Source organism: Rhipicephalus microplus, chromosome X, assembly GCF_043290135.1.
Source record: "Rhipicephalus microplus isolate Deutch F79 chromosome X, USDA_Rmic, whole genome shotgun sequence".
In the NCBI taxonomy this organism is placed as follows: domain Eukaryota; kingdom Metazoa; phylum Arthropoda; class Arachnida; order Ixodida; family Ixodidae; genus Rhipicephalus; species Rhipicephalus microplus.
The window spans coordinates 241481085-241612591 of record NC_134710.1 but is presented as its reverse complement, the minus strand read 5'-3'; the positions used below and the strand labels follow the sequence as shown (position 1 = coordinate 241612591).

General features: G+C 47.4%; 1 protein-coding gene across 1 annotated transcript; it reads left to right on the top strand.

The window, feature by feature from the left end:
- The first annotated feature begins 12067 nt into the window (after window positions 1-12067).
- Window positions 12068-79403, top strand: LOC142776032 (protein transport protein Sec24A-like). The gene is made up of 7 exons (XM_075878865.1): window positions 12068-15422; window positions 27374-27484; window positions 40984-41165; window positions 62129-62266; window positions 67264-67464; window positions 73948-74051; window positions 77501-79403. Exons 1-7 carry the CDS (start codon window positions 15419-15421, stop codon window positions 77613-77615), a joined length of 855 nt encoding a protein of 284 aa, XP_075734980.1. The 5' UTR covers window positions 12068-15418; the 3' UTR covers window positions 77616-79403.
- Window positions 79404-131507: the final 52104 nt, after the last annotated feature.

The window sequence follows — 131507 nt, the reverse complement described above, 5'->3', positions numbered from 1 at the left end:
CGCTGTTATGAGCAGCACCGACCTAATCAATCTTCGCTTCACTTTGTTGGTAGCTGACAGTGTCCGCGTTAACCTGCACTTGCAAGGCCAGAGTGAGTGGAAAATGGAAACAAATTGCAGCTGTCATAATTTTAGGTAAACGATGCCGACTCGCCGTCCTCAAGATACCGATTAGAAGTTTGAGGTCGGCCTTCTTCTAAACCTGACACGTCAATAAAAGAACCCGTTTTGAGGAACGTTTTGGTGGTAGGCATAAAAGGCATCCATGCTGTGTGTTATTAAGATACTGTGTGCGCGAAAAGTGGCAAAGCGCTTTGCCTACGCCAATTTTTAGTTCAGTATTTCCTTCTAGCTAGCATGTCTAGAACTGTGCAGGTGGCAATTCATTGAAAATAAATGCGCAATTCTTTGCGTGATTTTACATACGTAAGCTGTAACGCGCTTGCTTAGTTAAAGCTTTGTTGTGTTTTACAGATCCAGCGTTGCCGCCGCTTTTACTCGCATGGCCTCGACGGAAATGAGTAAAAGATGATCTTTGGATGGCACCCCTCTCCTGTGTGGCACTTTACACGCAAGAGTACCATCGTTCTCTGTGTTTTCTTTGGACGCCCTTCCACGCATTCGACCGTGGTAGCCATTCCCGTCCTACCACCCGTATGGCAGCAAGCCCACCAGGGCGGCTCCACGTGTCAACACAAACTCTAGCGCTGGAAGCCTACAACGTAAACTTCAGATACATGCTTCAGTAAGACTATGTAAATAGCTGCTAGGCGAGTTGGTAATTCATCTTAACGGTGGTGAGCAAAATAAAGATAGCACAGAAGAAGCACGAAAACAAAACTCAGTGCGCTGTGTTACGCTTCCTTCCTTTCATGCTATCGTTATTTTGCGCACCACCGTTAAGAAGGTAAACAGCTTGTGTATCAACGCATTTTCTGCATGTGTATGTATTCGTATGCGCGTACACTTTCTGTTCTTTATTTGAATTCTTATTTCTTCTTTCCTCATCAAATCACTTGAAATTTGCTGAAATAATTGAACGTTTCACATATCAATAAACGCTATATTTCGCTTGCAATATATCATTCATTACAGCTTGGGAAGCAACAGATTCTGCAGCATTCGATATCATATGGAACACCTTGAATTTTACTGTGACTACATGTGGTAGCAATCAAATTGAAAGTTTCTTATGCGAAACGAATATTAACCAAACATGTATCCCTAACCTGTTCTTTAAAGGCATGCGATCGTATTTTGGTGCCACCAGGTCACGTCAGCTTTGTCGGCAATGACCCCTCTAAGAAAGTTGCTCTATTTATCTGTAAAATATATTCCGACAGTCCATGTCAACGTAAGATAAACAGACTCTGAATATAATACTCGGTTGTATGCACCAAAACACTTTCCTACTTGTGTTTCAGTCTCTCGAACCACATATACTGCGCACTCTGAAGCCTTTCTTGAAACGCATTGCCAAAGGCCTGTTCACCTTTTATAAGGCAACATTGTGTGTTTTTCGGTACGGGTGGCTCTAATAGCTGCTCACGCATCCTCATAAGAATGGCTCACAAAACCGCTGCTACAGTTGGTACGCGCTGTTTTCCCTTGCACTCTTTTGGCATGCACCCTTTTGAATCTAAAGAAACCTTTGAAAACCTATCTTCTTTCTTGCTTTGCCCTGCGGCTTCTGGTGGATGCGTTCCCATATCAGTTTTCCCAGGGATAAAGAAAGCGAACGTTATTGCATAAGGGCTGTCAAGGCTACAAACACTAGAGGTTGCAATCAGCCGCAGCTTCTTTTTATTTTTTTCCTTCAAACCGGTTCCAGCGCGCTTTATTTTTTTTAACTAGCCGAAATATGGTTGGAAGCCCTTTTGATGTCAGTTGCGGCTATGATCCTTGCAACTGGAGTAGAGTGAGTGCATGTTCTTGAAAGGTATAATGTTTCCTACTCTAAAATACAAATTCCCTTCCCCCTCTATAGGTAATATAAGTTTCTCAGTGTGAGCAAACAGTAAATTGCGCAAAAGATTCTGAAACGCGAGACCAATGGCAGTGACGTATACCTAAATTTATAACCTATAACAGCACCCCGGATCTCGCTTCGTCGTCTTTCACACCTTAGTCATGATTTGGAAAAATATACTTCCTCGTAAGCAATCGCGTCGCGATAATTTTTTTCACATCCTTCCTCATGTCCTGACGTTACATGTTCATTTCATGTGCGCGAGCGAATGGAGGTTCTCTTCAGCGAGAGTAATAAAGAGAGTTTTTAAGTCGTTGTATAAGGCTTTTCCTCTTGGCTTTTCTAAAACAAATTCTAGTTCTTTTTTTAAACATAGGTCTCAATTCGCTAAAGCTTTAGTTTGTATAGGACTAGTTTTGCTATTGGCCAGCTGCCTTCACTTAAGATTTGTTAGACATTATGGTCGGCTCCCACCTTGTCTCACAAATCTTTTGAATGAATCATGCTTTTTTTGGGGAGGTGCATCCACGATTAAAAACTCGGATATTTTTCTGCCTGTGATTACAACAAACGTTCATCATTGAATAAAAAAATCTTCTTTGAAGGATGAGGCCAGGATTTATCTTGTATGCGAACAAAAACAGCACCCTGCTGCTTCACAATGCTTGAAAATCACAATGCTTAACGTACGTAATAACAATACCTGGAATTCTACGCCCCAAAATCGCTTTATGATTATGAGGGATGCCGTAGCGGGAATTACGAAAATTTCTACCACCCGGTATTTTTTGCCGTGAACTGATATCGCACAGTACAGGTCTCTGGCATTTCGTCTTCATCAAAATGTGACCACCATGGTCAACGTAACTGGTTGCTGCAAAGTTACCTTACTACCCAAAACGCTACCAATGAGCTTAGACCTCTGTAATATTGATATACTAAAGTTCATACACCTTAACTGTGTTTCTTTTAACGCATGGTTCTGAAAAAAATTGTAAGCTTCTAACACCGCCACCAAGCAGGGTGGCGAAACCAAGAACTTGACGAAAACTAACCACCTCGAGGATTTCCTTTACGAACATAAACGTTTTCCTCTTCCAGTGTCTGAACACGGTTGAATTGATGCTCTTTATGATGACTGGTCTCACAGCTTCTAGACTAAGCATGCCGGTAAAACTTTTTTTAGTGTAATCTACAATGTTACACATATTTGCTCAACGCCTTCGATTTGGACTGTACACTAAAAAAAATTAAACAGCCACTCGCCAAGTACTCCTAGATTGCGTTATTGTTTAAAGTGTATCCCGGGCTTGTTCTCAGTCAAGAGTGAGCAAACATTTATGCAGCGTCTTTGCATTTGTAGTCATGCATGGAGAAAATAAAGAGAAACGAGGCCATCAGTCCTAGCCGCAAAATCAATGGGCTGTCTTAATTATGTGGAACAATTGGTAGACGTAAGACTAGAGAAATAACGTTCACTGAACAAATTGAGGCACGAGGAAAATGCATGGTTAGAGACAATGAGACTGTCAAGTTGGTTTTTTTAAAAGAAGCTACTTTCGCAACATTGCGTGCTTACGAAGGTCACCTCGGCACTTCACATAATGATTTTTGCACAAGTGATGACTGATCATTAAATTGCGCTTATATAATGTGGAACATTTCACCTTTCACGTCAAATTGTACGCCCTGATATAAAATAACAAGGAAATGTGATAGCAGCTAATACGCATGGACTGCCCATCAGTAAAAGTATTCATATTTGACAGGTACGCAGCCTATGCCACTTTCCTTCAAGAGAATTTCTTCAACGTCTGACAGGCAATGATGAACGTTACAGAAGCATTGTGTTTGCAACACATGACATTAAACAAAATTTATATAACCCAGCGGAGACCAAATGGCGGCGCAATACCCAGAGTCGACTCCATTCGGGTCCTCGGTATGACCAACGAGTCCAATGGTTCCAACGGCAAGACTATACTCAAGCTCGCCGCCAAGACAGATAACGTGGTTCTGATGGTCCGGCGGGTGTCCAACCGCTACCAAGGCCTCAAGGAAGACAACCTAATCCGCCTAGTCAATGCCTTTGCGCTCTGCCACTTTTCATATGTCGTGGCCATGCACAATTGGCAGCGTGCTGAGCGTGACAAGATCAACGTCTTGCTCAGAAAGATAACCAAGCGGGCCCTCGGTATCCCGATAAGGACGCGCACCGAGCGCCTGCTCCAGCTCGGAGTACACAATACGTTGGAGGATATTGCCGAAGCGCAGGAGCGGGCCCAGATCGCGCACCTTTCGCGCTCCCAGACCGGCAGACATGCTCTCCGAGAGCTCGGTCACTCTCCGGCTGAACTGGACGAGAAGATGAGGCAGGTGCCCCGTGAGATTCATGACCTCATCTCCGTGGCACCGATACCGAGGAATGTCCATCCCGAGCAGAATCGTGGTAGGCGACGGGCTAGAGCTGCCACTCTTCTCAAGCAGATTCACAGTGAGGAGCGCGGCGTCAGCTTTGTCGACGCGGCAGTGTACCGTGGGAGCCGCGCCTTCTCCGCAGTCGTCGTCGACTCCAAACAGCAAATCACCAACTGCGCATCGGTTCACACTGACGATCTGACGACTGCCGAGCAAGTGGCCATCGCCCTGGTTATTCTGTAAGGTGAATGTGAGGCCATCTATGGTGACTCTAGGTCAGCTATTCACGCTTTCGAGCGTGGTGTTGTCCCCAAGAAAGCCCTCCGCGTGCTCCAGAGTGGTGGCCGCGACGGTATCAAGCACCACGTACTGATCTGGTTTCCTGCACATGTTGGACAGGTCCAAGGCGCTCCCCCCAACCTCAACGAGTCTGCCCACGAGGCCGCGCACGCGCTAACCGACCGCGCCGGTTCTGGGCAACGATTCGGGGCCAACGGGGCTGCGGAAAAGAGGGAGGCACCTGCCACGTACAACGAAATAACAAAACATTTTCACCTCGCGCGAAGACTATATCCACTCCCTCATCCAAAAATTAATAGGCCACAGGCTCTTACTTTCAGACTACTGCAGACCGACACGTACCCTAACCTGAGATCCCTTCACGCTATTTATCCCGACGTGTTCCCCAATGACGCTTGCTCCGCACGTGGGGATGTATTCACGCTGGCGCACATGCTCTGGGAGTGCAAGGAAATGTACACTAACCCCGACACTACATCGGTCAGATGGGAGGTGGCCCTACGCAGCTCCATCGTGGACGACCAACTTTGGGCCGTCCAGCAGGCCCGCGGAGCAGCTGATTGGCTTGGCCTAACGGTCCCGACGTGGGAGTCGCCCTCTGCGCGCTGACGCGCGCCTTGCAGGACCACAATAAAGTTTCGCAACCAACCAACCAACTGATAAATTGGTACAAAAATGTATAACTTGAGCATCACGGAGGGTCAGGTTTAACGATATTTTTCTATTATCGCTAGAACCGAAACATAACTGTCAGTAGCAATGATTGTAAAATTTGTGTACTACTATCGACGGTATCAGCCCATTCAATAGAAACTGACGTTATTCAACTCATCGATATAGTTCCACGTCCATCTGTAAGTCTTAGCATGTATTCTATGTTACACTGTGCGCTTCTTTCGAGCGAGCGCACTCCGGTCACATCTACGTAGCGTTATCATGCAAGCTACAGAGGCAGGTCAGTCGATGGCCGATTCGACTGCATTCTTTATCGGGCGAGCAAAGATAGAGGATCAGTGCGCGTAAGAGGTGCAACGTGGGTGCCCATTTGGGCTCGTAGCCGCACGAGGGGAGAGGGGGTAAACGTGCATAGCTCAGTGAAATCATATAATAATTACGGTAATTGCCGCGATCGACACCTTCTGAATAAAGTAAAATTCATAAACTCGGTCAACTTTTTTCTCGCATCGTCGTTTTTCACACGGCCCGTTCTTATTCAAATCAACGTGAAAAAGTGCCTCGATCACCCAGCGGCTCCTCAAAAATTCTCGACGCATGCCGAAGCATGCCACAAACGTCAGTACAGGCCACGCGCCCACAGACGCGCTCGCGACTTTTCTCTCTCTCTCTCTATCTCTTGGTGGCGCAGCACACATCTGTGCTTACTACCACTTCCTCTTTTTTTTTTTTTTCAAATCACCCATCATATAGGTTGACTTTGCTATCAGCTTCTCCTGCCCGCTGCCTCGCGATACGCAGCTGCATGCCCCGCCCTTTACATCGCATACAGCGCTAAGTGTACACGCCGTGTTTTGGCAAATTAAGTGCGAAATCACAAAGACCAAGCTCCACCTATAATTTTCAACAGGTCGTTGGCAGAGCTACGCGCCAGGCATGCCATGCAGTAACTCCAGCGAGGCTCGACAACATCGCAATTGTATACTATGAGATGCCCGCCCGAACGCACCGGCGAGCGTGCAGGCACATACGCGCACGGGTATAGGACATTTCCTTCGTCTTGGAGCGCGGGTCTGAACGCTTTGGGAGCACGCGTGTGGTCCGCGCTCATTCGCAAGCTAATTAACATTGCAGCATAGGCTTAGGAGAGAGCAAGACGACGAAGAAAAGAAACGCTGACGCACATCGTGCGTCGTCACGATGGGTATGCGCTATAAAGGCGTGAGCTGTTGTTTCCTTCTCCGCCTGCTCACTGCACGATCAGCTCTCTGCTTCTGCGGTAGCTTTCTGCTACTTTACTTGTTTGTAGGGAGTTACGTCTAGAGCTTTTTGGTACACTCGTAACAAAAAAAACGAAAAGAAAATCTAGGGTAAACAAAATCGTTCTCAGCTACCCGGCTGTTACGAAGGGCTTGCTATCAAAACTTTCAAAACAAAGAGCCTTCAATCACGTCTTGTCAAGATCCAGAAGCTAAAAGCTTTCTGAAGCAAACAACAACAACAACAACAACAACAACAACAACAAGAAAAGATGAAGAAGAAGAATCATATTATTGATCTCTGATAAGCAGTCGGCCTTCCATAAATTATAATACTGGCATTGGCGAGCTGATGAATGTTTCTGTAGACTGAGTGGACACAATAATATATACATTCAGATTAACTCACCACCGCCGAAGAGTAGCTTTTTTGTTCGTCTAGATTATTTTCTCTTTTTTTTTGGGGAACTACTACCGATGACACACCCTTTACAATCCGTGCAATGATTAACTGTTGGCATCACATGATTTCGCATATTGAAAAACGAAACCACTAATCCCACCCCTTGATTTTGTTGTATTTATTGATACGTGAAGTGTAACGTCCTAAAATCACCATTAGATTATGAAGGACGCCGCAGTGGAGGGCTCCGGAAATTTCGGTCACTTTGGGTTCTTTAACCTGCACACAACCCTGAGCACACGGGCCTACAACATTTCCGCCTCCATCGGAAATGCAGCCGCCGCAGCCAGAATTCGATCCCGCAACCTGCAGGTTAGCAGCCGAGTACCTTAGCGATAGGCCACCGATGCGGGGCTATTGTTCAGAGAGCCAGAACGTTCTCCCTATGTGTGTGTGTGTGTGTGTTTTGTTCTCGCTCGCGTGCACATGCGCTTCATTTTTCTCTTTCTTTTCCTCTCTCCCTACACCTTCTTTTTTGCCCCTATTTGCCACCCTCCACCCCACCCTCGTGCTGTGTAGCAAACCGCATGCTCATATCTGGTTACACTCTCGGCCTTCCTCTTCGTCTTTTTTCTCTCTAGCGATTATGTCAAGTGCATGCAAACATGTCATAATGCTCTAAAAGCGTTGTCAACACATCATTTTGTTATCTTAGAAATAATTGCCTTCTCGCCAAGTGAACACGTAAAGTGGTACATGTGTCAATCACGCTCAGGGGCACGCTTGTGAGCCCAAACTATCAAAGTTGCTTTGGTTCATGCGGCATGTCGTTTAAATAAAGGCAAAAGAAGCACGTTTGGTAAATTTAAGCAAATTTGGATCGAGCCCGGCCTCCACACTGAAAGCGTGTTTCACAAATGATCCACAGCGCAACGCGAAAAGCACTTACTCATGTCACTGATACTGCTAAACAAGCTAGAAAAATTAGAGTTGCCGCTCGAGAAAAGTAGTAAGGTCTACGACGGAACAGGATACAAATATTCAGAATCATATTGCTCCTCCTCATCTGCTGTATGCACTGTACCTGTTTAAACTAAGTTCTTGTCGACTTTTTCGGGACTTGTATTTCTGGTATTTTTCCGTACGCGAACAGTCAGAACTATTTCTGCTAGTAAACGTTTTGCGTTGAGACTCAGCACACTTTTTTATCGCATCAATAGGCATGCAATGAACCTGAATCAGCAACATCGTGCCACAAATGTTAGTACGGCTGCTTGTTATACGAAGGTGCTTCCATGGCCAGTGCATACTTTTTTTGTTATTTAAATCTGTTTAATATTGTCCAGATCTCACTTGTTTTGGCTCATTGCACAGGACAAAGCTTTTTTATGTCCCTACAGCAAACTTTGAAAAAATTTGAATGAAGGGAACTCTAGTCGGGAGTGTTCGCGCAAGGCACCCTCTAAATGATTTTTTTTAATTATGAAAAGTTTAAAAGAAATTAAGGACTAGCTTTTTAATGTTGGCATGTACCTAAAAATAGGTGGTTTATATATCAGATAATAGAGATTGATAATCTCCAGATATATCGTTTTTTTAACAATATTTTACCGACACTTCGCCTCCTCATACATCTCATACCTTGCATATTTTGCAGGAAAAGAAGAAACTGCAATGTCTTGATCCTGGGCATAATTTGAACAGTGTCTGAAATGCGATTCTCGGAGTGCGTTGTTACTGGCGGCGAGGACAGGACGTTCGTACTCGCCCGCAAGATGCTCCGAAAGGAATTACCGCATGTCACCGTTGCTCCAAGGTGGCGCGCGTGTCAAGCACGTGCGCATCGAGGCGGCACCTTCGGCGTTGCTGAAAATAACGGACTCCGGTGTTTGCACGCCCAGACGGTACGTCTTCGTTAAAAGGAGACACGCGCCTGGACATGCGCGTGTCTGCTGGCAAAGAGGCCGAGCCTCGCGGTCCGATTGGACAGCGCCCCCTTTTAGTGCTAGGCCTCTTGTCGTCATCGGCTACTCGCCACGCTCTCAGACCAGCGAGGCAAGAAATGAAGGAAAAGATTTATGAAGGTACCGGAACACGGTACAAAACCTCTTGCCTGTTGGTGAGTGGCCCTGCAACGTTTCCTTCGCTTTTAACACGCATTCCTCTCAGCTCACGCCCCCCTCCCCTTTCTTTTTCATTTTTTTTCCTTCGCTGTCGCCTCCACGACCCGAACCGCGACGCCCCTAATGCGGTGGTAAAAAGTGCGGTTTTATAACCCTCCCATCGACTCAAGCGCGGTGACCCGCGAAGCTAAAGGACCGAGGGGAAGGAGGGCGGTGGGCCTCCACGGCCATGCGATGGTCAGGTATATGGCAGCTGAAGAGACAACCGATGCACTGCGGAGGCCGACAGGCAGGCTCCTCCGGAAGGAAGTATAAAACTGTTTCCGCGCAACTTCCGCGGCCTCCGACCAGCGCTGGTACAGTGGAAGTGAAATGGCAGCTCGGCCAGCCTGGCTAGGGGCCATTTCTCAAACTTTTCCCCGTGTGCACTATTCGCTCTTCCGCCCGTTCTACTCCACGAGGGCAGCTTTTATTATTACTGCCAGATCGGAAACGCGAAGCACAGGAAAGAAAACCACGGATGGAAAAGATATATACACGGTGGCCCCGCTTACCTCTCTTAGGAACGTGTTAGCTTGTTTTTTTTTTCACTTCTTTTCGTGCGTCAAGGTACACCTTCTTGTTTGGCTCTACCACCTTCTTTTCTTCGCTGAACGTCCCGCGAGAGCAACAAGCAGATGAAAACGAAGTCCTCCCCTTTTCTTTCCCGTCTTCGCCTACAATGCCCTCGTTTCTCGTGCACTAGCACCTCATCCCTACCACTTAAATAAAAGATACTACCCCCAAACGAAGGCGAAATGCTTTCGACTCCGATGGGTATCGGTATATCTATGCAGCGGCGGGCCAACGATGCTCTCGAAGCTTTTAGTACGGGTGCCGGCTGACGCGTCTTTATTTCTTGCACTGGGAGTTTCTTTCGGCAGAGATACTATAAAGCTCGCAGGAGTGGGGCGCTTCACGGCACATCAAGCTGAGAACCCTGAACGGTTGAGATCTGGCGAGGTTGGCCGCCGGCTTCGCAGGAAAAGCCGACTTTCGGGTGAGCGCGGCGAGAAAAGATGCCCGTGAATTGCCCCTGCCCCGAGATGTCAACTGGCGATACGTTTCCCGCAAATTTACTTTTCTTTCTGCTTCTTTGCAGACCGGTGTATGTTCGTGCGTGTTTGCGGGCGTGAATTTCGCTTGATTGCTGGAGTGCGTACGAGCGTTGGTATTCCTCGGAGCCCTTATTAGGATTCTAATCATTTGAGCTGGTTAGTATACATGGTGTGTTCATAATCGCCATAGCCACGCCCAATCTACACCTTTAAGACTGATCCCTGGTTCTTGTACGCAGAGTCGACACCCTTTAGTTCGTTAACCTGCTGCTTGTTCTGACTGTTCTGCGTGAAAAATGAAACTGTCCGCCTTGGTAGAACAGTGCCTACAGTGCTCGACTGCTGACGCAAAGGTCACGGGTTCGATTCCGGCCGCGGCGGTCGCATTTCGGTGGAGGCGAAATGCTAGAGGCTCGTGTACTGTGCAATGTCAATGCACATTAAAAGACACCAGATAGTCGAAGTTTCCGGAGCACTCCACTCGAATCACACAGTGGTTTTCGGGCGTAAAACCCCGGATATTATTATTGTCAAAAATGAAAATAGTGGCGAAGTGTCACAATTTCAAACTTACCGCCCAAGTTTACCGTCATTTGTATTTTGAAAACTCCTGCAGTTTATATTATTATTATTATTATTATTATTATTATTATTATTATTATTATTATATTATTATTATTATTATTATTATTATTATTATTATTATTATTATTATTATTATTATTATTATTATTATTATTATTATTATTATTATTATTATTATTATTATTATTATTATTATTATTATTATTATTATTATTATTATTATTATTATTCGATACCACTACTTCCCTACTCCGCCTATATGCGTCCGCAATGCTATTGCGATTTCCAACTGTCCCACTCCCTGCACATGATTCAGAGGGGAAAATATGACTGTTGTCAGAAATGACGATGTGCGTGCCCATATGCTGTCTTCTTTTTTTTTCCCCCTGTATGACGGAACACAGACATGACTTAATGTCGCAGAAGTAGGACGTTCAGACTGTGCTGAGCTTTCTTTTTTAAATTAATACAGGTCTCTCCGAACGACCATGACGGGAACGACCTGCGTGTGTGTGTACACGTGCTATATTATTTTTTTATCTCTCTTGTTGTATATGTTCTTTTAGATCCTTATACCCCTCCCGTGTGCACGATAGAAAACTGGTTCTTTTACCTGGCTAACCTCAGGCATTTCGTTTTTATCAATTTTTCAGCCTCTCTTTCTTTTGTGATAGAACGGAAGTTGTCGGCTATATTACCAAGCAGCTGGTCTATGCCTATGCTGGATATCATCCAACACACGTGCTTCGTTTACGCCCTGTCTCGGTAGAGTCCATTTACTCATAAATCACGCTGATACGACTTGACTATACCACTCGTTTACTGCAAGCCCACTCTTGTGCTACAAAGTGTGGTGCACGTGTCATTCCTGTGCAACGGCGTTGTTTTCTGCACGGTTATTTCATCTCTACAGCCACCGCATGTGAGCTGTCGTACCGCGTAATATGCGACACTACCTTGTTAGAAGGGCTATCGAGTCTTTGGCGCGAGTCGAGGCGCAAGAGCGCGAGGCGTTAAAGGCACGAGCAGGGGAGGGGGCTCAGCGAAACTTCATTTACTCGAGTCCCTCTCTGTCGGGCTGTGGCAAGGCAGCATTCTAGATTGTCACCGCACGGGGCTGAAGAGAATTGAAACACAAACGAATTGTACTGCCGAGGATAAGACGCGCATACAGAAAAAAAAGGCCAAGTATATCCGAAGTACCGCGCTAGCTCTGCACACGTTACATATTACACCCGCGGGGAGAAAAATAATAACTTCTTGTCACTGTATGTCATTTGCTTTTGTTCTAGGCTGCCCTTTTGCTTGCCTTTTTTCCCACCGGTGCTCCAGTTGAGGCTCGAAGAATCGATATGAGTTTTTACTGCTTTTTCCCCAACCTTTCTTTCAATTCCCCCTTCTGCCCCTTAATCTTAGTTTTCGGTTGATATGACGAAGTTTAGATACATATGACTCATTTTCAATGCTTTCTATGCTCGAGCAGGAAATAACATTTTGAAAAGCTTTTCAATTTGAACTACAACGACTCTACAACGTACAGGGAGTACTTCTGATTCGGCAAATTAGTGTGCTTCTTGAACGTTGTTTCTCTCGCTCTCTCTTTCGCTCTTTGTCTTTTTCATTGCTTAGCGCGATCGTGGAAGTGCCTTACGCGTTATGCGCGTGGACACGGAAAAAGAATTGTTCGGTGACAAGTGAAAAATGATCCCAAGGGATTGAGGCAACCAAAGAGAACAACGAGCGCATAAACATGAAGTGGCATGTGCACTCAATAATAAAAAAACGGTAATACTATTTCCTGAGATACAAAAGCAACTGCATGACTAGTATCTTCGAATAGGATTAAAGGCTTCAGCGGTGCGGCGAAAAAGAATGAAAGTTTGAACACATGTGAGGTATAGTGAATGTATACTTGAGCTGACAGAGTTAGGATTAAAAGAAAAACTTCACTCGAATAGCAGTGCGGGTCGCCTAAAAAATCTATATAGCTGGTATCATTAGTCATTGCACTGCGGATGCTTCGTTTTCCTGGAAGAAAACGTAAGTACGTGAACCGGGTAGGGAACCTAAAGCACTAAAGCTTTCTGATCTGCCACGTAATGTGTTCGGAGGCACCGTGACATTCGAGAAATTTTGACAGCGATGCATGCTTGCGATATAAAAATGGTGTGTTACGTTACTTGCACGGGAATCTTCGTTCTCAAACACCCATGATATACTCCATTTCTTATAAGACCAGCGCAGCCAGGAAGAGTTGTGACATCGTAATCAAAGATAAAACGTTTTATTTTGTTGTTTCTTTCTTCATACAGAAACTAGAGAAGTACTTGTTACTTCTTTGCTAAACTATATGTAACGTGCCCCATAAAATGAATAAAGACCGGCGAGCAATCGGAGCGTCCAAGGTAACATTTTAATAACTAACCTCGTTGAATAGTATCTGAAATACCAGGCAAGAAGTTTTCAGAAGGTGTATCACCCGTTAAAAATGGCAGGCCGGATTATTCGAAAACCGTTATCATTTGTTGGTGTGATCTATCATTGTCTAGACACCTACGCTAACCAAACATCCATCCTCATAATTGATCGCAATTATATTTCAAATCCTATTCGCAGGAATGAAACAGGTCTTTGAAAATACAGGCTCCGCATTCCTTCGCACTATCAGCGCACTGTATGTAGACTCTAAAAAAATATTGAGCGAAATTTATTTCGCAGGCGTAATTTGGGTTGAGCGTTTTTCTGTGTAACCGGACACAATCGCAGCGAGTTCGACTATGGCGCAGCCAGGGTAAGAATCTAAACACTTAAAAAAAGAAAAATAGTAAAAAAACTGAGCATATTTGTTGATTATAACAATTAGTCTCAAAAAGATTTACCTTCTTAGTATCTGCTGGTAGTATAGGTGGTGGCAGAAAAATTTCGTGTCCATAGTTACCGAGTAGTGCCCCAGCAAACTATAGCGAATAGCACCATATGCGGACCTGAGAAAAGCGGCTCCCACCAAGACGCATCATGGCGACAGTGGCACTTTACATAGAGTACCATACGCGCACATCGCAACGAAATACAAATGAAACTGACTACAGTGAAACATCAGTGATACCATCGCTGATAGTATCAACTGCAGCGATGCCATCAGTGATACTCATGTTAACTTCGGAGTGATAGGAACTTTTTTTTTTGGTCCCGGCTAAGGCCCGTTGACCTGCACTGTAATGTAGTATAGTTGTTGCAAGCCGATTTTTCTCCCGCGACGTTTGATACGAATGTACGCCACTGCCCAGGTCCGAAGACATGCTGACTGCGCTGGCACAGAGGACGCATCAAGCACGTGCGAATGCCGAAACGCAAGCGCGGGTTGGCGCACCGCACCGCCAAATTGTCAGAATCACTGTTGACGGTCATACAAAACCGTCAGAGACGTGTCAAGGCCTCCGAAGTTGTTTTTTGAGGTTGTAATGTACTTTGTTGCATTCGGGTTTTGATTACAAGTGACACTGATGCCAGATTTTTTTTTCTTTAACGCGTCGACGCGGGCTGTTGTCGTATTGTTTTACACGTGCCTGCCTCGTGCATAATACAATCTGTCAAAGGTGAACGAGGACCGAAAGATGGCGAGAATGGTCTTGGCGAAAGATTCAGGACAACATGCGCGACTGTTGAGGTCGCAATTATGTGGGCATAGCCGTAAATCTTCAAAAACAAAAACAAAATAACATCTTCAACACCTTCGTGGGAAGAAAATCTAAACAAGGGACTTTGACTCTGAAATTCGGCGGCTTTGATATATGGCGTCAAAGCACTTTATTCGTTACTTTCGCCACAGTACAACAAAAAACATAATAAAATTTGGAAGCAGCTACTGCATTCGCAAGACACAAGGCACCTGGTTCATTAAATAAGCACGCGCGTGCGCGCCGTATATTTACAAGTGACTGTATGATTATCAAAATCTCAAAACTTTACTAACACTCATTCAGAGGTATTTCTGACATTGCTGCGACCCTGAAAAACAATAAAAGAAAATGTACTCCAGCTTTCGTTTGTCGTATGCTAACATTTTATGCTTTCTGGTGATACTGATTTCGAATAAAACACATATTTTTGGTAGTCCCGTGAGATTCACTGAGGTTTCACTGTATTACTGAAGCGCTTTATGAATACTTTTGCTGCGGCTTGTGACGAGCTATCCCCACGCCCCCTTTCCTTCACTCGCCTAAAGTGACAATAGTATCAATTGTTCTCGCTTGAATAATTCATTGCATTTTCAAGTGTACGGTTTCTTCAGCAAAATGGTAAAGCAGCATTAGTTGAGGCAGAAAATTTTGATTTAGATTCTTTTTCATTTATTATTTGCAGTTTCAACTGTGTCAACGCCCTGTTATGACCGTCGTCAGTAGGCGCCATGCTGTCGCTGAGAAGCGTAGCCGGGCAGCGTTCCCACGCCTGGAACCCAGTGTTCTCGTATCTTCCAGCGACCTTCCTTCCGACCCGCAACAACTGGTTGGCAGTGGTCGGATACGAAGCTACAAGTGACAACAACAGTAGGCCCAAGGGAAGCAGCTGGCTCGAGACATGGATCAAGTATGGGTGAGTGCTTGGCTTTACCCTTGAGTGAACCAGGTTCTAAAAGAGGGTTAAATTTTAGAACTGGTAGTTAACTTTGCCGAAAGACTCAGTTTCGCCGTTTCGGAAAGTTATTTTGGAAGTAGCGAGCACTCGGTACGATCGTGGACTTACGGGAGCTGCAGAAGTCAGACTTGTTGCTGTTGTGTGAGGAATTGGGGATCGATACAAAGGGTTTGGCACGAAAACCCATAATCATACAAGTGATTATTGATTTGGGGGCGGATGATGAGGTACTAAGCGAAGAATGGGACCTCATGTTTGAAAGAAAGTGAAGAGCAGCTCAGATGGAAAGAAAGAGTGAAGACGAAAGAGAAGACCTCAAGATAAAGTTTTTCGAACAAGACTATGAGTTGAGTATGAGGTTGGGACCCCAGCGAGGAGTAATTTTCGAAAATGAGGCAGAGTTCGAGATGTCTAGGTACATGAAGCCATATGAGGTATCATGGGATATGGGCCTGTATCTTAGACTCTTTGAACGAAAGTGTAGTCAACTGAAGTGTGAGCGAGACACCTGGTCTCAGAAGCTACGCACGGTTCTGTCCTGCGAGGCAGTGGATGTTGTTGCGCGACTCAGTGCACGTGAACATCTACGAAGTTGTTAAAGCAGAGCTAATTAGCAGATTCGGAACTTCTGTTAGCAAAAAGAGAGAAAGATTCAGACCGGAGTTTGAAAGCGAGGTGCGTCACAAAGCGCCGGAAGTTAAGGTGCGTCATGAAGCGCTTGAAACAGAGATCGCGTCAGTAAAGTGCCTGCGTATTTTAGAATCCATCAAGGTAGAGTATGCTGAGAACGAGGCCTTGGCGGGTCTGGAGGTAGGGACGATGTCGAAAGACGCTTCTTGCATGAATGACGAAGGTGCCAGCAGCCCTAATAGGCCCAGTAAGAGGCTGGAAACCTTCTTCGTGCCTCAAGAGGACGTTTCGACATCGTCAAATGTAGGCATGGTTAGCGCAGTGGCTGATGAGAGCAAGACCACCACGCTTCAGCAGTGCAGCGATAATACCGAGCTGGTTTGCAAACATCGCAGAAAAAGGAAGAAGCGGAGGCATTCGTCACTGCGCAAGCCTAGGACAGGTCCCACTCAGTCGCAAGAAAGACGAGAGGGTAGGCCATTAATCCATTTCAAGGAACGTCAATGGTGGCGTTCAGGGAAGCACAAGCGGCGAGCCAGGTGTAGAGGGAGGAAACGAGGTACGCCACCCCAACGCAGCGTGCGGTTCAGTTCGACAACTTCGGGAAAGCGGCCTTTGCCGAAGGGTCAGAGTCGAAAGGGCAGAGTGGCTAAATACCGCGTAGGGGAGAACACAAAAGAAAAATGGCACAGGCTTCCCCCCTGCTTCTGGCACCCCTTTCACATTACCGAAGAAAGCCGGCCGAAGTGCAGAATGAGGCGTGACGGCAGGACACAGCCTAACGCTCGTGTGTTTAGTAGCCTCAGGCGTGCAGGAAAACCGCCGGGACCGCGACCCCATCGTGTGCGATTCAAGCGAATCTAGTTGAGAAAAGGGGGTGGTCAGATTGAGTAACACAGGCGTGTTCTGTATGGTTAGTTAGTTTTACTTTGTAGATGTAATTTCAGTCCTTTGAATTTTGTAAGTTACGTGATGCGGAGTAAATTTTTCAAAAGGAAAACCGCCGAACTAAAGGCTGAAAATTGAAGTTAGTTTAAACATGAGTGCGAAAATTTGCATAAGGTAAAAACCGAGAAAATATGTTGTTTTTCTCGTTTTTTTTCAAATGTTTAGTGTAATATCGTATGCCTTCACTGCCATGGGGATGTGGCGTGAACGAGCATTCGAGGAAGATGTTAGCATAAACCGAATCATTTCGTAAATTGATTAAGTTTGGCGCGACACAGTGGAATTGTTGTTGCGCGCATTGAGAATTGAAGGTCATTGAGGCACGATTTTAGCCATAAAACCTGTGCATTATTGTGAGGTGATATTAATGCGTATCGCACCTAGGATGCTTTTTGTGTTGTACACAGAGAATTACAACATAACGTAAGGATGAGCAATTGGACAAATTGTGAAGGATTAAGCTTTTGGTTAGTAGTGCCGTGTATTTTGCAATGCTGTAGAAATGAGATTAATTGAAAACGCTCTGGAGAACTCAGTGGGTTTTTTCTCTCAAAAGCGTTTGCATAAGCGGGTAACTTTAACCAAATGAGCCTTTTAAAAGGCAGTGTTTGTCTCCTATATTTTGTTGGCTATACTTTGAAGAGTGATCGATCAAGGGATCATACGAGTGGAACAGTAAGCTTTTACTAATGCTGAGCAAACGAAGAGTATTTTGGCCACAGTGTAGGCCAAAGATTCAGGAAATCTAGATAGCTTAATGACTCCGTTGTCGACAAGTAGTGGCAGCCGTAAACAAAGACTGATGTTAGAACAATCTTGGCGCTCGCTGAATCCGATTTCCGGACTGATGCTATCAGCGGGACAGAACCGATGAAAGTAGTCAGCGATGAAAAAGAGCCTGCTGTTTTATATCACGACTACAGTGGTATCAAGCAAAGCTGCGCTTTACTTGCGCCATAATTTGGGCTCTCGTGAGATAACGTGCTACGCTTCAAGAAAGGAGTGCGCTTGCATTGTGTAGGCCATTCATCAGTTGCAGTGTTATCTCAGAGGTGCTAAATTAAAAGTAGGGACAGACCATTTTCCCCTTACTTGGCTGCAAACCGTGACATCAAAGAACAGTCGCCTTTTGAGGCAGAGCTTGATTCTTCGAAAATATAATTTTGGCATCAGGTGAAGGGCAAATTGAATGAAAACGTCGACGCGCTCAGCCGCTCTTTCTAAGCCATTCTGGGGTGCTCTTGATGTATCGAAATTGATATTTTAGTTTTTTTTTCGTGCATCTTATTATGAGAATGTTTAAGGTAGCACGTTTGGTTTCTCAGCACGAGTCCTGATAGTTTTGAGTGTGAGCTTTTTGTTAAAAGCTAGTGAGAGAAAATTGGTTTGCCATCCCTCTTTTGGCTTGGTTTGTTCGAAGGGGGCCGAGTGCATGCTTGTGCATGTGGTCGAGTTTCAGAAACGCTGTCGAAGATTTCGGCAGTTACCTAGACCATGCGACAAGCAAAGGCGAGGTCCTGGCATTGAACTACGGACCCTTTCATCGTCTCTGCGAGCAGCAGCGGTGACTGCTGCCCTCCGTGACTCATCTGGCGAGGGGAAAGCTGTTATGACCGTCGTCAGTAGGCGCCATGCTGTCGCTGAGAAGCGTAGCCGCGCCGCGTTCCCACGCCTGGAACCCAGTGTTCTCGTATCCTCCAGCGACCTTCCTTCCGATCCGCAACAGCCCTAACAACATTAACAAGTAAAAAAATATCTGACACGAAAGAGATGGCATAGTCGGATAACAGACGCTACGCTCTAAAATCATTGACCCCGTATCTACATGTTTCACTGCAAATGTGATCGAAAGACGAAAGTGCTGAGTTCGGAAAGAGTAGTCAAAACGTTTTTTTTATGTTTTGCGTGTAAAAATTGGTGAATTTGTTCTGTAGGTGCTTCGTTAGAGTGTCTTGATCCGTGCAGTGAAGGCGAACGAGCGCATTGAGGCACGTTAGACACAAGCGGTATCTGGTAGTTATCTTCGAAAACGAAGGAAGGTGTACACTCTTGTCTCGGAGGCGATAAGGTGTAGAACGCAAAGCGCCGGACAGGTGCCACCACCGTGTCGTCTTAGCAAAGCGTTGGAAACACTTGCCTTTTTGAGCATCGCGTTGTATTGTCAGCGCAGCACGATTAACTTTACGGTCCTTAGAACCAATTATGTATGCCTTCTCTACTATAAAGACACACATACAAAATATTGACATGTCGTTATGGTGACTCAGATATGCGCATCAATTGCTTTTAATTGACAATCGCACAAGTATGGACACTGAAACTTGAGCAGTATTGTTGGGCGCTGCGGATCGGGTTGGCCGTTTTGGGTATTGTTTAAGATCGTTACGGCGGACAAACAGACAAGTGTACAGACACACAGAACAAAATTTTTGCGTTGAAGTACCCCAAGAAAGACTATCGTCTTTATGAGCATGTTTTAAAGCGAAAGCTTTCATGAGATTAAAACTCGGGTCACGCGTGGCGCTGTAGTTGTCCGCCACTGGTGTCCGTAATCACCATCGCAGAAATAAGAACGAAAACTAGTACGAAATACACAGTAGGGCTCGAACCCAGGACTACTGCGTGCCAGCCTAGTATTCTGCCACTGAGCCATGCCGAAGCTTCGGACTTCTTCATAAACTTGTCTTAGGAAGCCTTGATGTCGGGAAAGCAATCGCGTTATCATGACGCGTGCGTGCGTGTGTGTGCGTGTGCATGTGCGTGTGCGTGTGCATGTGCGTGTGCGTGTGTGTGTGTGTGTGTGTGTGTGTGTGTGTGTGTGTGTGTGTGTGTGTGTGTGTGTGTGTGTGTGTGTGTGTGTGTGTGTGTGTGTGTGAAATTATCTTACTGCCCATCTGCCACGCTCTCGAAAGATAGCAGTATTGTAAAAAGAGAAAGATAAAAAATAAATAAACCTTATAACAGTGGTGCACACCCACTTCAGGCTTAATTCCTCATCGTCATATGCAAGCCCACTTGCTTGATACCCATTAGAGCACTAATAATAAATTTTGAGTAGTAGGCCGGCATTCGCTATGCTATTTTTCGTCATTCTTCTCAGAAGCGGGCACGGTATCCGCTGAACACTTGCAAAGAATTTTGTGCCAATTGTTGATGCAGTGGCTGACGACGACGAGGAATTATGGCTGAAGTGGGAATGTGCCACAGTAAAAAGGGGAACAAGAACAAGCTTTTGTGATGGTTTGGAGCAATGTACGGCCCACTCATTACGTTATTCGCACTATGCGACAACTGGTTGTTCTTTCTCTAGAATACTGGGCTGGCACCCAGCGAACCCGGGTTCGTGCCCCCTGCGTCAGTGGTGCTAGGTCAATTGAAAACAAGTTACATGCACTGGCGTAACATTTAAAGTACTGACCTACGTTTTTATTGTTTCAACATGAACACACCAGAAGGTTTTGAATATGCTGCTCACATTTCACAGCAAAAAAAAACATTTTTTTAATCTGCATAATGAAGTAAAACACTGCACACCGATGTTTACTTAGTGAACTTATATTTCACATTTTGGCTGCAGCTTACTTCTATGGTTGCCAGATTCATTGTGAGTAGGCTTGTGCGAATATTTGAAAAAGTAGCAGAGTATTCAAATTTGCTTTGATTTGAATTTAAATTATTGAAAATTTCGAAGTATTCGCAACGAACGAATAAGTATATTTGTCCGCATGTAACTTCCTGTTAAGGTGGTGTCGCTGCGGTGTAGGGGTGCTAAGCCGTGAAAGCACCTACCCAGAGGAAATCCTCTCTGCTGCGAAGCTCTACTTCAAATTTAAAGGGGCCGTGCAGCATTTTTTGAGCATGGTCAGAAAACGCTGCCGATCGGTAGTCGAGGCTACCGAGAACACCCGAGCCTAATAATATAGGGAACTGAAGCTCAAGCTTGTAGAGCGACGACAACGCCGCGCCTGGCTCTGACGACGAGCTCTGGAAAAACTTGAGAATAGGCGCGGGAGAAGGCACAGGTAAACCGGTGTGTTTCGCTAAAATGGGAAAGCGTGCAAAACGTGTGGAAAACGTTTTTCAGTCAGTACGGGGAACTGCAGTGCCGTGTTGTCAGCTTGGTGCACTAAAACGAGACGCTTGCTGTGCAAAGTTGCCTTTCCACGATGGAAGAAGCTGCCCCATGGAAGCGTCGGCGTGGTCCATAGTATTGTTGTGTTGTGGGCTGCCATAACAATGCAGACAACACCAAGAGACACTCTCCACGTGTAAAGCTGTGTCGGTTTCCCAGGAAGTCACAGCCGGCGAACACAGCCACGTTCGCGAAAGATAGAGCAAGCATGACACGACAGCAGAAAAAAAAACGAGGCAAGCACTTCAACTTTACTCGCTGTGGTCAAAGCTCAGCTTGCTGTTTCGCAACGAAGTCAGCGGGTCTTGCTCCCACGGCACGGAGGACACGACTCTAAATCTTCTGAGACATTTTAATGTCATGGCCGTAGAACTTCAGTTTCTATTTATTTTTTTAGCATGCCGCAAATGTTTGCACATGACAGTACATGGCTGCTACTGTTAGATACCGTATAAAAACAAAATTATATGGTTTTCATAAACTTCAGTGCAAACAAAATTATATGGTTTTCATAAACTTCAATGCAGTACATTGATAGAGTATGTGGCTTCATGTCGGGAGAATGAGACTTACCTCGAGGCATATGTCATAAATGGTATTGTCACAAACCTGAGAAATGCATTTTGTAGTGACTCGGGTGTCCTCATCTTCCGTCGTCTGCTCCACATCATAAACTTGACTAACGAGCTTTACTCCTTTTGTTAGATTTACTTCTTGGAAGTGGTTGTCCAGTTCAGAGATCTTTATGAAGCCGCACTGTTGGCATTACATTGTGAAGTGACTCAAATGCACAGCGCGGTTTCTGCTTGAGCACATAAGCAAGTGGGAGCGCGTTGGCGGGAAGAGAACACCCGCAATATACGTACCCGATTTCTACTTTCTTTCCAGAGATGGCGCTGCCTTTCCAAAGTTGCACTGACACCATGCGTTGCTGCAATTCGCAATAAATTCTCAAAGTCTGCTAAAAGTTGCTCTCTTCTCTCTGGAAATGATGCCACAAGCTCAAAAATTACTCGTGCTAGCCATTCTATGAGCCATTGGCTCATTTGAGCATGGTGCACTCGGTCATTACTGGGGCGGCCGTGGGAGGCTGCGACTTGTCCATGCGTACGTGTGCAATCGCACTGAAAAGCTCCGTATTCGGAAAGAAAAGGGAGAGAGAAAGGGCTCGAGGTTATGAGGCGCGTGTGACGTATTTTCTTTCTCCGTGCCATCCTTCCGTGCTTAGCTTCCAGCGCTTTTGTCCGGACTAGAAAAGAGAATGCAGTTGCAGCATGCGACTAATCTTTACCACCCCGCTCGTACTGGACGGATCTGCAAAGATGTCGCGGCGGTGATTTCTTGAGGCAATAAACTTCTTCAGTGAATTTATTCCATGGCTTTTTCAAAAAGTGTTGCAGGGCCCGTTTAAATGAACATATTACCTTCAAATCAATTCTTCATTTATTAAAGATTGTTATGCCAGCTTATATGCTACAAGTAAAATAAATTTTAATATTTTACATATTTGAAAGGTTATCACTTAAAGGGAGACGCTCATTGAAAAATCTTTTTTTATTTCTAGTCATAGACACCTAAAAGTTTTGTTATTAATATAGTTTTTTGGAGATTTCAAATATGCAATCATTTTTTGTGTAGCTGCTATAGTTATTGAGTTATGCCATGCACAATTGCAAAAACTTACATGTTTTGCAGGTACTCTTTCATGTACCTAATTTTTAGTAAAACCATAGTCTCTGATGTTATTTGACTCTTGGTAGATTGTAAAATGCAAATATCTATCGAGATATGTCACTGAAATATTGGAACAAAGGAAAAAAATTGCATAAAAGGACTAATTATTTTAAATATACCTTGAAACAATAACCCAATATCTTCACACAAGTAATTCTGGTAGGCATCGCAATTTCAAGTAGATATTTGCATTCTGCATGTGTTGAAGAATATGCCTGCCAAGTTTCGTTATTATACAATAAGTATAAGTGTCTAAAAGACTGCCCGGAAAATGTGAAATACCGTATTTACTCGCATAAACGGCGCACTCGCATAATAGGCGCACCCCTAGTTTGGTCGCGGAAAATTCGATTTTTTTAAAATCCGCACATAATAGGCGCACCCCGAACTTGGCCGTGATCAGAAACGATTCTACCCCCCAGCGGTACAGTTGGAACGCGGTCCCCGTACCCTGAAGAAAAAAAGAAGGCGAATCGACGAGCAAATAAAAAAATTCGAAGTGCAACGACCTAACCAACGTGTTCGTCGAAATAAAACTTGAAAAAAAAGCGTCCATGAGCGAAAAAAAACGGCTGTTCCATCAATTACTGATACCTCCCAAATCGCCGCGCTTTTTGGAGGTCACGTGTACAACGCCGGGGGCTCGATCGCCATCACCACCATCAGAGAAAAAGAAAGAAATGCCATTTTGCAAGCGGTGTGCGTATGTTGTGGTCGTGTATTCAACTTTGGTTCCACCATGGGGAAGTACGCGAGCTACACGGCTGCTTTTAAACTGAAGGCAGTGCAGTACGCGCTGGAGCACGGCAACCGGGCTGCAAGCAGGCATTTCGGCGTTGGAGAAACGAGTATTCGGTACTGGAGGGACCAAGAAGAAAAACTTAAGGCGACGAAGACACGACGGGCTTCCCGCGGTGCCAAGACCGGCAGGTATCCGAACGTCGAAGAGCAACTGGTCCGGCATATACGGGAGCTACGACAAGACGGCTGTGCTGTGTCGTTGGATATTGTGCAGACTGAGGCGCGCAGAATAACCCGAGCGCAGGGCATCGAAGCAAAAGAGTTCAAAGCCAGCTCCGGATGGACAACTCGTTTCATGCGGCGCCATGGCCTCGCACTGCGAAGGCGGACCACCTTGTGCCAGCGCTTGCCCAAAGTATATGAGGACAAAGTGGTGGACTTCCACAGTTTTGTTATAAAGCTCCGACAGCAGAAAGACTTCATTTTGTCCCAGATCGGCAACGCTGATCAGACCCCTCTTTGCTTTGATATGCCGTGGAACACGACAGTGGAGGAGAAAGGTGCACGGAGCGTCATCGTCAGAACGTCTGGCGCTGATAAACAACGATGCACCGTAATGCTGGCGGTGAGAGCGGATGGGCGTAAGCTGCCGCCTTACGTTATTTTTAAATGTAAGACGCTCCCAAAGGCAAAATTCCCTCAAGGCATCTACGTCAGAGTCCAGGAAAAAGGCTGGATGAGCGCTGAAATCATGGTGGATTGGGTGAAAACAGTGTGGGGTCGGTGGCCGGGTGGTCTGTTGTTGCCGTCCATGCTTGTCCTGGACAGTTTTCGTGGGCACCTCGTAGACTGCGTACGAGATGAGCTAAAGGAACTGCGCACAGATCTGGCAGTGATTCCGGGCGGCCTCACATTGATACTGCAGCCTTTGGACGTGTCCTTGAATAAACCTTTCAAGGACAATGTTCGAAGGCTGTACACCACCTGGATGGCTGGAGGACAACATCAGCTGACTCCAGGTGGTAAGATTAAGAGGCCGCCTGTGGAAATGCTGTGCGCTTGGATCGTGGAAGCGTGGCAGGCGATCTCCGACGAAGTAGTCAGGAAAAGCTTCAAGAAGACGGGTATCTCGAACGCACTGGATGCGAGTGAGGATGACATGTTGTGGGGTGCGGATGATTCGGACACCAAAAACGAATCCCCGCTCGGCGAGGATGAATGTGTGATCTCCGACTCGGACTCCAAATAGGGAAAAGGAGGAACAGCTACGACTTTTGTGTAAATAAATTTTACGTGTGTGTGTGCAGTTGACGGCTCTCGCTTGTTCATTAAAAGGTACGGAGGTATGTTTGTTTTATGCTGAAGTAATTGGTAAACAATAAAGTCGCCTTTTACTTGACAAGTGTGCAGATTTAAAGCGCGAGAACCGAGTTGAAAAAATTTTCGAAAATTTTACCCCGCGTAATTGGCGCACCCCTAACTTCGAGCTGGATTTTCTGAAAAAAAAGTGCGCCTATTATGCGAGTAAATACGGTAGCCAAAAAATGAAAATGATAAAAACAAGTTTGAAAGTTTGCAAAGTTGACATTTATTAGGGAACCATTTTTTTGCATCAAATTGGGGCACAATGAAAAGCATCTTGCACTGAATGCTCGGAAGGCCGAGAATCGCACAGAATTGTCAAAGTTGGTCATGGCCTGCGCCTATAGCGCGTGCTGCCAGAACTGCCTTCAACGTTTACAGCAAAGCTATTACGTGAGCTGCCGCTGTCGAAACGAGCACTCGTTCCTTGGTCCCTGGCCGAAGTAGTATGTCTCGACGCGTGCGTGAATGAAAGTGTAGATTCAGGGCAATGGGTATTTTCACAGCACAGTTCGAGGAATGTCGAAAGCCCTTTGCGCTTTCCAGCTACCTCGGACGCCGAGTTCCCATTCGCGGCAGGTTGGGCATTGCGCACAGTCAGCGCATCGATTTCGCAAAGCAGCGTGTTGGCAGTAGCAGCACCGACTGGTCTGCGTTCACTCTCGAAGAATCTGCGTCTAATTTGGGATGCATTGACGAATTCTACGGCAGCGGCTATTTCACAACCACTGTCGCCGCGGGGTTCGGTGTACTTAGGCCTATCCGAGGTCGGGGCGTTGGTCAGCGGTGACATCAGCGTTCGCTGTCGCTTTGTGAAGCGCCTGATGCAGTTTCCCTCGATACTTGGGGCGAGTTCTGAACTTTCGATTATCTAGACTGCACTTCTCGGGGCTTGCCATGACGCAAAACTGGAGAGAAACACCAAAGAACTCGATTGCGACGTTCGAGGCTTTGCTCTTTTGCCAGAAGAATAGGAGAGGGAGGCGCACTGCCGACCAATGGCGGCCTCGCGCCGCTGGCCGCGATATTCAAAACGCGTAACATATGCATTGTTTTTCTTATTTTTGGTTCATTCTTCATGAAGATACGAGACAGACTACTAGTGGATTGTGAAGAAGAAGGCCTTCGCCGCATGCGTGCACGATTGCAAATGGCGGCCAACGCGTCGTTTTCTCGACAGGACATCGTGAACTATGCCATTTTTTTTGGCGACTTTCGTGCATTTGTCACATCACCGCTCCCTACTAGGAAGCATTTTTAGATCATTTCTCGTGTGAATTTCAGCTTGATATTTTCAAAAGTAAAAGATAATAGTCGAGGGATGCCGATACAACCAGAAAAAAAAGCAAAAATTTTCCGGAAAACCGCGACTTTTGGACTCGCGTCTCCCCTTAAATTCGCGAAAAGTCAAATCCTGCTACTACTCAAATTTGTAAAGTTGTTTTGACTTCCCTTGAATGAAAAAAAGGCATTTGCATAGAGGCCTTATTTCATTAAAATATATATATATATATATTGTGCTGGTTGGTTAGGTCATGATAAATATGCCCATTTTTTGTATATGTCATATGTAAAATTCAAATTCAATTTAAAATTATTCAACGAAGATCATCATTCACTTCTAAGCTGCTTCGAGCCTAAAATTCACCATTCGCACAAGCCTACCTGTGACGACCTCTCAAGTTCAGGTTATTATTAGTGTGAGCTCATCTAGTAGACCCTTGACAGACATCTTGAGCTCCTGAGTCCTGAGCTATAGTGTTGATTTTCAATCCATGCAACCTTTATACCACTCTGAGTGATCTACACCTCTCCATAAATGCCATACTTTATGTCACAAAGTAAGACTTGTTTACTGCACGAAAGGCATCATAAGTGTGCAAGTGAGCAGAGTGATGCGTTTCCGCAACCAGCAGCTATAGTGCATCATCAGATTTGAACCTCTTTATAAGAGACATGCACTGGGCAGCAATTCTTGCCTTATATAAGCAGGATACCATGTATGCATTTCCTTATCAGCCCCAATTTCAATGTAGGCACACTGGGGCTTTTTATACCCCAATTGCATGCTACATCAGGCTTCAGCTGTATAAAGCATGTGTCCTATACTTACAGATGGGCAAAAGTAACATTTGATTTGATGTTAACTCTCGCATGCATATTGTAGTTAGAATATATGAAATACATCCCCCACGAAAACTGTTGCATACTAATACAGCTGCTCTGTAAAGGGGCTGATTTAGGCCTCTGTTGTGTAGCTTTTGTAGTTGCCTGCTATATTTAAAAAACAAAGAGCTGTGATCGTCCAACAAATTCATTTGTACACTTTTGGATGTGTTCCGTTTTTTTACTGTCCACTCAGGGAAAAGGCGGATTCGGGTGCACACATTGTGCCTTCCGGTGACTGCAATGCTGCAAGACATCCTTGGATCTGTAGATCAGGAGGCAGTTAAGGGCATGCTCTGTAAAATGGGTGAGTGAACCTTTCTTTCTATGTCTTCACGACATCGTAAGCCATGTGCAGTCATGGTGGGCTCAGCTCTGGCTATTTAATTCTTTCAATGCTGTAATTTAAATATTTTATTAGTAGTTTTTTGTATACCATATTTACTCGCGTAATGAACCCACCCCTCATCTTGGTCCTCGTTTAAAAACAAGTTTATTTAATGTATCTGTGCATTTTATTTTGGTGTGATGGCCAGTGTCAGTGACGATCGAAACAATATTAAATCACCTCATCATATCACAAAATAAGAACACAATCAAAGTAAAAGATTGAAGAGGACGTTGATCAAAATTTAAAAGTTTCGCCTTTTGCAGTAGAGCACCATCTGTCAAACGCAGAAGAAACCTTCACCTTATACCACCACACAAGCACAGCAGCCCGAAAACGAAGCAAAAAATTGGCCCCATATCTGCATGTTTCACTGCAAATGTCGTCGAAAGACGATAGTCTTGTGTCTGGAGAGAGTGAACAAAATTTGATGTCCTGAGTGAGAAAATAGGTGAATTGCATTCTGGAGGTGCTGCGCGCAGCGATCCGTGCACCGAAGGCAAACGAGCGCATCGAGGCATGTAAAACATGAGCTCTATCTGGCAGTTATTTTTGAAAGCGAAGGAAGGCGTGCACGCCTGTTTCGGAGGCGATAAAGTGTAGAATGCAAAGCAACGGGCAGGTGCCACCACCGGGTCATCTTAGAAAAGCGTTGGAAACAGTTGCCTTTTTGTGCATAGGATTGCATTGTCAGCGCAGTGTGATAAATGCTACGATACTTAGAATTACTCATGTATGCCTTCTCTAGTATAAAGGCTCACATACAGAATATTGAAGTGTTGTTATTGTGCCTCTGATATGCGTAATAATTGATTTTTAATTGACAATTGCTCAAGTATGGTCTCGGAAACTTGTGCAACATTGGTGTGCGCTGCATATGCGTTGGATTGTAGCCGTTTGGGTTACCGTTTCGGTGGACAAACAGACAAATGTACAGACAGGCAGACCAAAATTTTTGCGTCGAAGTACTGCAATAAAGACTATCGTCTTTAAAAACAAAGCGCCACCGGTGCACTGGCTCACTGCGCGGTGCATTGCAGGTACACTGCGCGGACGACGCGATGTGCACCCGCAACGTGTGTGCGCCGCCATACGACGCTGCGTTTTCGTTGACAATTTTTGAGTATGTTACCAACATAGCTTCATTTACATTTAATCTTACAGTTGGTCGAGCCTACGCCGGAGCATGGGAACGAAATGGTTGGATATAACTTTTAGTGTCGATCTGTGCACGTTGGCCTCTACAAGTGCTATAAATGAATGCATGGTTCTTGAAGAAAGGAAAAAGGCACAGTGCCTTTTTCCCCCACAAGGCACGTGGTACAGTGCCTTGTAGAGGATGGGAGAAGGAGATAAAAAGAATAGTTGTAAAATAAAAAACGAAGGAGCACTTGCCACATAGGAGCGACAGAAAGAAGAGATATTAAAGATGGGGGACACGGTCGAAGGAGTCCGATGACGGGGCACTGCTCAGTGAGAGCAACTTGACGGCAGGAAACAGCAGACGGTGGGCTGATCAGTGAGAGCTATGCTGGCGTCTGGGATAGCGGGCGACACAATCATTCAGCACGGAATTCAGTAAGCGAGTCTCTGTGCTATCCGCCGACAGCCGCACTGCATGTGCCGTGACCCTGCTGCACGCAATTAGAGAGTGAATGAGCGTCACCGATCTTCTCATTCACTCTCCACTTGCGTGTCGCAGGTGTCCCGGCACGTGCGGCGTGGCTGTGCAGATAGCGCATGTACTGCTTTGGGCTACAAAAAAAGGTACGCCGCGCATTTCGCGGGCCAAAACAAGGAAAGTTTTCCTTTGTGGAGAACGAAGTTTTTGAATAGAGGCTCCATAGTGCTGCCACTGAATTGAAAGCCAGCAGCGGTGGGACAGTGACTTTTTTAATATGGTCCTGTGAATTTTTTGTTGTTATAACCCCTTTAACTTTCTTTCTTCCGCATAATGAACCCTCCTGAATTAGTGTCAACTTTTTTTAAAAAAAGGTGGGTTCATTACGGTAGTGAGTACGTTATGTCGGAAAAAAAGCTTTTTCCAGTATTAGAGGGACTCAAGCACGGATTGTAGCGTACCGAATCATGCATCATGAAGTTCTTCTTCCACAAAAAAAAAGAAATTAGTTGTAGAGCAGCAAAAATATTCTGGAATGCATAAAAGTTAGAAAAGTAAGAAATTTTTTATTGACAACTGATGAACAGCAGGATAAACAGCACTATACTGGCAAAAACATTCAGAACGACAAAAATTCAAATTAAACGTACTGAAGACAAACACCCCAGGAACAGTGTATTAAAAAAATGTTCTACACTATGTTTTTATCGACATAGACAAGAAAAGACCTGAAGCAAGGTGCTGCTCATGGCATGTGGGGAAGCATTTTCTTGTTTTTCATGAAACACAGTCATGCACTTTTTACAAAATTTTTGTTTTTTCATGTGAAGAGCCTGCTGGTGTTCCAATTTGGATCGATACTCGTGATGTGAACATCACCTACATAATTAAAATGTTTAATGAACTTCACAAGTTTGTCTGGCATCGCCTGTTTCTACAAGCAACCCCTGTCCGCATAAGTTGTCGTTGAAAAGTTTGCATTCAGTCACATTAGTTTGTATTTTTGTAAATACTATTTAAATAAAAACTAAATTGCATGCAGTCTAAATCGTCTCGCGACACTTCGTAATGTGCGGCTGCTATGTGCTCTGGCGGCCTTCTTGTCTTCGGGAGAAGCTCTGCAGTGGGCGCCTGCCCATCATGCCCCAGTGGCATGCGAACCTTGCACCTAACCAGAATAGCTCCAAGATTGTGCAGAAAGATCAGCAGTCAGTAGCTACGCACATGTGGCGAAGTCCTTTGCTTGACGCTGTAAACGGAACGAACCCCTGAACGGCTGTGGATGTCCCAGGCGAATGTAAAACATTGTCACGATTTGAGCAGGAGGCTGAAGGGCTGTCATCTTCGAACTCAAACTTGACATCACTCAGATGACATGTGGTTCCAAGATGGTTTCAAGCAGCGCGTGTTTCTCGTTGCAAATTTGCACATTCACACGAGCATCATGTTGATGCCATAGGAGGGACTAGTCACAGTAGATTCAGCCCTGTGTCGGATGTAAAAACAGCAGCAAAGCTGAAGCTGCTGGAAACTGGCGGAAAAGGCCACTTCCCGACAATATACATGTGATGAACCTTTGGAAATACCGAATTTACTTGCGTAATCCTCGCACTCGCATAATTCTCGCACCCCCCACATCACCCAACAAAACTAGAACTTTTTTCCTCGAGTATAATTATCGCACCCCCGAAAACTGCCGCAATAATGTCTTCTGCTCGTTCCAATCACTCATGATGATAGCGTGCGCCATCTCTTAAGCATCAAGTGTACTATTATTGCATGGAGATTCAATCCAAGCCAAGCCAAAGTCGCAAGTGCGCATTGCGGCGTGTTTTGTATGTTGTGTCGGTAATCTTGTCACGTTATGGGGCGATACTGAAGCTACAAGGCTGCATTCAAGTTGAAAGTGATAGATCATGCACCAAACAACGGCAACAGGGCCGCTAGTAGGCCCTCCGGAGTCTACGAGTTTTGTGTTCACTACTGGTGACGGCAGCACAAAGCCACCAAGACGCGTGGGGCCTGCCGTGTGCCTAATACCCGAGATTGATGGTAAACTTTATTTCATCAGAAGGAAACTCCAGACAATTCTGTTAAATAGCCATCAGCAGCCCATTACTAACGTCCTACGCTTACTTTTTGAGGGCTCCTGTTGATCAAAGAACGCTACTGCTACGCCCGCAACGCCCACAAGCTTTGCGTATAATATAATAATTCTCGACTATTTGCTTCCACTTTTTGTGTCTCAAATAAATCTTGCCTTGTGTTGAACCTGTGCTTTTATTGTTGAGGTAAGTTTTAGTTAGTACTTCCCAAAGCTTGCTGTTAGTTGCTGGTGTGAGAATCCCGATTTGCGGCCACTTAGTTTGATTTTTTGCTGTGTACGTGTTCATGGGAAATTTTCCCCGCGTAATTCTCGCACCTCCCAACTTTGCATCGGTTTTCCGCGAAAAAAAAGTGCGAGGATTATGCGAGTAAATACGGTAATGTTTCTTCCTCCACACCAAAGTACAGCTCTCTAGTGCATAGGTGGCAGAAATTTCAGGCAATTAGTACAGCTCAACACTGTCAGATTGTGAAACCAAAATTGTAGTTTCATATTTTGACTTGCAAAGGTTCTTTAATTACAGAGCTATGTTACTGCGACATAACCACGAGCGGCACGTATTTCTCTCAAGCTCATCAGCCTAGCTCACTTTCCCAACAACACGCACACATTGGTTCTTTCAGTGTCCTTCAAAAATCACTATGTTGCCAAAACAGCCAAATTCAAACTTATTTTGAAAATTCAGTGGCTCGACTAACTACAGTGTAACCCCGATTATAAGACTTTCAGAGGACCACTCAAAACTGCCTTATAATGCCGGCATCGTATAATCATAACTCTATAATGCGTGGTCGCAGTCACACTCAGCCTTGCCCAAAAAACGGGTACAGACCACCTGAATAAGCCTATGGCACGACCTTGTGCCTCTGCACGGAAGGTAGATTTAATTATCCTTGCCACTGGCAGCTAATGACAGCATTACACAATTGGGGGAGGTGTGAGCGAATCTTCATTCTCAACTTCAAAGAAATTTAATCCAACGCGCGCATTTCTACCGATAAATATGGGTCTGAAAATTGCCTGTGCATGAAAACAAAACTGAAACCGCATTGGCAACAGCTACCTGTCTAATGAGTCAGACACAGTGTCATCGCTATCACATAATGGCAACGAACCACGAGCTGCGCCACTGCTGCGCTGCACTCATGGGCTTTTCGTGCTCGGGAGCATGCAGAAAGTAAGGGGCATCTGCTACGTGCTGTAGTTTTTTTGTGCTGTGTTTCGACACTGGGCACTTGAAGTCTATTTAACACTAATAGACTTCAAGTGCCCTCTGTAGAATGGGGCTTACCATCTAAAAGCGTTGTTTGGGAGTAACAACAGAATGCGAAAAATAATGTGTCAAGTGGCACCAGCATGGCCTAGTTAAGGTTATTGAGCTTGTGAGCTCTAAATAATGGCAATAAAGGGGCCCTGCAACACTTTTTGAGCATGGTCAGAAAATGCTGCCCATTGGTAGTACAGGCTCCCGAGAATATATAATATAGAGCTAAATATTATAGCGAGCTAAATATTATAGCGTAGCACGCGGCCTGGAATTCACAATAAGTTATCAAAGTCGGCTAAAAATTGCTTTCTCTTGTCTCGACAAATCACAGAAGATGCTCAGAAATTGCTTGTAAAAAGCCATCTATCAGCCATTAGCTGATTTGAACATGGCGTGCTCAGTCGTTGCATAGATCGCCGCGGGAGGCCGCGACCTGTCGACATGTGCGCGCGATCACTCTGAAAAAGTTGCCTATTAAAAGAAACAAAAAAAGTTCCCAATGTCATGAGGCACGCGTGACGTATTTTGTTCATCCCTGCCGTCCCTCCCTGCTTAGCTTTCAGCGCTTTCGGCAGGACGAGAAAAGAGAGAGTGCAATTGCAGCATGCGTCAAATCTGTGTAACTCCACTTGCACTGAATGTATTCTTGAAATTTTTGCGGCGTTCAATTCATGAGGCAGTAAGCTCTCCCAGTGAATTCATTTCGTGGTTACTTGAAAAAGTGTTTTAGGGTCCCTTTATCAAACACAGCCTGTCAGTCATCGCCTCAACAAATATAAAAAGATTGTCTGATAGGTAAAGCAAGATTCTTGTGTAATCAGCTCCTGTGAGCTGAGAGTCACATTTGTTTTTGGATGATCGCTCATAACGTGAAGTGTGGTGTATACGGTGGTGCCCCATTATCTATTCATCTACGTTGGTTTGTCTTTTTTTTTTAAGGCAAAATCCTTAGGTGCCTCATCAAACATGGAAATTAACTGTAGGCATCCCACGTCGTCAATACGAGTGATGCAAAAAATTATCACGCATCGACGTCTCTATGATGTCTCAGATCAATAAAATTTGGGACGGAATCATGACGTCAGTCAGCGTGATGTCACCATCACCTGGCATGGTCTCTTTGAATTCCCTCTGTGATCCGTTGGCTGATCACAGTGGTCATGTAAAACGGTGACTTGTAGAAACATTGCAATGCCTTCGATACTGGGGACAAGAAAGTATATGAAGTTTGCAAACGCGTTAGCATGAGAATGTCATTTACAATGGGCATATATCTGCTACATTCTCCTGGTTATCATTGTGATCTACTGTTTCTTCTCTCCCCTGCAGCTTGTTTACATTTGTTATTCCATACAAACTAAATCGAGCACCTTCGCCCACGATGAGTGAGCGAAGAATGTGTTCATCAAACGGGAGTGTAAGTGCAGATGATTGCTGTGACAAAAAAAAAAAAACAGGTGAAAAGAAATATACAAGATCTCCACTTGGCAACTACCAAATGTGTTATATGTGTGGTGAGTTTATACAGTATTGTGTTGCAGTGACGCAGCATTAAATCTTGTCCATATTACCACAATGTTGACTCGTAGCGGCCGAAATATCGCAAGCGTTGCAGACGCCCCGCCACTTTGCCGCCGCTTCCAGCGTGGAGAAAGTCCACATGTTCGGCGTAGCAGTGCCGTGACGCAGGAGTTCTCTGCGAAAGGCCCTCACTCCTCCCATGTATTCGCGCAGCGATTTGAACACTCGCCCTATTCTAGGTCACTCTAGCTTGCATAGAGTGCCTTTGTGCGCGACTGAGCTGTGCGCATTGTAATTGGTAGCTTGTGAAGTGCAACTAGTGATGCCCTGCTGTTATTATGAATGTTGACATCAAGTGAAAGTAATTTTGCACGGTGAAAACGGCTGCGTCTTGACCTTATGCGTGCTCAAGCCTGTGACTGTGAGTGTGACAAAGGCTAGCGAACAGCTGTATTTCGACCAGAAAGACGTTTCCACGGACTGAAATTGTGAAAATATCAGCTTTTCGGCTGGCTCAAGCTACTGCGTGAATAAAGTGACACTGTAACGACCGCGGATATGCACGCGTGCGATCGGGGCATATGTAAAAAAGCGTGAACTTTCAGGAGAATACATTTTTTGGTTTTAGAAAACATTGTCTCACACTCTACTTTTGTTATCCTAAACCTAAGGAAACGCAAGTTTATATTTTGCACTAATGAATGTTTGGTCGATGTTTGACTTGATTAAAAGTGTTTTCTTTTGGGCGGGATCTCAAAGTCGTCATAAGATGTGGGGTCAGCGTAAAACTGCATTGTATAACCAAGGTTTTTAATGCACTATTTCTATAGATATTTTGCCAGGACCATACTGATTCATTGTATAATGCGGGTCGTCGCAAAACCATGAGGCATATAATCGTACAAGTGTACTTGGAAGTGCTCGGTGCACTAGAAAATATATCGACACGCAAAATTCGTCAATTCAAAGCATCAATCACTGGTGATTGATTTGTATAGGTGCGGTAACGAAAGAGTTCAATAACTCTTAAAGAACACTTATTTTAAGGGTGTGCAAATATTCAAACTATCAATTATTTTTTTATAGCGTTTGTTAATAAATTTGCTCTGAGCCTTTTAAAATTCTTAAAAAAGTGTACTGATTTCATTCTCAGAAATGAAATCACGGTGTTTTATAATAATGCATGTGAACCAAATTTTTCTCGCAAACTTTATCTATTGAAAATGTTGAGGCCACCACTACAACTTGACCCTGTACTATTTGTTATGGTAATTTGATTAGTGCTGACCAATTACAAAAAAAATTTTTCAATGAATATGGTACCTCATAAGGAATCATAAGAGCATTTGTTAAATTCAAATACTTTTTTTCTTTGAGGAAATTTGTCTGAAAATATTTTGCTCAGGTGTAATCCAGTATGAAACCAAAACCTAAATTGTGATTACAGATAAGTAAGAGTCATTGTGGAAAGTATTCACACTATCATTTTCTTTACAAGGTCATGGTCATTAAAGGGGTCTTGGAACACTTTCTTAGGTAGCATGGAATGAATTCACTACAGGAGGTTATTGCATCACGGATTCACTGCCGCAAAAGTTTTTAGAATCTGTCCTGTATAAGTGGAGTTACGAAGACTTGTTGCACGCTGCAATTGCATTCTCTCTTCTGTCGTTCCAACAATATTGCTGGACGCTAAGCAGAGAAGAATGGCACGAAGAAAGAAAGTATATTACGTGTGCCTCATGACCTTGACCATTTTATTATTATTTTTTTGTCTTCGAATATGAGACTTTTCAGTGCCATCATGCATGCACGTGTTGACAAGTTGCGGCTTTGTGCGGTGGCCCCAGTAATGACCGAGCGCACCATGTCCAAATCAGTGAATGACTGATACAATGGCTGTCAGGAGTGATTTTTGAGCTTGTAGTGTCATTTGGCGAGAAAAGAGAAAGCAATCCTTAGCTGACTGAAAGTTTGTGAATTCCAGGTGCCGTGCGGCGCTATGTGTGGTTCGCGTGTTCTCTGGAGCCTTGACTACTGATCAGCAGCATTTTCTGACCTTGCTCAAAAAGTGTTGTAGGGCCTTTTTAATGGTGTGTTGTTGCGGTGTGGCTGAGATGGCAACCCACTTTCATTTCAGTTACAAGGGCACCTTCAGACACTGCAGGCATGATTTTTTTAATTATGTTGGTGCTGCAATTAGGCCCTGTATCAAGTTCTTGTTACGATTGCGCCCAAGCATTGTATTGTAAATACACTGAGCAGTTCCACTTAAAGGCTAGCTCCGGCGATTTTTCGAGGTCAGTGAATCTCAATGAAATTCACTGGGTACGTTCATTTGCACGTTTGCGCCATTCATGCTAAATTGCATGTTTGGGAGTTTCGCAGATTCTTTTCAACTGAATTTTATAGCTTGCCTGGAAAAACTCACCTCTCTTGCCAGAATTAATGGTAACATTGTGTGTGTGTGACGCGGAGTTTTGCCTGGCGGAAGTGACGAACTGATGTGCGACTGCAGCGTCTGCTTGTCTGCTATGTATTGTGTGGGTTTGGTTGGCACTTTCTTGGTTGAGCGTGCGATTTCCTTTTCTATATTGGTGTGCATGCAATAGGTGGGTGCCAAGAGGTGTTTCGTTGTGAGCCACACACGATTCGCCATATATTCACCATAACAGCGTAAGCGTTTTAGCCGATCTGATCGCCACAGATGGCGTGGACCGGTAGTGATATCTGGTGGGCATTATGTGCAGGCAGGCAGGTTCCGGCAATGTCAGGCAAATCTTTATGTCAGCGTGCGTACTTGGTTTGGTTTTAGCTTCGGTATTGTGGTTTTTCGATAATTAAAATTATTTTCTAGTTTTTTCAGCATTTCAGTTTTCGAATGTGTCAGAAGAGTGTCTAAGGAACATAAAAGCACCATTATCCTGACATGGTCAAAAAATGGTCACCCTGCTTAAATGCTGGAGTAGGCCTTTAAGCAGGGTGGAAATGCTCAGACTGTTTTTCTTCACCCAAAAGGCCAATTGAGGGTCCCGGAAGGTAGGGGACTGCACGGCTCTGGCAGCAACTGCTTACGTTGACTTGCCAGGTGCAGTTGCATGCTCACAGTCTTGACAAAGATCAGCAGAGGTCTTGCACCTTTGTATGTGCTGTGTTCGGCTATGTTTGTGCTGAAGTGATGGACAGTACAAAGGTTGTTTAGCTTGCTGCAGCGGCCATGTTTCTTTACGCATGCGTTTTGTTAAGGTGCCCGAGGTCAGATTCTAAAGGGGTTAGCTACTAGTCTTACTTGGTAATACTTTTAATTTGTTGCTATGGCTTTCGTTGTTTTGTTCTTGTGGCAAAATTGACTTTACTTTAGTTGTTCAGCTAGTGCCATGTCATGTCATGTTTTGGTGTTCACGAGAATCAGAGTGCAGGAAGTCTAGAAGTTGTTAGCCTGGCAAGGGCCGCTATCTTGTTTTAGAGTCGTTTGATAAATGCAGTGGTACAACTCTTGGCTCCGTACTATGAGTACCAAAAGAAAATATAGGCCAGAGTTTTCGTTGAAAAATCAAGGGGTGTATTACCGCGTGCTTTTGTAGGCTGTGTGGGCAATTCAGTTAGAATTCAGTGGTAGCTTGAGCACCAGTTATCATTTATTGATCAGTTAATAAAAAAACATGTAATTCTTAATTGAATGGTTCTTGAACATTCCAGATTATGCCAAACTTTCATAATATTGCGTTTATGGTGATGTGCAACATTTTTTTGTTGTTTTGTTGAAATTTTGTTTATAGAACAGTTTTTTTATGGAGAAGTGTGCGATGTGGGAATCGAGAGCGCCCTCCTGCCTGGCGCCTCGTTCCCCAGCTGCCGCGCGCGTGCCGACAGCGTAGCCCGGGCGCGCATAAGCACCGGAATCCGCCAAGATGGCTGCCAGGGCGCCTCTTGGTCTGGGACAGTCAACCGTCGGCTCTTTCTCGCGCTGGCATGTCCGGGCACGCTACGCTGGTACGCTGCGCGGGCCTACGTCAAAACGCAGCGCCATTTCCCTTTGGGCCGCGCACGACATCCTCCTCTCCTACGAGCTATGTTGCGCCCGACGATTCACTCGTCGCGGCAGATGCTCTCAGGCCTCCACGAGAGGTTGATGTGCTGCTTAGCAGGCGGCTTCTCGTTCGTGCGTTCGACTTCGGCCCTTGTGCGGGAGTCGTCGCGCCCTAGACAAGCGTACTTGCTCGGTCTTGCGGAGTTCCCTATACGGCCTGCAAGCCCGTGAGTGTCGCACTGTGCTGCATCTTGGGTTGATAAACCCGTTGTTGTTGTTATCCTGCCTCGTGCGTGGTTTCTGCGCCATGCCGGAGAAAACGACGAACCCGGCCGCAGCGTCTTCGCACGCAGCGACAGTGGAGGACGTCACATCTCTACACGGTTGTGCTTAGTTGGTGAGCCTAGTGCAAGCCTATCTCCACAGCGAATATCAAAATTTTCGAATACGTATTAAATACAAATACATAGCCTGGAATAGGAATCCAATATAGAATAATAAAGAGGTGCAATTTTTTGTCTACCAGTAATCTTTTACTCAATCTTATATTTATGTTGGAAACAGTACAACTCTTGTTATAGTCGGTATTGCACACCAAAATAAAATGTCACCATCTGTACATGCCAGAAAGCATAAGTCTGTAATAGTTGAACTTGTGACTGTGATGTCTTGGGGTTAATCCACATGTTGAACAAACCTTTTCTATCTTTTTTTATTGCAAAAAAATATCTTTCGTAGCTGCCATGATGACTAGTGAGCATGAGGCCACTGGTTTGATTATGCAATAGTGAACACCTGTGTAATTAAGTCTAAGCAATTATTAAAGCAGCCTAGGTGGTCACAATTCATCCAGGTTCCCACACTATCAGTTTTGGCTCGAAAGACTTCGATTTTATAGTGTTCTTTTTAATTTTCTCCTGTTTTCGCTGGTCAAGCTACTTAGGGAAATAGGAGTACTTTGGGCGTTTTTTCATTACACAGCAATACTGGTTATTTCGCTTGCTTCTATTGCCTTTCTCGAGGACTGTAAGCTAGCCATATTCCGATCAAGAATTCTGGTTTGCGCTGATAGCAGCACGACCGTGATGGTGTACCGGGCGCGCAGCGATAACGCCCGGTAAGCGCGCGAGATAGATGAATACTTATGTGTGATAGAAAGACACCCCAAATACGCTTTTTATTAATGGAGCCACAACTCTAGGCCGTGAGGGCCTTTTTTTTCTGCATCGTTCACCCCCTTCGGCGCACTGACTGCCGACGGCAGTAACCTAATATTAGCAAAAGAGCGAGATCGCAGCAACAATGTAACGGAGGGTGCATTGCAGGAGACGTTGCCGCGCTAGCGCGATGCACGTCTAATGGATTTTCGAAGGCGCTGTGAGGAACACATCGGAAGTATGCATTAATCCGTGCGTCTCCTTACGTGCGCTGTCGTTAGTAATGAAAAACTATCTGTGATGACACCATTGTAAAGTTACCGAAAGTGCATGGGCTTTTCTATGTTTGCCATTGTGCGGAAGAACGTTTCAGCTCATTTGCATGACCATATCCGCTACCATGAAATCATTCAGGAACTATGAAGAGCTGAAGTAGAGGCACAGCTGACGAACGACTTGTCTGGCTTCAAAATGTGTGCGTACATTTGTACAGTGATCTATTAGCGAAAACTGGCCTGGCTATACATGACGTGGCGTTACCATCGTACACCAAGCTGAGCGCGCCTCTAGCTAGTTGCATGCAATGCATTTGCCCTTGTATAGAGGTATTTTCTTTCTTTGTGCTCGTTCAGCACGGGACCGTGCAAAGGTGTGAAGACTATTTTGTTGAGCCAATGCGGCGGTGATGAGTTGCCTTCGTTTCCACGAGTGATACGCCTTTGTGGCCCCGCACGCAAGGGCACGACAGTGGACGGCGTGGTCAGTACGCTTATATGAACCGTAATAGCGCTAAACTGCTAAGCTACATGTGCTGTCGGGCAGGCAGTACATGATTTAGATTGATCAAGATGTTTATCGTTGGTAGGTTTGTCGCAATGACATGCTGCCTCATTCGCCGGTAGCCGACATCACGCTATTGGGATTTCTATGCAGGCATCACTGCACTCGTGCCGAAGTTATAGTTCACTGCATGATCTACCTAGGCTCTTATCGCAAATGCGTAAAAGCGCAAGTTCTTCACAGTGAACCATGCGAACGAATATTCGTGAACACCGAATATTCTAGGAATATTTGAGTCAGTGCGAATATTCTAAATATTCGAATATGTGGTTATCGAATCGAATACGAATATTACAAATGCAATATTCGATGAATACTGAAAACTTTCGAATATTCGCCCACCCCTATTTAAATGTTGTGCCCATGCATTCATTTTGGGGGACGGCCATTGGGTTTTGTGAAAGTGGGAAAGCTTCGCGCCCTTGCTTGCACATTTACCATCATCACTAAAGGTGCTCCTCCCCCCTCTCATTATACAGCTAGTTGTGTGAATCATGTGCTGCTTGCTGCAAAACTGACGAATCCAACTGAGCCCTCTGATTTTGGCCTAAACCTTGGATAAGAGCATAGGGAGAGTGGTTATTTGAGTATGCTTACGTTTTCTACCAAGTAGCGCACGTGGTAAGTCACTCTTCTCTACACAGCCTTTAACAAGAATGTGCAAGAGAGTGACAATTAGCTTTTCTCGTGAAATGCATAGATGCGTGTATGAGCAGAAGATGGTAAAACATTATATTTGACAAAGGGATTCAGGCATGTTTTTTTGGGGTCCTCATCGCAGCCTCTCTGCACATGAATTGCCGACTTTAAATGTAAAGCATGGCTATCTGTATCTGAAGATGGACCTATTGTGCTGTTTTGCTGGTGCATTGCAGCAGTGGACCGGAGCCTTTCATCGTCAGTGGTGGATGCACGAGAGGCAATGGTTAATGCCTGCCTGGACCTTATCCAAGCTTTCAAGACAACACTGAGTTCTGGTCAAGCAGCTGCATTGGGGCTGCCCATACCACATTGTGCCCGCCTCGTGCCGCTCTATGTACTTGCACTCATGAAACATGTAAGTGCGAGAGAAAAGGGAAGGCCTTTCCTCTTTTTGTAAAATTTATACACTTGTGGGTCCAACAGCAATGTGCTTGGCCAGACCAGTCAAGTTTTTTGGGTCATTGTTTGCGCAGCTAATATTGGTCCATAATTATTGCTGGAGTTTCAGAAAATTTGTGCTTGTTATTTGAGAAAGACAGAGTATTACAGTCACTTGTCTAGACATAAATTTTAAGAAGTTGTAGGTACAGTCAAAATGGAATTTTTTCTTGCTTCCTAGGCACTGTTAATAGTCTTAAGGGTCATGCAATGCACAAAAAGCAGATGAAAAGACAACAAAAACTTGCTCTTTATTGCCTATAATAGCTTATATTGCCTCAGCCACATCTAATATCTTTTAAAAGTCTGCCAGTGCTCATATTGGGCGAAGCAGTACTTGTAATTTGACTGGAAAGAGTGAGCAAAGCCACATGTAATACTTACATAAAACTGCTGAGAATGGCCCCTTTCTACTCTTGCAAGACTCACTTCAATATGTTGAATATGCTTGGCCCCATATCAGCACCAGAGATTACTTATTTGAGAGTGTGCACAAATAATCAAGGGTGGGTACAAATACGCTTGGGTTGATGCCATTTAGATGTTGCTCTTGGGGAATAATGTCGAAAGGGTTTCAGCTTGCAGAATGCCTGTGTCCTTATACATTTAGAGAATATGGCAGTTTAGGTGCATGAAAGACTTGCTTGTAACTTTAGGGTGCAAGATGCTTAAGTCCCAGCAAAAGCAAAGCGGGTCTTCCTTTTTTGTTATCCAAGATGCTTCTACTCCCTGATCTCAAACTCTTTGTTGGCTCAATGGGCGGGCATGTGTCAAAGCCGTGAAGGTGTTTGAATAGACATTTTTCATAATTGTAAAGCCAACTTTACTGCTATGCAGTTTGTCTTACTAATGGCAGCTGCTGTAAAACCGGAATATAAATCGAGACATTTTCAATAAAACAACGAGCTAAAGTCGCCCGTAGCCTTGTATAGCGGTGTCTAGCCGATAGTGCACCCCTGTCTGGCAACATGTGGCTTGGATGTGCAGGAGAAGCTGGACACGGCCATATTCGCAATCAAATCCAATAGCAGGTTGTTGTTTTTTCTCTCTCTTGTCTGTTTTCTTGTGTTCATAATTTGCCTCCGATCTGTTCCAAGTTCTCGCTCTGCATAACATTGTATTTTATTTTTAGTGGTCTTTTTTTCGTTCACTGAATCTATGTAGCGGTACGAGAAGACAATACTCAGCTGCGTTTAAACTAGAAGTTGTTGAGTTCGCAGAAGTGAATGGAAATATGGCTGCTCAGCGCCGCTTTGATGTATCAGAAAAAAGCGTGCACTACTGAAGGGTGTAGAAAGGGAAGCTGAAGATGTGCAATCCTCGGAAAATGTCATTTCGTGGGCGAAGTGCGGTTCATCCGCAGCTGGAGAGTACGCTAGGTGTGGAAAGTTCATGTGTGCTCGCTGCCAGTGACCGTGAATACCATTCGCAAGAAAGCTGTCGAACTCGCTCGCGAAGCAGCGCTCACGAGCGAAGAGTTTCGTGCACCAAACTCTTGGTTGCATCAATTCATGAGACGCAAAGGATTTTCTTTCCGCTGGCACACATCCATCTGTCAGAAGTTTCCAGACGAGTTCGAGGACAAGCTTATAAACTTTCAAGGCTTCAGGAACAGAACAATTACATGATGGGCCAGATTGACAATGCGGATGAGACCCCTGTATGGTTTGACATGCCTTCATCGACCATGATCATGCAGCGTGGCGCCAAGGATATGAAGCTCTTGTCCACTGGCAATGAGCACTCACGCTTCATCGTCATGCTGGCATGCATGGCAGATGGTAGAAAGCTTCCGCCCTTCATCATTTTCAAACGTAAGACAATGCCGAAGGAAGTGTTCCCGCCCGGGGTTGTCGTTCGCGTCAACAAAAAGGGATACATGGACGAGGCCATGTTGCTCAAATGGATACGAGTAGTCTGGAACCGTCAGCCAGGTGCACTGCTGCATTTTTGCAGCATGCTGGTGTTAAATGCTTTTTGTGGTCACTTAACCGACGCTGTGAAGCGTGCATTGAGCGATGGAAAAACGGACCTCGCTGTGATACAAGGTGGTGTAACGTCCACCCTCCAACATATCGACGTTGTGCTAAACAAGCCGTTCAAGGACCGAGTACGGCTGGAGTACCAAAAGTGGATGTCTGGCGACAACCCAAAGACACTGACGGGCCGCCTACAGAGGCCTCCACTTGCGACTATTTGTGGCTGGGTGCTTTCCGTCTGGCGTTCCTTGCCAGATTCCATGATAGAAAATGCTTTTAGGAAAAAATCCACCAGCAACTCGCTGTATGGCACGGAAGACAAAACACTGTGGGAGGCGGCTAGCGACAAACTCTTGTCTTCAGAAGACAGTGGTGCTTCGTATGACGAATAGGAACAGTTGCGATGGTGGTTGAGGGGAGCTCTGACGATCGGGATGTGGTGTGCCCAGTTCGCAAATAAATGTCGTTCGGCAATTTTGGGTTGTTTTCCTATTTTTCTTTTTCGATAACCTGAACTTGGGGGGGTCGACCTATATACCCACTCGACCTACAGTCCGCTTTACACGGTAACCTGTTACTAAAATCAATGTACTCAAGCACACTTTGCTTGCTTGTGCAATGACGCAGAAAGTCTTGTCTATTGTCTGTGTCTATATCTCGACAGCAGAGTCAAGTCCTAGAACATGCAACTAGGACCTCATTTTTACTTGAAGCACCACCGGTGCTTGCATTAATAGGGCAAATATGCATCGCAGAGAAGGGCACTTGTGGATTAGGAAAATTTTCTATTATCAGGCGTGTTCCAAAAAAATAGGGCTGTGGGAAAATGGGTTGTTGACTGCAGCAGATAGATGGAAATTACCACAACTGAAAAAGGAAAAGGCTGTTAGTAGCATATTCTAATCATCTTTTGCACAAGGCCGAGTAAAAAAAGAAGAATGCTGGAAGCTTGTGAAATGTTAGAATTTAATAAATGCAGCGAAATCTAAAAAATTATCATTTTACCCTTTCCAAAAGTATATTGTGTTCAGTCATGTGGTTTTCTCTAGACTATTAGGAAAAGTTTAGATGAGTTAAAGTTGCTAGGTGAAAAAATTTTTATAGGTTGTTAACAGGGGGATAAGCATACTTGCGTAAGACCGTGTGAATTGTGGTGCTCTAGGCTTGTACAAATATTAAAAATGATTTGAATATTCGAACTCACTTCGAATAAAAAAAATTGAAGTTATTGAAAATTTTGAAGTTAGGAATAAACGAATACGTGTACGGTATTAGTTCACATGAAACACTTTGTGAAGGTGGTTTCACTGCATCAAAGAGGTGCTAAACCGACAAAAATCTATTCAGGGGAAATCTGCACTGCCGCGAGGCCCCACTTGAAGGTTAGTGGGGGGCGCTGCGAGCGCGCGGAGCGAGCGGTCACGCTTCACATCGGTTCCGTAGGAAATGCTAATTTTCGGCGGACCATCGACTCCTACAGGACTAATTTTGGTACGTGAGTGATCAACTCGGTGAGTGGACCACGTCAATACCAAATTTGGGACATTTCACCCAATTTTGGGAGTCTTCGAGCGATTTCATGTGCGAAGCGGGCGAGGCCCCGCTATGCCTAACGACGGCTACCTTCGCTCCGACCATGTGCTCGGTCGGCGCGGCACTTGAGGCGGCCTTGGAGGCCTCCCCAGAGCTCGCCAGGCTTCGGAACGACGAGAACGACCAACACTACGAAGAATTCCAAGCTATGGACACCTCGGCCGCGGATATAAGTGCGGATTCTGCTCGCAAGAGGCGGCATGGCCAGCTAGGCCTAACCGCCGCGAAGAAGAAAGCCGCCGAACAACCGACCGGATCGCGACTCGACGCCAGCGGAGACTGCTCGACGACGATCGGCGACGGTTTTCCGACCACCACCGGCATCGGACAGTGTGTTACCGCGGTGAACAGTGACTGGGACCCGCCGAACTCGTGTGCGGGTTGGACTGTAGGGGCCTCTCGACGCGAGAAGAAACGGCAAAAAACGGGCAGCCCATCGCAGCGGGATACCCTAACCGCAGGTGAGCCGAGCAAGTTTCTATCGGCTTCGAACGCTAAGTTGAAGGAGGAGCGTAGGCGCGAACAGAAAGCGCAGTACGTTGCCAAAGTGAACGCTAATATGGCAAAGTCAGCCCGCATGCCTACTTTCGCCAAGAAAGACGAACACCGCGTGGTTGTTAGGCCTCGTGGGGGACTCGTAGTGAGTGCCACCAAAATGACCACGCTGCGCACAGCCATCATAACAGCGGCTAACATTAAGATCGAAGAAGTGGAGGACGATTCGTTTGCGCCGAACGCCGCCCAGAACATTATAGTGCTGAGCACTCCTAGTGAAGCGAGATCTTTTCGCTACGGATCGATCCGTAATATCACGGTGGAGGAACCCACGTATGAAACGTTTGCGTATAAGTGCACCCCAGACAACACCTCACGGGGTGTAATAAGTGGAGTGGGCAGAGAGGAACCCGAGGAACAGATCACTCGGTTCCTAGTGAACAAGCATAACCCCACCGTTATGGCCGCACACCGGCTCGGAAATTCTGAGTCGGTGGTAATTCTATTTGAAGGAAACAAAGTACCGCGCTACGTAAGGTATGGCGGCTTTGTCTCGAAGTGTACGCTGTACAGGCAGCACCGTGAGGTCTGCACTACATGCGGCAAGATAGGGCACAGGAAAGATGTGTGTCCAACTCCGAATGCTAGGGTGTGCTTCGCTTGCGGTAGAAACAACCCAGGAGAAGACCATGCAGAATACTGCAAACCAAGATGCAAGTTCTGCGGCGGCTCCCACGTCACGGGCGCGGGCAAATGCAAGAACAAATTCAAAACACCGCTACAAATCAAGCAGCAGCAGAGGATAAAACAGATCACCGAAACTATAACCGAGATGGCGCCCGCGAAAGCGCCCGGGGAGGCTGCGCTTTCTAGAAGATTCGACTTCCCGGAGCCGGGAGCCAGCGGGACACGTCACGAACGAAACGGCGTGGCAAGCCGTGATAGGAGCAGAGCGGAACCGGAGGACGTGAAGTGGGCTGACGTCACCTCCGGAAGACCGAAAGAAACGCGTCCGCCAAGACCGGCGCCGCAGGTGCAAGCGCATCTGAGCGTGACAAACAAGTCTGACGTCAATGGCGCGGCGATGACGCAAACGAGCGGGGCCCTGAGCAGAGCAGCAGCTGCAACGCTGAAGGAGCCTGGCAAGATGCCAAGCGGTGGCGGCTGCAGCGAACAATGCAAGAAAGAGACGCGGGAGTTGAAAGCTACCGTTAAGAAAATGGAGAAGGCGATGAAGGAACTCCAGATGGCGATGGCGGCGATGCAGCTCACCATCAAACAACAACGAGGCGTCATCGACGAACAACGAGACGCCATTAGAAGGCTTCAAGAGGTGGGATCAAGGAACGAAGCCAAGAACAAGATGGCGACAGACGCCGATGAGGATGACAACGGAACCCCAACGAACATCACGGGAAACCGCTTTGTCAACACTACAACCTCTAAGATCCACCAATTCACCGCCAAAGCGAAGACTCCGACAAGGGCATCCATGATTGCGGTGGCAAGAGGGTTGGAAGCACAACACGAAGAGGAACTAGAAAGCGAAAGCAACGAGGAAGAAGATGATAGTGCCTCGGTCATCTCGGTGGCAACTACAAACAACGGAGACAGGACCAAACCTCTCGGCTACGGGAGCTTCAGTAAGAAGATCGGTCGGACCGCGAGAGCTCTAAAGAAATGGGGCAAGAGCTTTGAGGGCATTGAGCAGAGAATCCTCACGAAATGCACCCAAGTCATCCAACAGCAACTTGCGCAAACGATTCAGCTCCAAATCGAGCAAGCGCTAGAGAGGGCCCTGAGCCCCGAGAAGCTGCAGCCGCTAATTGGTGAAGCGGCGCATCAATATTGCCAAACACAAAAGGCTCTCCCCCATATTGGACAGCAACAATAAGATCAAGATCTGGTACTGGAACGCCAACGGGTTCCGGTGCCGAAAAGCAATCCTACAACAGTACTTGAGATCGCTGGCACCGACGGCTCGCCCGGACGTGATAGTGGTCCAAGAAACCCACACCGAAGACACGCCGACGCTGCCAGGGTATCGGACACACGCCTGCCCCCCATCCGCTCGCACATGCGGGAAGGGTGCGGCGCAGGGCGTGTGCACGTTCATCCGGAAAGGCATCGCCCACGTGAAACACCAACAGTTCCTGGGCAGCATGGACACCGCCATCGAGCTGTGCGTCACCGAGCTAGCGATTAGCGGCAAAGGACGAGGAACCCGGGGTGCAAGAAAGAAGAAGACATCAACCACCGTCTTCATCGCTAACATCTATAGCAATCCAAGACATGGAAAGCAGAAATTCAAAACTCTTTTCCATAAAATCAAGAGTGCCACATCACAAGCACAGAAAGACCTGGCCAAAAGAGAAGACGCTGCCGCGGTAATATGCGGCGATTTCAACGCCCAACATCGAGAGCTCGGCTACACGTCCACCACGTCCAAGGGAAGGAACCTTCTTGAGGATGCTGGCGAAGCCGAGTTCACGTTACTGATCAATCCAGCCCATCCATCAAGGATCGGAACATCGGTTGCCCGGGATACAAATCCAGACCTCACCTTTGCGATGCTGCCCGAAGGTGGCACCGCGAAGTGGAGGAATACGGGAATCAACCTGGGCAGCGATCACTTCATCAACGAAATTGAATTACCGCTGGCTCATCTCAACGGAAACCCGAACCGCGACAAAATATCAAAGCACAAACTCGTTGACTGGAGCAAGTTCCGTAACACAGAACTCGGCGAAGTCGACAATATTGACGAGTGGTCAGCGAAGCTGCTGGCGGCAACAGAAGGGGCCACAGAAGAGATCGATGCACCCAAAGAAATCGAAACCATGAACCCGAGACTAGCCCACCTCCTCGAAGCCAGGCGCTCGCTCCAAAAGCGTTGCCGGCGGCAACGTCACAACAGAAAGCTACGAAAGAAGATCGCAGAACTCGGCCGAGAGATCGAGTGACACAGCAGGCAGCTCTGCTCACAGCAGTGGTTTGCACTCTGCAGCCAGGCTGATGAACAGCTTCACCGTGGCGGCACTTGGAAACTCCTCAGGCAACTGATGGATGAGACCAAGAGCTGCGAATACCAACGTACACGCATGGCCCAAATCCTACACACCACCGCTCGTCAACTGGGCGAAGAGGAGATGTTCAAGCGACTCAACGAGCGCTACCTCCCCATCACCAGTCACGAAGATCACCCAGACTACGCCGGCCAGCCGAACCTCCACCTCGACCGAGATCTAGAGGAACGGGAAGTGAGGCAGGCGGCGCAGGTCCTGAACTGTCGTTCGGCCGCCTGACCCCACAGAGTTACTAACAAAGCTTTACACAACCTGAGTGACTCAGCCTTCACATCACCGACACGCTACTACAACAAATGCTGGCGTAATGGCAAGCTGCCCAAGGCCTGGAAGACAGCAAAGACGATCCTGCTGCCAAAACCAAACAAGCCACCGGGTATAGAGGGCCTGCGTCTCATCTCGCTCACGTCCTGCGTGGGCAAGGTACTCGAGCACGTTCTTAACACCCGGTGGAACCGTTACATGGAAACGCACCATGTCTACCCGGACTCAATGCTTGGCTTCCGGGCCAAGTTGGGAACGCAAGACGCCATGCTCCTGATTCAACGAGAAGTCCTTGACCCACCGGGCGGGACTCCAAAGAATGACAACCGAGCGATCTTGGGCCTGGACCTGCAGAGCGCCTTCGACAACGTTAGACACTCGTCGGTCCTGGCTCAGGTGTCCCGCCTGGGGCTGGGCGCAAGATCGTACAACTACATCAGAGCCTTCCTTTCTCGCTGCACGGCCAGGCTAGAGGTGGGAGGAACGAAGCTCGAAGAACGAGAGCTGGGCAGTGTCGGGACCCCACAGGGCTCGGTCATCTCCCCGTTCCTGTTTAACATTGTCATGATCGAGGTGGCCAGGGGTCTGGAGGCGCTGGGCCCGGGGATACGACACTGCCTCTACGCCGACGACGTAACCATCTGGGCCACGAGTGGAAGCGACGGAGACATCGAGGTGGGTCTGCAGACGGCGGTGGACGCCGTGGAGTCCGCACTCTTGGGCACGGGCTTGCGGTGTTCGCCACAAAAATCACAGCTACTCATCCTGCCACCACATGGGAGGCACAGAAAGAAGGCAAGTCGAGAGGTGGCCGAGAACATCATCGTGCGCACCAGTGACGGTATGCAGATCCCGCACGTCCCGGGGCTTCGAGTCCTGGGGATGTTCGTGGACGGCACCCAAACCAACGCCACGGCGGTCAAGAACATCACAACCAAGATGGGCATCGCAGCGCGCCTGGTCAAGCGAATGTCGTCCCGCTACCGGGGCATGAAAGAGAGGGGGCTCCTGCATCTGCTGCAGGCTTTCGTTATAAGCGACGCGGCATATGCGGGGGCCTTTCACCGCTGGACCGGCGCGAAACGAGCCAAGATCGACGCTGCCATCCGGAAGGCTTACGCGGGGGCTCTTGGGCTCCTACCAGGCACAAAGACAACGGCCTTGCTGTCTCTGGGAACACACAACACGCTCTCGGAGATCAGCGAGGCCCAGAGAGCTTCGCAGCTGAGTCGCCTGAGCGACACAGCCGCGGGCAGAGGATTACTCGATCGGGTAGGATTATTACCTCCTGGAGAACGCCCGGGAGCAGGACCGGACGGGGAGCTAGAAGAACAAGTCCCCCTGAGCGATGAGGCAGCGAGGAAAATCATTGTCTACCCGCTGCCAAAGAACATGGACCCAGAAAGGGACGCGGGCAGGCGAGCGGCGAGAGCAGTGGCGCTGGCCCGTCAACATCAGAGAGATGAGGGCGCAGTCTACGTGGACGCCGCAAGATATCCGGGAAGACGCAACGCCTTCGCAGCAGTGGTGGTCAGCGCTACTACCGGTAAACTACTAACAGCAAGCACCGTGCGCGCCCGAACAGCCGGCCAGGCAGAGGAGGCGGCGATAGCCCTGGCCACAGGTAGGCCGGGCACGCGCACGGTGCTAAGCGACTCAAAGCAGGCAATCAGGAATTTTGCCCGAGGCATGGTCTGGCGGGGCACGGAGCGGCTAGTGACGTCCATCGCGGCTTCGCGGGCTGCTCGCGGCGCCGCTACAGGGCCAACCATCGCCCTCAAATGGTTCCCAGTCCACATGGGACAACTGGCTCCCGACATTGAGAACCGCAACGAGGAGGCGGACGCTGTGGCCCGTGATTTCATCACGTGCCGGACCGCGGCAGCCCGTCTCCCTGAAACCAGCGGTGAAGAACGAGAAGAAGACCTCGATCCCCTCACCGACTACGGAGGGATCCTGGCGGCCTACAGAGAGGCCAGGAGAGCCTTTCCGCCCCCGCATCGTGAACTGTCACGTGCGGAAGCAGTGAAGCTCCGACAACTGCAAACGGAATGCGTGCTAACGCCAGCATTGGCCCGGCACGTATGCCCCGACATGTTTGTGGACGCTAAGTGTAGCACGTGCAAACGTGAACTAGCCACCTCCGCCACATCATGTGGGGCGGGTGTAACAGTGGTGTGAACAATGGGAATGGGCAGTGCCAGGACGCCACGTATCCCGATGAGGTGGGAGCATGGATACGCTCCCAAGACTTAAACACACAACAAAGGGCCATCCAGTGGCTTGAGGAGGCCCTGGCAAAGCAGACGAGAAAGGGAACCGACGCCCCGGACAACGGGAGCGGACGAGCCCGAGTATCCAATGCCTAGCCAGAGCACAACGTCCTCAAGATCTAGGGCCTGGGACTATAGGACTAATAGCTATAGTCTTTAGATAGGGAATACCCGCGCCCTGCGCGTTATATAGGACTATTAGCTATAGTCTTTAGATAGGGAATACCCGCGCCCTGCGCGGCCGGTGACTTCCCGCACGCCGGATGCAGGAAAAATGTTGTTTCTCTCTCTCTTGAAGGTTAGTGAACATACTAGCCCCACATGATTTTATCATATTTAAGTTTAAAGTTTAAAACTTGTTATACCAGCTCATGTGTCTAATTATAGTAAATTTTAAAACTTGACATATCGTGCAGGTGAGTGCTTACATTCTAAAAGTCAAATCTTTTTGCTATTGTGCAGGTTAATTGGGTTACGACAAATACAGTCAAGCCCACATGTAACAGCCCCACTTAAAATGACCCATCGCTTAAAACGAAGGATACCCGCATGACTGTCAAAATATGCATAATTTGAATGGCACAAAATCACACTTACTACGAATGTCTCTGAAAGTCGCCACTTGGTTACAGCAAACGGAGTTGGTGCTGCGGCAAATTCCCAGGAAACTACTTTCGACCACTGATAAGCCAGTGGCGAGGTGCCCATAGATTTTTATTGTTAAATGTTGACCCTGCCTTCGTAGCCCTCAAGTTTTCGCTCTCCCAGACTGTTTTTTGTTGCGTACTCTCTTTGTCCCACCGCTACTCTGAGCACCCCAAATCGCCAGACGAGGCCCGTGTTTTCTCACTGCCACCGATCTTTCAGAGATCGATCGGCCAATCAGTCTCCCTTCAGTTTTTGATTGCTGGTTTTGTTACACTATCATTGGCGTCGCCAGCCTGGAATGACCAGACAATTTGTCAACATCATCGGCCATCGACCCTACCGTTTTCTGCATCTTGTGTGGATTGCTGTTGTATCGTTCCAGTGCACACGCTTGCGCTACTCCACTGACTTTGATAATTCAGGATTCGTCCCGTGTTTAGAACCTGTTCTTGATCACTTCACACTCTGCTCAGCATGCCCTCTGCACGCGTTCAGAAGTGTGAAAACGGCTTTTACGAAGAACGAATCACGAATGATCGAAATCAGTAGGGCCGCGCAAGTCCGCCGGCACCGCAATGCGATTCTTTGACCTCTGCTCTCGCAGACCACTCTCCCAAGTCTTTTTATGCATGAGTTGCACGTTTCGTGGACCCTGCAAGCAAGCTACCTGACCGGCCTTCTTCCCCCATGTTTTGGTTTTCAAGGTCGCTTTTTTGCCATATGTTCTCCTCTCTTCACTCTTTTGCAACTCCTTCACACATCTTTCGCAAGTCTACTCTCCACTCATTGTGGTAACTTCTTCGCTCATCTCCACTGCTCCACGACTCTAGCCACACTGGCTTGAATTCAGAAGTTTCATTTTCTGACTAGAAACGGGCACAGAGCAGTTCCATGCGTGCTGGCTTCTATGATACTCTTGCGCGCCTTGCTCGCTGTTCATGTGCATTTTAGTCAGAATGGCGTATGGCAGGCCTTCCGTACTGTTCTCTGCCGCTCAGCAAGCGTCAAAAGTGTGACCGCCTGGCTTGGACGTAATCCGCACCTTTAAGACTTGTAGGTGCTGCATTGTGGAGTGCTTGCTCATATCTACTGACTGCCCGGCAGCCAACTTGCCACTTCAGGTGTCCCTGTATTCAGCTGTCATGATGGTGAAGGCTTCGTGGGTGGCGGTGACGTCTACATGTTTGCGAAACTATTTTCGCGAAGCTGACTTCGTCGACATCGGACCTGGTGCCAAGCTTGAAGCTTTGGAACAGGACCACTCCGGCGGCGATTTGTGGCAGCGCATTGTCGCCTCCGGCATGGGAGGGAGTGTGGGACATCTGTTGTGATGATTTCATTACAGCCGATAATGATGCCGAGACTGTGGAACCGTGTACAGATAAGGGCATTGTGAATGAAGTGCGTAGCAAGAGTGATTTGTAGGAATCACGTGGGGAGCACAATGAAATTTGGGAGCCGATGGCCACCAAAGTGCTTGTAGCAATTGGCTACAATAATAGCCTCAGGCAGCTTGTATATGACACGAGCTTTGGTGAAGCACACAATGCCATAAGCTCGAGACCATACTTATCGCTTCTGCTCTTTGAAACACCTGCACCACGGACTTTTTCTTTTAAAGAAAAAGACTGTGTTTTCATTTTCAATTTTTTCTTAAAGCTGTGTTCCATTTACTATGAACTTCAGTATACAGAGAATGGAGGCCGCATCACGTTTAGGTTCGTTATAAGCAGGCCCGACCATATGCCCATTTTTTAATATGTGATATATACCATTCTCGAAATTATTAGAACGAAATTGCTATTAGCTTCAGACCTACAATTCACTATTCGTACAAGCTTATTAGGCCTGGTCAAAACATGGGTATTTATTGGTGATGTTTTTAACTGAGGAGGCAGTAGCAGTTCATAATACATGAGAGTATTCATACACCTCAATAACTACGGTCGAATCTCGTCATAACAAAGTTCATGGAAGATCTAAGTTTACTTCATTACATCCATTCCTTCGTTGTAACCATTACTGTCCTTTACACCAATGGTGTATGCTTAATAAGGCTCAAAAAGATGTAGACGGCTACGACGCGATCCCGGAGGCCATGTCTTTGCCACTCTTTGCTGTTGCAATCTCGGAGGTCAAGCTCTGATATCGGATAATTGTGCCATGACTAAAGGACAGCCATTGCGACGCTGTGCTTAATAAAGCAATGAACTCTCCCTAGCTTGTGCTCTTTTACATAACTGCGCCAGTCTGCATGGCACGCTGCAGTCAGAAAGGGAGAGAGATGCAGAAGTACGACCGCAATTAGTGTCGTGGATGGCAATAAATTAATGCGTGCACTTGGCTATGCAGTTTGCCATGTAGAAGTAATGGGGTTGTGGGAGCTGGGAAATGCTTCTATGAATGTCAACGAAACACTGCAGAAAGGGATACAGCAGCTGCAAAATAGTGGCAGTATTTTTGCTGAGACAAGTTTAGTTCCTTACATTCTACGACAGGGCACTTTTACTTAATTTAGGCACAGTTTCAAATACATTTATTTTATTGGGATTTCAAGAGTAATATTATTTACTTTATCCATCATATCATTAGTTCCCATTCTTTTATAACAATGTTTGAGTGTACTTATAAGTGGTACAGTTAAACCTCTTATAACGAACCTCCATATAACAAATTTCTCGATATAACAGTTCTTCCTATTTCCCACCATTACTCCATAGAAACACATGTATTTACAACCTCTATGTAACAAAGTAACAGTGGGAGACTACCTTGATGTAACAAGTTTTTGCCACTGACAATCTAGGAATTTTGTCCCGGATTTTGTTATTTTGGCTCGAGCATGCCATCATCTGCGATTGCCCTGCCGCCAACAAAGAAAGCGCGAAGCGGCGGCAGCAGCACGCCCGTGGCCCCGGCGGCTAACAAGCGAGAGTGAATACTCGTTATTGTGCGCGGGTGTGCGCGAGGTGGACAGGTGGGCCTGCACCCTACGAGCCGACATTTCCGCCGTTCTTGCCACTATGGGCACATGCGTGGGGGTGCTCTCCCCCTCCAAACCAAAAACAACAACAAAAAAAGCTTTTCTGTTGGCAGTGCCACGCTTTTAGTTGGCGTCGCATATGTGGGCCCGCGCTGGATAAGGTAGGTAGGTAGTAAACTTTATTCACTCAGTTGACAAGAGAGAGTTGGGGACGGCTTTAAGGCCCGGCCCCTTACAAAATCTAGGAGAAGTCCCTAGTCCGGGACCCCTGTGGCTTCTGCTGCAGCACGCGCTCGGGCCACTAGGGCACGCTGGTCCTCTAGGGTCGAGCAACCGAGCAGGGCAGCCTCCCAGCTCTCTCGGGTAGGGAGGGAAGGGGAAGGAAGTGGCGGGACCGCCGGATTTGAGGGGCATGCCCACACCATATGGAAAGGATCCGCGAACGGATGGTCACAGTGCGGACATTCCCCAAAGAATGCCGGATTGAAATGTTTGAGTATAGCCGGGCACAATACTGTATTGGTATAGAGACGGAGGAGCCAGCGCTCGTCCTTCTTGGGCAGGCCCGATGCTGGGGGTGGGAAGCGGAGCCTGTTAGATTTGTACATAGCGGTGATTTCTCTGAAAGAGGTAGCCGGATTGAGTTCTGGAACATCAGGCGATGGAGGGCGAGGCGGGTCCCAGTAATTAAGCACGCTGGCCGAGGCATCTGCAGCCACGTTTCCAACTAGCCCCGTATGAGCAGGAGTCCAAATGACGGTGCGTGGATTTGGGCGATCTAGATAATAGCATCGCTTAAGGATTTCGGCGGCGCGATTATTGATGCAACCCCCTGTGAGATTTTGGCACGCCCTCCGCGAATCGGTAATAATTATCCGAGATGCGGGGTCTGCTGCGGCGAGGGCTATGGCGACCTCCTTCGCGTGTGTGATGTCCGGTGCTCGAAAGGTGAGCCCTTGAATAGGTACGTTTTGGTGAACCACAGCGGCCGTGTACCACCCGCCGTGGTGGGGGCCGGATGCGTCCGTGTAGAAGACTCCCGGGCGTAAGCCATACCGTTGCTGTAGGGCTGTAGCCCGCGCTGTACGCCGCCCATCGTGAGTCCCATTTGTCATGTTTTGGGGCAGAGGCGGAATGATCAGTGCACCACGCCAATCCTCGGGGATCGCGGTACGCTCTTCCACCTTGTGGGTGTTGGAAATGTGGAGGCGGTGTAGGAGGTTGTTCCCATCCTGAGACCTAGTAAGGCGCAGGTACTGGTTATTGAGATGAGCCTCTTTAAGTTCCCCGTACGTGTTTGTCATGCCCAGGTCTGTGAGACGTTGAGATGGGGAGGTCTAGGGCACGTTTGTAAATTTTGCGGAATATACAGTCTAGTGTATTCTCGTCGCATTTACGCAGACGCAGGTAAGGTGTCGAATAAAGGATCCGGCTGGTCACGAAAGCGTTGGCGAGGCGCAGAGCAGCACGGCTCTTGAGACCTCCTCGCTTGTTCGAAACCCGGCGGATCATGCGGCCCACCTGATCCCCCACAGTGCGTTGTTTGCGCAGAGTGGTGTCAATTTTGCGGTGTTTGTGTATGAAGAGTCCCAGGACTCTGATTTCGTCCCGTTCAGGAAAGGCCCTGTTACACAAGGTGAGTTCAATTTGTGTCGTGTCGTTCGGTTTGGGGCGAAGATGCACGTATTCTGATTTGGTGGGTGAGCATTCGAGACCGCAGCCGCGGGCGTAGCTGTCAACTATCGACGGGGCATGTTGCAGGAATGTCTCGATGCTACCAAGGGAACCTTGAGTTGCCCATAGCGTGATGTCGTCGGCGTACAGAGCGTGCTGTACGCCTGGGACATCGTTTAGCAATGAGGGAAGGTGAGCCATGGCAAGACTGAACAGAAGAGGAGAGAGGACTGCTCCCTGTGGTGTTCCGCGCGTACCGAGGGGGTACGGTCCATGCTCCTTGTCTTGAATACGCAGGTATGTCTGCCGTTCTATGAGGAATTGGCGGACGTACCTAAAAGCATTATGCCCACAGTTTGTTTGTGATAGGTTGGTAAGGATGATGTCATGGGTAGCGTTATCGAAAGCTCCCTTGAGATCTAAGGCGAGGACTACCTTGTCGTCACTGGGATGTTTGATCGGTTCGACAACGTCACGATGGAGTTGCAGGAGGATGTCCTGAGCAGAGCGATGTGGGCGGAAGCCGTACATAGTGTCTGCAAAAGTGTGTCGGGCCTCTAAGTATTCAGAGAGCCTGTTCCGGACCATGGCTTCCATAAGTTTCCCTACGCATGAGAATAGGGAAATTGGTCTGAGATTGTCGATGTTTACAGATTTGCCTGATTTAGGGATGAAAGTTACTAAGGCCGTTTTCCAATCAAGCGGTAGGGGTTCGCGCCCCTCCCAGATCTGATTGAAGTAGTCGAGGAGGTGAATGTACGCCGAGTCAGGGAGGTTGACTAGGAGCCGAACCGTCACTCGATCCCGACCTGGCGCTGTGCCTCGTTTCATTTTGGACAGGGCCACCTTCAGATGGTGGAGCTGAAAGCAACGATCCAACTCGGCGTTTTCCGTGCCTGCATATGAATACGCCGGTCCGATGGGGTCCTGTTGGCTACAGAGATATTTGTCTCTGAGAGCCTGTGCCAATTTTTCCGCGTCACCCGCATAGGCGTGAAGCGCGCGCTGAAGGTGTTTCTGTGTTTCTGTGCGTGTTTGGCTAGGGTCGATGAGAGCCCTAAAGAGACGCCAGGTGTTGCGGCTTGACATCTGTGTGGCGGCAGTGTTGCAGCGCTCTACCCAGTTTGAGTCGGCGAGCTGGGCCGCGTACTCGTCGGCCTCTAGGGTGAGAGCCGCTATGCGGATTTTGAGCTGTCGGTTGTGTTTCTGTCGGCGCCATCGGCGCACTAGGCTGTGCCGAGCCTCCCAGAGATGCAAGAGGTGGTTCTCCACCGCCGGCGTGGCCTCTGAAAGTTGAACCGTCTGCTCGATTTTGTGGAGTTTACGAGATGTTGGGACAAAGCTTAGTATCCTTGGTGAGCTATGGGGGTCGGATTGGAGTATACCAAGCGAAATTTGGTCCAGTCTGGAAGTTTCGCTTGGTGGTGGGGACGAGTAAGGGGGTGTGTCCGGATTGTGGTAATGACAATGCTGTGGTCACTACCGAGGGTTTCCTCGGTAATGAGCCAATCTGCGTGTTTGATGTTTTTGGTGAGTGTGAGATCGGGACATGTGTCTCGGGTAACAGAGTTTCCAATGCGGGTTGGGTGTGTGGGGTCCATCAGGATGGTTAGGCCCATGGTGGAAATGAGTTCCGCCAATTTCCGACCACGTCGTTCCTCCCGACGATAACCCCAGTGAGGGCTGGGGGCATTGAAATCGCCTACTATGACTAGTGGTTCTTTGCCTGCCACCGTGTGAGCTTTGCTAAAGATGTCGGCGTATGTTATGTTGGGCAGTTTGGGTGAACTGTAGATGTTAAGAATGTGTATGGATGGGTCCTGCTTCCTAAGAGGGAGGAGAGTCACCATAGCATACGAGTAAGCCGGGTTGCATTCGAGATCCACCAAACTGGCGGTGTAATCTCGATGCACGCAAAGGGCCGTTTGCGCGTCCCTTTGATACACGATATAGTTTGTAAGGGCGGCGTGTTCGCCCGGTTCCTGTAGGGCCACTACCGCGGGTAATTGGGGATAGGTTTCTAAGTGGAGCCGGAGAGCAGCCCGCTTAGTACGAGCCCGAAATCCCCGGCAGTTCCATCGGAGGATTGTGAAAGGGTCCGAATTAACGCGGGCGCGGCGCGATCTAGAGGCGTTGCCCGCCATCATGGGTATTAGAATTTTGGGTAGCCTCCAGGAGAGCAGAGAGATCCAGAGGTGCTCCACCGCTCGGTCCGAGGCTTGCTGCTGATGTTGCAGTCAATATGGTAGGCTGCCTGTCAGCCTCAGCCCTTTGGGGAAGTGGCCGGGGCGTCTGAGGTTTATTAACCCGCTTAAGTTTTGGGGTGGGACGACGGGTGCTGGAAGCAAGTTGGGGCAGCTGGGCCACTATCATGCCCGGGATTCTGGCGAATACGGTTTGGAGGGCGGCAGCCAAGCGATCCTCGATAGTAGTTATTATGGAGGCCACCTGGCCCTCCAGGCTATTTAGACGCGCCTCAATCGGAGCGAGGAGTGCCATAGTGTCCCTTTGTTCCGAGGAGGCACTATCCATCGCTTCCGGCGCCTGCCCGGAAGGTGTCGAGTTAGATGAAGGCGGGTGGTTTGCGAGTGCCTCCATTGCACGGGTCAACAAGGCCACTTGGGCCCGGAGCTGTTTGATTTCGAGTTGTTCCCGTGTGGGGGCGGAAGAGGTTTGAGGTTTGGGTGGGTTCGAGGGGGTTCCGGATGGGGAGGCTGCCCCGGCGAGCCGCTCACCTCGGGTCCTTGTCGGATGCGAGCGGCCCATGTGGCATCCCCTTGGGCAGCAGGCTGGATTCCGGGTGACGGCGGGTGCAGTGTAGGGGAGGCAGGTGGGCCCTGGCTCGAGGTGGACCTCGCGGCGGGAGGTCCGGCCAGAGTGGGGCCTCGCTTGGAGGGGCCGGGAGCCCCCGCGCCAGGATGCAGGGGTGGAGGAGAAGGTTTGGTGGCAGGAGGCTGGGCCCCCTGCAGTGAAGTCTCGGTGGTCGGCCTGCTTGGCTTCCGTGTTCGCCGGCGTTGGCGTTTCTTGGAGCCGGTTTGGTTCTTCGGTAGAAGAGTGGATGGTTTTGGTGGTGGGGCCCTGTAACGTTCCTTACAGCACCGGTCCCCGGTGACGTGGGGTCCGGCGCATAGAGCACACTTCGGCGTGCATTCGTGAGGTGCGCGAGCACCATCTATGAGTGGCACTGTGTTGCCACAGGTACCACAGAGGTCCGATTTAGGGCCAGGGCAAGAGTCGGGTCGATGCCCAACTGAGCCGCACTGGTTGCAGGCTGGTACAGTTTTTCTGTATGGCTGCACCGGGATTAGCAGGGCGTCATAGGTGACGTACCTGGGCTTCACCTTTCCTGCAAAAGTGAGCCGCACCTTGTTGGAGGTGGCCAAACGCCGGATGTGCAGTATTTCGCCTTCCGGCCAGCAGAAGCGTTGGCGAAGTTCGGCTTCAGAGTCAGAGCTGCGCACTGTCACCACTCCGTAGCAGGAGTCCTGGGTGTCCGCGCGGAGATACCCGAACAGGGGTTCTGAAAGCACGGACACAACTATACCTCACCGCCGTTTTTCCCGAGAACGGAGCCGGCAGTGCGCTCATCGCCCACCTCGGAGCGAACGCGAACCGGCTGGTCACAGTCGTGATGGTGCAGGACCAAAACCTCATCTTGGCCTACACCCCACATCCGTTTATTGCGGACAAACTAATTGGTGAACTGGATAAGGAGGCTGGAATAGTTTTCTGCGGTATCCATGTCATTTGCTCTTTGTTTTCATTGCCGTGCGTAAGTGCATGGTTTCACTGCGCGTGCATGGTGTGGCCCCCAACGATGTTCAGCTTTGCTTTTTTTTAATGCGGAGAACTGCGTCGTCACTACCAAGGAAATCTCAGATTAGGCGCTGATAGAAACCCTCCGAGACCACGCTGACAACGACGAATCTTTGGAGGTTGACTAGTCACGCGTTTCCATTCGCGCCGTAAGTATGACGGATCGTAGCCTTCGCGATTAGCCAATTAGCTCTGAAAACGATGGCACGTTGAATGCAATGCAATGAATTCGAGAGCAACAAATTGTAATGATATACGAAGTAAGGCTGGCAGCCGACTATTTTGGATGAGATATCGTGGAACTCCTGCAAAACGCTAGTGTAAGCATATACAGCCGCTCCATGGAGAAGTGCTCTTTTCACACAGTTTCTACACGTTGAAAGCACACTGGTACTTGCCAAGGATAGCATGCGCACCAGCAATTGCGACTGCACCCTTAAAATCAAAGTTCACTGCTGCTACTTGAGCGACTCCCCCCCCCCCCCCACGTTTTTTCATGCAGTGGCTAAGGTCCTCTGCTGCTGACCCGCAGGTCGCGGGATCGCATCCCGGCTGCATCGGCAGCATTTTCGATGGAGGCGGGAAGGCTGTAGGCCCATGTGCTGAGGTTTGGGTGCACGTTAGAGAACCCCAAGTGGTCGAAATTTCCGGAGCCCTCCACTACCGCATCTCTCATAATCATATGGTGGTTTTGGGACGTTAAACCCTACATATCAAATCATTTACCTGCTCGTGAATGTTACAATGGCACGGGCTTGTTATCAAATTGGGGTTGTTAGGGAACATGGCGGCGATGGCGAAAACCAGTCCAATCCATATAATTGCTATCCCAATAATAGCGCGTTCTTTACCACTACATAAAAGTTCTGGGTGAGCTCTCTCTTCAATTTCCCTTTTTAGTGCATTTTTTTGTATTTATTTTTTGAATTTTGATACCAAACCTCTGTATAGCGAAATTCTCTTTCTAAAGATATTGTTTTGAATTTGTCAATTTAGTTATATTCAGATTTAGCTGTACTTACTTTATTAAGAAGAATCTTTGCGGGTATAGTCATTAGCAAGTCTTAATGAAACTACGATTTTACAGCAAAAAAGAACCAAGAATTTGTACATTTCAAATGTACTTAACTACTGTGTAGCTCTTCACATCTGCCACTAATCAAAACTTTGACCCTGAGCTGATGTTCAGTAGACTCTCGGTAAACGGAAATCTGTTAAACGTAACTGCTGTTTAAATGGAACAGTTGTCTCTGATAGGATTGTTTTTGTCCTAGCATACTGTACCACTGTTCATCTCTCAATTAACAAAACTCCTGTTAAATGGAATATAGATTCCTGGTCCCTTCAGGTTCCATTTGATGAGTCTACTGTATCTAGAATACTGCTGAACTTTTTTTTTGCAGGTTTTGTAATCTTTAGGATTTGCTGATTGCAGAGGCACTGAAAATGGGACAGAACATACTACTTGCTTTTTATATTCTCTTTTTATATTCTCTTTTTATATTCTCTTTTTATATTCTCTATTCTCAACAATGCTTTATAATTTTTGAGCATTTGCGAAATTTTGAATCACTGTTTATAGACCTTTTTATCGTATAGGAGGATCCTCTTCTTTCTGGGCTCTTGCACGGGAGTACAAAAGCTCATGTCGCAGGTTCGACCCTGCATTTTCGGGGGGTCGTGGATGTTAACCAACAGCCCATAAGGGCTTATGGCAGCGCCCAGGCAGCCTTTGTTGACAAGGTGCATAAACAATAGAAATCCCAATGAGGGAAGGTTTAGGGGCATATGGAAGTTTAAAGTGATGAAAAATTAATGAATATTGCGTTGCCGAGGCCTACGTTTCGATTAGTGGTTTTGTCATTTCTTCAAAGCAGTTGCTGCCTTAAAGAAAACAAGACCACTTGTCGAAAAATTGACTTCAGGGACACTCTGTGTTAAAAAATTTTGATCTCTTAGGAGATATCTGAAAAATCATTATATGTTTGTTTTTCACTATAGTGTTTTTTCATTTTTTTCATACCCCTTATATTGAGTATAGACCATCATTCTCTTCTAATCCATTGCAGACAGCATTTCGTGTGGGCATAAGTACCAAGCTGGATGAACGAGTATTTGCTATGGAGCAGATGAAAATGATGCCTCTGTCGTACCTGACAACTTACATCTATCCAGCATTATATCCTCTACATATGCTTGATGATCAGGTAAGTAATGGTGCATGGATCACATGTATTGCCTATGTTTTTGCAAGCTTTAGAGGTATACGCTGTCTCTGGTTATCTCTGTAGAATTAAGCACTTTTACTTCTGGAGTACTAAAGCTTAAAAGGGCCCTGCAACACTTTTTGAGCATGATCAGAAAATGCTGCCGATCGGTAGTAGATGCTCCCAACAAGATGTGAGCCCAATATAGTAGCGCAGCACGTGGCCTGGAATTCACAATAAATTATCAAAGTCAGCTAAATATTGTTTTCTCTTCTTTCGACAAATGACAGAAAAAATCACTCATGGAAAGCCCATCTATCAGCCATTGGCTGATTTGAACATGGTGCGCTCAGTCGTTGCAGAGATCGCCGCAGGAGGCCACCACTTGTCCCTGTGTGCGCTTGCGGTCACACTAAAAGAGCCGTGCATTCCTAGAAAAAAAATAACAAAGGTCTGAACGTCACGAGGCGCTGGTGACATATATAAATATTTTTTCGCCCCTGCCATCCCTTCCTACTTAGCTTCTAGCACTTTCGTTGGGACGAGAGAAGAGAGAATGCAATTGCAGCATGTGACAAAGCCTTGTAACTCCACTCACACTAGACAGATTCTTAAAATTTTTGCCTCGTTGAATTTGTGAGGCAATAAGCTCTTCCAGTGAATTCATTCCATGGTTACTTGAAAAAGTGTTTCAGGGCCCCTTTAGGTAGTTGATAATCATGTGAACATCAGTAGTCTATAGCCACAATGCCTGCATAGTAGAATGGAAGCCGGCATGCTTAAAACAAACCACAGTCATGGCCAAACACATCGCATCCCCTGTGGATATTTTCATCTGAAGCGCCATGAGTAAGTCTTTGACATTGAAACGTTTAAGCTTGAGGTCTGGCCGCAAAAGTTGAAACTGCCTCTTTGTTGGCTCATCTGGTGCGTCACTGATGCCTTGAGTGAGTGGCTGCTGAACATAAATGAATTCGAATGACAGATAACATCAAGGTGGCCAGCTTTGACTCTTTTGCACCAATTTGTCTACCTTTACTTAGCCAGTGGTGGCACAAAAACATGTTGGCTACTTTGCTAGTTTTGGCTACGTGTTACACTAATTTGAGCCAAAATATCAATACCTTGTGATTTAGCTGGTGCTGTTCGAGTATGTGGTGTCAAAACAAGCTAGTCAAAGAGTGTTTCCAGCTCTAGAAATTAAGTTTGGCTCTTGTGTTACATAAAAGACTTTCGGAGAGAGCCTGGCACTCGCAGCAAAGCTTGCACGAAGCCCATTTTTGCTGGCCTTGCTGATTGTACGTTTGAACTTAATGATACGAAAAGCAGGAAACTAAAAGCAATCCGTGTTCAGGATTCCTTTAGCACTCATCGATGTTGGCAAACGAATTACCAATGAACTGTCTGTCTTATATTTTTTTTAGATTTATGTACACACTGCAACTCGGCAATACAGTCGAAACCCGCAATAAGGAAATCGCCGGGGAAACCAAAAAATTTCGTTTTCGCGAGAATTTCGTTGCCGCGAGTATGAGTCATAAAAACAGTGATACGGCCAGCAGAACGAAAATTTCTTGCCAGAAGTCGGTCAACTTACTTGGCCGACCCTTGCCATGCAACAACTTCAAAGCTCTCCCTTCGCACTGGAAAAAGTGGTCCATTGCTACGTCATCATGTGCGCCAAAGAAGGAGAGAAGGGTGTCCAGCGCACCCAAAACAACCCGCGGGTTGTTTTGGATGCGCTAGTGCGTCGTTCCTGCCCGCAGTCTCGCTGTCAGCGGAGTTAGGGCTAAAGCCGACTCCGATGGCGCACCGCGCTCGTAGACCGCGCGCCCGCTCGTAGTAATCTGATTGTGCATCCGGTGCAGCCACTCGTAGTAATCTGACCGTGTCGCCGCTTACAGCTTCGTTGCTTGCGACGAAGCACGTCACCACGAGTGCGCTAGCGCGTCGTTCCTGCCCGCAGTCTCGCGGTCGGCGGAGTGAGGGCTAAAGACGACTCCGATGACGAGGCGCGCTCGTAGTAACCTGATCATGCATCCGCCTACTGCTCATAATTAAAGCATAATTATATCTTAAGTGATCATCAAGCCGTGAACACGTCACGAAGTTGCAATTTTCGAAAGCCATGTCCTCGCAATGCACAAGCAGCAAACGACGATCTCCCTGAGCGAGCATCCATCCGGGAGATCATCCGGGAGATCGTCGAGATCACGGGGTTTTCGTACTCGCAAGGTTTCGTTATTGCAGGTTTCGACTGTACATTTGTTTTCTCATCAATATGACATCAACCCAAGCTGAGGAATTTGCCAGGAGTTAGTCATCTGACCATTTAGATGGTAATTCGAACACGGTATTTACTCATATAGAACCTGCCCTTTTTTTTCAGAAAAGTTTATGCGAATTCGGGGGAGGGTTCATTATGCGGGATAAAAAAGTTATACAAGTTATAAGAGCAAAAATTTCGCATGGCGTTATTAAGAAACTTGCTGTCCAACTGCTGCTGGCCTTCAATTCAGTGGCAGGACTACGGTGCCTCTAAACTAGAACTTTGCCTTTCACAAAAGAAAACTGTCCTTGGTTTGGCCCGCTAAATATGCAATGAACCTTTTTTATAGCCGGAAGCTCTTCTTGTTTTCTTTAGTCGCGAACACGCACTGATCAATGCTGAAGTGTCGTCTAGCCACTCAGTTCCCATGCTCCAGCGCATGCTCGATAAACTTTGTTTCAAACTGGCCATGTAACTAGCGTTCCGGCCATTCGTGCCCTGCGCATCAGGTGTTCAACAAAGTTCACTACAGCACGGAGTTTCTGTAGCTTTTTTTTCTATTTCCAAGAAATCTTCACTGCAAACTATGTTGAACTGCTGTAGAAAAATTTTGCGCCTGCTGAGGTGGTGAGAATCATTGAAAAGGTCAGAAAAAAATGGTGTTTTGCAAACACAACCGTCGGAAATCGCACTACTTAGTGATGTTTTCACAATCGTTCTGTGTTCACAGGTCGCGATTTAGTCAAGGCAGCTGCATGGGAATGTTCAGTCATCTGATTATAACAGCACGGCGCACTCGTTGTGAACATTGCCGACACGCGTCTCGGACTTACTGTGATAGCATTGTCTCGTCAGACCTGCCCTTAAAAGGGTTACTTATCATCACTTTGGACCTTGTGATGAAGACCACCACGGGACAACTCTTTACACTCGCGATCAAGTATGAGGTACTTTGAAACATCAGGCACCGTCGTCATGCATGTCGCATCCGAGCTTTGCTCCGAATATTGCGTACCCGACTATCTATCTAGCGGACATGCAAAAGCGAAGAAGCGGTAATGTGCTTCATCGAAAGCGATAAAATATATTGCCCCTGGCTCCTCATAACAGTGAATGGACGTTCTGCGCATCGGCAACTGGCAAGCTCGCCATGCAGCGACCGTTCAGAGCAGCGTTGGCCACAGCTAGTATGTCAGTGCCCCAAAGTGCAAGGCTAAGCATGCTACACACCATTTTTTGTTGCCTAGGCATAACTGATTATTATTAACTGAATATTAGGCTAGGCATAACTGATTAGGAACTGACCGGGAATTGGAGGCCTTTGTTCTTTATTCAGTATGCCGATATTTGTGATGCACTCACTATTCTTGTCCCGAAAGTGTACCAAGTAATGTTTGAAGTCTGAAGGGATTGAATCTGAAATGAGCATGGTTGTAAAGTCAGATGTAATAGTGTCCTGTCTACCTTGCTGGCCTCAAATTTCAGTCAGTTATATCTGAATGTTTGTTACTGGATTACATAGTACCGTATTTACTCGATTCTACCGCGCCCTCGATTGTAACGCGCACCCGGTTTCAACGACGAAAAAAAAAGGAAGACATCGATTGCAACGCGCACCCATTTTTCTCGTTGGCTTGCTTCATCGCGAACTTGCTTCATCCCCTTCTTCTCGACGGTTGTGGTGCCAGGCATGTCGAAGTAAAGAGGCGTCTGATCGGCATTCCCGATTTGCTCAAGCAGGGAGCCGTTGTTGTGCCGCAAGTTTAGGACGAACCTCTCAAAACTGAAGCTTTTCTTCGTACTCCTCCGGCAACTTTTGGCATATGCCCGTTTGCCTTCAGAGGGAAAAGCCTTTCCTCTTCATAAAGTTAGTTAGCCAGCACCTGCTCACTTTAAACTGGCTCCACATTAGCCCTTTTTCTAAGGCTAACTGCATAGCCTGCACTTGGAGCAGTTCTGTCGCCACGGGCCGTTGTGCTGCTCACTGCTCAATCACATACTCGCCGAGCAGCTCTTCAGTTTGCGGAAACCGACCCTGCTGTGGTCCGCTGAAGTCTTTGCGTGAATCTTTGCTGTCGACAATATTCTGCTTTTTTTTCCGCCAGTCTGCACGCACGCATGATTTACGTCCGTTTCGGCACACGCGATGACTTTTTTTTTAAAAGCGGCATCGTGGTGCACTCGTCGAGTTTTTAGAGTCGGCCCTTCCATGCCATCGATGCTGATGCAGACCAAGATGGCGAACTCCTCAGCACACGTACGAAGAGCCGCACATGGGAAACACATAAGCATAAATGGCCGACGCGCCATGCCGATGCAGGTAGGGGGCGGCCATTTTGAAATGCCGATAGCAATAGAATGACCGTATCAATTTTTTTTCGTGCTCGATTCTAACGCGCATGCGATTTATGAACTCGCTTATTGAAAAAAAGGTGCGCGTTAGATTCGAGTAATTACAGTAAACAAAGTTCAATCAATGGAACAAATAGGGAAGTCGGCATGACAATGCCAATCTGTGTGTAATATCCTAATGTCTATTGTAAGCACATCTGTTGTAACGAGGTTGTACTGCAGTAAAATTACAATGTGAATCCCATTGATTAGCAACCATTACTTGAAAAATATTAAAAATTTTAAATATTTGCACACACTTAGCAATATTATGACTTGATATTTACCATCAAAGTACTAGTGAGTTTTAAACAATCAGTTTTTTTCTTTCATGCAGGACGCCTTGGAGCTAGAGGATGGAACACTGGTGTGCCAGCCACCTAGACTGCAATTGTCGTTTGAAAATATTGATAGGCACGGCTGCTATGCATTGGACACAGTTGACCGCCTCTACCTTTACGTGGGCCGTGCACTTAGCGACCGATTCTGCACGAATGTGCTGGGTGTGCCAAACTTTGCTGCCATTCCTGAGGACATGGTACACACCTCTCTCCTCTTCAGTATATTGTGAATATACAGTTAATGCTCAATATAACCAACTCTAGTAGTATGACATTCTTAGTGTAATGAAGCATTTCACTTTTTGCATCTATATCCATTGAAGAATAGTTATTTTTAACCTCAGTGAAGCAAAGCATTCTCATTTGCTATTTCAGTATAATGAAGCTTGAGTGCTGAAACTTCATTATGTTGAAATGACTGTCAACTTTCAGCACATAAAGAAAACAAAAACAATAAAGTGAAGCTGCTCTAAGTGCCACTGGTCGAAGAGTTGTTGTTATACGCTACTTTTGCAAATGCATTTTGAAATCATGCACTGCATGAAAGAAACTGCTGAAAACTGAAAAGCTGTAAGTAGCAGTCCCGTATATCTGTTGAAGTTGACCTGCAGAGAAATTTTTTTGCATATTTGAAATCGGCATAAAACTGAACAGGTTCATTTTCAGCAGGTCTGTCAAAATTTAGCAAATACAGTTTACTGTTGCTACAACGGACGATCATTATCTGACAAAATGGGTTCATATCATCCGAAGTCCGTATCATCGAAATTTAGTAGGGGGGGATGCATTGCTCTGTGTGACAATCTTTTTTATTTCGCTCAGCAGTATAGGGCAGGCTAGTTCCAGTGATACATGCTGAACGTATTTGACAGCATGTTTACAAAACACTTCAATCACCTGCAGCATTTCTTAAAACTGCAGCGCCAGCTCATAATGAGCAAGTACAGTAGGTCCAAGGAAGCTATGCAGCCGCTACACTCCAGCAAAGCTTAGCCCCATAGTAGAAAATTTCTAGCAGACCTTAACAGCCAATTCTCTTGATCAGCTTGGAATACTTTTTTTTAGTATTGTGGAAGGAAGGCATATTTGCTTGAAGCAAAGCTGAAGCACTTTTCTAAAAAGACTGAGGAGCGTGTAAGGACAGTTTGATTCGTGCTGAATTGGAAAAGCAATGGGAGAGCTCTCAAAAGTGAATGCCAATAGTAGCACTTTTTGGTGAAAAAACAGTGGCTGTGGCCGCCAGCCTTCTTGAGACGCCGAGCGAACACGGTGACATAATTCACGGTATGCCACGTCATCTGCAACAGCAGCACTGCTGAAGTGTGGCCTCTTCAATTAGTTCCGGCAACGGCACATAATAGGTTAGTCACGGAGGCCGTGATTGAAGATATGAAAGAAAAGTTGCTCCGGGCCAGAGGAAACGAAGATGACGCATGTTTACACGCCCACACTTTCAGCGCGCTCGTGGGGGTGGAGCAAGACAAGCTTTTATTTTGCCTGCTCTAAAGCTCCTGCTGCTACTACCGCGAAAACAATTATGACATCGTCAATATTGTCAGTCCTTCCTAAACACAAAGTTTGATTGAATTCTCAAATTCCTTCAGTTTTCCTTTAAATTGGGCCTCTCTCCCGCGTAGCGTCAAGGCATGCTGGACGGTTCAAAGTAAGTTATAACTTCTCACCCTAATATTCTAATTAGGCAGTTAAACTCACCTGCTGGGTGCCCCAAAACTTACTCTAGGAGGCGTTTCTCTTACTTTGGAAGCTTTGGTTGCGATGCATAATAACGTTGCTGCATGAATCAATAACAAATGTCTGATGCGAAACCCTAACAAGAACTTTTTATTTATACTTAGCTCGAAAAGAGAGTAGTGATAAGAGATTGGTGACCACCTTTGAACGATAAGGCAATCACTTTATGCTGAATTTCAGTCTGCTGCAACACTTCAACCATCGGCATGATCAACGTGCTCTCAGACTAGCTTGGCTGGAGGCTTGACTTCGCAGGAAGCCGCCAATGTTGTCAGATTCAATTTAGAATTATCGTGGCATTAGTGTGCGGAGAGCAGCGCGGTCAAGTCTGTTTTGAACCCTAGTAAACATAGTGAAAGTACGCTTTATGCATCCAATTTTAAAGAAATATGGTGATAATGTCGTCCACTATAGCTGATAGTTCATTGTGTCGCATTCTGTTATAGCTATACCTTGGTTTATTAATTTAATACACAGACCAAACTCAGGCTGAATAATGGTATGTTGTATCCAAATGTACGTTTGGGTTCGTTATACTGAGCGTTGACTGTATGTCCACAAGCAATGTTCTCCTTTAAATAAATAGCCGGTAAATGGCTATATACAGTGACATACAGTAAAACCGCATTAATTCGATTGCAGTTATTTCAAAATCCCACTTAATTCGAAATATTTCCGCTGTCCCGTATTTTGCAATGTGATTCTGAGCAAATAATTTTAAGCGGCAGTCTGCACCAGTTCTGTTAATTTGAAAATTCTGGGTGCTGTGTGCCGATTCCCAATCCTGCTTTCGCCGCAAATCCACAGAAAATACAATCCTTAAGAGCCACTAGGCAATGCAATGCAATGACTAGGCAATGCAATGCAGCGATACTAGTGAATGGCAGCTGAAGCACGGCAGCCTCGCTACTTTCAGCGCAAAAAAAAAAAGGACGAAAAAAGAAAAAGAAATTGGTCTCGTGGTCAACTGTAATGCACGCCTGTGGAAAACAAAATGTGCTTCACTGCAACACAGTGGCAGCACCCGGGCAGCACACCACATTTCCTCTCGCAACGTCAGCATGTCATGATTTACCCATTCTTTTCTGGGAACATGAAGAAATAACAAAGGACACATTGGCGGAATTCGCGATGTATGCAAACCTCTGGTTGTTGGTTTCTCTAGCAACTTGCGCACTTGCAGTGCTGGTGGAGTTCTTGCCTGCAACGTCTACTTCAAAAACTATGTATGAAACCTTCTTTGATCATGTTTTACAGCCATACCACATCACAAATTTCGTCATACTGGCCATCATCAAATTCTGTACTTTACCAAAAGGAATGGGCGAATGATCTCATCATGACACGCTGACGCAGCGAGGAGCAGGCGACATGCCGCCCGTGCATAACTATCGTGTTGCAGTGAAGACGCCTTGCCCTCCGCAGGCGCGTACTTCAGTCGATCACGACAGCTGCTTTTCTATTTTTCTTTTTTTTTTGGTGGCAGTAGTGAGGCTCACTGTTCCAGCCCTGATTACTTTGAATAATCCCAAGTTCCTGGCATACTACTTTTTGTATCTTGTGTTAATTTGAAAACCCAATTAATTTGAAGGCTTCTCATGGCCCCGGTGACTTCAAATTAACAAGGTTTTATTGGACCTGCCAAGTCTCCCGGTTAGTCTGGGAGGCTCCCATATTTCGACCGTTTCTTTAATTTGTACTGTTGTTGTGAAAATCTCCCAGAAATTTAAATTTCTGTGCGGGATCGGGCCACATTGACAAAAATGCAGGTGAATCCGCTCCACATTTTTAGGAGCATTTCAGGAAGTGAATTTAGAAGGCATTAATCAAAACGTACAGTTGAATCTCAGTGATGCGAAACCGTGCCAGATACAAATTCATAAAATTCCCCAGCCAAATTCCACTGTGCTCATTGGACCAAAATTCGAATGTTCCAAACACTTTTCCTAATCGCTGTAGGTCGTAGCAACTCTAGTACTGTAACCATCGTAGCAACTCTAGTACTGTAAGGCCGAGAGCTGCGTGCTCGAAGCTTCGGAAGTACGTGTGCGACCAGTGCACGCACTGTCTTCTGCAGTGCGTGCGGTTGAGGTTCTTGCCACAACCGCTGTGGACGAAACCACAGTCGTTCTTGACACGATCATGTAAGCAACGACGTAACTGACAGCACTCCGAAATTGTGTGTGCGTCCAACGCTCAACTAGTCAAAGCTATGCTGCTTTCTGCAAACTCTGTGAACAAAACCGTGGCAGATGCGATCATAAATATATAGCATAAAACGACTTGAAGGCACGTGTGCAGCCAGCGCACGGGGATTGAAAACGGAGCTACCGTTCGCCACAACCGGCAAGTCCGAAACCACGGTCGCGTCCACGCGTTAGCAATCTATGAGCTTTGATGGCACGCGGGAGGCAATGGTAGGTTAAAGTTAGTCATAAAAAAGGCTAGAAACGTGTTGGTGTTCCTATCGAAAGAACCTAGTAGCGAGCAAAGCTTTGACCCGCGCTTTCTTGGGAGCCTGTCGTGCCATTCCGTCCGTTCACATGTTTCCCAAGAAGATATACGCGAGTGGTTTTGACGGAAAGAAATTATGCTAGTTGTTTTGATGACGCGAACTTTCAGGAGCATTTGCACTCCCCCTTTGAGATTCTCACCTTAGTGGGAAACCCTACCGTCGTGTGTTTCGGCCACTTCAAGTCACTATAAGGCTGCAGCGCCAATGTTTGCACTTGCGATTTTGACCTCTCCCCCCCCCCCCCTTGTTTTTTGCAATGTTTTTGTTTTCTTTTGGTGCCAAAAAAAATCGTGGCAAATAATTTAGCCCCTCCCCCCATTCAGCGGAAATCTCCCAGATTCAGAATCCTTCAACTTGGCAGGTATGCAGTGATATATACACGAGGGCGCCTCACGATTCTGTTTGAATTATCAAAAGAGTTTGAATTACCAGTAAGTGCAAAATGCACTTAATGCCCCATGCAGTTAAGAATGCTGTAAAAAAGAATATTTTTTCTATATTTCGGTAGGCTCCCTTTTATTGGCAGTCCTACTATCTTTGTGCTACTGTCATGACTGCATGGTCTGAAGGCTGTGCCAGTCCATTGAACAGAGCTTAAAGCTGTTCTTTTTTTTTGTGTGTCATCAGGATGACTGGCTCCAATTTAGGTTACCTTGGGCAAAGATGGCTTGTTTTTTTCACCATTATAGACACAAGAAATACACAAAAATATTGTATTTTAACAAAAGCTTTTGAATGACAACAACTTATGAAAAGAAACCTCAATTTGGTAAAAGTGCTATCATTACGATCAGCCAGAATTGACACGAGCGCCAAAAGATTTCCTTCTGGTGTGATGGGTCCACTCGTTGCTTAACATACGGTGCGTGCATCCTATCCTGTGCTGGATGGTTGCATATAATTAGGGATATCTAGGTATTGGAATCTCTAAATCAAATGTATATGTTTGATAAAAACTGCCTCCATATATTAAAGTGAATGATGAGTATTGTTTCATTTCTAAACAATGTGACATATTTTATTTTCTTGTGTGTAGCTCACATTTACATATAAATAACCGTACCCCTTTATAAATTGGGGGGGGAGGGGATTTCTTGTGTAGTGTCGTTTAGTCTCCTTTCTTCTTTTACAATAAAGTCATGCTGTGAATCTAGCATGTGCACCAAATTCACCTTCAGCTTCAGCTTTTTTTTTTATTTTGAGCAGTTATATTTGAGAAAATAAGGTAGTTAAATATTTCATGGAGTTGTATTTCAAAAGTGGCATTTTCACATTCTTTCATGCATGCAGTCATCATACGTGCATGTAATGCTATCTGTAACTGGATGTCTGTTCAACCTGGACATTGTAAATAACTTCTTTTAGTTGTTTGTGCACTACATCAATGGCAGTAGTGGGAATTGGGGAATGTACTTCACCAGATGCACATGTGCTCACAAAAGGTGATGCTTAATTCTATTCGGAGGCCAGCTTAGGTGTAATTCATGGTATTCTTGTCGAATCGCTGAAAATTATCGCATCAGGAAACCTGTCCCTTAGAACCTTATGTCTCCAAGCAAAAACCACGGCTTTCTTGCTGAAGAATGATTCTCAACAATCCTCATTTGCATGCGTCTTTCTCCTTTTAGACTCCAGTAACTAATCTTTGGCAGCTGAATGTGAAATGTGTTTCAAGAGCTATCCTCTATGTACAATTAAAATTTTTAATATTTGTCACCCCTAAAAAATATTTAAGTACAGTTAGTGCAAAAACTTTACACCAGGATTCGCAGATTAATATGTAACATTGTGTAGTAAGCAGTCGTGTGAGCACATTTATTCCAATTTTCAGTGGTGGTTATCACCTGTAGTAAGTCAATGTGACTGAAACGGTACCCTCTCTTTTGCCCTCCTGACTGTATGTGAAAGGACGATTTTATTATTCATTTTCATTACCCATATAGGTTCTATCAACTAAACTAAATTATAAAATTCAATGCGTGCACTGGCACATGCATTATGCTTTTTTAGCCTGCTATTTGAGAATGTAGGTATGGCAGTTGACCATGATGGCCGCACTTTGATGTCAGTAAAATGCACTATTAAGCATGTACTTTCACATGCACATTAAAAGAACCCCTACTTGTCATAATTGATTTGGATTTCCCCACCATGGCATACTTGAACGTGAAATTGTGGTATTGGCGCTTCAGATACCATAAATTATGTGCTTATATGTTAAACTAAGAAATGCACTAATAAGTATGTACTTTCACATGCACATTAAAAGAACCCCTACTTGTCATAATTGATTTGGATTTCCCCACTATGGCATACTTGAACGTGAAATTGTGGTTTTGGCGCTTCAGATACCATAAATTATGTGCTTATATGTTAAACTAAAAGAAGAGTACTTACGACTATTGCTGTGCAGAATGAGCTGCCCCAGCTTGAAACTGCGGAGTCTGAAAGGGTACGAAACTTGCTTTCCTGGACGCAGTCAAGACGACCCTTCTACAGCCCCCTCAAGGTGATCAGGTGCGTTCACATGTGGCATTTGTATTCAGCTTAGCTCTGTCATGCTTTGTGATGTTTGTTTCTTGCTTATGTGGTGTTATCGGGTGATAAAAAATTGTGATGATAAATAATGATAAAAAACTCTGCACAAGTCGGTGAAACAAAGTTGAAGGTTGAAACCTTGCAGTATCATGTGTAGCATGTGTTGATATTTGTATCATGAAGTACTCATCTGGAAGTCTGTGATAAACAGCTTCGCAAATAACATAGGAAATATGGCAGATGCATTTCACGCAATATAGTCTTCATCAGTTATCCTCTCCGGGCATTACGTTCACACACATAAATTTCTCGTAGCTAGGAGATTCGGAAGTGTGAAGGTGAAACTAGAAATTCTAGATGCAATGTACAGGTCGGTCCACTGGTAGAGGGAACACGTGAGCGTGTGTCTCATGCTCTGCGCAGCGCCACGCACAGCAAATGGCCAAAACCAACCGTATATGCAAAACAACGCTGAGATGGCACATGCTGTGCGTCGTCTGGTGCTGAAACGCTCCTATGTTTGAGTAGGCTAGCCATCCTAGATTTAGCGGGGCCATGTCGTTGCGGGCCTGCCGAGCAATTGCATGCCGACAACTGTGCGAACAGCTTTATGCGGGAGTTCACTATGACTCCGCTGAAATATTTTCGTGGCAGATATGTTGTTGTCAAATATGTACTAACAGATTGCAAAGAAAAAAAAACTGAGAAAGAAAAAGGTTTTGCTGTGGGGCGTCGAAGCAGCAACCTCTCAATCCGCAGCTCGTGGCGCTAACCACTGGACCAGTAAGCAGACGTTGTCAAACCTGCTAACGGCAAGCCATTTATATACAATATACACTGTTTGGCGGTCCTCAGAGCTCCGCAACTTCAGCACATTTTTGTGCAGCAAGATGGCGAAATGAGATAGCGTTGGGCGTGCTTTAAAGATTGTTGCCTTTCACGTTTCTATGGGCGGCATTTCCACGGAGCATGGTCTCTCCTGTGCGCACGCTTATCAGACTTGATTCTAAAAAGCACGAAGGTCACTTTGCTTGCTGTCTTGGCCGCCTTTAGGAAAGGAGCACGCTGCTTACGCACAAAGTAAGAATTGTGAGAGTTGTTCGCGCTTCTTCTGTGTATATTTGTGCATTTGTTTCGTGCGTCTTTCTGTTTCCTTCTTGTAGCGGCACGCCCCCACTATCGCTTACAACACCATGAATCTTGAGCGATGGCTCAGTGCACTCCCGCTTATAGCGCCCGGACCGCGTGTGGTGCAATTCGCGCTCAATAGCGATAATTATTATCCACCCAAATGTGTGGCACAATCCTAAGTCAATGGTTAGTGAGAGCTGTCTAAATGTGGCGATTGCGGAACTGTTCACAACTTGTAATGATGCCGTCCTCTCAGCGCATTGCCGATTGAGACGTGAGGTAGGAATAACGCTCACCTCGGCACCCCTGTCCACCAAGAAATGACGTCCTGTTGTTCTGTCTGATGTGTAGAAAGATGGCTGCGTGTCATTGTGGTATCCTGCAAGTCACTCGCCGGCATTGGCGACTTGCATTTGTGTTTCCCTGCCAGCGACAGGGTTTTCGGCACTTCATAGGACTGGCATCAAAACGAGCGCGGTACCAGCAGTAGCCGTAACGGTTACTTGTTGAGAGTGAGCAGGATTGCGAATGTGAACTGCCACGAGAACGGCGAGGCTTTGAAGTCCACATCGCAGGGATGGAGGCAGCGAGTTTGTCGACTTTCTCCTCGAGGCGAGAGTGCAGTGCTTCTGTGTCAGGTGTCATGGCGATTGCCGACACAACAGCGGGGCCAGCAGGGGAGTATGCGTATGTACGATCAGCCAGCTCCGCTAACTTTTCTAGCGGCATCTCACCAGCAGCAACCAAGACAGGGGGCAGCCGTTGTAAAAACAACTCGTAAAGCAGTAGGATTTCGGAGTCTTGCGCGCTGTCGCCGACAAGCTGGCACATTCGGTGCAGCATCTGTGATGGTCGTCTGTTTCTGAGCTCTTCCGCATTGAGGAGTTGCTGTAGGCGGCTATGCTCCGAAGCCATTTTCTGCTTCGGAACAATGGCTTTGAAATGTTCTTACGGCTCGGATGGGTGTGGCACGCTCAAAACGTCGTCCAACTTGTCTGCAACGTCTGAGGGCAGAGTTGAAACGACATGCAAGGACTTCACGCATTGTGAAGTTATGCGACGCAAGTCGAATAGGGCTTCTATTTGAACAAACCAAACTAGTAGGTTCTTTGACCAAAATGGCGGCACTTGCACATTGAAAACCGCTTCCATGTCCGCTTTCAGGGCTTGGATCTTGTTCCCCACCGTTGACTGCGGTTGCTGCGGTCGTGTGCTTTCGGGCTCGTGTTAGTAGGTAGCCCTCACGTCCGGGTCACCAAGATAGAGACACGAGGTACGTTGTCTATAGACAGACGCGTGTAGGAGAGCAGCGGAATGTACGTCAGCACACGACGAACGCTGGAGGGAGAACATGATCTTCATTGTGCGCGAATCGTGCCACGCGGGGTCCGGGCATTGTAAGAGGGGGTGCACCGAGTGCAGCGATCTGGATCTGGATTCGTTGCGCTGTGAGTGATAGTGGGGGTCTGCCACTACATTTCCGTTTGTTTCTTTTTGTTTGAACAGCGCACTTTATGTGTTGAGCTGTGGCAGTTGTTAGTTCATGCTCGTCCTGTGTATGCTCATTTTGTGCGTGTTTCCTGCTTGAGGTGCACGTTGCAAGTTTCGAGCTGCTGGCCATTCTTCATGTGATTTCACAATTTGGTTCTGTAGCATTCGTTCCTTCACCCTTATGGTGAAACAATGCTCAATAAACACTTAACTATCTCTGTGAAGACACGTTTATCTTTCATGTTTTATGATTCCTAGAAAGAGGGATCAGCCACGTTTTTTGCGCCCTTTCTTCCCCTGAAGAATGTGGGCTGTGTAGCAAGCTACCGGAGATATAAAGCAGTACAAGCCCGTCAGTTCAAATGTAATTTGTTTGCACGCCTGACATTTCCTTCGAATTGCCGTGACAGGATGACCCTAAGCAAGCTATGGTAGGCGTGTTTCAGTAGCTCATGACATGGGGCATGTACCGCCTCTTCGTTGGTTTGTGCATGTGTATGGTTTTTACTGCTTGCGCTGCACAGAGTGGGAGCCATGCACTCCTATGTTCCATCTAACAGTGTACTGACCTGTGCATGTTACGCATTTTCCTAAAGATTGTCCGGTAAAGTCCTAAAGCCTGGAATTCAGCTTCTAGGAATGAGTAACTGCTCTCTGAAATCCTTGTAGGAGTTTCTGTTTTTCGGCAAACACTGTACTTGTCATGTTTGGACAGGTGCTGTTCATGTATCTACTAGCAGACACATTGCTAAGTTTCCGTTGTATGGTCATTTGCAAATGGCTTATGCTTTCTCAATGCTTTACAGGGAAGACAGCAAGGATCGGCACCTTTTTGTGCAGTACATGGTTGACGACCGAACAGAATCGGCTCTCTCCTACTACAAATTCCTTCAACACTTGAAGCAGCAGCTAAGTAAATAGGAAAAAGACTGCTTATAGTTTATAAATGTTATTTTATTATTCTCGTTTTCTTTCTTTCCCCAGTGGTCTTGCTTCTTTCTCACTTCTCTGTGGCTCCTCTTTCTTGTCCACCCTTGTGCAGCTGTACCTTGCAGCAGAACCTTCGTGGGCAAGCCTACTTTCACAGTTCGTATGAAGACGACGATGTGCGTGATGTGTGTGCGTGTGTGTGTGTGTGTGTGTACTACAAAACACCCTGACATGCCAGAAGTGTGGTGCCACGGGAAAGAAATATTCTCTCGGTATAATGAGCGAGAGAGAGTGTGCCGATGGAGCATAAGACTATGTGCTTTTTTTTTGCTCCCGCCTCCTTTCTCTCAGTTTGTTTTAAGGGCATGAAAAAGTTGTATGCAAAGTTTACCTATGGGTGTTGTGCTGTGAAAGCTGCTCTGTTGTTTACTTAGGCACTATTTTAATGTTGTTGTTTTTTAAAGAAAACTTACAACTCTTCGTTTAAAAAGTTTTTGTAGCATGGAAATTATTTTTTTTTCTTGTGGTGTCATTTTCTTGAAAAACAAGAAAAGCCCATTTTAATAATGGCCTTTTCTTTTTCACATGTGAAGCTTATCTCAATTTCTGAGTATTGAAGTATCAATTTTCATAGTATCTCTGTATGAATAGAATTAATTGGCTTATTTTCATGTATTTTATTTCAGTTGAAAGGGAGTTTGGTTGGTTATGCCATAGAGCATAACGAGAGGCTAATTTTTTTTCTGAAGTAAGTATTCGAGAGATAACTTCTGGTTAGAGTAGTAAAAATATCTGCACAGTTTACACAGGACTGTTAAAAATGTGCTCAGCTGTTTGCATTAGAGGCTAACTTTATGGCTTTTCAACAAGTTCACGACTATTGCATCAGGCCAGTTGAATGAAGACGTACCTTTTATCATATGAACTCATCTTATATGTGTTTTGTACACATGGTTTTCTGCTTTTGTAGAATTTTTTCAGATGATAAGTGCTTGGAGATGGTATTATCGGGGCAGTCATGACATTGTATTTTGCAGTTATATTTCCTTTCGTGTTTGTGGTTGCGGGGTCTTAAAAGTTGTGAGTGTTGCCACAGCACTTGACTTTTTAACAAATTGCCTTTTAGAAATTGCTTCAGTGATGTGCACGAGAAGATGTGTGTATATAAACATAGGTACATACATAACATACATATTATAAATGTGTCAAGAACAACTGTTTGCTGTTTTGTTTGTGTTTGCTTTCGGGTGTGATGCCGCTAGAACATTTTACTGCTTTATGCAAAGAAAAAAAATTTTGCAACTACCTTTCTAATGTTGCAATATATAACCGAATAAATTATGACATCAGAGCAGTTCTTATTCATGGCGACATGTGGGGAAGCTGGTTGATTAAATATTTTTTTTATTTGAACGAAATTGATGTTTCTTTTTGCATTACTGAATGCTATTCCACATGTGACAACCAAGTATTGTGTTCATGTAGGCATGCATGTATATTCTTGCTTTTGTTACTTGCTTGTTTTGGAAAATAGCCAGTCGTTGACTGCTAGCAAAATCCTAAATCAGTTTTATTTTGCCAATTTTACAGACACTAAGTACTGTTCTAAAGTTGTGCTGCTGTTTGACACACTACATTCACACTCAAGGCATGGATGCCACAATCAATATTTGTAAAATTTTGGTGAGGTTATTTTATGAGCAAGCATCTGTAATGCCTTTTATGGCACAAAATCATGCCTCAATACCGAAAACTGCATAAAGCACTGCTCTCAACTGACATCATTTGTTGCATCTCTTCTCTCTTTGTACACCTTATGGAGAATAGATGCCCGAAAGGTCGCACGTATGCACACCATTTGAAGCAGCCACCTCAGTTTGATCTATGATATGGTGTCGTGCATTGTCAGATTCGGAGTGGCTGACCAACTCTGCACCAGAGCACTCTACTCTATATAATAAATAAATATACCTCTGGAACACAGGCGCTCCCGCTAGACCTGATGGCAGGGTCAGAATGGAACGTGATGCGCGCGTCTCCCATCTTTCATGAGTGGCTGCGGCGTCTGCATTTTTCATAGTCGCGAAAATGCTGTAGGCCCGTGTGCTCAGATTTGGGTGCACGTTAACGAACCCCAAGTGGTCAAAATTTTCAAAGTCTTCCACTACATAGACCGTTGGTGCGCGTCCACAGTTGGCATCGTTTCAGGGCGCGAGGTGCTTGCGACTTCCTGTCGAATCGGCCGCTTTTAGTAGTGTCGAATAAGTTGGTTTTTGAAAAGTATTTTGCGATGAAGCTGTGCCGGATCTGCCAATGGAAGAGACTTGCACAATATGGAGTAGAAAAAGAGCTGCCGGAAGCGCTCCGAAATATCCAATGGATCACGCCAATAGAGTTTTTTGGATTCATGAAACTGGATCCAAAAAAAATTGTGTGCCTAACAAGGTTAAAGAAGAAATACTAATGTACAGTGAACCCCATAATTGAAAAGCGCATCCAATAATTCCCGAGTGGTGGTGCCGCAATTTTCCATTACCTATTTCGCTACGGCAGAAAAATGGCATTCTTTTAGTACTTTCAAAATACAATTTATTTCTCTTAAAAAAGTTGGCACATTTAACATTGGAATGTATGAAATTTCAGATTATTGATTTGGCATTTTTATACCTGCCAAGTCTGCCGTATTGTCCGGGAGACTCCTGGATTTCGACCGTTTCTTCCGTTTGTACGGTTGTTTTGCAAATCTCCTGGAAATCAATGTTTTTGTGTGTGATCTGGCCGCATTGACAAAAATGCATGTCAGTCCACTCCAGGCTTCTTGTGACCCCACCACATTATGTTATACACGAATTTAGGAAGTATTCATTTAAACATACAGTAGCCTCAGTGATGTGAAACAGCGGCCAATACGAATTCGTGAAATTCCCAAGCCAAATTTCGCTGTGTCTATTGAGGCATAATTTGAATGCTCCGATGAGTTTTCCGAATTGCGGCGTGAACTTTTGTACTGAAACCAGTGCACGAAGGCCGATCAAGAGCAGCGTGCTCGAAGCTTCGGAAGTATGCGTGCGAAGAGTGCACGCATTGTCTTTTACAGTGCATTGTCTTTTACAGTGACCTTGGTGCCGAGGTCACGGGCTGCCAAGGTCACCAGCCGTTTGCTAGCGTGTGTTTCTCAGCTCGCGACTGCTTCTGCACTGAGCTGATAGACAAGCGGCCAAGGCGACGGTAAGTTAATGCAAGGTTTATGCCCAGCATGGAAATAGAGGCGTTAATTATTCGGCACTGGGGCCGACAGCTTAGCGACTCGAAGAACCAAGATGTCTTCTCCCGCACGCATACGTCGGCTTCTCTCTGACGCATAGGTCAAGTGGTGGCGAAGCACCGCTTGGCTTTTTTTATAGGCACCGGGCGGACCTTTTACATCACCAACGTCCAACCAGAAGCGCCGCTGGCCGTGATGTCAGAATCCTCCACTAGGCTTCGTCATGATCATCAAATCCGTAGCCGCTGCGCGTGGTTGCACCCAAAGACGAGTAACGTTGCTACGCATTGCGTAAGATTCGCCAGACTGGAAGGCGCCGATTGCTTCATCGGGCTCGTGGGCGGAGGGAGCTTGCTGTCCATTGCATAAGACAGACCGGCACCGCCGCGTGATGACGTTGAGCTCATCACATCAGGCGGGCTCGATCGCTGGCCTTGACACAGATTGCCTTTGCAGAAGCCAGTGGTCCGTTTCGACCACAAACCTCGATCGAACTAAACACATAAGCTAGCTTTTGAATGGCCCACACGAGGCAAGTGCATTCCTTTTCATATGTACTGTATGCCTCTTCTCTGCTCCTCAGTTTTCTACTTAAATATAAAACTGGCCTTTCGTTATCAGCACTGTCTTCCTGGCACAATATAGTTTCCATGCCGCGATCACTCGCCTCGCATTGAATGACAAATCCCTTAGAGAAATCGGGTTCCATGAGAACGGGCTTTTCGCTTAGGGCCTGTTTCAGCTCGCAAAACGCATTCTCTTTTCTGGCTCAGACTTTCGAAGTGCGTCAAAGGGCTGGCAATGCTAGAGTAGATTTCCACGTAATGCTGATAGTATCCAGCTAGACCCAAAATATCTTAGGTTTTATGGTTGGCCGTGAATAGTTCACAGCAGCGGTTACCTTAATTTCTGAAGGTCTACGCCGTCCACGTCCGTCAACGTGTCCCAGGTAAGACACTTCGTCGCACCCTCGATGACATTTAGCAGGTTTCACGGTAAGACCAGCTTCTTTCAACCTGTTCAGCACGACTAGTAAATGCTCGACATGTTCTTCCCATCTGTTTAAGAAGAAGGGGATATCGTCAAGATACGGCAGAGCGAACTCAGAGAGGCCTTTAAGAACGCGGTTCATTAAGCCTGAAAAACAAAAAGGCACATTCTTCATACAAAGCTCAGCTTAAGTGGACGATACGTTCTAAATGGAGAAACGAATGCCGCATAGCGGCTAGCACGCTCCATAAGGGGGACTTGCCAATACCCTCGCACGAGGTCTGACGTGGAAATATAACAAGACTGTGACACAGTGTCTACCATCTCTATAATTGGTATCGGGTAAGTTTGGTCAAGTTATGGCGTTAAGACGCCGTTCACCCATGCATGGCCTAGGATCTTTTCCCGGCACTTGAACCAATATTAGAGAGGGGATGTATAGTCACTCTCGCCCGGTACTATGACTCCTTTAACTCCAGCATTTTATCGATCTCCTCTTTCATGATCTACTTTTGTACAGGGGAACATCGATACAGCTTGCTATGTATTGGCTCTTCACAAGTTAGCTTGATATCATGTTCAATCTCAGTCGTGTTTCCGGGACGGTCCGATAAAAAGTCTTGAAACTCTGAAACAATCCTCTTCAAGTCCTCCTTCTGAACTTCGTAGCACTCCTTCCACAACACTTGTGCAGCCTTCATGTGGCTTTTCACAAGATTTTTTGTTTTTCCAAGCATCCGAAGGAGGTCTAGAACATACGCAACTACATTAGGGTCCTCATCGAATCCCTCCCAGGACTCGCGTAGCATTTGCAGTGGTGTTCTCAAACTCCTGCCATACACAAGGTCTGCAGGGATAAAACCTGTGCTCTCATAAGGAGCTGATCTCAAAGAAACATAGCGGGAGGAACACATGCTTCACAGTCGCATTTGTCCCCGCAGGGGCGCCTGCGCAAGTAGGCGTTTGGTGTGTAGCGACACCACGGACCCGAGCTAACGGGGGAGTTTTGATTCCCCCCCACGCCTAGCCGTGCGTGGCCTTGCCATGTCCGGGGAAATGGGGATCCTGGGGGTTGAGCCGACGCTGGGTGATTGGACCTTTAAGGCCCTCTGGCAGAGGCAACACACCCCTTTGGCCCTGGCTTCACGTAGACGGCACCCCCGGATTGACCCGCCTGGGGGGAATCGGCAGTCGCCTTTTCCTGTCCCCCCCTCACATGTTCGTCTTTTCTCTTACTTTCAATCTTTCCTATTCTCTACTCTCTTCCGTTGACTTCCGTGTTTCCTGGCGGCAAGGGTTAACCCTGCGTGGCTATCCTACCTTGGATACACCATATTCAGTTATAGTGGTGGTGTACAGCTGGCGTCTGCAGGGCCTGTGCGCACAGACCCTGCAGCGTCCCCTTGTAGGACTCCATGGTGGGTGGCTGGCACCGCTGCCGAAAATAAACCTTCTCTTATGGCTAGTTCCTTTCCCCCACTCCCTGATCGCCCTCAGAAAAGAGGGCGCACCGGTGAAGTATTCCAGTTTTTTGGTCACCAGAGAGTATCCTTTCCCCGATTCCACGTTATCCACGCTGACACACATGGCAAACCAGTGAGAACAATTTCACCTTTTCTTGTTTCGAAGCCTTTGACAGAAATCTTTGGCCCAGGATATAAAGCATCAAGAATGGCAAGTGGTGACCTCCTGTTGGAGCTCCGTGACCAGAAACAGTATGAAAAATTGTCTAAGCTAGTGAAATTTGGAGATACCAAATTAATAGTAACCCCACACCGAACCATGAACACCACCCGTGGCGTTGTCTCAGATGATGACCTGTTAGGGCTGACGGAGGCTGAACTCCTGGAGGGTTTCAGCGAACAGAATATCATTAACGTGAAACGAATTAGGATGAGGCGTGATGGCAAAGAAGTCCAGACTAAACACCTGATACTTACCTTCAATTCAAGTATACTGCCCGACTCCGTTGAGGCTAGGTATATTAAGCTTCGAGTGAGACCATATATACCAAACCCTCTCCGATGTTTCAAATGCCAGCGTGCGTATTTAGGCGTGCTTAGTTAGGCGTGCCTAGTTAGGCTGCCTCGTCAGTTCACAGAACTGCCGAGGCCGCCTAACTTGCGTGAAATGCAGTGCTGAAGAGCACACATCAGATGCCTGTGAAAACTCTCTTCACTGTGCGAACTGCAATGAGGAGCATGCCGCATACTCGTGGTCATGCCCGTGCTGGAAAAAGGAAAAAGAAATTGTCACAATTAAAATACAACAAACATTTCATTTAAGGAGGCACGAAGGCAGGTGTCCTGCCTACCAGAAACTAGTTTTGCCGAAGTGGCGCGTCAGGGGGCAGCGCCACGACGGGCCCCGGCGCCTGTCTGGCACACGCTTAGTGAGCCAGCGGTGACGGCATCCGCCCCCTCGGCGGTTGCAGCCAGTGCTGCTCCGCCATACAAGAAAGACCCACCAATATCCGGGCTGGGGGCCGCGGAGGTCTCGTCTTTTGAGGCGAGGCCCTCAAAACAAATGCAGCGCTCGCAAGAGCGCGTGTCAAGCGCCTCGCAAGAGGCAATGGACACAACACCGAGTTTGAGGGCGCAGCTAGCGCCTAAGGATCGGCGCGACTCCGTCGACCGATTCAAAAAAGAAAAATTTCGTGTCACGGCCCCTGGAAAGGGTCCGTGAGCTAACATTCCAACCTTGAGCACACAGCACAAAATACATCCAAAATAGACACACAGATCTTACAGTGGAATGTAAGAGGACTTCTCCATAACCTCGATGATATTAGAGAACTTCTTAATAAACATACTCCAAAGGTGCTGTGTGTTCAGGAAACACATCTCAAGTCCACACAAACAAACTTTCTAAAGCAATATGCCATCTTTCGCAAAGACCGTGACGACACTGCCGTTTCGTCGGGCGGTGTCGCTATAATAGTTGATAAAGGTGTTGCCTGTAAGCAATTAAACCTCCGAACTTCTCTTGAGGCAGTTGCTGTCCGAGCAGTGTTGTTCGGGAAGCTACTAACAATTACCTCTATTTACATTCCCCCGTGCTGGCAACTTTCAAAGACACAATTTGAAAGCTTCATTGATGAACTTCCTCCGCCATATATAGTCGTTGGTGATCTAAATGCACATAATCCCCTATGGGGCGACTCCCGTTTAGATGCGCGAGGACGCCTAATTGAACACTTTCTGTTTTCGAAAGGTGCGTGTCTACTAAACAAAAAAGAACCAACATACTATAGCACTACACACAACACATACTCTTTTATAGACCTGAGTATTGTGTCGAGTACATTAATTCCATATCTGGAGTGGTTCGTTCTCAAGAACCCCTTTGGGAGTGACCACTTCCCGATTATGTTCAAGCTAACAAAAGAAGATACATGCTTGCCTGACTTTCCTCGCTGGAACACCAAGTCAGCCAACTGGGAACTGTTTCGAGAAATTACATTTTCAGACGGAGATAAGATTGCTGATTTTAACATAGACGATGCTGTAGCATACCTAACAGGTTTTATTATTGACGCTGCAGTGAAATGTATCAAGGAAACTAACGGAATTACCAATAAACGTCGCATCCCATGGTGGAACGACGATTGTCGGAAAGCGCGCAATAGACAAAATAGAGCTTGGAGACTACTCCGAAATTACCCAATGGCTGAAATCCTCGTCAATTTCAAACAGGTTAAGTCCCAAGCCAGAAGAACGCGTCGTCTTGCAAAGAAAGAAAGTAGGAATAGGTACATCTCCAGTATAAATTCTTACACCGACTAAACGAAAGTTTGGAATAGGGTAAACAAGTTATTGGGTCGGGAGTCACACCTCCTACCCTTGGCAAGTAGCCGAGCGGAGGGCCTGGAGGAGCAGGCAGACTGCCTAGGCGAACACTTTGAGTACGTCTCAAGTGCATCGCACTACACAGAAACGTTCTTAAGGTTCAAAGAACGCGAAGAGCGGCAACCCCTTAAATGCAAACGTCCATCCAGGGAGGATTACAACTGCCCATTTTCATTAGCTGAACTTAAGGCATCTCTTGCGTACTGCAACAACTCGGCGCCAGGTAGCGATCGTATAATGTACGAAATGATCAAGTATCTTCACCCAGAAGCACTAAAAACACTCCTAACCCTCTTCAATACCATGTGGGAAGCTGGATATATTCCATTGTCATGGAAAGAAGCGATAGTCATCCTGGTAATTAAACAAGGCAAAGACCCATCCTTGGCCGCCAGCTACAGGCCAATAGCGTTAACAAGCTGTTTATGCAAACTATATGAGAAAATGTTAAACCGACGCTTAACCCACTTCCTAGAAAGTAACAGTATACTAGACCCCCTTCAGTGTGGTTTCAGAGAGGGGTGGTCGACAATAGACCACCTTGTTCGCATAGAGACATATATCAGAGATGCATTTATTCATAGGCAGTTTGTACTTTCGGTATTCTTAGACCTGGAGAAAGCGTACGATACCGCATGGTGATTCGGGATTCTACGTGATCTTGCCGCCATGGGCATCCATGGGAACATGTTAAACACAATTGAAAGCTATCTGTCTAATCGAACCTTTCGCGTAAAAGTGGGAAATTCTCTCTCTAGATCATTCACCCAAGAGACTGGTGTTCCGCAAGGGGGCGTGCTTAGTTGCACACTCTTCCTTGTAAAAATGAACTTCCTGCAGTCAGTCATTCCAAGCGCGATGTTTTATTCCGTGTATGTAGACGATGTGCAGATGAGTTTCAAATCATGCAATTTGTTTATCTGCGAACGACAAGTGCAGCTTGGAATGAATAAATTCTCTAAATGGGCGGATGAGAATGGTTTTGAAATAAACACCCAGAAAAGTACTTGCGTACTCTTCTCCAACAAACGAGGGGTAATGTCACTACCAAATATTGCGATCAAAGGAGACCAACTCTCTGTGAGCAGCGGGCATAAATTCCTGGGAATCACTTTAGATTCTAAGCTCACGTTTATTCCCCATATTAAACATGTAAAAATGAAATGTCTGAAAGCGATGAACCTCCTAAAGCTCCTATCACGTACAACATGGGGTAGTGATCGAAAGTGTCTCTTGAACTTGTACAAAAGCCTTGTCTGGTCGCGCCTTGATTATGCCTCTATAATTTATCATTCCGCAACGCAGAGTGCTTTGAAAATCCTAGACCCCGTTTACCATCTGGTTATCCAAATGGCAACCGGAGCCTTCAGGACAAGTCCGATCCAGAGTCTCTATGTTGAGTCGAATCAGTGGTCGCTTCACCTGCAGCGATCCTATAGCAGTTTCACTTATTTTATAAAGGTAGGCGCAAACATAAAACATCCTTCCTATTCAGCTATAAACGATATGACCGCTGCCACCCTCTACCATAATCGACCCGCAGCGAAAAAGCCGTTCTCTTTGCGTGTGAGAAGCTTAAATGAGGAAATGCGTGTTCCGCTGCTAGAACTTTGTCCTATGCCCACAACAAAACATTTACCGCCGTGGCAGTGGCAGCTTATACATTGTGACACTTCATTTGCCGAGATCACTAATTGATTGATTTGTGGGGTTTAACGTCCCAAAACCACTATTTGATTATGAGAGACGCCGTAGTGGAGAGCTCCAGAAATTTTGACCACCTGGGGTTCTTTAGCGTGCCCCCAAATCTGAGTACACGGGCCTACAACATTTCCGCCTCAATCGGAAATGCAGCCGCCACAGCCGGGATTCGATCCCGCGAACTGCAGGTCAGCAGCCGAGTACCTAAGCCACTAGACCACCGTGGCGGGGCTGCCGAGATCACTAAACACGCACCAGAAGCACATATTAAAATGCATTTCCGACAACTCCAGTCCAACTACTCATGCGTAGAGTTTTATACTGATGCTTATAAGTCGCATGCAGGGGTGGCTTATGCAGCCGTCGGACCATCCTTCTCAGAATCCTCTGTGCTGCACCCGGAAACAAGTATATGTACGGCTGAGGGTTATGCACTATTGTCCACTGTGAAGCATATACGGGAATCGAACGTACCAAAATCAATTATATTCACAGACTTGTTAAGCGTCGTAAATGCATTAAGATCCCTTTTCAGATTCAGAAATCCGGTAATAATTGAGCTGTATTCCGTTCTGTGTACAGCGTATATTGTTACGGAGAATAAAGTATACACTGATGAACAAATGTGTACTGGCGAATATACTGGCGAGCTAATGCGTACGACGCTGCTGCAGTCCGAGCACGTTCCCGTTCAGCACTTCGTCGTCGTCATCATCAGGCATCTACTTAGCCCGTGACATTACCCGCCGGCGGCAGAAGCACCGTCCCGGTGCGATCAATTCTCGGGGCGTGAGAAGTATGGCTTAAGCCGTGAGACGTGCACTATATCGGTCGGGACTGAAGCTGCTACTGACGTGATATGGAGTGGAGCTATCTCATAGGTCACGCTGGTGACCTTGCGTATGACGCGGTAGGGGCCAACGTAACGGGACATCAGTTTTTCGCTGAGACCAACACGACGTGATGGTAACCACAGCAAGACGAGTGACCCCGGAGAGTACTGTACGTCGCGGTGCCGGCGATCGTAAGCACTCTTTTGATTAAGCTGCGAGGCACATAAACGATCCCGGGCGACTTGGCGGGCGATGTCAGCTCGGGCCAGGGCATCACGAGCATAAGCAGTCGATGAGGCGGCGTCAGATTGGAGCATGGTGTCCATGGGCAAAGGCGGGTCATAACCGAACAGTAGGTAAAAAGGGGAAAATCCAGCTGTATCATGACGTGAACTGTTGTATGCGAAGGTAACGAAAGGTAAGTGGATGTCCCAATCTTTGTGATCCTTGGAAACGTACATCGCTAACATATTAGTCAAGGTACGGTTGAGGCGTTCCGTGAGGCCGTTGGTTTGCGGATGGTACGCTGTAGTGAACTTGTGGTGGGTAGAGCAGGATCGCAGGAGCTCGTCGACTACTTTAGATAGAAAACAGCTGCCGCGGTCGGTGATCAACTGACGAGGAGCACCATGACGCAGAATGATGTCATGAAGAAGGAAATCGGCTACATCAGTAGCGCAGCTGGTGGGGAGGGCGCGTGTAACGGCATACCGCGTTGCGTAGTCGGTAGCAATAGCAATCCACTTATTACCGGTGGCCGACACGGGAAAGGGTCCTAGAAGATCGAGGCCGACTCGGAAAAATGGCTCATCTGGTACTTCAATGGGCTGGAGGGTACCAGCAGGTCTCAGAGCAGGTGTCTTGCGGCGCTGACAGAGGTCGCATGCCGCAACGTACTGTCGCACAGAACGGTAGAGGCCAGGCCAAAAGAATCGGTGGCGAATGCGGTCATACGTGCGTGACACCCCTAGGTGTCCAGCGGAGGGGGCATCATGCAGCTGGGCCAAAACGTCTGAGCGAAGATGCACAGGAACAACGAGTAAAAGCTCAGCACCATCAGGGCGGGTGTTGTAGCGGTGCAAGATGTCGTTGTGAAGAACGAACAGTTGTAAGGAGTGGTCAGGGTGGGGAGAGTGCAGACCATTGATAATAGCACGCAAAGAGGGGTCGCGGCGTTGTTCAGCAGCTATGTCGGTGAAGTCGGTAATTGAAAGAACGAGGGCCTCTTGCTCATCTTCCCTCGTGTCAGGGGGATCGACTGGGTAACGGGACAAGCAGTCGGCATCCTTGTGAAGTTGTCCGGATTTATAGGATACGGAAAAAGTGTACTCTTGTAAGCGCAGCGCCCAGCGACCAAGGCGTCCCGTAGGGTCCTTGAGTGAGGAGAGCCAGCAAAGCGCATGGTGGTCCGTAATAACTGAGAATGGTCGGCCATACAGGTACGGTCGGAATTTCGCAATGGCCCAGACGAGAGCTAAGCACTCGCGTTCTGTGATGGAATAATTTTGTTCCCAGCGCGACAACAGACGGCTTGCATACGCGACGACGCGGTGCATTCCTTGTTGCCGCTGCGCGAGCACTGCGCCTATGCCGTGGCCACTGGCGTCAGTACGAAGCTCCGTAGCAGCAGATGGGTCGAAGTGTGCTAGGACTGGTGGATTGGTGAGAATGTCGACGAGCGACGAGAAGGCGTTTGCTTGCTGTTGGCCCCAGGTGAATGCGACATCCGTTTTGAGGAGGCAGGTTAGAGGACGGGCTACTTCAGCGAACTTCTCGACAAAACGACGGAAATAGGAGCACAGTCCCAGAAAACTTCGGACGTCCTTGACTGAGCGGGGTGTGGGGAAGTCGCGAACTGCTCGGACTTTCGCAGGGTCTGGTTGAACGCCCGCAGCGTTAACAAGATGGCCGAGTACGCAAATTTGGCGTTGCCCAAAGCGGCATTTGGACGAGTTAAGTTGCAAGTTGGCACGTCAAAAAACATCAAGCACTGCGGACAGACGGGTAAGATGGTCGTCGAAAGTAGTCGAAAAAACAATAACGTCGTCAAGATAGCAGAGGCAGATGGTCCACTTCATGCCTCGAAGGAGAGAGTCCATCATGCGCTCAAATGTCGCGGGGGCATTGCATAATCCAAAAGGCATCATCTTGAACTGATAAAGACCATCAGGAGTCACGAAGGCCGTCTTCTCTCTGTCTTTGTCGTCCACAGCGATCTGCCAGTAGCCTGTGCGAAGGTCTATTGAAGAGAAATATTTGGCACCGTGCAAGCAATCGAGTGCATCATCTATGCGCGGTAGGGGATAGACATCTTTCTTGGTTATATGGTTGAGATGGCGGTAATCAACACAGAATCTCCAGCTATTGTCCTTCTTTTTAACAAGTACAACGGGTGAGGACCAGGGACTAGATGAGGGTTCGATTATGCCCTTATCAAGCATTTTATCGACTTCTCGCTGTATAATAGCACGCTCCGGGGCTGACACACGGTAGGGTCGTCGGCGAATGGGTCGAGCGTCACCGGTGTCGATGCGATGGGTTACTACAGATGTCTGGCCCAAATTACGGTCGCCGAAGTCAAAGATGTCCTGATAAGAAGCAAGCACACGGCAGAAAGCAGAGACTTGTTCAGAGGTGAGCTTGTCAGATAGCATTGGCTTGAAAAGGTCGGAACAGGAACGTGACGAGAACGACGTTGATGAAAAATCGGGTGGCGAATTGGTGGTTAGAGCGGAAACTGTGTGGTCGACCAGTGGTGTAAGATGCGCAAGTGACATGCCGCGAGGAATAACTTGCGCTGAGAGGCCGAAATTGAGGACGGGAAACGAAGTTCGGTTGTCCTTAACGGTAACCACCGTGTTGGGGAGTGCAACATTGCGTGTCATGGCGACGTCAGAAATCGGGGCAGCAACATAATCACCATCGGGTACTGCAGGATATGGCGAGAGTTGGACTTGGACTGCGGCTTGCGGCGGAAGTCTAAGGAAATCGACAGAGCGTAGACGAGGTGGGCTGGTAGAGACGGTCTCCGAAAAGGATGGTAGTTCGAGCTGAAGAAGACCTTTGGAACAGTCAATGAGCGCAGCGTGTGAAGTCAGAAAGTCGAGTCCAAGGATTAGGTCATGAGGGCAATTTTCCAGTACAGCGAACAGAACTGAAGTTTGATGCTTAGAAATTGTTAATCGCGCAGTGCACATTCCAAGCACAGCAGGAGTACTCCCATCCGCGGTACGAACGGTAGGTGCAATCGCAGGCGTCAGAACTTTTTTGAGGCGGCGGCGGAGGTCTGAGCTCATCACAGATATTTGTGCACCGGTATCAATAAGAGCCGTTATAGGTAAATCATCAACGAGAATTGTTAGGAGGTTGCACCGCTGGTCGAGAGTAATCAGAGGATTTGCAGTCCAAGTCGTGTATGCAGCGTCACCTCCGGGGGCTGCACCGGCTAGTTTTCCGAGCGACGGTCGTAAGGAGACCGAGAACGGCGGGGTTGGGGCGAGCGGGACTGACGACGCACGGGCGATGGCGAGCGGCTGGTCCGACGTTCTGGATTATACTCTGCACCTGTCTCAGCACGGTAGGACGGGGCATAAGGTGCACGTTCAGAGCGAGGCCGCCAATCATAGAAGCTCGGTCGAGGTGATGAGGTCCACCGGCTGCGGCAATGGCGAGCGATGTGTCCTATCCGATGGCACGTAAAACATATGGGCCGATCATCATGAGTGCGCCATTCAGCTGGGTTTCGTCGTGGCGCGAACGTGCGGTTCGGAGTGGCAGCCGCAACGACTGGAGCCGAGCTGGAAGTAGCAGAGGCATTTTGATGAGGTGGCGAAATGCCCATATTCGCGATCTCTTGGCGAACCACGGCCTGTATCATTGAAACAGCACCGAGGTTGTGTCCTGGCGCGCTGACGCTAGACATAGCGGGAGCCATGGCCTCGAGTTCCCGACGGACTATTCTGGTGACGTTTTCTGGCGCTGGTGGTTGGTGTAGTGTGGGCAAATCTTCGCAAGAGGACGTAGCCGCCGTGTTGGGAAGGCGGTCAAATCGGTGAACTATGCGCCTACTTTTTGCCTGTTCGAAGCGACGACATGCTTCGATGACTGACTCCACCGTCGAGCAGTCCTTGCACAGGAGAAAATTGAAGGCGTCATCCGCAATTCCTTTCAGGATGTGTCCGACTTTGTCCTCGTCGAGCATGTCCTTGTCGACCTTGCGGCACAAAGCCAACACGTCCTGGATGTACGCGATGTACGGCTCCGTGGATGTCTGGGCACGAGTCGCAAGCTCTTTCTTTGCGGCCACTTGACGTCCGATGGGTTTCCCAAATAGATAGCGCAATTTTTGCTTACAGACGTCCCAGCTAGTCAACTCTTCTTGATGTGTCTCGTACCAGAGTTTTGCCGTGCCATGCAAGTAGAAGATGATGTTCGCCAGCATAAGCGTTGGACCCCAATGGTTGCTGCTGCTGACGCGCTCATATTGAACAAGCCAGTCATCGACGTCTATGCCACTTGTGCCGTTGAATGGACCTGGGTCACGAGGTTGCACCACAACGATCGGCTGCGGGGCTGACGGATCTTGTTGACATTGAGTAGCCTGGTCAGTCATCGTGGTAGCTGCAATGCGCCGTGCGCTGCGAAGATCCAGCTCGTTGGGCTGTATAGCGAGTGGTACCCCGCACCTTCCACCAATGATGTTACGGGGAATAAAGTATACACTGATGAACAAATGTGTACTGGCGAATATACTGGCGAGCTAATGCGTACGACGCTGCTGCAGTCCGAGCACGTTCCCGTTCAGCACTTCGTCGTCGTCATCATCAGGCATTTACTTAGCCCGTGACAATATGTCCAATCAGCATGTTACTTTTTGCTGGGTACCTGGCCATAGAAGTATCGAGGGTAATGTGTTAGCTGACCAAATGGCCACGTCAATTATATTGCGCGCTATTAACCCCACCGCTACTGTTCCTGCAACAGATCTAAAACCCTTCCTACGTAAGAAACTGCGAAACCACTGGCAACAATTGCTGGACACAGAAATAAATAATAACCTTCATTTGATCAAGCCGTGGTTGGGTTACTGGCCCTCCGCTACAAGAACACTGCGAACTGATGTCCTATTCTGTCGCCTCAGAATAGGACACACTTATGGTACCCATAGCTTTCTTCTGACTGGCGATGAACCTCCTACTTGTGGTAGATGTGGCGACAAGCTGACCGTCCTCCACGTCCTCCTGGAGTGTGCGGAAGCTGAAAGGGAGAGAAAAAAATATTTTGCTTTAGCATACCGCCATAATCTTCCTTTACATCCGATTATGTTTCTCGGTGAAGAGCCACTTTTTGATGCAAAATCAGTTTTAAGCTTTTTAAAGGATGTAGTATTAAACGTTTTTAGCCCAACATTGAATGTTTTTAGCCCAACAGGTTCATAGCGCATCCTCTGTTCAGAGGATGCCGCTGTGATCGCAGCTTTCAATGAGCCCAAACCTCCATGCTCTTGTTTAAAGGGCTCTGTCGAGGCACTGGTGCTCCATGCCAAGTTTTTATTTGACATACTTATCACTTTTAAACCATTTTATGTCTCCATAGCTCACATCATTTGTCATTGCCATAATTTTACTAGATGTATATTTTTACACACCTACAGCAACTGTTTTTAGGCCCATTTACAGCCACGTCACATCTGTTTTATCTACACTGCACATCCCACAGTTCATTATCATCGCTCTGGCGCTCTTTGGCCATATCTGGCCCTTGCGCCAATCAACTCCACTAATCAATCAATCAGTCGTATTTGTGCTCGTAGCAAAGAGCTCTCAATGTCTGTTTCAGAACGGAATGCATACGCTCTACTGGATCAGATTGTGAGTGATGGATCGAGCGGTGCACTACTTTTATTCCGCATTTATCCAAAAAGGTAGAATTACGGTAGCTGGTGAAGACACTACCGTTGTCGCATTTCATTTCAGAGGGAAATCCGACGCGGGCAAATATAGATAGCAGTGCATCCACGACATTAGGGGAATTGAGCTCCTTAAGCGGTATCGCTTAAGTTTGTGGCTACGCAGAGAGCCGTCAGGATGTACCGACAACCTTGCCTTGACTCTGGCAAAGACCCGACGATATCAATTACTAGGCGCCGAAAAGGTTCTGTGATAATTGGCACAAGCTTCATGGGTGCCTAGCACTTGTCCATGGATTTCCTCGCTATCTTACAAGTGTGGCATATGCGTACTAAGTCTTCGATATCCTTTCAGCAGTTCGGCCAATAAAACTCAAGAGAAACTCTAGCCTTGGTTTTCTTTATGCCGAGATGTCCTGCCCACACGTTTTCATGAGCCAGTTTCAATTGTTGGCGACGATAGTTTTGTGGCACCAAGAGCTGCTCATACTTGCTACCTCTCACATTTGTGTAGCTCCGATACAGGAGCCCTGCCTTTAAAAAAACATTCTTTTTCCTTGTTCCCAACTTTACGCTTCCCATTAGTGCTTTAATCGAGAGGTCCTCAGACTGTTCTCGAATGAGCGTTTCTCGATCTACCTTCGACAGCTCATTCCAACTTTCCACTACAGGCGCGAGTGTAGCACCGTTTAGCTCTCATCCAATGGCGTCATGTCGTCTTCTCCGCCGACAGAGATGGTTTCCGTGACGGGCGGCTCGAGTGACTTATCCGGAGAATTTCCGGTCCGGGGCACCATCGCCTCGCCGCCAAGGTCACGCAGATCAGTCTCTTTAACTTGTGGTGTTTCACTACACTGAACGAGATCACTTTCCTGCGAAAGCTTCCGCGCTTGCGATCGCGTGAGGGCCATGTACGCTGTTAGAAAAAAATGACTTAACCTGCTCTTTGAGAAGCTGCTCAGAGTTATTAGAAAAAAAAGATAAGGAAAACGATCGGGAAGCGCAGCAGACAGCCGCTTCGATGCGGAACTTGCCGAACGGGCCTTCAGTGATAACCGTAGCGATTGGTAAGCAAACACATTGCTTCTCGGCGACTTGCCTGATCTACGCGTATTCTACTGTAAAGTCTTCCGGAGACATCAACGAAGGATGGACAACGTCCATGGTTGCCGCTGAGTCTCGAAGTGCTCGAGACGTTTTCCCATTCACATTAATTTCCTGGTGATACGGCTCTAACAACCGCATGTTCTTTTCCGAATCTCGGATTGTTGCAAAAGCAAACATTTGTTTACAGTTTACCGCAATGTGTACCTCCCTTTCGCAGTTGTAGCAGATTGGCAGCTTCCGTGATTCAAACGCCCGTGTGGTATCAGTGCGTTGTTTAGGAACGTCACTCGATTTCTCCGCTTCCGTTTGCCCTTCCTGTATACAGTGTCCGTAAGAGACGGGTCATTTCTGAAATTACGTTGTGGAGTGGGTTTTCGTTGATCATGTTTCTTTGAAAAGCTCTTGCTCTTTCCCGTCATTCTTATCAACGCGCACTGCCTTCCTATGCAACTTTCTGCGAATATAATCAACACTACTTAAATTAGATGGTGTTGGCATAATACTCCTCAGCTAACTGCTGCCTTGTTAGGCTGCACTTCACCAAGTTTGTCCTGCAGCCAAAGCTTGACATTACCCTCGATGCAGTGGTAGAATCGCTCCTATGCAATGCATTCTACCACTTTATCTCGATCGTCATAAACACCTTCACCCTTGAGTCGTTCAATTAAATCGGCTTTAAGACGAAACACGAAGTCAACGAGTGGCTCATTGCCCTTTTTTTGCATACCGTGTGGAGATAGGTTTGCACTATAGCTAACCTACTAAGCGCAACCATGTAGGGATGCGATGTCCTTGCCGCTGCGTGCGACGACGCTGCGGCCGGGTTCGTCGTTTTCTCCGACACGGCGCAGAAACCACGCACGAGGCAGGGAAACAACAACGGGTTTATCAACCCAAGATGCAGCACAATGCGACACTCACGGGCTTGCAAGCCGTTTAGAGAACTCCGCAAGACCGAGCAAGTACGCTTGCCTAGGGCGCGACGACTCCCGCACAAGGGCCGAAGTCCAATGCACGAACGAGAAGCCGCCTGCTGAGCAGCGCGTCAACTTCTCGCGGAGGCCTGAGAGCATCTACCACGACAAGCGAATCGTCGGCACAACATAGCTCATTGGAGAGGAGGATGTCGCGCGCAGCCCAAAGGAAAATGGCGCTGCGTTGTGACGTAGGCCCGCACAGCGCGCCAGCGTAGCGTGCCCGGACATGCCAGTGCGGGACGAAGACGACGCCTGACTCGCCCAGACCAAGAGGTTCCCTGGCAGCCATCTTCGCGAATGCCTGGGCTTATGCGCGCCCGGGCTACGCTGTAGGCGCGCGCGCTGCAGCTGGGGAATGAGGCACCAGGCAGGAGGGCGCTCTCGATTCCCACATCCCCCCCTCCTATGACCGAGGCCGCCCTAAAGACGTTGTAATAAAAGCATCCACCGACACCGAAAAAACTAAGGCCCAGCTCAGTGCCCTCCACGAGATCGTCGGGGCCCCCAGTGCCTTCGTTTGGCGGCGTCTCAGCAGAAACCTGGGGCCGCGGGAGGGCGGCGAACCCGCAGCAGCGATGGCCGACTTGAATGAAGAGTCCGTGACGAGCGCCGCCACGACCACCTGAACGGAGTCGGTCGACAGGGCAGATTGGAGGCCCGGGCCAGGCGGCACCGCCGGAGTGGACAGGACCGCAGGAGCGCCGCCAGACTTTCCTTGGTGAACCCGCCAACGGAGGTGGGTAGCCTCGTGCACAAGCAGGACACCGCAAGCATCACAGTAGGAGGCCTCAGGAACAGGCGGCATCGAGGCACCTCCGGAAGCGTCGAGCAGGTCCGAAAGAGTGCGTCCGTGGAACGGACTCAGGGTCTAATTCCACCCAGACTTTGCGTTGCTTGGACCAGCGACGAGTCGACATGAAGGTGACCGGGGCCTCAGTGCCCTGTTGGAACTTCCACGTAGCGACTTCACGACGACGCGGTGTCCTGTTGGCCGGGGCCGGGGGAGCATTCGACGGAGGGGGCATGGAAGCGGCCGGTGCCTGTGGAACGACCGAGCGCGCGGCTGGTCTCCCGGGCTTTATCTTGGAGGAACGGGCCATCAAGGAGGACATCACGAATGCTGGGGTGTCGGTGAAAAGCAGAAACGCAACTGGAGGTGCGGCCCCGGAGGCGCGAATGGCTGGCCCAATAAAGAGAGCCTACTCCGTTGGGTTGAAGGTTGCGTGAGCTAATAGGGCTCACGCTTCCCTTCTCCCACCGACTACGTGGAAGATAACCAGTGAGAGAGTGAGCCAGAAGGGGAAAGGGCTTTTCTCTTTCGAGCACGGGAGCGCTGGGAACAGGCTGGATATTCCGCGCGCTGCGCGGGTAATGGTGCTCCCAGAGAGAAAGCTCGCCAGGTAGCCATTAGTGTAGCTGCTGGATGGGCTCTCGTACAGCAGCTGTAATCTCCGCTCCCTTACATGGAGGGCATAACGTCCCGCTACACGCCGGGGACGAAAATCAGCCTAAGTGCGTTTTCGCAGGTTGTACCGGTGGCGTGGTTTGGAACCAGCCTTATTCCGGTTTCCCTGCAGTTCGGTGACCGCCTCCCCCTCCCCGAAGTCGTTGCTGCGGGCAACGAAAGGTTTGAGGTCGGACACGTTAACTGGACCGCCGACTGGTCTCCCTTGGGAGTCAGCCAGCTTGTATACCAGGTGCGACACTTTGGTCTGCACTCGGTATGGGCCCACCCACTTGTCCGAAAGGGAGGCCGAGATGCCTTTGGCGGCGTCACTCAAGACGTGATTGCGCCTGAGGACGAGATCACCGACGTCGTAACGGACATCCCGATGCGACCGGTCGTATTGAGCCTTCCGACCAGCTCGCGCTTTTGCCAGGTTGGAAAGCGCCAGGTCGAGGGCCGCGTTCATCCGTGAGCGCAGTTCCGCCGCGTAGCCATACGAGCTGACCTTCGCTGTGATTGCCCCGCCGCCGCCCCGTAGGACGTGGTCCATGGGGTTAGGCAGCTCTCTCCCAAAGCTGAGGAAGGCGGGCGTGTACCCTGTCGAGCGATTGACCGTAAACCACAAGGAGAAGCCGATCCCGTTAAGACAGGCATCCCAATCCCTGTGTTGCTGCGCAAAGGCTGTCAGCAAGGGCTTGAGGTTCCGGTTGATCCGCTCGGTTGGATTAGCCTGTGGGTGATACGTGGTTGTTTTATGGTGCTTAATGCCAAAGGCAGCACACGCTTCCACAAACACCTTGACCGTGAAATAGGACGCATTGTCCGTGATCAACTCCGCCGGAAAGCCAAAGCGGGTAAAGACCTCGGTCAACTTGTCCGAGATTGCGCGTGCCGTTAACTTCCGAAGGGGAAACAGTTTGCCTCACTTCGTGAAGTGATCTGTGACAGCCAGGAGGAAAACATAGCCTCTCCGGCTTCTTGGGAAAGGTCCCATAATGTCACAGGCCGTGATTTGCCAAGGTTGTTGGCTGTCGATCTGCTGCATGAGCCCGGGAGGCTTGCCCCCGCGAGGCTTCACGCATTGTCACACGAGGCATGAGCAGGCGTAGTGAAGGGCGTCGCGTTTCATGCCAGGCCGGGTAGCGGAGCGGCACAACTTTTGAAAAGTCTTAAGGCCACTCGCGTGTCCGGCCAACCACGAGTCGCGGAAATAACCTAGGGTAGCTTTCCTTAGACGGCGGGGTATCACCACCTTGAAAGACTTCTGGGGAGCTTCTTCAGATGGGACGTAGCGCAGGAGAACGCCGTTGGCATCAAGCAGGTACGAGTCCAACGTGCCCGCAGCAATACCAGCCTACGTACGGCACTCGGTGCCGACGGCAACACCAGCTGTCTGTTCGCGCCCGGCGGCTTACCACCACGCTCCGCTTAGGAGCTCAGCTCTTTGAGCTCGTTAACGATGTGTTGACAAAACGGATCGTCCTGCTGTGCCTTGAGCAGCTCCTCTCTGCTAAAGACGATACCCGGGGACGTGACAGGGTCTACCAGGTATGCGTCCTCACCCGAGGCTGTCGACTTAAAAGTCACTACGCAATCGGGGTTCGCGTCTTTCGAGCTTTTGGAGCCAGAGGACCCGGGGTCTACTTGATGCGACTGCTTTCGGGAGTTGCGGACACAAGTTCCGGACGCCAAATCGGGGACACGCGACAAAGCATCAGCCACGACGTTCAAACTCTCTTTCCGGTAGCGCACAACAAAGTTGTACCGCTGCAAGGTCAACGCCCAGCGCGCGAGGCGGCCCGAGGGCTCGTGCAAAAGCACGCCAAGTGAGTGCCATGTGGTCCGTTTCCACCACGAATGACACGCCGTTGACATAGCAGTCGAACTTCCGGAGAGCAAAAAATATAACGAGACATTCCCTTTCTGTGACGCTATAGTTCGGCAGCGTTAAGTGACCGGCTCGCAAAGGCGACTGGCCGGAGGATACCGTCTTGCTCCTGAAGCAGTACCGCGCCGAGACCCAGGTCGCTCGCGTCCGCTTAGACAACGAACTTCCTGTTCAGGTCGGGCAGCTTTAACTCGGCTGTGGCCACTAGAGCTTCGGAAAGCGCCTTGAAGGCTCGCTCTTGTTCTGGCCCCCAGCTCCATCGTGTCGACTTTTTCAAGAGTGCAGTCAAGGGTGCTTGGAGGGCCACACAGTTTGGTATGAACTGTTGATAGTAGTTCACCATGCCCAAAAAGCGTCTCAGGCCCTGAATGTTTGCCGGCGTCGGGTACTCCACAGTGGCACGTACCTTCTCCTCGCACGGCAGAACACGACCGCTTTGAATGGTAAAGCTTAATAGTGGGATGCGAGTCTCAGCTAGTTGAGCTTTCTTCAGGTTCAAAGTCAACCCGGCGGCACGCAACTTCCCGAGGACATCCTCCAAGTGGTGAAGGTGTTCTTCGAACGTTCGAGAGAAGATGACGATGTCGTCGAGGTACGCCATGGCGTGTTGCCATATAGCGTCCCCTTGAACGCAGTCTATCAATCTCTGGAACGTAGCTGCAGCTCTAGAACAGCCAAACCACATGCGGGTAAACTCGTACAAACCTCTGTGAGAGGTGAACGCAGTTTTCTCCGCGTCAGCCTGCTCCATCTGAACCTGCAGGTAACCACGGCTAACATCCAAGGTGCTGAAGTAGAAAGCACCGCCTAGAGCAGCCACGATCGTGTCAACGTTAGGCATATGATAAGCATCCTTCTTCATGACCTTGTTCAGCCGGTGGTAGTCCACACAGAGCCGGTGAGAGCCGTCTTTTTTCGGGACCATTACCACCGGTGAACCCCAAGGACTGTTAGAGCGTTGGACAACTCCAGTTTCAATGAACTCACCCAGTGCCTGGTCAATTGCATTCCTCTTTGCCGCACTAACGGGGCGAGGATTGCATTTCCACGGTTGTGCGTCGCCTGTGTCAATCCGGTGCCTCACCAGAGCGGTGCAACCCGGGCGTTCCGTGAACGTGTCGCTGAAACGTGTCAACAGTGACGACAGGCGTGCTTTATCGCGTTTCGACAAACTTTCCGGCAAAGATGGCATCGAACCATTCGAGTTGCTGCTTAGCGGGGGGGGGGGGGTCACCGGCATAGCCGAGACCTCGTTCACCGCGGCAGGATTATGCTCGAGGGAAAGCTGTACGCACGGACCGTTTTCCGCCGCGCGGGCCAAAGGACCAGTCTTGGCGTCGGAGGGGGAGACGCGCGCCGCGGGGGCAACACTTGGTCTCCTTTCTTCCTTCTTCCTCGTGGCGTCCGGCGACTTACTGTCACCCGAGACCACGGGAGGTGCAGCGAAAGGCCGTAGGGTGCCGGAAGGGCCGTCCCTGTAGCCTCCGCTTGCGTGGAAGCTTGGGCAACTTGGTAGGACATAACTGAATGCAGGAACAGTGCAACCTACAACTAGTTACTTCGTAACCACGGAAGCGAAAAAACAAGGACAGAAAAGAGCGCTGCACGTTTGTGACGTCAATTCCATACGATGTCAATCACGATACCTGTGCACGCGAGAATGTAGCGACCGAGAATCACAGGCACGGAAAGACCAGGGAGATGCACAAATCGCTGTCGGCGTGCGCGATTCTCCCAACGCACAACCAACCGCGAAGCGCCAGACGAGGTGGTGGTACCGCTGGCGACGTGGAAGTCAGTGTCGCAAGCTCAAATGCGGACAGAGCGGTCGCGCAAATGAGCCCTAACTTCTTCGCCGAACAGCGAGATCGAATGCCCGCTATCCAGCAACGCCGCAAACTCTCGACCAGTGATCGTAAGGGCGATGAACGGCGCCGGCGTGGCTGGAGTGTCATGTCCAGCACGACACGCCATCGGTGCCAGAGATTGTATTACACTCCCGTGCTCTCTTACTGCTGCAGCCGCCGGTGATGGGGAGCTCACCGACGGCTCACCTCATTTCCCGACGGGCGAGCAGGCCCTTGTGTCGGTTGGGGCGCGTTGCACTCACACGCGGTGTGACCACGCTCACGGCAATGAAAGCAGACAACGCCTTTTCCTCCGACAGGGGTGGATTTTGGCGATTCTTTAGAGCTACGAGGTGTCCGTTCGCTAGCCGCAGTGGGGGCTCCACGATCGGATATCCCCTCGTGCACTGGATCACGGGGTTTCCGTTCTTGCTCACGCTGCCGGCTAACGGTGGCCGCTCGGGCGTACGAGTACGAGTCTAGAGCGCGGTCCGACCCGTCGAGCGCGTCTCGGCCTCTCGCGGCAGAGGCCACCTCGTGCTTCAGGGAACCCCAGTGTGACGAGGCACGACCGGCCCATGCGCAGCGAGGCTCGAGAGACGTGGACAGTGGCGGCAGTGGGCGATAAGCTCGCGCCGCCAGAATGTCGCCCTTAATCCGCTTCGCATTGGATGCCAGTTCGTTTAGGTCACGATAACGGGCGCTCCGAAGGTCAGCGGCGAAGGTTGGATGAGCCTGACGTATGGCTCGCTCCACCTTCTCGGCGTTTGATGCCGTAGAATGGACAAGGAGGTAGAGCTCCTGCAAAGCCCGAACGTACTCTAGAAGAGATTCGTCGGGATGCTGTGTGCGAAGCTCTAACTCGCGACGCATGCGGCGCTCGTATTCAGGAAGAAGGAATTCGCTACGGAAGAGCGCCCTAAACTCCTCCATCGAGCGAACTTGGTGGCCGACGAGCCGATACCACCTCACCGCTTGGGCTGTCAGTGACAGGGGCAAAAGAGAGCCTAGCATAACGCTGTCGCTCAGCCGCGTAGCCTGCTGATAGCGGTGCAACGCCTCGGGGTACTCTGTGGCACTGATGCGGTCCGAATAACCACTGTACTGAGGCAGAGGTACCCTTAAGCTACTCGGAACGCTTGGCTCAGGGGACTCGGGGTCTCCCTTTAAAGCACAAGGCTGCGAACTCACCGCTTCCAACAGAACGTTTAGGAGCTGCGCCGCAGTTGCGTGCAGCGGGATTGCTCCGAGGCGGGCGCGGCCGTAACAGGTGCGCGCGCCTGTTCCCCAACATGCGCATCCGACCGAAAATGGCAGGTACACAGCATGGAGGAGGGTAGAGTTTGCGCTCCGACTGGTGCTTGAGGCCTCACACGACTGGCAAACGGGTCGACAGCGGAGCACGGTGGTAAACGTCCATCGAAAGCGTTGCCTACGTGAGTCTCAGGCCAGGGAGCGTCGGTGAACGCGGCGACGTTGTCGATTAAGCGAGCAGGCTCACGAACGACATCGTCAACCCTTTGCACTCGCGACCACGACGGGCCAGTAAGCGTGTTTCCGCCAAGACCTTAGTGCCCCCGGTAGGAAGGACTGGGTGCGGCGATTTGAGCTGTCAACGGTGCTGCTGACGGGGAAAGGCAAGCGAGCGGAGACTGCGCCGGGGACGGGCCCGTAAGCGCGTGAGTCTCGAGCAGCTGATACAGCCCGTTACTGGCTCGGCTAGGACAGTGGCCCTTGCTCAAGTGGCTCGTAGGGGGTCCCGAAAAAGGGATCTCTCCCTGTGAACGAAAGCAGAGGATCGCCGAGAGGGCCGTATGCGGTGCTGTTGCAGCCGTCCGCCTCGAACGAGGTCAAGTCCGTCGCCACAGGACCGAACAGGAACGAGCGCCTCGAAGGGGTCTGCTCTGAAGCCATGCCGAAACCAAGTTTGGCACCAGTTATGTGAAGATAGGTTTGTACTAGGCTTACCTACTAAGCGCAACCATGTAGGAATGCGACGTCCTCCACTGCCGCTGCGTGTGACGACGCTGCGGCCGGGTTCGTCGTTTTCTCCGACATGGCGCAGAAACCACGCACGAGGCAGGAAAACAACAACGGGTTTATCAACCCAAGATGCAGCACAGTGTAACACTCACGGGCTTGCAGGCCGTATGGGGAACCCCGCAAGACCGAGCAAGTATACTTGGCACAATGCTGAAGTCTAACACACGAACGAGAAGCCGCCTGCTGAGCAGCGCGTCAACCTCTCGCGGAGACCTGAGAGCATCTACCGCGACGAGCGAATCGTCGGGCACAACATAGCTCGTAGAAGAGGAGGATGTCACGCGCGGCCCAAAGGGAAATGGCGCTGCGTTGTGACGTAGGCCCGCGCAGCGCGCCAGCGTAGCGTGCCCGGACATGCCAGCGCGGGACGGAGCCAACGCTTGACTCGCACAGACCAAGAGGCGCCCTGGCAGCAATCTTGGCGGATGCCTGGGCTTATGCGCACCCGGGCTACGCTGTCAGCGCGCGCGCGGCAGCTGGGAAACAAGGCGCCAGGTAGGAGGGCGCTCTCGATTCCCATAACCGGAACCGGTGCCGGAAAACCTCGGGTGACAACTTATAACGTCTCAAGAGCACTTCTTTAACCTCGTCATAACTCTCAAACACTTCCCTCGACAAGCACGTTATCACGTCGGACACTTCACCGGGAAGAAGAGCTAACTTTGAAAAGTACCGTGACAGTTCGAGCCACGATTGTGGAAAACGCGCAGAGAAACATCCGACGACGAAGAACGGATAGAACATTTTTTGGTTTCTGGGCTCCTGCAAATTGGGTTTTTCCAGCCGTGAAAAGCTATATACTGTGTTGAGGAGAACATCAGCTGTGACTCCTGACAGAAGGAAGTGGTGTGACGGTACTGAACGCCGACGTTTTACCATCACCGTGGCGGACGGAACCAGCCAGGATGTGCAAGCATGGCAAGGGCCACCTTCACCACAGCGTGACTTCGAAACCGACGAGCATGTGAGTCAACCTGGTTCTACAAGGGTGTCTTACATCAGGGCACCGACACTCGTTTTGGAGGCGATGAGGAAAGCTGAGGACATGTCGAACGAAGTAAGCTCTGCGAAAAAGGTGAGAGTGGAAGAGCATACGGACAACATTCAGGAGGGGACATCGACCTATCCTTTATTGATGAAGATATTGAATCTGTTGAGGAAGCATATTCTTTCACTCAAGTGACATATAAAAAGAGTAGATTTGAGGGAATTCATGTGGTATTCCGACCAATAGAGGAAATGAGAGCCTTCTGGAAAGTAAACCCAAACGTTGTAGCCTCGGAAATTGTTGCACTTGCTAAATAAAAAGTGCGTTCTTTCCGAGTGAACAAATATGGAACTTTCTCAGTCACCGTGAGCTCCCTTGCTTCAGCCAAAAGCTTGTTGTCTTGTGCGCAGGTGGCTGGCTTGCTGGTGAAGCCATTCATTCCGGAGTCTTACATGCGAAGTGTTGGCAAAATCAGACATGTGCCTCTAGAGTACACAGAAGAACAACATACAGAATATTTAAGAGAGGCAGGAGTGATATCACCCAAGTGCCAGACTCGTTCCATACGACAAGAAGATGACACTGTAGCATTGCACCCATTGATAAGTGTTATTTTATATTTCAGATATAACAGACCTCGTCCAGAGAAAGTATTTCTTTTATTTACAAGTCATTCAGTTGAGGAATATCTGGGCCCAGCAAGACGTTGCTATAATTGTCAGAGGTTCGGAGATTTGGCGAAAAATTGCCGAGGAACAAGGCGCTGCAATATATGCACCGAAGACCACCATCACAAGGACTGCAAATCGATAACACAACGTAAGTGTGCCAATTGCAAAGGGCCCCACGCTGCATCGTTCTCTTTATGCTCGCAGAAAAGGGCGGCTTCTCTTCAATATCAACACGACATCATCTACGGTCGCACGCATCAGCATGACGCGCCTGAGCCCAACATGAACACCATGAACCCTGCACGGCCTCCTCGACCGCAATCAACTAAACGCCAGGGCCCTGTAATGACGTACGCGCAAGCTGCAAGAGGACAACGAAAGCAAGGGAAAAGTGCGGGGACATCAAGAAGCCAGCAGCAAGCTCGACAAGAGTCTCAGGAGGGACCTCAAGAGAAAAGTAACCACGTGGTTAACATCCGAGAAAGCACGAGCACATCGCGTCCTGTGTGTGTAACGCAACCAGAAGACTTCTCTGGGTCGATAGCTCATCTTGTCATACAAATGTTATTCTCCGCTTTAAAAGCCATGCTAGCCGCGATCCCACAGGCTAACAACCTTCCTGAGGTCAAAGCCATCTTGTAGATGGAACAGGTAGTGTTACAATTGGCCACAACAGTCACTGCGCAGGCAAGACATGAATAATTGTTATCAAAATGTCGCCATCTTCCAAAGAAATGCGAATAGTATTCGCTCTAAAAGTGCAGACTTCAGAAAACTTGTGGCTCAGAGCTCGTTTCCTGTGTTATGTATTACAGAGGCCGGGGTAGACACTACTTTTCGGTTATCGAACTACGTTGTGTATATATCCTCTAGATATACAGGACCGAGCGGAGCGATGATATGTGTGAGAAAAGATCTGCTATCAGTACAGTTGAATGCTACATCCAGAATATGTAGCATGTGAGGTTAGATTCGGTCGAGTAAATATAACAGTAGTCAGCGTTTATCTCCAGCCTTTCACAAATATCTCGCTTTCTGCATTGACAGCACTTTTCCAGACGTACACGAAAGCTGTAATATACTGCGGAGATTTCAATGCTCACAATGCCATGTGAGGAAGTGCGTACTGCGTTCGTCGCGGAAAGGACCTACAAAAAGCAATTCAGGATAGTTCATTGTGCTTGTTAAATGACGGTTCAGTGACGTTCCTACGGGGTTTCAATTACTCGAGTTGCCTAGACCTCACGCTCTGCTCACATCATATTGCATCTGGGGCTTTATGGCGAACAGTCATTAAAACAAGGGGTAGTGATCATTTACCTATCCAAATACGGCATTCAAAGCTATGCTTTTCTAAATATAGGCCCTCAGCAAAGCTAACTAACTGGAAAGCATTTCGTTATCATATATCACATCAAGCTGATACTGTCACTGACAATGACAGCTTAGTTTAACTCATAGAAGACCTATTAAATCAGTGTTACAAGTTCGTTAAAATTCCTGAAGGTTACGCTGGAGTAGATGCTGAATACGAAAAACTTAGGGCCATTCGCCGCAGAGCTGAAAGAAAATACAGACGCACGGGTCTACTTGAAGATTACCGCAACTGTCAAAAAACGCATGACCGCATGAGACGACAACTGGATAGACTCGGCACAAAGCGCTGGCGGGAATTCTGCACTTCGCTAGCGCCACTTACACCCGAGTAAAATTATGGAATGTTCTACGCTCTTTAAATGGGACAGTAAAACATCAATAATCATTTAGAGCCTTAGCTTTAGTGAAGAATGTACCGGAAACGACCGTTGTGGACGAATTTTGTCAGCATATTACACGACCAAGTGCAGCCGGGCACACGCCTGAATACATTAAGTCTGTTTGGGATATTAAAGCATTGATTACTTTTTCACTCATTAGACATCAAGATGACCTAGATCATCCGTTTTCACTGCAAGAATTAAATAATGCTCTTGCAGTGTGCCGACAGAGGACAGCAGCTGGTCCTGATGGGATAACATATGCAGCATTGAAAAACCCGGGTCTTATGGCCACATATACTGGTTGAAGATATTTAATACATGGACAGCAGAGTGCTTTCTACCCTCCTGGAAAGTTGAAAGAGTGGTCCCAACTCTCAAATCCAGAAAAACGCCTTTATCGATAGATTCTTTCCGTCCTATCAGCCTGACTAGCTGTCTTGAAAACTTATAGAAAAGATGATAGACGCTAGACTTCAGTGGTGGGTGGAATGTACGAACGTGCTTCCAGAAAATATTACAGGCTTTCGTAAACCACGCTGCACCATGGATGCCATTCTAGACATTGTAACGTATGTAGATCATGAGAGCAGCTGTGAAAGAATCGTCGTTGCAGTATTTCTAGATATAAAGCGAGCATTTGACACAACCAGCCACGCTAATGTACTACACGGTTTAATTCAGTTGGGAATAGCAGGCAGAACACTATGATGGATTGCAGAATTCTTAAGAGACAGGAAAGTCTTCATGGACACGGCTTACGGTAAAAGTAAAGAGCATGAAGTTAGTCAAGGAGTCCCACAGGGTAGCGTACTAAGCCCATTTTTATTTAATTGCGTTATGGCTGAAATATCCCATATCTTACCTACTAGTTTGAGATATTCCATATATGCAGACAATCTGTGTATTTGGGCATCATGCACGAGGATTCAAGAAGTTCAGCAAAAACTTCAAGATGGGCTGACAATAATCAACTACTTTTTTAAGGGCAGAGGCATGATTCTATCAAATGAGAAAACATCTGTACTTCCATTCACAAGGAAATGCCTTAAGAAATTCAAACTTCAGATAGACTCTCAGCGCTTACAACTTGTGCGGCCGCACAAATTTTTAGAGGCTATTTTAGACAGAAGTCTGTCTTGGGCACCACAGATAAAATCATTAGAGGACAAAGTCAACTCCCTAATCATTATATTACGTCGACTAACCGGAGTGAGATGAGGTTGTTCATGTTCTTCGTTATTGCGTGTACATTCAGCAATAATTCAACAAAGAATAGCTTACTCTGCCCCGGTTTTACATTAGATATCACGTAACTTAGAGGAGAGAATTCAAAGATTGTTGGCCAGAAGCCTTCGTATATGTCTTGGTGTACCGCGCGCGTCAGCCAGTGCTTTAGTAATTGCGGAGTCTCATCAACCGACTTTACATGCTATGAGATTTACGGAAACTTGCCGGCATTATCTTCGGTTGGCAACTCAACACGCTAATCATCCCCTATACTGAGCTATTCATGAAAGATCAGCTGCAAGAATACATAAAACTATAGTAGAATTCAAGAGTTTACTGCCTACGCACGAATACTGGCCTCCATGTGTATCCCACCCACCATGGCGACTCTCTATCCCAGATATTACAACTTCGATTCCGAGAATAAATTGTAAAACTGATATACCCATATTTGTACTAAAGCAAATAACCTTAACACACCTTTATACTAATTATGAAGACTTTATTCACGTGTACACAGACGGATCATGTCTGAATCAAAGCTCTACGTCGGCGTTCTTTGTACCTGTATACCAAGCAAGACAAGCTTTTAAACTCAGCCATTTCACAACATCCACAACAGCAAAACTCTATACAATACTCTGTGCTTTTTGCGTCATATGTTTACAGCCAGGTCCACTTCGATGGGTAGTTATCAGTGACTCACAGTCCTTATTAGTGTCTTTAAAAGGAATCAGCTTGGGCAACAAAACTAGGGAGCTCGCATATAAACTACAGAGGATTTACGCTATAGCAAAAGATTTAAACCACACCATAATGTTCCAGTGGGTGTCAAGCCACTGTGGAATCACAGGAAACGACATAGCTGATCACAATGCACATGCAGCACATCAAGAAAACAATATATCACTGCAACCTCTATCGATGAGCGATGCAAGGTGTCTGATAAATAAGCTGAGCTGTCAACTGTCTAAGGAAACCTGGTTCAAAAATGGTGCGCACAACTCTGTTGTATAACATTGATCCCGGTATGGAGTTTAATATTCCGTTAAAGATTAGCCGATTGGTAGAAACAGTCATTTATAGGCTTCGACTTGGTACAGCCTACACGAAGGCTTTCCTGTATAGAATAAAGAAAGCTAGCTGTCCTACCTGCTCATGTGGAGAAGCTCAAGAAGACGTTGAGCACATTTTTCTGCATTGTAAATATCATGACGTACCTCGAAAGAACCTTTTTCAAAAACTCAATTCTTTAGATAAGCGACCTCCATCAATTGCAAAAATCTTGGGTCCATGGCCAAAAGGAAAGCCCCAAGCCACCGCAGCGCGTGCAGTCGTTCACTTTCTGAAGGAATCAGAAATAGCTCAAAAGTACTAAACAAAAAACAAATGTACTTCACTGTTAACCGCGGTATGTTTCAAAGCAGTATTTTTGTGTTTCACTACGATATTTTTAGAAAAACGTTTCTGAAACAGTTCGGTATTTAAGCGACAAGATCACCTTAGACATTTTATTGAACTTTCACGTTTTTGTGTGAGCACCTAAATTGGCGTGATTACTTGTGTTTTTTACAAACTCAGTGTGGTGCGGACACATTTCTATGCTGTGTGGACCCATTTCGGTGTGATGTGGACACTCAGTGTTGAAAAACGGGAACTCATTGTGTAAGTGTTGTGCTATGTACATATGTGTAGCCTTGTGTTTGCTACAAAATGTGCGGTGTTGACTTTTGTGCAAGAGAAGCCGGCGCCACGCATTGGCACCATCCTCTCCTTACATACATTTAATTAAAAAATAGCTAACAGGTTCTGTGCCCAACGAATCCGCTCCTAGGCATTTCGCTCACAGACGTGTTCGAACTTGACGAGATACTTCGCCATGTCCTCGCCGACTACGAATGGTGGGAGTTGGTCCCGAATTCTACGACCGCTGACCTGAACTGTCGCAGAAGCTACGCTAGGCATCTGCGACCACTGTAGAATTACCATTTCAATTCGTTTCTACTCGAGACACTCCTGCCTCTCGGCCTCCTCACGGTGTTCTCGCCTCACAGCTTCTTCGCGTTCGCGAATCCTCGCCTTTCAGCCTCCTCACGGCGTGCTTTACATCCGCCAGGCAGGCCTCATCGACTTCCTCAGCCGTCACTATTGCATCCATCATGATCTCAAGGATCGCTAGCTTTCATTTCGCACGGCCCAAAATAAGGCCAAGTTTCTCGAAACTTTCGATGAGTTCCTTCACTTTAAGGTTCTCCATTGTTCACACTAGCCTCTTGTTGTTTGTCCCTGTTAAGAATATACTTGCCGTACCCACTATTAGTCGACTAGCAAGACGCACAAACAATTTTTAACACTGCTGTGTTTACACCCTCCACATTACCTTTGGTTTCAAAGCGCTCCGACTTGGCTTGAAGCGATCAAAGCTCACCCAAATGCTTCACACAGCTTTCTCTAAACTACAATAATGTTTGCTAGAGAAGTCTGGTGAACTGAATTACTATAACCTGTGCTAGAGCAGTCTGGTGAACTGAGGGGAAAACATTAGGCACTCACCGCATCAATGTCGCTGACGCCGGCCGATCCCGCATCTGCCATCCACTGTTCCGAAACTCCGACGCCATGGTTCCGCAGGGCGCCGATGCCACGGGCCGCCAAGGTTACCAGCCGTTTGGTAGCGTGTGTTTCTCAGCTCGCGACTGCTTCTGCGCAGAGCTCATAGACGAGCGGACAAGACGACGGTGAGTTAAGGCAAGGTTTATGTACAGCATAGAAATAGAGGTGTTACATATTCGGCACTGGGACCGACAGCTTAGAAACTGGAAGAGCCGAGATGTGTTATCTCTGACGCATACGTCGGCTGCTTGGCGAAGGGCCGCGTGATTCTTTCTAGGCCCCAAGTGATCTTTTACGTCATCAAGGTCTAATCAGAACTGCCACCGGACCGCGTCAGAATCCTCAAATCCGGAGCCACTGTGCTGGGTTGGACCCAAGGACGAGTGATGGTGCCACGCCTTGCGTAAGACTCGCCAGACTGGATGGCGGCTCTTGCATCATCGGGCTGCTATCGGGTCCGCGGGTTGAGGGAGCTCGCCGTGCGTTGCGTAAGAGAGACCGGCGGCTCCGGGCTACATGACATCGTGGAGATAATGGCGTCAGGTGGGCTCGCTCGCTGGCCTTGACACAGATTGCCTTTACAGAGGCAATGACGTTCGGTGTGGACTCCCAGGCGTAACAATGTGGCTGTTGCCACAGCCGCTGTGGATGAAACCACGGTCACTCTTGACACAATCACGAAGGGCGACGACCCTGACAGTACTCCGAAAGTGTGCGCACGTCCAAGGCTGGACCATTCAAAGCAACGCTGCTCTCCGCAAACTATGGACAAGACCGTAGGAAATGCGATCGTAGAAAGCATAAAACTACTTCGTTTTGAAGGCACGTGCACAGCCACTGCACGCACATTGAAAATGGATACAATTTTCCGCAACCGCCGCGCACAAAACCATGGTCATGGCGACGCGATAGTGGTCTACGAGCTCCAAGGAGACGTGGCTAATGCAGCGGTAGATCAAAGGCAGTAAAGACATGAAAAAGAAAGAGGCTAGAAGCCTTTTGGTGTTCCTGTCCAAAGAATGTAGTAGCGAGCAAAGCCAAAGCTTTGACACGCGCTTTCATGGCAGCCAGCTGCACCGTCCAATTCGTTCACGTGTGTTCCAGTAAAACACACACGAGTTGTTTTGACGCAAACCAAATTTTTTCTTGTTGACTTGATGACCCGAAAATTTCGGGAGTATTTACGCTTCCCGTTGTGACTCTCACCGTAGTGGGAAAACTACCTCGTATGTTCGGCCACCCGAAGCCATAAGACCGCAACTCTGCTGTTGGCGCTTGTGATTGGGAATTCCCTCCCCCTCTTTCTTGTTTTTGCGGGATCTCTTTTTTCCCTTTCTTTTGGTGCGAAAAAATGCGGGAAAAAGATCCAGCGCGTCCACATCTCTCCCCCCCCCCCCGCACCCACCTACTCGTGTTGCGGAATTCTTCCTGACCAAGACTCCTTGAACTTACCAGGAATGCATTTTATATACGTAATACACTTTGATATGAGGTTCCCAGGATTGAAAAATTTAGTTGTCGAATAACAAAAGTTATACAAAAAATTATGCAAGCGCGTTACTGGTGAATATAGAAAGCGAAAGAAATATTTTGAAAAGTCTGAAGTGTACACATTGTAGGTGGTTCTCTCAGCTATCATTCTAGTGTAAACACAAATCCAGTGGAGGATGTCAACAATTTTTTGCGGCCCATCAACCTACTGTCTCCGACGACTGTGCCACTCGGTGAAACAGTCTCGCGAAGGCTGAAAGCGAAGGTACATTTTACAGGTCGACCAGAATACGTTTGTTCTGTTTTGCGTTTTTGTTTTCTCGTCGCAGAGCTTGCAGATCCTTCTCTTTTCTATTCTTTTCGGTTGGTGCCGAACAGGATCCAGAGGTGAAAAGGGGGTGAACAAGGGTCGTGTCCTTGTGAAACTTTATCGTAATGAAAATTCTGTTGAATCAATTGTTCTCTGAATGCCAATTGGTAAATGTTTCTGTTTCTGAAAATATCTGGCATTGCGATCCTCTTTCTGGTGTTCGTGGAACAAAATGAAACTGTTTACGCAGAGTTTTCAACAATGTTCGAACTTTCTCAGTACGTTGTACGTGCCAATAATCTGATCAGATTTATCCACACCTAGCATTCTGGTGCCGTATTTGTGAACAAGGACGGCTTGCTTATGACATTCACAAACCACTGGCCCGCCTTTTTTTCTCTTCTTTTTGTAGCAACAAGTTTACCTGTTGTGTGCATTGTGCTAATCAAAAACACAAAATGTTGGTCTTTCCATTGAGTGAATAAGATACTGCCTTCTCGAATCCAACGAATGTCCTCACGCTTTGCTTTTTCCTACGTAGTGCCCTTCTGTTCCTTTGGGAATCCCCGGCGATCTTTGCGTGTGGTTCCGCAGGCAAGAGTCTTGCGCTCAAGATGATGTTCTAACAGTTTTTTTGACGTATAAAAGTTATTGATAAGAATTTTATATCCCTGATTGAGATACTCTGAGGAAAGTAGAGTTGCTATGTCGAAGGCTAATCTATGGGGTCCTGGTACTTCACGCTTTCCAGTGTACATAATAAATTTTACTGTATTGCCATGACTCGAATCTGCCAACACCTACAGCTTATATAGGAATTTTGTCACTTCGTCTCGAATATACTGTCGGATTCATGACCTCAATTCTGATTTCACTATGCGTTCATCAACCGAGAGGTTGCGCCATGGTTGAGAAAAAATTGATTGTCGATTCGTGTGCTGCAAGACCAATGACATCCTCCAAGTTTTGCCGTCAGCTGCTAGGTCTTCCGGGTCTCCTACACTCAGAAACGAGAGCAAATCGAAGAATCGGTCCCATTTCATAAATTTTGGTGGGAGAAGGCCTGAAGATATTGCTGCTCTCCAGTACATGTGGAGCCGTGGCATATCAACATAGACATCCGACTGAGGAGTTTTTCGGACACGCAGCGCCACCTGTCGACAAAGTTTTGAGTAGTGAAAAGCCCGACTCCCTTGCACAGTTTGCTGCGCAACCAGGTGTAACTACAGCGTAAAAAACAGCGATTGAGCTAAATATTAGGTGTTTTTGAGCATTGAACTCTCAGAAAATGAGCTACGAGTTTTCGACCGCTAGTCAGGCGCGTCACCGAACTGCCGTGAATGGCTTATACTGGTTCACTCGCCAGAACGACGGCGAAAATTTACTGTTTTCTCCAGCTTTCGCAAAGCAGAATGGCGACAGCACTGGATATGGGTTGTTGTGTTGGGTAAGCGAATCAATCGCGTGGTCCACAGCCGTTCGCGTGAGAAAGTGTGATGATGTAGGTCCCCTGGCATTGTTTTGAGTAGCTTTGATATCAAAGGAAACCATAGCAGCTTTGATTATCAAGCTTAACATAGCATATCTGACCGTGGTGCGCACCATGCAACAGTAGACAGGGGATGTGCACGACATCACACACGCCGCGACTGCCAATAACCTGAAGCTCCACAGCATTACGCCTGAGGGCTTTCAAGGCTCTAAGTTCCAGATTTATCTACAAAATGCGAACATGCACGCCATACAGGTAAATCGCAAAATGATCATGACCACAATAAGTTTTTTTTTTCTTGCCGTTGGTGTCCGCGATCGCCGGAGATATCTCGGAGGCCTCGGTTTTGCATTTCGTTGTACACTGAGAAAGTGGACACGCATGCATCCCCGTTTGCACTCTATACAAACCGATGACAACCGTCAGCAGAACATTCCAGCATGCGTAATAAAACAGTTCAACGAACAGGAAGCGAGAGATCGATGGAGAATGCAACTGCCGTGGCGAAAATAGCCAGGGCTATTCATGCCGAATAAAGTGAGCTTCGTATCACTGATCGTGAAATAGATTGCTCGTGTATGCACTTAATCGCTTCGGCATCATGTGCATGCCTAAGTTTAAATCATTTAGGCGTTAAATAACGAACGCCAAAGTGCTTGCCCTGAACTTGATGTCATGTGATGCTCGCTTGCACTTAAATTGCCTGTTGCAGTACGCCGAATTAAGTGAAACACCTTTCGCATTGTACCCAAAGTTTGTTTTGTTGAGCTTCCTACTTTTCTGAAGCGAGGTTGGATTGAATTGAGTAGCTTGCCAGGTCTTTAATTTTCAGGAAACCGCCCCTCAAGGCCAACGAAAGAGGAGGACCTATGCACGTTCGCTTGCGGACGGCTCGCTTTGCACTACCCATTTATGGTCGGTGCGTCAAAGAAGGCGCTGATGGCAGCGTTTTTCGCAGCGCGGCCTGGGCAGAGTCGATACCGTCTGTTAAACCTCAGCATCTCAAGTGGCGTTACTTCTTCCCAGGAGCCATCCCGGCTAGCGTAGGTTTGCCTACCGAAAGTATGCATCGAGGCGTACTTTGTGCGTGTTGTCGCACAACGTATAGATCACTTGTAAAAAAATAAAAAAAGCAAGCACCCTTGAGAAGCGACGCGCGTCACTCCATAGCGCTGCTGCAACATTGATACCAGGCTGTCTTGTCGGTGTAAACTTGACACGCCGGGTTGCACTTGGCGAAACATCTTCGCCGTATGTTGTTGAGGCCCTAAGCAAAGAAAAGATACCGTAGTAGTCAAACGCTCTTTTTTTTATATGCATCGCGAAGTCAAACCGAAATTTACCTGCATGGTAGTACTTGTTTCAGTTTGAGGCGTCTTATCTGAAGTGTCATCGTCGGAAGTCAAATCTGAAGCCTCCACATCGTCACTCGATGTCTTCACTAAGAATATTGAAAAAATTGTTGGTAGAAGCGGCTGAAGTGCTTGCAATAGCCATCGGCGGTTGCGCGACGCGAGCGGGCCACAATTCTCACGCAACACGAAACCAACCTCCAATCGAAGTGCGCACGCGGAAGCGGCTCGGCGGGCGATTTTAAAAAAAGACGGCAGTGAACAGTTAGTTGACCTAGCTTACGCTAGATAATGCCACACGTCTTTATAGTGAGATTGATTTAATTGAAGTAGATAACACATTAGATCAACACAAAAGAAAGATTTCTTTTTTTTCCGAGCCGGATGGCACAGTTGTCACTGCTCATAGCATCCTTCCATCGACGTGAGTTGTAACTTTTTGCGGGAGATTCGAAATCATCAGGACTCCGTGTCCAATGGCTGATTTATTGATATGTGGGGTTTAACGTCCCAAAACGTCCGGTGATTACAATAACTGAAATGTTGTGGGTGTAAATGTTGTGGGGTTTAATATGTGGGGTTTAACGTCCGGTGATTACAATAACGTAAAGAGCGGATGATCCATGGTTCACCCATGACAATAAAAGATTGCTTAATAGAAAAAAGAGAGCGTACACTAAAGCGTCGAGAATGAACGCGTCGGAGGACTGGCAGAAATATAAAAACGTTTCCAAACAAACAGTAACCGCAATTTCTGAAGCGAAAAATAAGTACTACAATGACACGCTACCTAACATGTTCAAAACTGACCCTAAGAAGTTCTGGAGCACTGTAAATCCCAAGAGAGTCGGTGCCAGCACTCTGTGGAGAGGATGGCAACACCCTGAGCTTAGCAGGCTGTGCTGAAAAACTTAACCTTTTTTTCTGAAGTTCACACAATCGAAAGACCGCTCGGTAAAACCTAAATTTGCCATAGCTAACTATCTCTAATCAATTTTCTCCCATCACAATTACTGCACACGGTGTAGCTTGCGCAATAGATCGTTTAGCTCTTAAAACCAGCCCCGGCCCTGATGATATTGGCGCTAAGCTTTTGAAACTAACCAGCCACTTCTCAGCCTCTTTGCTCGCGTTAATTTTTCAACAATCTTTAGATACCGGTTTCTTACCAGAGGACTGGAAATCTGCTCACATAATCCCAATATTCAAATCTGGTGATAATACTCAGCCCAATAACTACAGACCAATCTCTTTGACGTCCATATGTTGCAAACTTCTCGAACATATCCTATTCACAAATATAATGGCGTATCTTAATTTAAATAACTTGCTCCTAAACAACCAACACGGTTTTCGTAAAAATTTCTCATGTCAATCGCAACTTTTCGAATTAATCACTGACCTTCATTCTGCGCTTAACTCTTCCCGTCATGTCGATGCCATATTTATTGATTTCTCAAAGGCATTTGATAGGGTCCCCTACAAACGTTTAGAACTAAAAATTCGCAATCTTAAGCTTGAAAACAATACAACACAATGGATACTAAAATTTCTTACTAAGCGCTCCCAATCTGTAAAGCTAAATAGCTACATCTCGAACCCTACTAGCGTTTTATCCGGTGTTCCCCAAGGCTCGGTTCTTGGTCCTCTTTTGTTCTTAATTTACATTAATGACATAGCCTGTAACATAAGTTTGCAAATTCGGTTATTTGCAGACGACTGCGTTATTTACAAAGAAATAACTTGCCCTACCGATAATACCATTTTACAATCTGACCTCGATAGGCTGGCCGAGTGGTGCGACACGTGGCAGATGGAAATTAATATAGGGAAAACTAAGCACTTGGAATTTAGTTCTTCTCTAATCCCTTTGCATAAGTCGTACACCATAAATGACATTCGAATTGATTCAGTACAATCCTTTAAATATCTTTGGGTATTTTTCACAGCCAATCTAAACTGGACCACTCACATTGAACATATCACTACTAAAGCAATAAAAAAACTTGGCATCCTCAAAAGGCGATTATACCTTGCCAACAAAGAAACCACACTGCATGCATACGTTTCCCTGATAAGACCATCGCTGGAGTATGCCTCAATAATATGGCACCCCCACATTCAAAATTTAACTTACTTGGTTGAATCAGTTCAAAACAAAGCTGCACGCTTCATAACGTCGTCATACTCACCGTATGAAAGCATAAGTTTTATACTGAAATCGCTTAATCTGCCCTCCCTTGCCACGTGCCATAAACTTGCAAGGCTATCTAATTTTCACTCGCTCTTCCACAGCAACTCCCAGTTTGCGCGCAAGCATATCCTCCCGCCATCACACATTTCAGCCCGTGTTGATCACCCTAACAAAGTTAATCCCATCTTCCCGAGAACAAAACATTCCAAAACTCGCCCTTAGCCCTGTCAATAACCAACGGGAATTCCTTGCCAGCTGATGTAGCCACTCTAACAGAATCATCATCCTTTCTGAAAGCGGTAAAAGTCTTCTTAAAAGTTCCAGTCGATTAATGTAGTTATGCGGTGGTGTTGTTTATGTGAATTACTTGAATATTTTGTGTGTGTTATTCGTGTCTACACTTGTTACCTGGAGCCTATTGTATTTTGTTAACGTACCTTTTCTTCTGCTGAGTTTATATATATGTTTTTATTATCCTTATCACCACTGTGATATGTACTCTTTATTTTTCATTTTTTTCCATTTAAGCTTTATATAATGATGCTTCTGAATATTTATAGTATTATACACATGTTGAAAATCTTCCTAATCCCCCCCTATGTAATGCCCTCCGGGTCCTTAGGGTATCTAAATAAATAAGTAAATAAATAAATAAAACCACGACATGATTATGAGAAACGCCGTAGTGAAGGGCTCTGAAAATTTTGACCACATGGGGCTCTTTAACGTGCACCCAAATCTGAGTACACGGGCCTACAGCATTTTCACCTCCATCGGAAATGCAGCCGCCGCAGCAGGGATTCCATCCCACGACCTGCAGGTCAGCAGCCGAGTACCTTGGCCACTAGACCACCATAGTGGGGCTTTGTGTCCAATGGTCTATTGGTCCGTAGCGAAAGAGCTAAAATTGTGGTTTGTTTAAACAACGGTGTAAGAATAAGTTAGAGGCTGGTTCCATCCATCCATCCATCCATCCATCCATCCATCCGTCCGTCCGTCCGTCCATCCATCCATCCATCCATCCATCCATCCATCCATCCATCCATCCATCCATCCATCCATCAGAAAATGAGCTACGAGTTAGCCATCCATCTATCCATCCACCCACCCACCCACCCACTCACCCACGCATCCATCCATCAATCCATCCAATCCCATCCATCCATCCATCCATCCATCCATCCATCCATCCATCCATCAGAAAATGAGCTACGAGTTAGCCATCCATCTATCCATCCACCCACCCACCCACCCACTCACCCACCCATCCATTTATTCATCCATCCATCCATCCATCCATCCATCCATCCATCCATCCATCCATCCATCCATCCATCCATACATACATACATACATCCGTCCGTCCGTCCATCCAGTAGTAGTAGTAGTAGTAGTAGTAGTAGTAGTAGTAGTAGTAGCAGTAGTAGTAATAGTAGTAGTAGTTCAGTGGCTAGAATAGGAAAGTGTGATGAAACGCCGGCTAGCGTGTAACGCCTTGAGAGGAAATCGCCAGATGACGCTGGCACACGTTTGCACGTCACCACGTCACCCAAGGCAGCGATGCGCTGCGCAGAGACGGAAATCAATCGCGCGCGCGGGCAATGTGAAACATTTAAAATACATTTTTTTTGCTCGGGCATGGCCTCAAATGGTGACCGGGAAAAGATGTTAATTAGCTTCTGGAAAACAGGATGCTTACGCGGGCGCGTGACTGAACTTCATTATCGTCGGGTCGACAGGATGCCGAAAGTGAGCACGTGACGGCACTGGAACATTTTATCGATGTGAAGTGGTAGAAGAGTGGAACGATGAACTCAGTTGTTAGTCATAGCTTGCAACACCTTCCACGGCGAACCATCATTTCCTCAAGCACTAATCTGTAAACAAAGCCCCATCATTTATAACGTCATACTCACAGACGAGAATCACGAGCGGTATCTGGATTAAAACCTTTTATTTTCTGCACACAGGTCATACAGTGCATTTCCGAGTAGTGACTCACTATCTGTTTACAACAACGCATTCTTAATAATTGGTCGCGCGACCTTTTTCATCTCCAAGAAAAAAGTTTTATACAGAACATTGGGCTGCAAGCCTGGTGATGCGCCTGAGCTTCTGGTACTTCCTTTTTTCACGGGAAGATGCTTGCTCCTTGTGGAATGCCTTTGTGTAAAATGGCAAATGGGTGAGCAGAAAAAAAAACTTGTTCACTTGATTGGTGAGGCTCGGACCATGTTGTGCGCAGCCCAGTGTGGCATTTTTTTTACTAAGCAGAAAAAAAGCTCTTGCAAGCTTTGACTGTAAACTCGTTGTAGCTAAAACACTTTGAAAAAGGGATTTCAAGGGCGTCTACAAATGCGAAGAGCTTCTCCGAAAGGCCTACCCAGGGGCATCCGCACGAGGAAGGCAAAGGGGGCTGGCCACCTGGGAGGGTGGCGCTATATCTGTTCTATACATTGACTAGGCAGCGGGGCACTCTTTCAGTAATCTAAAAGGGAGCTGCCAAATCTGCCTCATACACTAATTTAATAGACAGGAGGCGGCCTGCAATAAACTTTTGCCCCTCCCCCCTAATGGCAAGCACGCCTATGGGCTTACCCCTTTCAATGGGGACAATTTCGCCATTCACAGTGTGCTCGAAGTGCCGGCAGATGTACATCTCGCCGAAGTACAGCTTGTACACAACCGAGTTTTCTTGAAGCAGCTTGTCAGCGCGCGCAATCGCTCTCCGTTACTGCGCTAACAGAGCTTCGTCCTTTGGAACACCGAACAACGCATGCTTCTTTTTTAGCTGACTTGTAGCCTGTAGTGAGTCCCGGGACGAAGCAATGACTTTGTTTTCGCGAAATGAGAGTGCATACAGAAGCATTGGTGTCGGCGTGCCACCACAATTAAAAAAATATACGAGGACAAACGTGCTTGACGAAACTGTCGGAAACGTGCAAACAACGTATAAACGACTGCACGCGCCCCACGTGGCTCCTCCTCGGAGGCTTTAGTGCGCTCCATAGGCGCCGCTTGCCGCTCTTCACACTTTCCCATTATAGCCACTGTATACCAGTAGTTCTAGAGTGCACTAGTAGAACCCCTAAAACTTCATAAAGTAGCGACGTACGTGGTTATTCTCGTGCATCCTGTTTTTTCCCTCTCTCCGACCTCTCCAAGGCCGGTGCCGCGTCGGTATTGGCCAAATGCCGTCACGTGGGATCACTCGCAGTGTTCGTTTGTTTGCAATCACTCGCGATTGCCTTCTTGGGTCTAGAGGCGCGGACTCCTTGAAGCGCAGCGCATCTGTTTTGACGCATACGAACTTGTCCTTGCGTGCACGCTGTGCTGTGAAATACTTTTCACGCGAGAATGACGTAGCTGTTCGTTGCCGTGAGTGGTTGTTGCGCCATCTGCTACAAGTCGCCGTTATATGTGCAGGACGTCGCAATCTCTCACTCAGGTTTTATTAACGCTTCTGTCGGGACTGATTTTTTTCTTCACAATACATGCTTACGTGTTCTGCTTGTCGTCATACGCCGACTGGTTCGAGTTCACGGCACTGGTTTGTGCGCTTAGAATGTACGCGGAAAGACGCCTAAAATTGCGATTACGGAACATCAGAGAACCCGTGTTGCTGTTTTAAATAAACAGAACTAACTAAAATTAAGATTGGTACTCCCCGTTAGTTATTGTTACGTGCTCGTATATTTCAGAGCAAATTGTTCTCTGTGGCTCTTTTACGTTGACTCATCAGCCGGGGGACTCGCGATGCAAGGGCATGCAGCTATGCAAGCCGTGCATTCCCTTGAGTCATTGTCTTCGTGCATCATTTAGGAACCTCACACATACGTGTCATTTCACGTGATAGTTTATTTACTATTTCATGTGAAGGTTTATATCCGCAAGTGGAGCTATCACGAAGTAATCGCGTATGGTAGCACGCTAGTTCATTCATATACGCTAGCTTATTCTTTAGGCGATATAGTTCGCATGCAAGATACGTCTACAAGGCACACTTCTGTAATATGATTGGTATGCTAACCACTTCACGAAACAACCACAGCCGTTCGAATATATCAACTGTGCGCCTTCTGACACATTATTAAGGCTATAGCATCAAACGTCAATATTGGCCGTCGGTGACATTACCGTCCCGCGTCGATAGCGTCAGCGCGAGTTGTTGCTTTAATTGGACGACAGTCAGTGTGAGTGCTCTCTGCACATATTGTGTACCCTATACACGGTGAAGCTTGCACCACCAATGCGCTAAGTAAGGAAAGAGAGTTGCACTTTCCCTTCGGGCGCTATCATGCCTGTTAACAGAAAGGTTAGCCATAGCAGCCGCACATGAACGTTTGAGCGATGTTATTTACAGTGTAAAGCTTATTCGGAGATGGGCTAACGCGACACTCGTCAAGACAATTTTAGGATGAGGTAGACGATTGGTGCGAATGCTCTCAGCGCGCTGCCTGCCGAGCAAGCGCTCTCTTCGCGAAAGGGCGTCTGCTACGCAGGAGCAATGCAGGTGGCGCCACGTTCGAAATGAGAGTGCGAAGGAGAGTAGACTGAGGAGAAACACGAGTGAAGGGAAGAAGTGGTTATGTTTATAAGAGGGAAAAGAAAAGAAAAGTGAGCCCCGTAAGTGTCTGCTTTAGGGAGCGACACCTCAACAGTAGCTCACAAGGGATGGGGGTGAGGAGGGATTAAAAGGATCGGAATAAAGGTCCTGGATTCTGTGCCGACCGGTTGTGCGCTCGCGATCTCCGACGTCAGCGTAGCTCTGGCTGACCGGGCTTGCCCTATGTGATCTCCTGACGCCGACCTCCGACGACAGTGTAGCTCTGACCGACTGGACTTGCCCTACGCCATCTCCTGACGCCGACAAGGCTCTCGCAAGTCGTGCCCCGTCTTGAGACTCCTGTGACCGGTTTTCATCTTTCCTATCTCTTCTATCCCCTCAAGTGGAGGAGGAGAGCGTCGCTATCTTACAAAGTTCTAGGGGTTTTAGATGCCAGGTATTCGTGTGGCGCGCATTCTGAAATTCGCTTTCAAAAGAACATCTTCCAGGGGAAGTGTTTATATTTATAAGAGAGAAAAGAAAAGAAAATTGAGCCCCGTAACTGTCTCCATCAGGGTGCAACACCTCAACAGCAGCTCACAGGAGATAGGGGTGAGGAGGGATTAAAAGGAATAGGGTTAAAGGTATTGAGAGAGAGAAATATGCGCTGGGACAGCGAGTGAGGACATATCGAGAGATAGGAGAGATATGAAAGATGGAAACATAGTCACAGGAGTCCGAGGACGGGACACCACTTGCGAGAGCTCTTGTCGGCGTCAGGAGATGACGTAGGGCCAGCCCAGTCGGCCAGAGCTAAGCTGACGTCGGACATCGTGAGGGCACAACCAGTCGGCACGGAATCCAGCAAGCGACTCCCGGGAAGCTTTGTGTGCATGGGATTTTGTGATTGAGAAACGCGTTGCCCTGTCCTCGTGAGCATTGCCAGTGCATTTGTTTTGCTCAGGCTCTTTGTGAATCAGAGCACGTATAGCTCGGCGCTGCACGTGACTCCGAGTACGCGTGAGCGTCCTTTTCGCTGGTGGCGCCTCGAAATGGGCAAGTGGTGTTTTTCCCTGAACTGCAAGTAGGGGTATCTGAAGCTTGTACAGAGCGTGTGTCGCTTTTCAAGGCTCCGCTTGAACCAGACCACTTGAATAAGGGGCGACGGGCAATTCCGTGAGCTGACAGGGCCTTGCAGCCTACTGACTATGTGTGCGCGAAGCATTTTCCGGAAGAATCGAACTCTGCCACATATCATGCAGAATACAAGGAAAACGACCTGTTGCACACACCAAAGAAATCTGCGCTCACTTAGGAGCTGTGCCTGCCATTCTACCGGGGCAGTCTAAAATACCTGACCGTGCAGCGAAAAGCCACGAAAGCTCTATGAAAACGGCTGGCTCTACGGCCGACTTCTCTTAAGTGACGGGGACCAAAAGGTTCAACTGCATCTGAAGTGCCTAACACGACCGCTGAAAGTATGCCAAATTCATTGCGCGTGGAGACAACTGCGTAGCATGGCGATGATAAATCAGCAGGTACGCGTGCAAAAGGCCGCGCTTCTACATCAGCAGTGATGGGCCTCCTCCACATGGAGAGGAGCTAGGATGCTTCTCAACACAACACTGATAGTGTGGGCCTATGCGCTACCGTGAGTGCCTCATCATGCCAGGAAAGTAATATCTTGTTTTAAATTCAGATGCCATTTTTTTCGAGCTGCCTCATCTATGCCTATTTGGACCAAGGCAATTTTAATGTTGTTTAACATAAATAATTGTGCATACTATTTCTGTGATGCAGCCGTGTTTTAATTTTTTAGTTCGCTATATTCACATGATTATAATTATTTGCCATGCTTGATACAATCGGGCCAGACTTTCTCGTATTTCAATGTCTCTAGCACTCCATCGTCATTGTCTTGCAACATTGCAGGAGCACTTCCGAACACAGTATATTTATGACACAACATCGTTTATTAAGGTGAAGGCCTTATGCAGTCTTAGATGCCTTATCAAACGCGAAATATGATTGTCGGCATCCCGCCCCGGTGGCGTAAGGGACGAGCTGCACAAAACCTGCAGTCTTACAAAAAAGTTAGTAATCAGTTAGCAAGCAGGGGCGTTTACTCGTTTCTGGAGTTTTTTGCTATGTATACCTTTGCGGCATACTTTTACTAGCCGGCACCTACAGCTTGCAACTTTAGCTGTTACTAACCAGGGGACCTTTCTTAATATATTTAACTAAGCAACTACTAAGCCACCTAAGTTGCCAGATCTTTCGAAGATGCCAGAGTACATTTTGCCGAAATGGTGACATCGTAAGCAAAATTCAGGCAAGCTTTAATTTTATTGATTACCTTGGAAAAGAAGTTTCCTGCTACGTAATGGCGCACACACTAAATAGAAGGGGACATGATGATGCGTAGAAAACAACAATTATCTTATAACTTCTGTGACTACTAACTAGTACGCGGGGTGTGATCCCAAAGCAGGGGTATATATAGCCTTTAACCAGATGTTATAGTAGAAATCTGCTATGTCCAAGTCTTGAAGATATACTTGTGAATGCGTTTGCGTGCGTGCTCTCGTGATCCGTTTATATTTCTCATACTCATATGAGCATATAATCATATGAGTATAAAGACTCATATGAGCATATGATATATGCTCATACAGTATTTTATATGCTCGTTTCATGATGATATGTGTGATCATATGTGAATCTGATTTGATGATATGATCATGCGGTCAGTTCCCCACCAGTATGTTGCTGCGATGCGCGCTTACCACAGTATAGTTACATGGCGTTGTTAGAAGCCAATAATTAATTTACGAGGGCCGTGTCAATTCGTTTTTTATCCCATACTTTTGCAATGGAATCTTTTTGATCTGGGAACTCACGCGCACATTTAACAAAGTATGGGTAAACTTCTTTTTGGGGGGTTACTAGCAATTTAATAATGAATTAACCACCCGAGTCAGCACTACTCACTTACTAATTAGGAAGTAAATTTCACTAACCTGCAATTTACTACCTTCCTTTACTAAGAGGCTAGTTATTTATGTACCAAGTGAATGGTCAGCATTTAGTTAGTGAATATGCCGACCTTTATGTTGTGAGGTCTCAGCGAGGCGAACGAGCGCACCGCCACGCCACGCTCTTGGAGTGAACGGACGCAGCAGACGCGGTCGGTACAAAGCACACAACATACATACATGTATTAACTAATTTAGACGACGATATCGCCCACCGAATGTTACATCAATTTCAATTAACACGCTACCATACAAACAACATAACGCAGTGACACACTAAACACACAATAACATGATAAACACACACTAACACACCCAACACACTAACACATACCCAAGGCGGTGTCGCCAACGCCTGACTTTTCACGTGGGACTCCGGCACGAAGCCCGCGGTGCCCAGCACCGGTAACCCACGCTACAGACAACCGTTCGCGGCAGCCGCCACGCGCAGAAGAGCCTCGCTCAACGCTCGCCCACCACCAAGGCCTGCCTTCCGCCAGGGGCCACCGCCGGCGCTACCACTCTACCAACAGTGGTACTCAAAGCGAACACAACGCCATCTATCGCCCGGCGGTGGTCACCACCGAAACAAAGCCTTGGGGCGAGACACGTGCGCACGCGGCGCAGACAACTTTACAGGGGGGGGGGGGTGTCAGCACCCCCACATTCCCCCAACCTTAAATCAAACGATATCCCGGAATCAAAAATTAGCTACACAAGCTTTCACAAAAAATGATATCGCATGACCTCGCACCATGACACCACCGCTGGTCGACACTGCTGCACTGTCCGGCTAGATTCACCTTAGTACCGGCCCCGCAACAGCAACGTTGCCGTCGGCACGACGATTGGTCGCTAGCGCCGACACGTCTTCCAGTTGCGACCAGCCCTCGCGAGGGCGCCGGACTGCAGGCAGTTGCGCAGGTCCCAGGCATCTCCATCGCCCGACCTCACGACCGCATTCCTAGCCAGCGACGCTGACGATGTGCAGAACAGCCGGCCGTGGATGACATCCCTCCCGCCAAATACATCAATAATAACAACAAAAAACAAAAAAAACTAGAAAGGAAACAATCGAGCAGGTCCTCGGGAACAGAGCTTCGAGCTTTTCGTCCACGTGGTACGTTGGTCAGTACTGCTAGCTAATACATCGGTGGCGGCCGAGACGCCCATCAAAATAAAACAAAAATCACTTTGCCTAACTCGTGCTCACAAGAAAAAAAGTAAGGGAAGCAGAGCGCAACACCTCGACGCCACGATCCACCTAGTTGTGCCACGTGCGACAGGCGGCTGCGCAGAGCCTTAGGCCTAATGAGTCGCTCGGCAACAACCGGCATCCACCCAGCCTAGGCGCAGAAGAGGCAGCCGCGAGGAGACGTCCACTCTGTGAGGTGGCCCTATCGCTCGCCGCACACAGCAGCTTACCGAGCGATCGGCGTCCACCGCCCCGGGCGGTGTCACGACGCCTCGGCGTCGAGCCGCAATACCAGTCAGCAACGACGCCCGGCTCCCTGAGCCCAAAGATATAGAAGAAGCTATTTACAGAAAATCGGACCACCCACGAGGCTTCTGTACTCACCCGCTTCGGGCCTGGCCTACAAACCACGTGCTCTAGCCCTTGCTCACCCCAGGATGCGGACCGCATGGCTCTCGTCCTAATTCAACAACGTTTTGAAAACTAACAACAACAACAAAAAATAACAACACTTGCGAGCAAAAAAAATAAATAGAAAGTCAACCTGCCGACAAATTCAAACATGTTACAAAACCAATCTCCTCGCTTCTCAACAAAGCACACCACCGACGCCAGCAAAGAAGTCCCCCCTAGGCCTACTCTACTCCGGCTCTAACAAAATCCCTGTATTGAACCGCAAAAACTGTCGTCCGATACTCCAAGAGCTCTACGTTGGGCAGCCAGTGTGGGGTCTCGGCGAGGCGAACTAGCGCCTCGCCACGCCACCCTCTTGGAGTGAACGGACACAGTTGACGCGGTCGATACAAACCAAAAAACATACACACCTTTATTAACTAATTTAGACGACGATATCGCCCGCCGAATGTTACATCAATTTCAATTAACACGCTACCATACAAACAACATAACGCAGTGACACACTAAACACACAATAACATGATAAACACACACATACACACCCAACACACAAACACATACCCAAGGCGGCGTCGCCAATGCCTGACTTTCCACGTGGAACCCCGGCGCGAAGCCCGCGGTGCCGAGCACCGGGAACCCACGCTACAGACAACCGTTCGCGCATGCGACGCAGACAACTCTACAGGGGGGGGGGGGGTGTCAGCACCCCCACAATTTCTAAGAGTGTGGCTGTTTTAGGAGCTCGTTTCCCCTGTGTGATAAACTCTTCATCAAGTTGAAGTCCACGCGCGGCTTAATAAAATAGCACAAAGTATGGATAATGACACTAGCCCGACATGGGTTTTGTACGGGTTAACCCAGGGTCAACCTTCGGGACCAAATGAAATTCTTCCCACCATATCATGCTGTTTACAATGCCAGAAACCGAAACGTAGTCATCTGCATGACGCTAACAGTAAGGCTGGCAAGGGTAGTGTGTCGATTTAACTTCCTAATATAACGCGTGTAAGTGTTGCGCTACATTTTTTGAAAGTTTTCTGACGAAGTTTTTTGTTCATTATGCTAAACAAACAGAAAGCGACAGCGATAACACACACGTGCAGGCACAAATGCACTCACATACATGCACAAACACATGCAGACTATTGCTTTGCCTTTGACCTCGGGCTAATATCCTTGTTGCAAATGCCTCAAGTTTTCTCTCACATGAGTGCACGTTAAAGAATCCCAGGTGGTGGAAATGTCCGAAGCTCGCCACTATGACATCATAATCATATGGTGGTTTTGGGACGTTAAACCCCACATATCAATCAAGTTTTCTTTTACGTGCAATGTTGCTTTTTTGTTCTGAATCAAAGATGTGGACGCCTGCACCGCCGACACCGACTCCAGAATTTCATCTAAAGGAGATCTTGAGTGTTGTCGTGTCAAAATGCGACCACTATCCTGGCTATAGAGTTTCCTAATATACACTAGAAGGAACTCTAGCGCTAGTGTCAATGGGAGCTGCAACTCTTCAGCGAGCATGGAAATGATGGGTAGTACACAGATTGTCTAATCTTCGTACTTCTGGCCTGCTTCTGGCTCCATGTGAGTTCGTGAAGCTTGGAGCTGTTTTCTCAGCAAACGAAAATCAGCAAATGCTCAGCGGTTGTGCTTCACCACATTATTTTTTTAGGCTTACCTTTTCAAATCAGGCCACGAAGTTCAAAAAGGTTTGTTCTTTCCTTCAAAACCAAACCAAAACACAGCAATAAGCGAAGCCACAAGTTCTATTCGCTGCCCACAAGAACGAATACTAGGCAAGTCTGTGTACTACCCATCATTCCTATGGTCGCATAACGATCGCAGCGCCAGAGTCCCCTCTTGTTAATTTTAGAAAACTCTTTGCTCCAGGCCAACGCTTGCTGCTGTCGGAGAATTTATATGACAAAAACATTGTTAGCAGATAATCTGCATATAAAACTACGAAATCTATTTCGTTACAGCAGAGTCACAGTGTATTAATTTATTTACATCCATGTATATGTGTATTTCAAGCGTAATAAACAAGCGAGGTTCTGCAGCAATAACCTTTACACACGGATCGGGGTCACTCGTCCCCAAAGAACACCGTGGATGGATGGATGATGGATGGGGTGATGTGGCTGTACCCTTTAGATCGGGCGGCGGCTAACGCCCCCTAGCCGTACTACTTAGTGAACCTACAACTACATTTATCTTTTTTTCCACTTTAAATAGTGAAATTGAGGACTGGTACCTTGCAGTGAAAGGTTTAAGTTTCACTCGTGCCTTGACTTTATCCACCAGTCAGATAACCTCCTCCTATTTAATTCTACCTGCTTAAAGTCTATTTTGCCCTCCCTGTCCCTAAACCCCAGTGCTTTGAAAAACTCTGCACCATCATCCTGAACTATAGGGTGAAACCCTTTACAGAACATTATCAAGTGTTCGGCAGTTTCCGCCTCCTTCCCACAGGCACTGCATACCGTGTCTACCTCTTCGTATTTGTCCCGATATGTCTGGGTTCGCAATACTCCCGTCTTGGCCTCAAACAGTAGAAAACTACCCCGAGTATTATCGTAGATCCTTTCCTTGGCAATTTCATGCTTAAAGGTTCGGCAGATCTCTAGTGCGGACTTCTTAATTATGCCAACTTTCCACATGTTAGTCTCCGTTTCCTTCACCTTCTTATTAACCGATACTTCTTTTTGGTTTGGCTCCTTGCTGTTTCGTATGTATTTACCCGTCAAATTTCTGGTTCGCTTCCTCCATTTTGTATTGACATTCTTCATGTACAAGTAGCTGAAAACCTTCCTAGCCCAACGCTCCTCCCCCATTTCTCTCAATCACTTCTCAAGTTTTATCTTGCTGCTAGCTTCCTTGCCCTCAAATGATGTCCATCTCATATCACCTTGTACTCCCTGATTTAGTGTATTCCCTTGAGCTCCTAAGGCAAGTCTACCTATTCCACGTTGCTTAATTTCTAACCTTGCTTGAACTTCTGATCTCATGCACAAGACCTCATTGCCGAACGTCAGGCCAGGAACCATGACGCCTTTCCATATTTTTATCACAACATCATACCTATTGCAATTCCACAGTGGCCTAATTTTCATCACTGCTGCATTCCTGTCACCATTAGTCGTTACGTATATTTCGTGTTCCCTTAGGTACTCGGTTTTCTTGCTTATCCATACGCCCAGATGTTTGTATTTATCTGTTATCTTCAGCGTGACCTCCTGTATCCTAAGCTCACTACCTTCATTATCATTAAAAATTATGACTGCTGATTTTTCCTTACTGAATCTGAAATCTCACCTATCTCCCTCATTACCGCAGATGTCCATCAATCTCTGCAAATCTTTCTTGTTGTCCGCCATTAGCACTATATCATTGGCGTACATCAATGCTGGTAGTGCCTGTTCAATAAGCTTTCCTTGTTTTGACGAAAGAGAGGTTGAAGCCAAGTCCAATTCCCTCTAGTTTGGCCTCTAATCTATGTAGGTACGTGATAAATAACCTCCGCTAACCAATCCTTCACGAGCGCCATCTGTCGCATCAAGAGGAAACAGCCCAGGCAGCGAACACTATCTGGACAAGCCGCCGGGCGCAGTGTCATCACCTAAGTTATTCTTACACCGTGGTATAAACCAGGGGTCTCAAACACGCGGCCCGCAGGGTGCATTTGGCTTGCGGACCTTTCGCTAGCGACTGAGATAATAATGGTCTCAAGCATTTTTTTCGTGAGGCACCCCCTGTGGTCGCCATGTGTTTAAACGTAACTGTGAAACAAATTATCTCTAGCTCGAAATTCGTTTCCAGATTTGTCATTCTGGATATCGCTACCGGCTCTTTCTAAAATATTGGCGTGAAATCGCTCACTATTTATTGTTAAATAAATAATGCTCAGAATAACATAGATGAGCTGGTTGGTTAGTATTCACGTTAAAGGGACACCAAAGCCAAATAATAAGTGGATGTTGATTGCTGAAAGAGCAGTCCAGAAACCTCGTAGTGCTACTTTTTTGCCAAGGAGTTAAGTGCTCATTGTGAAGTAAAACCACGTTTTAGTGGTCCGCATCGCGTTAGCGCACTTCAGACTCCTCGCCTGAAAGTGGTCCATCTCACGTCATTTGCCGTGTGCAATGTTGTCCGGCTTTACTGCGTGGCTGCCGACACTAGTAGCAGCAGTGCAAAACTAGTGGGAGCCACAGCAGCAACAACGACCATTTCCTGCCATAGCCTCCGAGATGGTGGGCGTGCTTGGTTCAATTGGTCCCCGCTACGGGGCACCCCCTGTGCAGTTTAACCAGACGAAAACAGAACTTTTGAACCATTCGCGCCAGGCGCGTAACCAATTTTTTTTGTGGGGGAGGGGGCACCATCTTGATTTCGTGAGGGGCACCAAGAGACCTCCTGGATAGCCGACGAGCACGCCATTGCCACCGACCGCATTGCTGGTAAGAAAGTGTAATTATGTGTGAGTGATTTCGTTCGTCATCTGCAGTTTCCGCCGTATTCTGCGTATACAATACTATTGGTTCAGTTGTTTCTTTCAATATTTCAATAAGCACGCCTTTCTCCAGCGTCTACAAGTAAGTAGACACAGCTTGCAAAATGTCATGGTCTCATGTGGCGCGGCAGTGTACGACGCAGGGCACACTGAATGCACCGTCGAGGCCGTCAACTGAGATCGTATAACGTTGCGGCTCTGGTCCGGCGAACAAGAGGAATT

Coding starts and splice junctions, on each gene's coding strand:
- LOC142776032 (XM_075878865.1), top strand. Junction 62,267..67,263: donor TACATATGCTTGATGATCAG/GTAAGTAATGGT, acceptor TCTTTCATGCAG/GACGCCTTGGAGCTAGAGGA. Junction 74,052..77,500: donor AGCCCCCTCAAGGTGATCAG/GTGCGTTCACAT, acceptor AATGCTTTACAG/GGAAGACAGCAAGGATCGGC.